Source organism: Malus domestica, chromosome 10, assembly GCF_042453785.1.
Source record: "Malus domestica chromosome 10, GDT2T_hap1".
Taxonomy (NCBI): domain Eukaryota; kingdom Viridiplantae; phylum Streptophyta; class Magnoliopsida; order Rosales; family Rosaceae; genus Malus; species Malus domestica.
The window spans coordinates 9048972-9192360 of record NC_091670.1 but is presented as its reverse complement, the minus strand read 5'-3'; the positions used below and the strand labels follow the sequence as shown (position 1 = coordinate 9192360).

General features: G+C 38.6%; 11 protein-coding genes and 1 long non-coding RNA gene across 14 annotated transcripts; 8 read left to right on the top strand and 4 right to left on the bottom strand.

The window, feature by feature from the left end:
- The first annotated feature begins 1469 nt into the window (after positions 1 to 1469).
- Positions 1470 to 6090, top strand: LOC103428624 (uncharacterized). 2 transcript variants are annotated; one of them, XM_017330456.3, is made up of 6 exons: positions 1477 to 1777; positions 2538 to 2972; positions 3392 to 3454; positions 4406 to 4452; positions 4561 to 5534; positions 5793 to 6090. In XM_017330456.3, exons 2-5 carry the CDS (start codon positions 2657 to 2659, stop codon positions 5509 to 5511), a joined length of 1377 nt encoding a protein of 458 aa, XP_017185945.1. In that variant the 5' UTR covers positions 1477 to 1777; positions 2538 to 2656; the 3' UTR covers positions 5512 to 5534; positions 5793 to 6090. The 2 variants fall into 2 exon arrangements, with proteins under 2 accessions (XP_008364963.1, XP_017185945.1); XM_008366741.4 differs by lacking the exon at positions 3392 to 3454 and having other exon boundaries at positions 1470 to 1777.
- Positions 6091 to 47975: 41885 nt separating this feature from the next.
- LOC103445100 (late embryogenesis abundant protein) lies at positions 47976 to 48969 on the top strand. Its single transcript, NM_001328993.1, has 2 exons — positions 47976 to 48399; positions 48596 to 48969. The coding sequence occupies exons 1-2, from the start codon at positions 48025 to 48027 to the stop codon at positions 48821 to 48823; spliced, it is 603 nt and encodes a 200-aa protein (NP_001315922.1). The 5' UTR covers positions 47976 to 48024; the 3' UTR covers positions 48824 to 48969.
- A 6009-nt stretch (positions 48970 to 54978) lies between these two features.
- On the top strand, positions 54979 to 64337 carry LOC103412081 (bifunctional phosphatase IMPL2, chloroplastic). The gene is made up of 9 exons (XM_029109562.2): positions 54979 to 55432; positions 55895 to 55973; positions 61741 to 61835; positions 61921 to 61970; positions 62427 to 62551; positions 62747 to 62813; positions 63281 to 63370; positions 63752 to 63863; positions 64003 to 64337. Exons 1-9 carry the CDS (start codon positions 55114 to 55116, stop codon positions 64071 to 64073), a joined length of 1008 nt encoding a protein of 335 aa, XP_028965395.1. The 5' UTR covers positions 54979 to 55113; the 3' UTR covers positions 64074 to 64337.
- Positions 64338 to 73829: 9492 nt separating this feature from the next.
- LOC108174215 (large ribosomal subunit protein uL14mz-like) lies at positions 73830 to 76797 on the top strand. 2 transcript variants are annotated; one of them, XM_017334775.3, is made up of 4 exons: positions 73830 to 74076; positions 75355 to 75448; positions 75815 to 75906; positions 76261 to 76797. In XM_017334775.3, exons 2-4 carry the CDS (start codon positions 75415 to 75417, stop codon positions 76633 to 76635), a joined length of 501 nt encoding a protein of 166 aa, XP_017190264.1. In that variant the 5' UTR covers positions 73830 to 74076; positions 75355 to 75414; the 3' UTR covers positions 76636 to 76797. The 2 variants fall into 2 exon arrangements, with proteins under 2 accessions (XP_017190264.1, XP_017190263.1); XM_017334774.3 differs by having other exon boundaries at positions 73849 to 74076; positions 76258 to 76797.
- An 871-nt stretch (positions 76798 to 77668) lies between these two features.
- On the bottom strand, positions 77669 to 81033 carry LOC103445102 (26S proteasome regulatory subunit 10B homolog A). Its single transcript, XM_008384077.4, has 10 exons — positions 80808 to 81033; positions 80418 to 80537; positions 80145 to 80281; positions 79911 to 80072; positions 79691 to 79777; positions 79457 to 79543; positions 79237 to 79374; positions 78883 to 79074; positions 78699 to 78797; positions 77669 to 78108 (listed from the first exon to the last, which is right to left on the bottom strand). Exons 1-10 carry the CDS (start codon positions 80908 to 80910, stop codon positions 78034 to 78036), a joined length of 1200 nt encoding a protein of 399 aa, XP_008382299.1. The 5' UTR covers positions 80911 to 81033; the 3' UTR covers positions 77669 to 78033.
- Positions 81034 to 82814: 1781 nt separating this feature from the next.
- LOC103445103 (probable receptor-like protein kinase At4g39110) lies at positions 82815 to 85895 on the top strand. Its single transcript, XM_008384078.4, has one exon. The coding sequence runs from the start codon at positions 83101 to 83103 to the stop codon at positions 85675 to 85677; it is 2577 nt and encodes an 858-aa protein (XP_008382300.2). The 5' UTR covers positions 82815 to 83100; the 3' UTR covers positions 85678 to 85895.
- Positions 85896 to 103601: 17706 nt separating this feature from the next.
- Positions 103602 to 105016, bottom strand: LOC103445104 (probable carboxylesterase 18). Its single transcript, XM_008384079.4, has one exon. It carries the CDS (start codon positions 104750 to 104752, stop codon positions 103730 to 103732), a length of 1023 nt encoding a protein of 340 aa, XP_008382301.1. The 5' UTR covers positions 104753 to 105016; the 3' UTR covers positions 103602 to 103729.
- A 5731-nt stretch (positions 105017 to 110747) lies between these two features.
- Positions 110748 to 111815, top strand: LOC103445105 (uncharacterized). Its single transcript, XR_530745.4, has 2 exons — positions 110748 to 110930; positions 111235 to 111815. It is a non-coding gene; the product is annotated as an uncharacterized lncRNA (long non-coding RNA).
- A 2904-nt stretch (positions 111816 to 114719) lies between these two features.
- On the top strand, positions 114720 to 115976 carry LOC103445106 (protein translation factor SUI1 homolog 2-like). The gene is made up of 2 exons (XM_008384080.4): positions 114720 to 114812; positions 115353 to 115976. Exon 2 carries the CDS (start codon positions 115396 to 115398, stop codon positions 115795 to 115797), a length of 402 nt encoding a protein of 133 aa, XP_008382302.1. The 5' UTR covers positions 114720 to 114812; positions 115353 to 115395; the 3' UTR covers positions 115798 to 115976.
- A 984-nt stretch (positions 115977 to 116960) lies between these two features.
- On the bottom strand, positions 116961 to 123754 carry LOC103445107 (SUMO-activating enzyme subunit 2). Its single transcript, XM_008384081.4, has 11 exons — positions 123255 to 123754; positions 123028 to 123117; positions 121913 to 121996; positions 121614 to 121832; positions 120642 to 120743; positions 119634 to 120092; positions 119241 to 119470; positions 118489 to 118582; positions 118204 to 118386; positions 118011 to 118108; positions 116961 to 117576 (listed from the first exon to the last, which is right to left on the bottom strand). The coding sequence occupies exons 1-11, from the start codon at positions 123285 to 123287 to the stop codon at positions 117234 to 117236; spliced, it is 1935 nt and encodes a 644-aa protein (XP_008382303.1). The 5' UTR covers positions 123288 to 123754; the 3' UTR covers positions 116961 to 117233.
- Positions 123755 to 125318: 1564 nt separating this feature from the next.
- Positions 125319 to 134708, top strand: LOC103445108 (protein CHROMATIN REMODELING 35). The gene is made up of 7 exons (XM_029109561.2): positions 125319 to 125722; positions 125894 to 125949; positions 127412 to 127968; positions 128052 to 128240; positions 128753 to 128902; positions 132427 to 134180; positions 134275 to 134708. The coding sequence occupies exons 2-7, from the start codon at positions 125904 to 125906 to the stop codon at positions 134276 to 134278; spliced, it is 2700 nt and encodes an 899-aa protein (XP_028965394.1). The 5' UTR covers positions 125319 to 125722; positions 125894 to 125903; the 3' UTR covers positions 134279 to 134708.
- A 930-nt stretch (positions 134709 to 135638) lies between these two features.
- LOC103445109 (BEL1-like homeodomain protein 6) lies at positions 135639 to 141766 on the bottom strand. The gene is made up of 5 exons (XM_008384084.4): positions 140904 to 141766; positions 139114 to 140087; positions 137197 to 137576; positions 137037 to 137097; positions 135639 to 136696 (listed from the first exon to the last, which is right to left on the bottom strand). The coding sequence occupies exons 2-5, from the start codon at positions 140029 to 140031 to the stop codon at positions 135983 to 135985; spliced, it is 2073 nt and encodes a 690-aa protein (XP_008382306.1). The 5' UTR covers positions 140032 to 140087; positions 140904 to 141766; the 3' UTR covers positions 135639 to 135982.
- Between the last annotated feature and the right edge of the window lie 1623 nt (positions 141767 to 143389).

Here is a 143389-nt window from a genome sequence, read left to right as displayed (position 1 = left end):
TTCTGCACTTTAAAGTGCCCACCTCACCACAACTGAAAAAGACATCTCCACCCTCCTCCATAAACTCTCAAGATTCGACGTGTTTGGTAAATACAACGTTAATATTACATTAAGTGGTAAAAACAGAAGTTGAATTAAACCACACAGTTGATCATTCATAATAATTTGGCTCAAACTCGTTATAAACGAAAATCGAACTTAAAATTTTTCATTTACAAATAAAAAAAATATTATTAAACTGCAACGCTAAGTAGCTAGTTTAAGCACAACTGACGAGGATGTTTTCGATAAAAAGGAATAGGAAATGGATCATGTCTGAATCTCTTCTACCAAATTCATCCAATCAACAAATCTGGGTCCTTGAAATTTGATTCAATGACTAAAAACAGGACCCGTTTAAAAGTTATAATAATTTTAGCCATTAGATCAAATTTCAAAGATCCGAATTAGAAGATTTAATGAATTTAATGAAAGGAATCCGGAGAGAATTTCTTTCCAAACGAATACAGCATACACCTTGACTCCACGGAAAGCAAAAGGAAAAGAAGAAATAAAAGGCCAACTGCAAGTAGCAAACTTCATTTATTTATTACTCGAATTTACGTACAAAACTCAAGTGTCCAAATTAGTCATCGTGTCTACACTTGCACCGTCCAGCTCTCATCACCTAATAAATTGTTGGACTTGTTAAACCCTACCTTATATTTTATATATAGACGTCGACCAAAAAAACAAAAGGTGGCTGCAGTGGTTACAATTGTGGTGCAACAAACAAACTTAAAGATAACATAAGTAATGAGAAACCATCTACCATAAATTTTGAATGTTGCCATTTAAATTTTAGGATTAAGTACCTGAAATTTTCTAATATTTTAGTGTTATTTCAAACCAGTTTCAATCTTTTTAAATATTCTAAATAAGCACTCAAGTTATTGAAAATGTCAGTTAAATTCTATTTTTATCTCAAAATCATTCAAATGTTATGGAAGCATAACCTCCATCAACTCACGGCCACCCACAACCTCCATCAAGCCATCATCTCCAAACCCAATGCACAACCACTAACTTTACTCTACAACTCAAGGCGGCAACATCGAGAGGGAGGTTTAACCTTCAATTGCAGCAGTAAGCCAATATCGCTTGTTTAAAGTATGATTCAAGCCCCTAAGTTGGACAACTGAAATTAAAATTACACGGTGTAACTTTGTACCTCAGTCATTCAATTTAATTTTGTCATCAATGCTAATAAAATTAATTCACAGGATACTTTGCTGGAACGTGAAAAGCACGGAATGCGTACTACGCACTCTGCGTACCCCATAAGTCGACCGCCGCCCAAAATCTTTCCAAAAACTCTAAAGTACAACACTCTCCAGCGTAATCCATCGGGAACTGTTTACTACTGTGTCATTGTAGTACAACCCCGTAAAGCACGCTTTAATTTCCCTAAATTCCCACCAAAAGCAAACACAATTTATTATTTTTTAATTTTTAATTTCTACAAAATCGATCGGTGAATAAACAAAGCGCTCGTTTCCACGCACTTTGCGTCACCAAACGCCGTTAGTCCTGCTACGACGTCGTAGAGCTCAACAGCTACCAACGACGTTACCAAAACCGTCTAAAACGACCTCGATTCCTCTCTCTCTCTTCTTCTGCAACGAACAACAAGCAGCGGCTGCAGCCTCTCACTCTCTCCCTTTCTCTCTCTAGAATTTTCTCTCTCTGCAAGTCTCTTTTTCCTCTCTCTCCAGCTTCACCTCTCCGGGAGCAACTCGTAATGCACAGCTTGCTTTCTGCGTGCTTTTATTTATTTTTTATTAAAATTAATTTTTGATTATTCTGATTATTTGTTATCCAGTTTCATAATTTAGGGATTAATTTTTTTCGAAATATTTGGAATTTTGACTACGAATTCGATCTTTTGGGCATGAAATTCGGATCCTCTGACTATTGTAGTTCCTCAATGTTTACTAATTTTAGGGCATTTTTGTAATCTGATTTTCCTGAATTTTTGGATTTTAGACTCAATCTTGAGTTCCCTAAGGAGTAGCAGATTGAATCGATATCTAGAGCTCTATATATTTGCCACTCACTGTCACTGTGCTTGTTTGTGTGCGGGTGGGCTCAGTTTTGGTGGTGTTTGTGAGTGGAAAAATATGAAAAATGAATCTGCGTTTGTCTAATTTTTGAAGCTGTGCCGAAATCCAGAGATTTATTTGACTGCCTATAAATTCGATTCGAGTTGGGTTTGGCCATATTTTTGCATTCACTGTGAATCCCACCTTGAAAAAGGAATAGATGAGAGATTCGTGAACCGTTTTCGTTTGGGTAAACTTAGTTTTGAATTTTTGTGGTGCCTATGAGGAGATTGGTTTTCTTCTTAATTTTTCGCGGTTTGTAGTTTCGGATTCGTTTATGTTTCGTGCTTTTGTGTAACTGAACTAGGGTTTATTAAACTCAATCACTTCCTTTTATGCTCGTGCCTTGTTACGATAGAAATGATGATGGTTTGTTTCTTCGATTGCAAATGTCAGAAGGAGCAACTTTTTATGGGGTCAGGGTTGCTGCGACTGTCAGTTGAGCTTGAAGTTTGAGGATGCGAGCTGTGGTTGAGGGGTTACAATTGTAAGTTAGAGTTTTGTGTGTTTTGAGGATGGGTTCTGCTTGTTGTGTTGCTGCTAGAGACAAGACTATAACAAACAGAGCTAATAGCGAAATTCTGCATCGTAATATGCGGTACTCACCAACTTGGAGCTTTCGGTGGGATAACCGGGTGGGGGTGGCAGCTGAAGAGACTTCTGTAAGTTGGTTTTCTGATGGTGTTAGCAGAAATGATGGATCAGAAGTTAAATTTGAGTCGGCATGTGTATCTGAGGAGGGAAGTCCACTGGAACATTTTCGAAGACATACGGCGCAAAAATCTTCAGTATCTGAGGGAACTGCTGGGCATGTCCGGACTCCTGCTTCAGGTAGTTTTTAGTATGAAAACTCTTCTATTCTATTCATATTTCAATAGTTTTGCAGCGTAAGTTTGAAGAATTTTCTTCTCTTCTGAAAGGTTTTCATATACAATTCACGCATTTGGATTGGAGAGGTTACTCTCTTGTTTCTTGTTTACGGGATTATGTCTTGCTAAATTGTATTCTTAATTCTTATGGTTGTTCTTGCAAGGTGGCCATGTTTTTTGCATGTACCATATTTGCTTTAGTGTCACATGCATTATGAGACTTTGTCAAATACGAAGACAAGACTTTTGCATCCAATTAAAGTATTTAGGTGGGTGAATGACAAAAACAATATACAACTTCATAATGTTTTTAGTTGCCTGTAATCCAAAAGACAATGCTGATGTAGTTACCTTGTCTCTACGAGCTCATATTCCATGAAGGGCCACGCTCTGAACTGAGGGTGACTTGGATGGCTATGCATTACACATATGCACTGATGGAAGGTGAATAGTAATTTGAAACAAAGGCATTGATGATTTGGATTATAAGTTTTATGTACCTCATGTATGTAAATATGGATTGAGAAAGGCACTGATGGTTTGGTTTTCTTTAGATGTTATTACTTTTCCAGTAAATGGCTGTTGGGTATAGTGGCACCTCCTTCCCCTGAAGATAAGGGTGAAGGATGAGTTTCTTCTGTTGTGCTGTTATGTTTTCCAAAAGACTTTTTCCGTTGCCAGAGTTGTAGTTTTAATGATAATATCATCATTCCTTATAAATTTCAATGCCAATAGTGTTTCCCATGCTTAAATACAATACTGGAATCTCTGTGACATTTCTTGTCAAAACTGTGCACTCCGTCTTTTTTCTTAGCTTCCATGTCATGACAATCTCCTTTTCCTTAGTGGGCTTTTTTCATTCCTGTAACTGGCCTATGATTGGGGTAGGCAAAGTGAGAATCTTTATGCCTGTTGCCTTGGCCACATTGCAACTAGGGGTGGTGTCAAATCCTGTGGTTCATTACATACTTTTAATTCAATATATTACTTAAATGTTATAGGTTTTTATTATTTATTATTTTTTATATTTAAATCTTCTTGTAATTTCCGGGAAACTGACTATAGAATCATAAAGCCTATGTTGTGAAGCCCTTTGGACTGGGCAGTTTCAGTTTATTTCATGTTAGCTTGAGAGGTTAAAAGGGCACATTCATCTTAATTTGTCAATTGTGATAGAAAATGAATAGATCGCGTTACTTCCTGCTTAACATTGAGTTAAATGTTTTTCATTTTTCCTGATGGTTTATAGGGAAATAGAATAGTAAAGTAGTTTATCTTTTTTAAATTGATGATCTCCTTAAGATTTCTCTTTAGTTTAATTTTTCTTTTCTATGTAAGCTGTTTAACATGACATTGACATGTTTTATCTGATATATATGTATGTTTCTATTGCAGATCAATCCATTTCAAGAAATATTTCCATGGATGCAAGTCTTGAGCAGGTAGATGTTAATGCCAGGGTGGCACTTTCTGCTATGATTTAAGCACCATTACTTTGTATAATCCCATGATTGTGGCATTTACTCCCTTATCTTTCATTATGTCTGTAGGTAAAAGAGTCAGAAGAGTCCCCTACTGTTTCATATCCATCCCCGACAAAATTATCAGTTTCGTTGCCTTCTACTTCATCCTTGTCGGCATCCCCTTTGTCATCCCAGAGTCACCTGCCTCCTCCTAGCTCAACTCCATTGAGGTGGCCCCGCTGTTCTCCAGGACATCAGTTATTAAGGCAAGTATCTGATGGCCGAGTCCCAGGAAACAAGTCACCCAACAGCTTCTCAATTTCTGAAGATAAGGCAAGGCCTCCCTCATGGAGCAATGAATCTGCTAGGGGCTCCCGTGGTGGTTCTTCTGATAGTTGGTCTATGAATGCATTTTCCGAGCTCATGGCCACATCTAATAGAGAAAGGTGGTCTTTTGACAGCGAGTCCTTTGGCTTTAATCGTGAAAAGATAACTAGATCCAGTAGCAGAGTTTCAGCTACACCCTCTGTTGATTCGCAGACGTGTGGGGTTTGCTCAAAGCTTTTGGCTGAGAAATCTTCATGGAGCAGCCAAAAAATTATTGCAACCAATGAGCTTTCTGTGGTTTCAGTGTTAATTTGTGGACATGTTTATCATGCCGAGTGTTTGGAGAATATGACACCTGAAATTAACAAGTATGACCCAGCTTGCCCGGTTTGTACTTTTGGGGAGAAACAGATCCACAAGTTGTCCGAAAAAGCATTGAAAGCTGAAATGGATTTGAAGGCTAGAAACAAGAGATCGAGGAACCGGGTGTTAGACCTTGATGGTGAGTCTGCTGTGTTTGATCGCTTGAAAAGCACTGGACATCAAGGAAAGGATCCTAAGTTGGGATCCAGTTCCAGCATGAAAAGCTCCTTGGGAAAGCCTTTTTTGAGACGGCACTTCTCATTTGGCTCCAAGAGCGCTCGAGCCCTATCAGAGAATCATTCTACTAGAAAGAAAGGGTTCTTCTGGGCCAAATCCAGCAAGATGTGAGCTCACACTAAGATGTTTGGGAGGTGAGGACAATCGTTTCTCATCTAATGTTGCATGCATCTTTAAATCAGCAAAAATAAACTAACATACTCTTTGGCATACCTTGACAAGTCCTACGCCTTTCTTACACTAGGACCATGATTTATCCCCCTTGTATGTTCAGGATTAGCTTCTATCTCCACTGAAAGCCATAAACTTCAAAGCCTTCAAATAGGGTGCGATGTTTATTGTTTTTATTTTCTTAAGGGTTCTTACAGACTCGGTATTGTTATTTTATGCAGATTTCGGTCTTGGTTCTTCTTTTGCAATCTCAGTTGGGCAAAAGGATTGGGAAGAGTGCATTTATTAAGGCATTGTAAACATCTGCACAACAGCATCTTGACGTTTGACAAGGTTAGCTTGTGAAGTTGCACTGTAAAGAAGAGAAGAACGAATTTATATAACAGTTCTTTATAGAAAGAAAAAGATAGTAGAATTGAAACGCTGAAAGGACCTGTGTCTGATTCTTACTGTTGTACAGATTTTCTTCTTTGCGTGAATTCATACTTGAATTTATCGAAATGAACTTATGTTTGTCAATTGGATCCTGGATTTGCTTAAAAGGCAACATGGTTCCTTCCTACAAAACTTTATGTTATGTTGGTGCAGTAATTTTTCTGCAGGTGCTGCCCATTTTAGTTACCAGATCTTTCTGTCAGTTTCGCCGTTTCGGATAGTGACTGGCGAAATGGTGTGGAGCGAAGTAACATGAACACGGTAAAGTGGTGGAAGAGGCGGGCATCATGGGTGAGCTTTATAATCGAGTGTTGTTGGTCTGAACTTGTCCGTGCTGTTTCGGGTTATAGCACGTAGTCGTGGGTGTAGTTTTAGGATTTTGTACCGGGCAAGGGAGGGCGTTGTGGGGATTTGTCTTGTTATCAATGAAGAATCATAAAAACTTTAAAGAGTTTGGTTGATGAATGCTTAGAAAAGTATTCCGAATAAAGGTTGAATCAATATGGGTTCATGGTCCTAGTCAAAGACAGCGAGACTTTGTGGTGGTAGAGTTTCAGTTGAGAATAATTCTGAGTATATTTAGAGAACATGTTGAGGAATTGGAATATTACTTGATTTTACAACTTGGCACACGGTCATCACGAAATTCACTCCTATAAATAGAAGTGGTTTTGCAGTGGAGATTCCCTTCAACTCGACCGAGTTTTGTTGATGCATTCATGTTGAGAGAGGTTTTTTTTTTTTCTCCATCTCCGGATGAGTTTGGGTCCCCCGGCGACTCATTTTATTCTCTGTGAGGTCAGGTAGGTGAAGCCTCTAGCTTAGGGGGTGCGTCAAATCGTTGATGCAGGGGCCACGGGAGGTACTAACAACTGAAAACTGAAAACGCTCTACACGAAAACCCTGGTTCTACACGAATCCTTCTCACACCTTGAGAAAAGTACTATCCTAACCCTCTCGTTGATACATCTTTAGTTTTGGTCAACACATCTTCAGTTTGGATAAGTAAACAATATTGGAGTCGTAGAATCAGGCGATTTAGGAGCACTTTCAATTGCTTTTGGCTAGTTGGGCAGGGAAAAAGTTTCTAATTATTTCACCTAAAGAGGTCATTCATTAGCTTTCTAGCGAAGTATAGTGTTTTATGGTCTGTTACTCTTAGGTGCACTTCATAGTTCGACATTCATACAGCCAAACCATGTTCACTATAAAAACACTCATTTTCTTTTAGTATCTTTGTCCGTACAACCTGATACCAATTCAACACACTTATATTCTCACAAATATAGTTGAAGCAATTAGACCAGTTGCAGAAGATCCTAAATTTATAGTGAATTAAGCAACCTTGTATTTATGTTCTAGAACCCTAGGCCAACATACATTTCTTCCACGCTAGTAGTTACTCAAGTGCAGAAACGAACAATGTATTTGCTCGACTAAACTTGGTTGTGAGTTGGCACGCCTGCATTCACAAGAACGTAATTAGCTAAATAGTTTCTTGGCCTATGTGTCATGTAGACTTTGTAATTTTTAGGGTCAATAATAGTATTGAAAATTGTGTGATATTTTATGTATATTCAATGTAGAAAATACTTACGCCATTTAGTACCACGGTCTAGTGGTATTCCTCTTCACTTGTAAGTGAAAGGTCTTAAGTTTGATTCTCGCTAAAGATAAATTTGAAATTATTACTAATCCATTATGAGGCTAGACCCATAATTTAAAAATATACAGACGAATATGGAATATTTGGAAAAACAGCCAAAATTTTGACTATGAATAGAATTTTAACCAACCATTATTAATTTTATAGTTTTAACCAAACATTGACATGAAAATACTATAATGCCCTCTGCTGTGTAGTTCACACCCATTTGCTTTGCTAGAGTTGGCACCATTTGTAAGGCTATCAACCATTAAAGCTTCTGACCCAAATGTAGCTTTTCGTAAAGAGCCGGAATTTCCAACGGAGCTCTGAATATTTTCAATTTCTGGAGCTTTAGAGTGCTGTGATACTTCTGTGACTGGGTCTTGCAAAGAAACATGGTGTATTTGCATAGAGGTTTGTGACTGAAATTGCAACGAAGGAAGCTAAGTCTTGGGGGTGTTAATTGGAGTTATTGTACGAATAGGTATTGTCTGTTGGGCACCCTCGCAGCTTCGATGGTTTTAACTTACCCAGGGCCAAAGAACTGCCTTCCTCCTCTCCAGCCCCTGCCCCCGCCAATATATTTTTAGTCTTTAAATTTTCCAATTGTATGCTTTTCTTATACAATGTGATGCAACTACAGTCATGTTTTCTAATGATCCTTTGCTCTTCTGTGATTACTTATTCAGCAGCAGTAGCAGCAGCCAACCGTGCCCGATCTTTTCGAAGTAAAATATGGGTTTTGAAAATAAACATGGTGTATTTGCTTAGAGGTTCTCGACTGAAGTTGCAGTGAAGGAAAACTGAGTCTGGGGGTGTTAATTGTAGAGCTTTTGAGTCGGAAATTAGTTGGGGAAGAAGAAGTGAGAGAGCGGGAGGAAGTTTGGGGGTTGTGGAAGAAAGATGAGGGTGAAGAGCACAAGTGATAAGCCATTTTCTTTCTCTGTAACCGTGTTTAACTCGCTTTTGTTCATAATTTTCCAAAGCAATTGCATAAAAAGCAAGGCAAATAAGGACATGAGAAAAATGGGGAAGAGTTTTTACTTGAAAAAGGTTAAGGCAAAGAACAAGGAACCGTGAACTGTAAAAGGCATTATGCTATTTTCATGTCAAGTTTTGGTTAGAATTATAAACATTTATAAAAGTTGGTTAAAATTCAATTTATGATTCAAAATTTGGCTATTTTTCTAAATTTCCCGACGAATATGTACATTACATTATACACGATGTTACCAACTAGTGAATGTACACGTAAAGCTGATGTGTTTATTTTTGCAGTATTCACAAAGAACCTATTTATTTCGTAACATAATCATAACGTGTCTAATCCATGAAATTGACATTTTCTTTGGGGCATACCATACATATCTTGTTTAACAAACATCAATGATAAGAGCATGAGTTTTACAGGGACTGGACCTTTTTACTTTAAGAATAAGTTGTACTTTCTAGAATTGATTTAACCATGCAATAAGTACAAAAAAATAAGTTTTAACGAAAAACCCATGAAACTGTTCACTTTAACGAAAAATCATATTTTTACATTAAAAGTTAAACTTGGTACTATTTACTTTACCCTTTATTTTGTCCTTATCTTTAAAACTCAAAGTTTTCAAATGATTTTCATTAGTTTTTTTTTACAAAAAATTGCATTCAATACTCTATACTTTAACTATTGAATTGAAATATAGTGAGATATTGAAGGAAACTAAACATTTTACCTTTTTCATTATAGCAATGACCCATGACATCGGGAGAAACAACCACTAGAGATGTCAAATCCACCGAAAAAATCTTTTTTTTTCTTCTATATGGTAAGTTTCACTGAACCATTGTTTTAATTTATCACAACCTAGTAAATGAAATTGTATTAAAGTTGGATTAATATGTTTTAATCCTAGAATAAACACGTTGGAGGGAACTTTTGGCTTTTGCCACAGTGATGACCCGGATTAAAACATTTGCTAGGTTTCAATTGGTCTTCAGCATTTGCTTTTGCCACTTTTCCACGATGGGCCGGATTTGCCCTTGCTATCCAAGTGTCCATGATTGGTGGAGCCTTTCTTTTGGTTTGTTCTTCATTTTTTGAACCCGGCTACAGAGAAGGCTATGTATGTGTCAATCATCGTGGAAAGAGAAGAGGATGCAAAAACTCTTATTGCTTCCAAAAAGCACGATTTGCATCTCTCATTCAACTCTCTCTCTAAGAAATCCATCTCTCATTCATGTTAGGATGCTTGGACAGGTGGCATCTTGTGATTGATACTTGTGTAAGTAGTTGGTTAGTTAGGAGGTTAGTAGAGAACCGACTACAAATAGCCAGCTTGTATCAGAAGGAGGATGTTATGAAATATATGAAGATTATCAGTATTCTCTCTGTGTTAACAAGGAAGACGTAGAGTAGATCTTAACATTTGGTATCAGAGCCAGCCGTGTTGATCTCTCAATCCTTCATTGTTGCATGACGCGACAAGTTTCGTGTAAATCCATTGAGTCACGAGTTTCTGGTCTCGAAGATAAGTTTGAAGAATTCCAAAAGTCTTAGGAGGAATTTCAATCGAAGCAATCGGAATTTCGAGCATTGCAAACGGATTTCAAATCGACCCAGGATTTGATGTTGCATCAGTTGCAATCAAGGTATTAAATATCGGTAATATCGGAAATATCGGTAGTCCGAAAACACGGAAATATCGATGGAAATATCGGTAAAATATCGATATCGATAAAAATTACATGGAAACCACGGAAATTGTAAGAAAAACTTGGAAATTTTTATTGAAACTTTGCAGGATGTTTATTTAGTCAATTATCTATTAGTTTATCACAAAAAATTGGAAGAAAATGCATTGCATGATGGATTTAACATTATCAAGTTGATTATATAGCGAGCTGACAAACATTGTGAGTATAGAAAATATGTAGTAATTAATGAAAGAAGTCTAAACACACCATAATCATTTATATATAATGAATTAGTACAATATTTTACACTTTAGTACCACATAGAGTTCCTATGAGGTTCAATTTTTTCACTATCTTCATCATCTCTACACATGTGTAGAGTGAGTGTCTTGTCAAAATTATTTGGAGATGCTTTTGAATTATTTATATGTTTTTTTATTTGATTTTGAATTATTTGGATTGGATCATTGCATTGGATTCTTTTTTTTTCTCACACCGCCACACATCACACGCAGAAGAGAGAGTCAGTGAGTCAGTGTGTCACAGACAGACCCCCCCCAAAAGCCAAAACCACGCACGCCCACAGAGAGTCTCACTCTGGATCCTTCTCTCTCTAGAACTTCTGTCTTTCTTTTCTCTCCCTTCCTTCTCTCTAGAACTTCTGAGCTTCTCCCTTCTCCAGTTCTTCGTCTTCTCCTCCTGCTCCCTGCTCATCTCGCCGCTGATATGCAGGACCCTCCCGTCCTCCACCTCCACTTTCACCTCTTCCTTTTTGATCCCCGGGAGGTCCGCCTTGAAGATGTGGGCCTCCGGGGTCTCCTTCCAGTCGATGCGCGTGTTGGCGATGGCGGTTGTTTCCCGGGCGGATGAGGGGAAGTTGGCCAGAGTGCCGAAGCCCTCGAACGGGTCCCAGATGTCGAGAGAGAAGGGGTCGAAGACACTGCTTCGTCGGCCGTTGCCAAAGAGATTGAGAGCCATTGGATGCTTGGGTTTCTCCTTCATCCAGCGCTCAACCCCTGGCTCTCCAACTCGCCGTCGCCATCGCCTTTTCATTTTCAAGAGGAAATATCGATATTTCCTCGATATTTTGACGAAAACCTTATGGATCTGTGTATAAATATCGAACTCTGCAAAAAACGATAATATCGGCGATATTTCACCGATATTATCGATATTTAAATCACTGGTTGCAATCCCTTATGGCGCGATTGAATGGTGGGTCAGTGGGGGAATCATCAGAGGCCACTCGCACCGATCCCCAATTTCAAGAAAGGCTGAATCTTAATCCTAATCATCAAGAAATGGGGCACACTTTCATTCAACCTAATCGTCCTCCATTCTTGAAGCTGGATTTTCCGAGATTCAACGGTATCGACGATCCAATGGAGTGGGTTTATAAGGCAGAACACTACTTCGATTTCTTTAATGTTGAGGAGTCCAAGAAGGTAAAAATGGCGTCTTTCCCTCTGGAAGGGGATGCACTTCAATGGTTTCAATGGGCGCGGTGCTTAGAAAACTTTCCGCACTGGAGTGATTTCACAAGGGTCCTATGCCAAGAATTTAGTCCTTCTGAGTTGGATGATTCTGCAGAAAGTTTGGTCAATTTGAAGCAGACGGGAACCTTGCGTAAGTATGTCAGGGATTTCAGACGATTATCCAATCGAACCCGGGACATCAGTTCGGCATTTCTCAAATCGTGCTTTATGGGGGGTCTCAAACCGGAGTTGCGACATGATGTCAAAATCTTGAGACCCGGAGATGTGCTTGAAGCTTCGGCCTTTGCTCAACAACTGGATGCTAAGATTACCAATCTTAAGGTGAAATCTTTTCCTAAAGCTCATTCGGTTCAATCCACTTTTAGATCTCCTTTGCAAACTGTTAATCCTAATACAACTTATGAGACTCGGGCAAAACCTAGTAATGTTCGGAGATTGACACCTGAAGAAGTAGATCACTGTCGAAGAAATCATCTTTGCTTTCATTGTAGAGAGAAATATTTTCAGGGTCATACATGCGTGAAGAAACAACTGTTGCTAATTGATGTTTAGGATTCGGTATGTGACGATGTTGACGGTTTAGACACTGAGGAACCTGAGATAACTGCCTGTGCATTGTTTGGTACCCCAGCACCACCTTTCATTAACACTATAAAGGTTGGGGGTTCGATTAAAAATTGCCCAGCCACTATATTGATTGACTCTGGCAGTTCTCATAACTTTGTAGACGTTGGATTGGTGAAACGGTTACGGGCACATTTGGTTACTGAGCATTTGTTTAATGTCAAGATTGCTGATGGGGGAAAAGTGGTGACCAAGGGTACCTTAGCTCAAGTTTCCGTCAAGATTCAGGATTTCCAATTTGTCACGGACTTGTATGCTATTCCATTAGGGGGGTGTGATATTGTACTAGGAATTCAGTGGTTGAGAATACTCGGTTCTATTCTATGGGACTTTGATAAATTGTATATGCAGTTTTCCAAGGACTCTAAGACCTTTTGCATCACAAGTCCTACAAATGTTAGTAGTTCTTTTGAGGATATTTCAGCTTTACAAATGCATAAATTATTGCAGCAAGAGACTACAGTGGGTGCAGTACTCTACCAAGTAGAAACAGAACCCTTGGTCTTGTAGGATATGAGACCAAATACGGCAAGTTCCAATTCTGTGAAGCTCACAGATCAACAACAGTTGGAGTTGAATGACCTATTAGTCGTATTTGAAGAGGTGTTTCTTCCACCTAAGACACTGCCTCCTCATAGAACTCAAGACCACAGAATTCCCTTGATTGAATGCAGCTCTCCACCAAACAGTAGACCCTACAGATATGGACCTATGCAGAAAACAGAAATCGAAAAGTGTGTGAAGGATCTTCTGGAATCAGGGTTCATAAGGGTAAGCAACAGTCTCTATTCGTCTCCTGTTATTTTGGTTAGGAAAAAGGATGGTACATGGAGAATGTGCATGGATTACAGAAGGCTCAATAGTATCACAGTTAAAAACAAATTTCCTATTCCCCTTATTGATGAATTGTTGGATGAGTTATTTGGTGTACAATTCTTTTCCAAGTTAGATTTATGGGCAGGTTATCACCAGATAAGGATGCACCCTCAAGATGTGGAGAAAACAGCCTTTCAAACACATGATGGGCATTATGAGTTTCTGGTGATGCCCTTTGGACTTACGAATGCCCCGACCACATTCCAATGCCTCATGAACGAAATCTTTCGACCCTACTTAAGGAAATTCATTCTCGTATTCTTTGATGATATTTTGGTCTATAGTACGTCTTGGTCTTCACACTTGCAACACTTGAAAGTGGTATTTGAAACTCTACAGCAACATGCCTTATTTGTTAAGATGTCCAAATGTGCATTTGGCAAGGATCAGGTGGAATATTTGGGTCATATAATATCTAAACATGGGGTATCTGCTGATCCTGCCAAGTTAGAAGCAATCACCCAGTGGCCTATGCCTACATCCGTCAAGGCATTGCGGGGCTTCCTGGGGTTAACAGGTTATTACCGCAAATTCATACCTTAATTTGGAAAAATAGTAAGTCATCTCACAGTTCTCACGAGGAAATATGGGTTCAAATGGTCTCCTTAAGCTACGGTAGCCTTTAATACTCTCAAACAAACAATGCTTTCACCTCAAGTTTTAGCCTTGCCAGATTTTAGTAAACCTTTTGTCATTGAAAGTGATGCTTCCGGGCATGGGATTAGAGCTGTGTTACAACAGGACGGGCGACCAATTGCATTTACCAGTAAAGCTCTTTGCCCGAGAAACCAGGCTTTATCAACTTATGAGAGGGAAATGTTGGCAATTGTCCATGCTGTACAAAAGTGGCAGTCTTACTTAGTAGGGAATCATTTTGTTATTCAAATGGACCACCACAGTTTGAAGTATTTTTTGGAAGGAAGAGCTCATACTCATTTTCAACAAAAGTGGGTCACCAAGCTTTTTGGTTTCGACTATGAGATACAATATAAGAAAGGGTGTGACAATCAAGCTGCCGACGCTTTATCTCGGGTGTCCCCTGGCATTGTTAGTTCTCAGACTGTCGATTCTATCAATGCACTTTCTTATCCCTACTCATCTTGGTTGGATGATATACGACGTCATACCGAGAAGGACTCTTGGATTATTGCTAAGTCTCAACAATTACTCCAATCTCACTGCGATGATGTTCCCATTGGTCTCTTACGCTTTCATCTGGATAATGGATTCCTGAAATACAAGCACATAATTGTATTAAGCCCATCAAGCCATTGGAGAGATAAGATTTTCACTGAATTTCATGCTAGTCCTGCAGCTGGCCATGAAGGTTTTTTTGAAGACATATAAGTGGATTTCCAGGGCATTCTATTGGGAGGGAATGAAGAAGGACATTAAAAGGAAAGTGGCGTGTTGTACTATTTGTCAGCAAAATAAGTATGAGACCATGTCGCCTGCTGGACTCTTGTAGCCATTGCCTATTCCATCCAAGGTTTGGTCTGACATATCAATGGATTTTATCACCAATCTTCCTTCCTGCAAAGGCAAAACTGTGATTTGGGTAGTTGTCGATAGGCTATCTAAATATGCACATTTCACGGCTTTGAATCACTCTTACTCGGCTTCCTCGGTAGCTCAACTCTTTGTGGATAACATATTCAAAATACATGGTATGCCACAGTCCATAGTCAGTGATAGAGATCTAGTGTTTATGAGCAAGTTCTGGAAGGAATTTTTTCACCTCAAAGGTTCTCAGCTTTGTTTTAGCTCGGGTTATCACCCACAAACTGATGGGCAAACTGAGGTTCTTAATCGGTGTTTAGAAACTTACTTGCGATGCTTTTGCACCCTGCAGCCCAAGAGATGGATCCCTTGGTTATCATGGGCAGAGTGGAGTTACAATACTAGTTTCCATTCAGCCATTAAGATGACACCTTTTGAAGCAGTATATGGTTATGTTCCTCCTCTTGTCCCTGTGTATGAAACTGGTACTACCAAAGTTGACTCAGTGGAGCAATGCTTGAAGGAGCGGAATAACATTTTATCTCTACTCAAAAGTAATTTGGAGGCGGCTCGTTGTCGAATGAAGGTTCATGCAGATAAAAAAATGACTGAGAGGGTTTTCACAGTGGGGGATTGGGTTTATCTCCGCCTAGTGCCTTACCAACATAAACCTTGGCAGCACATCCTTTTCACAAGCTTCAACCTCGTTTCTATGGACCATTCCAAATGTTAGCTCAAATCAGTAATGTAGCTTATAAGATCAAATTCCCAGATCACTCTAAGTTGCATCCGGTATTCCATGTGTCCTGTTTAAAAAAACATTTGGGAGATAATGTGCAAACCACAGTGCCCTTGCCAGTGATTACGGATGCTGGTATATTGCAAGATGTTCCCATTCGGATTTGTGCTCGATGAATGGTAAAGAAAGGCAACTCTGCAGTGACCGAAGTTCTTGTGCAATGGCATAATCACTCCACAGAGGATGCTACTTAGGAGAATTACAATGATTTGAAGATCAAGTTTCCCGAAATTGTTGATCTTTGAATTTGTGTTGTCTTTCTTTATGTGTGAAAATTGTTTGAGTCTTGTGTTGTACATTTCTGCAGAATTTTGTATGTGATCTGTAAGATCAGTTTTAAGGGGGGGGATGTATTGTTAGGATGCTCGGACAGGTGGCATCTTGTGATTGATAATTGTGTAAGTAGTTGGTTAGTTAGGAGGTTAGTAGAGAACCGACTACAAATAGCCAGCTTGTATCAGAAGGAGGATGTTATGAAATATATGAAGATTGTTAGTATTCTCTCTGTGTTTTAGTATTCTCTCTGTGTTACAAGAAAGACGTAGAGTAGATCTTAACAATTCAACTCTCTCTAAAAAAAAACCAAAAAATGACTTTGGAGCACTGAAGACGAATTGAAGTACGAGTGCTCTGATTTCAATAAGCCCTTGATTATGGCTATCAAGACTCTGATTTATGAATCCCGGGTTTTAAGTTTGGGTTTTGGCTTTTAATATTCATTCTTAAAGGTTAAATCTTTGCATGAATTTTTTTTTTTGTGGTCAACGGGTATTTTAGCTTCAAAGTATATGAATTTGTTATACTTGGATTGTTTAATCATATATATATATATTGTTTATCTCATCAACTACTAATTATCTGCTAAATTAGCTTCTGGGCTGTGAAATTTTGTATTCTTTAATTTTGGTGCTTGTGTCCTCTGTCATCATCAAGTTTGGTGGTTATTTTGAGCTTTCATTTTTAATTTTTTTTTTTCACAGGACTTTAAGGACATCCTCAAATCATCTGGTATCGTCTTCATCACGTGTCTCTCTGTAATGACCCGTCCTTAAATGTTTTAGTTTTTATAATTTTATAGTGTGAATTTATGAAAATGTCATTTGAGGAAAAATGTTAACTTTTGTTGACCATCTTGTCGTGTCATGTAAGATTTGTTTCCTTAGCGTATCCTTGTAGTACTCGACCTTACGAACACGTGGATGCAAGCGGAATCGAAATTGGAGTTACAATGAACGCTTTATGGAACTACGAAGTCGAGGGGCAAAGTAGTCAATTCACTATTCTAGATATTAGGGTTAGATATTTTTATTACTTTATAATTTTGTGGTTGTGGGGCCCACACCTCTTTCCCTTCTTTCCTGTGTCCTCCCCTCCCCCAATCTCTCGGACTCTATCAAACCTTTAACTCCCTCTCATCTCTCATTCATCTTTCTCCTTGTTTCCTTCTCCCCATCTTTGTATTCCTCTCCTCACCGAGCACAGACATACACGCACGCACAAACACCACAACAACGATTGGACCACCACCATCATGGGTTACATTCCGGCAACCCCACCACCCTCGCGACCTCCCCATTGCGACCCATACCGGCTGAATCTCATCCTCATCTCTCTTTCTCACTGTACAAGTTTCTCTGGCAAATCATCGCCGTTTCCAATGACGGTAAGCTTCGAAAACTATCCCAAACTTCCTCAATTATCTCTTAGGGCGATTAGGATAGTTTTGGACGCAGGAAACAACTCGGGGGAACCTTCCCCAGTTTTTCGGCGAGGGCCACGACTTTTGCATGCGTTTTCCAGCCAACTCCGGCCATCATTCAGCCTCTTTTAGTACGAATATATTCCTCTCATTCCTAGCTTTATTTCCATATGTAGAACATCATTTTTGGTGGAGAAATGAGCTTGAACGGAGCTATCCAAGCTCTAGCTTTCTTTTTCGGGAAAGTCAGCCGACCCATGATCTGAAATCAGGTGGACCTAACCCTCACCTAAAACCAGGTCCAAACCTAATTTGAAATCTGTCCTACATCCATGATCAATTAACCTCAACCCAGCAACCTGGACTCAAAACCAAAACCAGGCCTAACCCAATAACTAGGCCCAATTCAATAACTCGACCCAACCCAGCAACCCAAATCCCAGATCGGACTCAGCCTGGTCCCAATACCCAGCTTCCATGGTCGGCACGTGGGTGGGCGTGGAGGGCTATCATGGCTGGTGCATGAAGCACACCTCTACGCGCCTTAACCGGAGGTACTGTGCTCCGCCGCCGTCCACGACGACGTTGGTGACTTTTCTGGCAACCCATCTTGGCACGTACGGTGGCGCGTGGCCTCCTGGATCGCCGCCCCGTGGTGGCTCATGGCGGCACGTGGGGGAACCAGAGGTTTTTCATTCTGTTTTTTGACGTGCCGAATCTGAATCCGTTATTCGTTTTCTCAAATTCTATCGTTTTAGTAGAGTTTTATAAAATGGTCTTTATTTGTGTTTAGGTTCGTCAGTGGGAAGTGACCCGTCCTCTCTCATTCGAGCGGTTCTTGGCAACAAAATATATGTGAATGGACCCCTTCTTAACTTGCGTGTTTTTATAAAATATTAGGCTTGCATTTACGAAAAGCATGATTTCATGATTTTATGTTTTATGCATTATTTATGACTTATCGAATTTACGTTTTACGAAAGGTTATGAATTATCATATTTTTGTATATAAAATACTACGAATTTACAAATATGATTTATTATGGATTTATGAGATGATGCTTTGAGCTTTTGAGCTCCGGATTTGATATGCGATTTTTTAGATACGTTTTCAGTGCTTATCTGGTGGGTTATCAGACAACACATACACACAACCGAGTATGTAGACGTCTATGGCCATAGGACACAATTGATGATATTTATGACATACTCCTAGCTTCACTAGCCCGGGGCTAGTGTCGGTGTGTTATTTATATATATGTATATTTCTCTAGCGTAACCTAGAGTCGTACAACTTCACCTTTGGGTGATGGACCCTATATTTCTTCTCTGGCGTAACCCAGAGTCATACAGCTTCACCTTCGGGTGATGGACGCACTATATATACATATATATGTTATATTCTCTTCTTTGGTGTAACCCAAAGTCGTATAGCTTCACCTTCGGGTGATGGACCATGATTTCTTCATTGGCGTAACCCAGTGTCGTACAGCTTCACCTTCGGGTGATGGTGATGCCTTCGGGCCACTATGATACCCCTAGTTGAGTACATCATTGATGTAATTTATGGATGGTTTACGGATTTGCCTTCGGGTCACTAGATTACCATTATTGAGCATTGTTTTACATGTACATGTTCTACGAATGTTTTTCATGGCATGTTAGAGTTTTCAGAAAATCTATTATGTAGTACTATATATACATTTTCAAAACAGGGGGTTAATATGTTCAATAGTTAGAATTGAGGTATACAATCCCGGCGTCAGGGCGCTTCCGCATAGGTATCTTTGAGTATTCTCTGTGTAGGATCCATTCCTTTGTTTGTAAATTTTTATAATAATTCTTTCACATTATTCTTGATTAGTTGTATACTCTGAACACGGTTCTACGTTGGTATATTTCTTTCTAATTACATATTTTATATGTATGCATGTTTAAAATGGCTTCATCACCTTTGGGTGTCGGCTTGCACGTGCCTATCCTGATATTTGGAGATATCGGAATCGGGGCGTGTCACTCTCCTTTTCTTCGACAGCAATACCTCTGATTTTTCTTGGTAATTATAGAATTGCTTTTGTGTTTTGTTGGTATTTAGGTTCTAAGATTTTTGGTTTTTGAAGAGCAGTTGTAGGCGAAGTATGAGGTACCCTTCTTTTTTTTGTATTTTTTTGTTTATTTTCTATTTCATGCGTGGTGGATTTCTCTTTGGTAATTATTGAATTGCTTCTATATTTTCTTGGTATTTAGGATATTTTTTTTATATTTGGATTTTCAAGAGATGGGGCAAGAGGTACTTTTCTTTTTTCTGTTTTTATTTTTTTTATTTTCTAATTTGCAATATATGAAAAGATTGTATGAATCTCATGTATGATTATTATCAAATGTCTATATCTTTCTTTGAATAATATTGGTGATTACAGTTTCATGTCTTTTACCATCACAGCTGCTGAAGAACTTGGACTCCCTATCGCAGTGCTGCTTACTAGACCTTGGAATGTTTGGATTTTTATCTAGTTTCTTGTTCAACCAACTTTTTGGTGAATTTGTATTCCTACTAAAGATATGAGTGTTGGGTATGAAATAAATATGCAAGTTTTCGCATAAGTAAAATACCTTTTGCTTCCCTCTCACATAAATGAAGGACCATAACTTTGCCTTCCCTCCCGCAGCTTTGTCCGGTAGCTTCCTCCATTGACCTCTATACCTACATCTATCTTCATTCGAAATTTAGGTGAGTACATCACTGACGGCATGTTGCAACTAAGGTATATCATTGAATTTTTTTTTTGCAACAATTTAGAAATTTAGCAAAGAAAAATGATTGCACTCCTCCTTTGTTTTGTTGTACTGATCCAATTTTTTCTAGGCTTTTAATTGAATAAATAAACCGAGAATCAAGGGATGGAAATATGAGAAGTGGATAATTACTTCAAAGAAATGCAATCAAGATTGAAAATAAATCCCATGAAAGCATCGATTTAGTTGTTCAAAACACCAAACAAAGCCTTTTATTTTCATTTTCTGTAGTTTTTCCCTTAGAAAACATAAAAAATCTCTCTTCAAAATTTCAAATGTACATAAAAACTTAAAACTTCATATCTCACGCACCTCTAATCTCTCAAATTAATTATGTGAAAACATTAGTACTGAAGCTATGTATCAGTCTAAGAAATATGGTTCGCATGATATGATGATACTATGAATCACATATATGACGAGATCAAAAGGTAATGATTTTTACACTCTCGTCATCTATATTATTCAATCGCTTGATTCTCCTATAATTTATTCAATCTAAAAGGATAATTCAATTAAGATATTGTATTAATGTATGGTTTATTATATTCTCTTAATTGAAGGAATTTTTATTGGGTGAGCTCAAATCAAAGAAAGTTTTTTTGGTCTATCTTATTTTCTTTTTTTTGTGAATAATATTAGTAAGACCACTTTGGTAAGCGAAGTTCGATTATATAGGCATGGTTGCTCAAAAGACAAAAGATTTGTTCTTTGCTTTATGATTCACATTTAGATTAGAAATGTTAGCCTCAATACCTTGGTATATGATCGAGTACAAGATTGGGATATGGCATTTATAAAAGCTGGGGTTGTAATAATTAACTTTTTCTTCATTCTTTATCACAACACTACGGATTCAAATTGGATTGGGTGCTTGGTGCTATACTTTCCGTGGTTATTTTGGAGGCGTCGCGTGATTTATAGCATCTAGGTCGGCCTGGCTCACCAAGATCTCCTTCGATAGTAAACTATTAATCCCTGAGATATCTATTTCTTTTCATTCATTTCACATGTGTGGCTGTTTATTGAAATTTAATTTGCCAAGAACCGGAGATGGTCTCAGGTTTTCGGTTAAATTGAATCATTAATGATTTTGAAAATATGGTATTTCTACTGAAACCTATAACGATGGACGCATAGTTTATACATCGACGTAATCATGGTGTGCTTTAGGCAGTGTTTTTCATGATTAGATGGTCCGTAGGAGCGAGCCAAAGAGCCATGGAATCCACGATCGGGAGGTATTTCCATTTGTAATGCTTTGAGCTTAAGTCTTCGAATGAAGATCATGGCGGAGGCTTATTCAGCTCTTCCATGCCATTGTTGGCTTCAATGGTTTCTCAGATTCTTGATAGTCAAGTGGAGATTCACGTCTTGTACCCCACAGAAAGTGGTTTCTAATAGAAACATCCAAATCCAGAAAATCAAACTTGTGATGGTTCGATAATCCATTGAATTGGAAGGAACAAGATTGTGATTGTTGCTATGGGAAGGAATCATCCATAAGCATCAAAGTTAGAACATTCAAGTTCTAAGACATGGTTTTCATGAAAAACGTTGGGTTATCATGGGTGTATTGTTTTATGAAATCTTCGGGTTTCAAAGACATTAAATTTGAAACTACAGGTTCAATTTAGTTTATGAACGTTTAGTTCATAAAAGAGAGGTTCCTGCAAAAATACAGAATGCAATACACAACTAAGTGTAGTGGATTTGGGTTGCTTCAGGAACTCAAGTGTGAGTGCTTCGAGAATACAAAAGTATGTCAACGGTTCAAAGTATAAAATAAATTATTGAATCGTTAATGTCCAAAAGTGATCTTCAGGTCAATAATTTTGAATTCATTATTAGATTAATGGACAGCAGGTCACTTTTAATTAATTCAATAAATCGAGACCAAATGGGGTCGATTGTAGAAGCAAAAATAATATTAACATTTAGGTTAAAATTATTGGGAATGCTTAAAATAGCATTAGGGTTCGAAAATATGTAGCCCAAAATTGTTTGCCGTTAATAGAGCAAGGCCCTAAGGGTATTTGGGCCTCGGGTGTGGGCTGCAGGCCACAAGCCAGGGTGTGAAACAAAAACCCAGTAGTCCAAGTTGCTGGTTTGGGTCTTAAAAGGCGCGGGGGAACTCGGGCCCTGCACGAGGGTAGCCTGGGTGTGGTGCGGGAAACCTAGCCAAAGGCTAGGGTCATTTTGGGCCATGGGGAACTAGGAACAACCATCTGGGCTGGCGTTTGGGCACTCAGGCTGCGGGCCGGGGTGTGCGCGGGGCAAAGGCCCAACAAGCAAAGCTTGCTGCAGGGCGGGTCGAGTGAATAAAGTAGAGCCCAGCAACATGGCTGTTGGCATTGTAGGCTGAGTGCTAGGTCAATGTCTTAATAGGCCTTCCTGTTTGGACTAATGGCTTCAGGCCATGTTCAAAACCGAACCTAGGTCGATGCTTGGTTAAGTGTTTAAAGACATCAAGCCTGTGGGGCTACTGTGAGAAGGTCCAAGAGTTGGAATGACGTCGTTCTAGCCTGCTCAGCAACGCGGCGCAGTGCAGCTGCTCAGCCAGTCGCGATGAAATCTCGATTTATTTTTCTTTCAAAATTTAGGGTTGAAACCCTAAGTGCTTCTAATTTATTTCAATTCTTTGACTCATAATTCCACATAGCATATATGCGTAATGCATGAAACAAATATATATATTGACAAATATATAAACATATACAATATATATATATATATATATATATCTGAAGGAAAATATAAACATAGGGGGTTCATGCATCATGGGGAATGTTTTCATACTTCAAGGTCTTTTCAAATATCTTCCCTTATTTTAAGCGTACATGATTGGCAGAAAACAACAAGAGCCTTTAAATTTGTAGAAGATCCTTCTCATAAATCCATAATTGCATCTCCAATGAGTTGTATTGACACACCTTAACCCGAAGACTAGGGCGTGCTGGCCGTCACGTGAGCGTGATGTAACCATAAACGCAAGCGGAAACGATTAATTAATAAAATACGAGTCAACGAAAACCACTAAATGCAGTTATTTACAACCTAGCATTCTATGTGCATAAGAGTGTACTAAACACACATAAACAGAGCATAAGCGTCTAGGTGCAGTCAAGTAGAACCATAACTAATTTACAACACCCTTGGGTGAAATCCTACATTTATTTAGTCTGTCAGAACGCCGAAATAGTCCTCGTAGGCCACTAACGCCTCAACTATCAACTAGAACCTGGAGGGGCGAAAAACAGAAAACGTGAGTGGGCGAAAATAAAGCTTTTCCAAATCATTTCATAAATCCACAATTATAACCCCTTTTTGGAAAACCTGTATACTTTCCCAGAAAAATAGTATATAGCATATATATATCTCAACCATCTCGATCATCAATCTTATAACAGATTCAATAAAGAATGTACCATGCCAAATTCAACAGTTTAGTATGAATGCATTGACAGAATATAAATCAGGTAAAAGAAAGTAATCAATCGGAGGGCCTCTAATGGCCCTGAACGATTGAACCTAGAGCTCAAAATCTATCACTCTCACTCTGCCGGAGTCACCTCTGTGACCTGTCCGGCCTTCTGCACATAAGTCGGAACCACCTAATGTAGTCTGTACGACTTAATGGTTAATATTACGCTCTAGTGCTTTTCTCATCAATCATCTGTACACATAATCTAAGGTCACCCACCAGTCGAAATCTCACTAACACTCTACGACTGGCCCGTCGCACCCACTCCGCGTGGACTGTGCGACCAGCATCTACTTGGATCCAAGGCGAGCGTGCGATGCGGTGAATACTATAAGCACTAAACCATGGTGCAGGATATGAGCTCAATATATATATCATCATCAAAACAGTACTCACCTGATACTCACCTGTGCGTCCACAGCACCATCTTACATATATGCATCATACGACAGTTCATAATATTCATAACATTCTATGCATGGCAATCAAATCATTTTTCATTTCATTTCAATATACTTTTCATTTAATTTTGATTTCTGGGGAAATCGAGTATATGGGTATATATATAAAACAAATGCCCACTCACTGGTATGTCGCCGGGTCGTAACCCCCTTGACGCCCCTGGATGTGCTCGTCCTCGTTATAAGTCCCACCTAGAAGTGAAATAACTAAAAACGTCATTTAACGCACAATTAACGCACCTAAACCAAACTAGGTAATTAATTCTTCATACGATGCTCAAATTGGGTATATGAATATACCATGGTGACCTACACACACTGACGGTACAGTAACGGCAGTTAGGAATATTCCCGAAATATTCCGTTAAAAACTAACGGTTTCCGTTAAAATTAACTAATGGCGTTAGCATATTCCGTTAAAAATAACGGAATATGCCGTCGTCTTCTCCGATGGACTCTCGCCGGACTCCGGTCACCGGAAAACTGGGAAAATTTTCTATTTAACTATTCTCACTCGTTTTTCGTCCATTTTTCTCGAATTTTATACCAAATTGAAGCATTTAACATGTACAATCACGTTGGAAGGGTTTTAAGCATTAAAAACCACGGGATCATACCTTCCAAAATTTCCCAAAACTCGGCCAAACGTCGAACTAGGTATTCCGACGTCCAAAACTTCCAACCAACCTACTCCGAGCTTCCTTGGGACTTCCTAAAGCTCACTATGAGCTTAGTTTGGCCTAAAACACAACCACTTCAAAGATCATGAACAATACATAATCACGGTGTCTTTAGAAACTAGGGTTTTCGAAATGAAACTCACCTTAAACTGGTACCTACGTGATCGTGAAGTCCTCAGGAGTGCAATGGTGGTTTTAAATCCGGCGTTGGTGTTGATTTTAGGTGGTTTTGGTGGTTGCCCGTGAGTTAGAGAGGGTGAGAGAGAGAGTGAAGGTCTGAGGAAGAAAGAGAGAGTGTGAAGGACAGTATACGGGAAATGGGGAGGGGATTAGGGTATGAGGCCCTACCTAAATCCCAAACACAACATATTAAATCAAACAAATGTAAATCTAAACCCTAGTTTAAGTCCCTAACATAAATTAATATTCTAATTAACAATAGTTTAGGATCTTTAGATAAAACAAATGTCGTACATTTACGCACCTTAATCCCGTTTAAGGGCATTTTTGTAAGTTCACGTCCTCGGAATTAGTAATTCCGGGACGGGCTGTGACATGTATCACGTTCAACATAGAAAAATTAAATTGAATCAATAGCATATAGATCAATTCAAAACAATAAATTAATAAGAATGATTAAAACGTAATACTCCCATGATTAAAGAATAAACTCTCTTTTTAGTGCAGCGTCAATATCGTGCTGATAACGTGTTGTAGGCATAATTTACTGAACAATTATGGAGGCTAGAGAGAGAGAGGTGCGGCATAGATAGAGAGAATGAGAAAGATGTGTAATTGTGGGTGCTTGTTATTCCACCCAATTGTGCCTTTATTTATAGTAGTAGGATAGGTACAAACCTTTCCCTTTAGGATTACAACATTTAATGGGTAATCTACTCCTAATAGGAATATAAGAGACATTCCAAAATAAACTAGGATTTACACAATCACATTCCTAATCTAATAGGACTGCAACATAGGTCTCTTTGTCAAGTTATATTTTCATTTTTTTTTGGTCATTTGTAATCCTTTGTTCTTGACTCAAACATTACTTATGAAGTGAAAGAATTTGCATAATCTTAAATATAATTTTCAATCCTGCAGCAACGTGTGGGTATACTTACTAGTGACATTTAAAAGGAATCCCTCTTCTTATATAACGGATGTTCGACATATGCTTGTCCTATTGCAAGCAAGAACAATAAAGAATCTCAATCAAGATCACAGTCTAAAATATCGATATTATCGGCGATATTTCGCCAATAATATCGTTTTTGTGAGAAGACGATATTTTCACACTTATCCATTTAATTATCATCAAAATATCACGATATTATCGATAATATCGCGATATTCGTGCTCTTCATCTGTGCTATCACTGTGGGTTTTTGGATTTCTACACAGAAAGCACACATGTATGAGGGTTTCCTCCCTTTTCTTATCAAAAAGGAAACTAGAAATGGTGATGACTAAAAAAAAAAGAGGTTCTTTATCTTTGTGCACTTATATCGGCTTAGATCCGTTTATGGGCTGTTTGCCCAATCGAAGCGAGAGGACGAGATTTGCATAATGGTGGTGTGGGTTGCTTTGGTTTAGGGTTGCAGGTAGAGATGACCAATAGAGAAAGAGTTGCACGATGGAGCTACAAAGACAAGAGAGAAATGGGTGAAATGGTTTGGGTTAGTCTTGGGAGCAATGGGAAGAGTCTGGAGAAATAAAGAGATGTTAGTGGTTTGGCTCTGGGCTCGAGGTGAGAGTGCATGATTGCTGTTTGTTTAATACTCCCTTTTGCTAGGGTTCATGGTGCACTTATGTGGGCTTTCCTTCCAAGACTTGGCTTCTCCCGTCATCATGGTGCCCTTCCGTGGGCCTTTCTTCCAAACTCCACTTGGGTTTTCATGACCCAGTGCATGGTTCATTAAGACCTTAGGTCCATATTCCACCAGGTGCATTCTTTCCTTTTCTTTTCTCTCATTATTTATTTATTTTGTTTAATTTATTTTTTTTGGGTGTCTTTTACTTATTGTTATCTTTCTTTAGGTTTTGTTTAGCTTTTTAATTTCCTTTTCGATTGTCTTTTATTTTTATTTTTTTTCCACATCTTGGGGACAATGTATGATTTAAGTTTTTTTTTTGGGGGGGGGGGGAACGTATCAATTTGGAAAGAGGCACTACTTTGGAGCTTTTGACAATTCAAGGTGTTTTCTATCCATATTTTTAATAATATTTTATTTTATGATGTTATGCATGCAGGTTGGGATTCGAACTTCTCCCTTTGTCAACCACGCACTTAGGCCTTATCCAACTCGCTACAGATATGTTTGTAATTACATATTCAGCCTGTAATATTTTGTATGGTCGTTAAGATGTCTGCAAAGCTTGCAAGCTAATATTTATTATCTAGGATAAATTTCTATATTAAAAAAAACACCAAGGGGATTCGAACCCCTCCCATTTTACTCCTTCAACACCTTGACCACCATATCACTTATGTTTTTGTGAAAATATGCTAAAATACACTTACTCTATACCTTTCACCATTTTCATCGGTCCTATCATTGTATAAGGCTTTACAACATTCCTTCTTAGCCTTCACCTTTGTTTGTACCTCCTCATTCCACCACCAAGATTCCTTTTGGTGTGGAGCAAAGCCCTTAGACTCTCTTAATACCTCTTTTGCTACTTTTTGGATACAGCTAGCCATGGAATCCCACCTTTGGATAGAGAGGGGGAAGCTAGCCAAAGGTGGGATTCCATGGCTAGCTGTATCCGAAAAGTAGCAAAAGAGGTATTAGAAGAGTCCAAGGGCTTTGCTCCACGCCAAAAGGAATCTTGGTGGTGGAATGAGGAGGTACAAACAAAGGTGAAGGCTAAGAAGGAATGTTGTAAAGCATTATACAAGGATAGGACCTATGAAAATGGTGAAAGGTATAGAAGAGCGAAGCAAGAGGCGAAGAAAGCTGTGAGAGAAGCTAAGTTAGCGGCTTATGACGATATGTATAAGCGACTAGATACCAAAGAAGGAGAGTTAGATATCTATAAACTAGCTAGAGCAAGGGAAAAGAAGACAAGGGACCTAAACCAAGTGAGGTGCATCAAGGATGAGGATGGAAAGGTTCTTGCTACAGAGAACGCGGTCAAAGATAGATAGAGAGGTTATTTTCATAATCTTTTCAATGAAGGACATGAAAGGAGTACTTCTTTAGGGGAGTTGAGTAACTCAGAAGAGTGTAGAAACTACTCATTTTATCGTCGAATCAGGAAGGAAGAAGTGGTTGTAGCTTTGAAGAAGATGAAGCATAGAAAAGTAGTGGGCCCAGATGATATACCGATTGAAGTGTGGAAAGCCTTGGGAGAGACAGGTATAGCATGGCTCACTGACCTTTTCAATAGGATTTTGAAAACGAAAAAGATGCCAAACGAGTGGCGAAAGAGCACCTTGGTGCCTATTTACAAGAATAAGGGCGACGTACAAAATTGCATGAACTATAGGGGTATTAAGCTAATGAGTCATACAATGAAGCTATGGGAGAGAGTCATTGAGCATAGATTGAGGCAAGAGACACAGGTTTCGGACAACCAATTCGGGTTCATGCCAGGGTGCTCAACCATGAAGGCAATCTATCTCTTACGAAGATTGATGGAAAGATATAGAGATAGGAAAAGGATTTACATGTGGTCTTTATAGATTTGGAAAAAGCGTATGATAGGGTCCCAAGAGACATTCTTTGGAGGATTTTAGAGAAGAAAGGAGTACGAGTAGCATATATCCAAGCTATAAAGGATATGTATGAAGGAGCAAAGACTGCCGTAAGAACTCATGAAGGACAAACCGAAAGCTTCCCCATAACTGTAGGATTACATCAAGGCTCATCCTTAAGTCCTTACCTTTTTGCGTTGGTAATGGATGAGTTAATAGGACATATTCAAGATGATATTCCTTGGTGTATGCTTGTCGCAGACGATATAGTGTTGATAGATGAAACTCAGGAAGGGGTAAATGTGAAGCTTAACCTTTGGAGAGAAGTGTTGGAATCTAAAGGTCTTCGCCTACGCCGATCAAAGATAGAATATATGGAGTGCAAGTTCAGTGCAAATGGAGGCCAAAATGAGTTACGAGTGAAGATCGGAGATTAGGAAATACCAAAGAGCGACCGTTTTCGCTACCTAGGATCTATCTTGCAAAAGAACGGAGAATTAGATGGAGATCTCAACCATAGAATACAAGCTGGATGGATGAAGTGGAAGAGTGCATCCGACGTGTTGTGTGATCGTCGTATGCCACTGAAGCTTAAGGGAAAATTTTATAGGACGGTAATAAGGCCGGCGATGTTGTATGGCACAGAATGTTGGGCGGTAAAGCATCAACATGTACACAAAATGGGTGTAGGGGAGATGAGGATGCTTCGTTGGATGTGGGCACACGAGGAAGGATAAGATTAGGAATGAGGATATCCGAGGTAAAGTAGGAGTAGCCGAAATTGAAGGAAAGCTGAGAGAAAATCGGTTATGGTGGTTTGGACATGTGCAAAGAAGGCCTACTGACGCTCCGGTTAGAAGATGCGACTACAGGACAGAGGTTCAGGGCCGAATGGGTAGAGGAAGACCTAGGAAAACTTTGGAAGAGACTCTAAGAAAAGACTTAGAGTACTTAGATTTAACGGAGGACATGACACAGGATCAAGCACAATGGCGTTCTAAGATTCATATAGCCGACCCCACTCAGTGACTTGAATTTTTCAAGTCTCCAATCGAGAAGTTTTCCCCACTCGGGAAATTAAGGGAACACTACCTCAACCTACATGCTCCACTCACAAAGCTTCAACATACAAGCTTCAACAAAAGAAAAATTTAAAGAACTTAGTGAAGAAGGCTTTGGTGTATTTAACACAATACGTTGAAATGAAACAAAGCTTATTTATTGATATCTGCAATAAGTTACAAATATGTACATAAACATGAGTCAAATTAAACAAACAAGAGGGAGCCTTCACAAAGGTTGCTTAGGAGAAGTCTTAGCAGTCGGTAGAGCCCCAGAAAGAGAAGGCACCGGAGGGGGATCATTCGGAGCCTCAGTACTGAACAGCACCCTAGAAGGAGGAGGCATCAGAAGTTGATCATTTGGAGCTTCATTACGCGGTACAGCCCCAGAAGACGAAGGCAATAAATGCCTTTGGAACAAACCCACAAACTTCTGATGATCATGTAAAATCTGACCATCAGATTCCTTCATCTGGTCAAACTTCCTCTTCATATTTGTAGCATAGTCATGTACGAGCCGGTGCAATTGTTTATTCTCATGCTTGAGCCCTCTAATCTCCTGTTTGAGACTCATCACTTCAGCTGCCAATGATTCAACTTGGCGGGTTCAAGCAAATAGACGTTGGGCCATATTAGACACAGAACCTGCACACTGAACACCGAGAGCCAGAAAATCCTTAACAGCCAACTCATCAGACCGTTTGGAAAGTAATCTGTTATCTTTGGGAGTGAGAAGGTTCCTGGCCACCACCGCAGCGGTCTTATCATTCTTCATCATGGAATCCCCAACGGTAAGAGGACCAGTAGGAGATAAGAAGGATGGGCGCCATATGTTGTTTGGAGAAGGCGTGGCTGCCTCTTCAACAAGGTTCAAGTCAAAACGACGGTCGGTGGGGCCAGACATTTTCAAAGGTGTTGAAGAGAGAAGAGGTCGGACAAATCAATATCTTATAAATTCAAGAAGGGAGCTTCTACTGGTGGAGATTCAAGTGTGCTTTGGAACTTAATACCAGCCTCTATAAAAACTTGCACTTGATGGAGCTTCAGAAGTCGAAGAGGCGCCTGCTCAGAAATCGAAAAGGCGTTTGCATTCTCAAAAGCTAGGCTGCTCAGAGACCACGATGGTCGATCTCAGGAATCGAAGAGGCGTTTGTTTTCTCAAAAGCTAGGTTGCTCAAAGGCCACGAAGGTCGATCGTAGAAATCGAAGAGGCGCTTGCTTTCTCAAAAGCTGGGCTACTCAGAGACCACGAGGGCCGATCTCAGAAATCGAAAAGGTACCTGTCACATGCATACTCAACTTTGCGGAAATTACGGGCATTCTGTCGAAGATTTCTGGTGAAGTAGAAAGCACGTGAATGTTACTGTTCAATCATCCACTTTCCACACGCAACATCAGCTCACGGGTACCACATATAACTTTGCCAAAATCTCTGATAAAGTTTAGACACGTGAAGCTTGCAGCTCCCATTACATTGCTATGACTAAGAAAGGTAAAAGAATAGCAAAGAAACAACACTAACAAAGTTTAGACACATAAATTTTGAAGGTCTAGCTACCATATTATTACCCATAAGGGTAAAGGAACAGGGCCACTACTGGATAATTGGAAAGTTCCTGTGTGTCAACCTCTGTGCTCCGTGGCAAGGTAGACTAGCAAACAGGCCTAACCTTTACTCACATTCGAGAAAACACTCCCAACAAGATTGCTTGCTTCAAGATCGAAGAGGCACTGTCCTCCGAATCTCGAGAGCCAGACTCCCAACATGATTACTTTCTCAAAAAGCGACGAGACACCGCTCTTCGAATCTCGAGAGACAGACTCCTAGCAGGATTGCTTTCTCAAAAATCGAAGAGGCACCATTCTCCGAATCTCGAGAGACAAATCCCCGACAGGATTGCTTGTTCGAAAACCGAAGAGGCACCGCTTTCTCAACTTCGAGAGCCCCTTAGATAAAGCTGGTCTGTAATCCTCACACCGCTTTCTCAACTTCGAGAGCCAGATCTCCTTGGATAAAGCTTGTCTGTAATCTTCACACGTAACATCAGCTTTCCAGATACCACATACCACTTTTTCAAAGTGCTCTGACAGAGTTAAAACACGTGAAGCTGGCAGCTCCCACTACCGTGCTATGACCAAGCAGGGTAAAGGAATAACATTACTCCTTGTTGTTAGGGAGACTCCTATATATGTTGACCTCCATCCTCAACGGACAGGCAGACTTGCAAAAATGCTCAACCCTTCCTCATATCTGAGAGGGCACTTCCAACGAAGCCTCTCGAAATACTCAGCTTTCTTTCCCCCCGAGAATACCTTTGCAAACAAGCTACACCAGAGTAAGAATATCTCATATCATCAGGGTTAAAAGCAAGAGTATCCCATATCATGCTTTTTCCCTGTCTTTTCCTTTGGCCTTGTTCTTACCTGCAAGACAAGGAGAAAGAGAGCAATCAGTCAGCACTTGGAATCAAGCTTCCAGTCCAGAACTGACTGCCTGGAACCCCTTACCTGATTACTTACCTGACATTGCTCTCGAGTACTCATCTTCAACATCTTATGCTTCCCGAGAAGATACCACATCTGCTTGAGGAACAAATAGGGCAAGTGAGAAGGATACAAGGAAGCATGTGGAGACAAGCGCAACAGAACACGTGCCGATACATCCACTACTTTGTCAACAGCAAAAGTATCCCATATCAGCAGGGTCGAACGTACTCTATATTTGATGGACTTATTTTGACCCTCAAATTCTTCAGTCGGCCTTATACTCTGGCGAAAACTAGAAAACCCTCCAGCCCAGTTCAAGAATAAGCCTGTGGAAAGTTACTTCTTCAAAAGAAAAAGTATCGCATATCACATTTTCTCCTTTTCTTCTCTTTATCCTTCATGCTGCCTGCAAGATAAGGAGAAGGATAACAATTAGCCGGAACTCGAAATCAAACTTCTGATCTGGGACTGATTGCTTGGAGCCCTGATTGCTTACCTTGTCTGTCACCTCTTTCAGCAGATCCCCTAGCTCGGCGACTTGGGAGACTCCTACTACATGGTTTGTATCGCGCTTGACCAAGCCTGAAACTACAAGTAAGCGTCAAGTGAAATTGATACATTACCTTGTGCCACCAGTTAAAGATATCACCCCTGGAAGGAGGAAGAGTATTTCCAAAGAAGATGCCACATCTACCTATGAGACAGATAAGGCAAGTGAAGACGATACCACACTTCGGTACTTAAAAGTTTCGTGATTACGAGATCATTCTCCCACAATATTTTCTAATGTCATTTGTACTAAATCATTCACTTGTACTCACTAAAGGAGAGCTTGAACCTATGTACTGTGTAAACCCTTCACAATTAATGAGAACTCCTTTACTCCGTGGATGTAGCCAATCTGGGTGAACCACGTACATCTTGTATTTGCTTCCTGTCTCTATCCATTTACATACGTATCCACACTAATGACCGGAGCAATCTAGCGAAGATCACAAACTTAATATTTAAGATGATATTCTTTGGTGTATGCTTTTCGCAAACGATATAGTGTTGATAGATGAAACGCAGGAAGGGGTAAACGCGAAGCTTAACCTTTGGAGAGAAGTGTTGGAATCTAAAGGTCTTCGCCTAAGCCGATCAAAGACAGAATATATGGAGTGCAAGTTCAGTGCAAACGGAGGCCAAAATGAGTAGGGGTGAGGATCGGAGATCAGGAAATACCAAAGATCGACCATTTTCGCTACCTAGGATCTATCTTGCAAAAGAACGGAGAATTTGATGGAGATCTCACCCATAGAATACAAGCTGGATGGATGAAGTGGAAGAGTGCATCCGGCGTGTTGTGTGACCGTCGTAGGCCACTGAAGCTCAAGGGAAAATTTTATAGGACGACAATAAGGCCGGCGAGGCTGTATGGCACAGAATGTTGGTCGGTGAAGTATCAACACGTAGGTGTAGTGGAGATGAGGATGCTTCGTTAGATGAGTGGGCACACGAGAAAGGATAAGATTAGGAATGAGGATATCCGAGGTAAAGTAGGAGTAGCCGAAATTGAAGGAAAGATGAGAGAAACTCGGTTACGATGGTTTGGACATGTGCAAAGAAGGCCTACTGACGCTCCGGTTTGAAGATGTGACTACGAGACAGAGGTTCAGAGCCGAAGGGGTAGAGGAAGACCTAGGAAAACTTTGGAAGAGACCCTAAGAAAAGACTTAGAGTACTTGGATCTAACGGAGGACATGACACAAAACCGAGCGCAATGGCGTTCTAGGATTCATATAGCCGACCCCACTTAGTGGGAAAAGGCTTTGTTGTTGTTGTTGTACACTTACTCTACACATAGAGATGATGAAGATAGTGAAAATTTTGAACCTCATAGGAACTCTATGTGGTACTAACTCATGTATCTTACCATGCAATGTATAAAATGTAAAATATTGTACTAATTCATTATATATAAATGATTATGGTGTGTTTAAACTTGTTTCATTAATTACTACATATTTTCTACACTCACAATGTTTGTCAACTCACTATATAATCAACTTAAATCAGTTAAATCCATTATGCAATGCATTTCCTTCCAATTTTTTGTGATAAAGTAATAGATAATTGACTAAATAAACATCTTGCAAAGTTTCAATAAAAATTTCCAAGTTTTTCTTACAATTTCCGTGGTTTTTATTCAATTTTTATCGATATCGATAATATCTCGATATTTCCATCGATATTTCCGTGCTTTTGGATTACCGATATTTCCGATATCATCGATGTTTTATACCTTGATCAAGATAAATAACAAGGTATCGATGAGATTTCTTCAACTGCAATCAAGTTTTACTGTTATCAGGATTGCTAGGGTTTGATAAACCAGGGTTTACTACGAATGTAGTTTAACGGTTTGATTAATTCAATCATTACTTAAATGATGTTTCTTGCCATGGATTTTGTTAGCTCATCAGTAAACCCTTCAAACAAATTCAACAAAACCTAGGCCGTGTAGAGGATAAGGATAAGTGTTAGAGTTTTGAGACTTTTGTCCCACATTGGAGAAAACAAGATTCCCAATGACCTTTATATATGTTTTGTTCTCTACAATATTAGTTATGTGTTGGACCACTTGGAATGGGAATTGAGGCTTGGGCCACCATTTTGTGTGGATTGGGCTTTATGATTATACCATAATATTTTGATTATAGCATCCAGCACATAATATTAACCAAAATTTAGTATGTGCAAGGCATTGCTAATCAGCCTAATCTTCCATGATTATTGCCAATGACCATCAGAAGGATGCATGTATGCTGAGTGTTGTCTCTTTTAGTGAGATCACAGGCATTGACAAACATTTCTTTCAAGGGCAGAGTCATAAACTTTACTGCGCAGGCTGATTTTATTTTCGTTCACAAGTAACTTACTTTGTTTAAGAAGTTCTTAAGGTGGAGTACACCAATTTTTAACTTAGTAAGTTGTACTTGTGGAGCAAAAAATAATCAAGAAAATTATGAAGGTGACACGTAGACTTTTGGTTGAAAATGACAAAATTACCCTTGAGGCACACCGAGATTCCCACACGCATATAACGGACAATAACGGCTCAATCAAGGAAGAGTCAAATGTGACCAAAATGGTATTTATTCAAAACCCTTTCATCACTCCTCATCAAATCCTCACTCAAAAGGTAACTCCCAATTTTCCTATTCAATTTGGGATTAATTGCCAAGTTAATTGCAAGATATTATTTCACATAATATCTTGCAATTCCACTTACAATTTGATCATATGTGGCCGGCTCCTATTCTCCAAATAAGGCCGGCCACTCCCTTATAGCCATGTTTTCCCACTAAAATGCTAAATCATTTTCCCTCCACAAATTCCTAAACACTTTCTCTCTCAAATTCTAATTTTGGCATCAGAGATTCTTAGGCCAAAGCGACCCCTCTCAAAATCATTATGGGCATGTGAGTTTTTTGGCCTTAATCTTAGGTTGCAGGTGCATTGTCAAAAAAGAAGACGACTGAAATTTGCATCCACAAATTGGTGCTTTCATTGAGAGTCTTGATTCACACGCTCGAAGAAGACTTTCGCATTCAAAGTTTCTCATTTCTCGTTCATTTGTAGATTTTTCGTACGTCCTTATTCCTAGAATTTTTTTATAAGTTCTTTGAATCAATGTAAAAGAAAAGTACAATGACTAGAAATTCAGAAATCACAACGAATGAAACTTTCTACGTTCAAGGATTCAGACCAAGTGATGGAGATCGTGATGTAGCCTTACCCGACGATCCATGAGGCTCAATGCGATGGCTAGTAGAGCGGCACCACCCCCACAGGGCACCATTGTGGCAGCCACCACGACCCATAATGAGCAGGGAGCAGGGAGTAGTAAGACAACTACAAGCCCAAGCCCACGCCAATGTGCAGCACCAAACCCAGGTGCCAAAGGTAGCCTAAGCTGCTACCTCAGCAGCGCAGGCCCAAACCCTGCTTGCTTCTACTCAACGCACGGCCCAAGCTGTCCAAGCCTAACACTAGAGGGCCCAAGGCAAGCGCGAGCCTATCTTGCTTCGGAGCCAAGCCTAGGCCCAGCGTCTACACTCGCGATACACGGGGCAACCTACACACGTGGCCCAGCCTACTTCTGTGGCCTTCCTAAAAGCCCAAATTGGTCCATGACCGGTTCAACCGTCTCGGTTTCATATTTCTGAACCGATAATTAAACCAGGTCTATTTTCACCCTATTTCTTCGTAGATTTGACATATCCCAACTCAAATCTCGCGCCCGGAGTCCATTACACTTCTATTACTCAAGGAAACACATACCATCTAAGCTCTTCTAACCCAAATGGCGAACAACACTTGTCTCGACAAGTCATAGAGTTAACAATCCCCCTCGCGCAGCAAACGGTCTTGGTGAATCAACTATTGCAACGTACCGAGATATAGTGTTCCCTAGATGACGTGTCCCAAAGTAGGACAAGGGTAGACAACGAACTTCTCTAGCAGCGTCCCGACAAGTAAACACTAGACCATTCACGAATCGAGCGTTAAGGCAGTGTACACTCCCAACTGGGCCCCCGAGATAGCGTATACTCTCATCTTAGTGCGCGGAGGAGCGTGCACTATCGGTTAGGCCTGCAGACATTCATGGTTGGTGCCACATTCTGACAATCAACATGAGCAATCTTCTAGGTGAAATGTTCATTCCCGGCTAGGCTCATAAAGAGCATCATCCACCATACATCAGAGTAGGCAGCACGACGGACGAAGAGAAGCAATCACTAAATCTAGCTCAAGTTCAACCAGTAGCCTACGAGTAATTCGCTCCCTTGCTAGAAACGTACCACACACACCGCATCCACGACATAGACGAACCGAGCATATAGAAGAGCAACCTAAACCAGTAGGTAACTACCGAAGGCAGCCTAGAGCTCCGCTACCCTTAACAAAAGAAAATTCAGGAAGAAGTAGAGAGCCTTTTGACTAAGCGATTGCGTGATTTCCAACACAATGAGGTCACTGATAAGGTGCTACGATGAGACATGACCAACATAAGCAGGTCACCCTTCATGGATGAGATCGAGCAGGCAGAGCCTCCACTGAAGTTCTACATGCTGCATTTCACATCCTTCAAAGAGGATAGAGACCCGGAGAGACACCCAAAGCACTACCGAAGCGTAATGATCCTTTATCAAAAAAATAACGCTATTATGTGTAAGATATTCACCATTACTCTACAAGACGAGGTGTAAAATTAGTTCCACACCTTACCGCCACAATCCATCCAGAGTTTTGATGAGTTTTCTTTGGTCTTCACCAAGGAGTATTCATCCTATCGCTCGATCAAGAAGAGGTTCGACCACTTGTTCAACGTGAAGAAAAACCCAAAGGAGTTGCACCACGATTATATAAAAAGGTTCAAAGCAGATAAGGCAAAGATAGTTGGATGCAACGACTTGATAGCTAGTGTAGCCTTCCAAAAATCACTCCCTGCAAATCACCCGTTGTTCAGAGAATTGATCATGAAAGAAGATCTAACTCTAGCAAACTTTTTTACTCTGGCAGAGAAGCATGTACTTTGAGATGAAGCTCGATGAATAGACAAGGAACCCAAGCAACCTTAAAAAGAATCGGCAGTAGCTCAAAAGAAGGAGGACGAGAAGCAGTACAACAACAAAAACAAGTATGAGGCTAAACGCAGGGACCGATCCCCTTTTAAAGAAGGCCTGATACCTAAAAACTACTCTAAGTTCTCGATCTCGATCCACCAAATCCCCCACGACATCAAGAACAAACCATGGTTCAAGCTGCCAAAACTATCAAACAGAGATACTTCCGAGTTGGATAACACCAAGTACTGCGTATTCCATCGAGGTCTCGGTCACATAATTGACTACTGTTACATTTGGAGGAACTACCTAGAGAAGCTGGTGAAAGATGGCAAGGTCCACAGATACTTAGACAAGCTAGTTGCACATCCTAAGAGAAATGCAAACACCGATGAAGAGCCACCAACCAAGACAATCCGGATCAATGACATCTTCGCCGAAACCGAGCACTTGGGGGCCACCACTAACTCCAAGAATAGAAAGATCCAGGAGGCTATACTAGTCTCACAAGTCTAGGGAGTCAACACCCAACCTGGACCTATCGTTGGTTTCACCAAGCAGGATGCCGAAGACGTCAATTTTCGACACGATGACGCACTAGTGATATTTGTCCAACTAGCCCACGTTATAGTCGACAGAATGATGGTTGACAATGGAAATGCGATTAACCTACTTCAGCTCTCAGTAATTTAAAAGATGGGCCTGGAAAACACAATCATACGTCAAGCAAAGGTACTCATCGGATTCAATGAACATACCTGGACTGCCATCGGTAACATTACACTTGACATGAGAACACCACTAGTTGTCTCAAAGTAGATGTTCACGATAATAAGCGATATGTCTCTCTACATTGGGATTCTAGGGCGAACTTGGCTGATAAAGCTGGACGCCATAACCTTATTCAAGTATCAAAAAATCTGATTCTGCATCCCAGGAGGAGTTGGAGAAATCAAGTCTGACTAGGCCATATCTCAATGATACACTGTGCAAGTACTGAAGGAGTAAAAAAAGAAGACATTTACCCCTTATAGAGGCTACTGAGGTCCAAATAGACGACGAAGCTACCAAATAGCAATTACAACAGACGGATCAAGAATATGGTGTCCAAATCAATGCGCTAGCAGACGAGACGGGATGGAAATCTAAAGAGGACGCTGAACACATCATTCTTGATCCCTAGCAGCAGGAAAAGACTGTTAGAATCGGTTCACGTCTAAGCCCAAAAGAAAATAAAGAACGTACGGCTTTCCTTAAGGAAAATCATGACGTCTTCATGTGGTCACCTTCCGACATGCCCGACATCGACCTTAAGATAGCTTGCCACAAGCTGAACATCTACCCTATTGCTTAACCGATAATCCAAAAGAGAAGACATTTCGCACCCGAACGAGTGGCGATCATAGAAGTGGAAATCGATAAGCTATTAAAGGCCGAATTCATAGAATATATAGCACATGAATGTCCAATGAAGAAAGAAAAGCGAAAATAAAAGGTTTACGTAGACTACACCGACCTCAACAAAGCATGTCCAAAAGATCCTTATCCAGTTCCCCGAATCAACCTACTAGTAAATTCAATTTTCGGGAACCAGCTGCTTAGTTTCTTGGATGCATACTCCGGCTACAACCAAATAGCCATGCACAAGCCTGACAAGGAGAAAATCATGTTCGTGATCGAGCGAGGCACCTACTACTACAAGGTCATGCCTTTTGGCTTCAAGAACTCGGGAGCCATTTACCAATGACTATTAAACATGATGTTCAAGAAGTAAATTGAAGTAACCATCAAGGTTTACATCAATGACATCATGGTAAAGGGCAAACAGAGATCAGTCCACATCGGTAACTTGGCAGAAACTTTCGACATCCTTAAAAAGTACAAGATAAAGCTCAATTCTGCCAAATGCACATTTAGAGTATCTTCAGGCAGATTCTTAGGGTACCTAGTAACCCAAAGAGGAATCGAAGCACATCCCAAGAAAATCCGAGCAATCCTAAAAATGAAGTCTCCAACTTCCTTAAAGGAGATCCAAAGCTTGACCGGACGAGTAGCTGCACTCAACTGCTTCTTCTCACGGTCCACCAATCGATACAAGCCTTTTTTTAAAGCAATCAAGAGGGCACAATAGGACAAATAAGATGATAACTGCGAAAGAACTTTCCAATACCTGAAAAAGTATCTCACCTCACCTCTTTTATTATCCAAGCCGGAAGTAACAGAGGACTTATACATCTACTTGGTAGTCTAGGAAGTAGCAGTGAGCTCTGCCCTTATATGAGAAAAGTTAGGGGCCTAACTGCCAATATTCTACACTTCTAAAGCTATTCTCGATGCGGAAACCAGATATCCAAAGATCAAGAAACTAATATTGGCGATAGTTGTTGCGGCTCAGAAGCTCATACCATATTTTCAAGCTCATAACGTCATCGTCGTGAATCAGTATTCTCTACGATCAATCCTACATGGTCTAGATATTTCTCAACGAGTAATGAAATGGGCGTTGGAACTTGGCCAATACGGCTTACTTTTTCGACCCCGCACGACAATAAAGGCGCAAGCTTTGGCGGATTTCATAGCAAAATTCACACCTAGCTTAGGTGATACAACAAAACGGCCCAACGAGGCCTTGGAGGTAACCGATGGAGACTTCTGGCATTTACACATCAACGGCACATCCAACTACAAAGGCTCGGGAGCAGGTTTGGTCCTTGTCATCCTAGACGATTTGATGCTCGAGCAAGCAATCACTCCAGGCTTTAAAGCATCCAACAACGAAGCAGAGTACGAAGCCTTACTGGCAGGCCTCTAAATGGCAAAAGCCAGACTACTAGGGAGTACATGGCAAAACATCCGAAGATGGCGTAATACTTAGAAAAGGTACAAAAGTTATTTGAGGTGTTTCAGACTTACACCCTCACTCAAGTTCTGTGAGCATACAACGTCTACACGGACGCGCTAGTTGGCCTAGGCTTCTCCTTCGACCATCAACTCAAACGCTCTATTTCAGTGAAATATTTAAACAAGCTGAGCATAGAGGATGAGCCAGTCGCCGAGGCGTCACAAGTTAGTACAACTCCAAATTGGCAAGATTCTATTATAGACTGACTACCTGGTCAATGACACACTCCCTATGTAAAGATTAGAGTTTAGAAAGCTCCAAATAAAGGCAACACGCTACTACATGTGGAACGGAATTCTCGTCCAAAGATTCTACACTAGACCACATCTCTATTGCCTAGCCCATTCCGAGGACCTAAAGGTTTTAAGCTCAATCCACAAAGACATTTATGGAAATCACTTCGGAGGCTAATCCTTCGCACAAAAGGCTATTAACGCAGGTTACTACTAACCTACTATGCATCAAGACACCAATGAGTTGTATAAAAGTATTACCACTGCCAACGCTACAAACCATTACCAACACTGCCTGTCAGGAAACTACACCCGCAGACGGGTCATTGGCCTTTCATATAGTAGGCAACTTGGTAGGGCCAATGTCACCCGCTACTAGGGGCAGATGCATGATGATCGTGGCAACTGACTACACTAAATAGGTGGAGGCAAAGCCTATGACAACCATAACTCAGATGGACATAAAGCGCTTCATATGAAGGAACATCACTTGGCGATTTGGCATCCTTCAATCCATCGTCACAAACAACGTCCAGCGATTCGTAGGCAAATATTTGGCAAAGTTCTACAACAAATATGGCATCAAGTAGCACATGTCCACGCTAATGTATCCCCAAGGTAACAGATAGGCCGAATCACCCAACAAGACGATTCTCAATTGCCTCAAAAAATCTTTCTATGACAAGAAGAGAAAATGGCTAGATGAACTTCTCGGATATCTATGAACGTATCGTACAACCAAACGACGAGCAACCAGTGAGATTCATTTCTCTTTGGCATTTGGTTCAGAAGCGATCATTCCTCCCATGTCATCGTGCCAAGTATCAGCACTCTACTACCAACCATAGAGAAGAATGGAAATGAGATGGCCATAAACATAGATCTGGCAGAGGAGAAATGCGAGAAGGTCATCACCCGCATTGCAGCCTACCAGTAGCAGCTCTTCTCCACCTACAACAAATTAAAAGGCCAAGATCCGGCAGTTCTAGCCGGAGATTAGTCCTAAGAAAAGCCTTCATCACTACTTGCAAAGAAGGCTCCAAAAAGATGGATCCTATTTGGGAAAGCCCATACAAGATCAACAGAGTATGCAATAAGGGTAGTTACAAAAGAAAAACAACACATATGTCCCTGGTCTAAAGGTCAAAGGTAAGGCGTAAACAAAAGAAACGAAGATCAATAAAAGCAAATGAAGCAAGTTTATCAAATTTTCTAGCAAAATTGATAAAGAAATAGCAAAGGCCAAATGAGTTCAAGCAAAGCAAAAAGTAACAAGGAAAACAAAGAAAATCCTAAAAGCTACCTAGAAGACAACTCTTCAGCAGCTTAGACATCCCACAACTACTCGGTCGCACACCTTTAACAGCGGCATCATCCAATGCTTCACCCCCAACTGCCTCAGCCTAGGCACCAACTTCTTTGACTACTTCACCAATGGAAGCTTCAAAAGTAAAGGCAAGCAAGTCTTTCAAAGAAATAAAGAAGGTCTCGAAGTCTTTCCCAGCAAACTCAAAGTCAGACGACCTACCAAAGAAATGATCTACATAATTCAGCTTGAAGAAATCGGTCTGACTATAAATAAGCGAAGCTTCGAGCCCAACTTTCTCACCCTTCAGCTGCTCGTTCTCCTCAAGCAGACCAATACAGACACGTTGCAACTCATCCACTTCCCTCTTTAGATTTTTGTTGATCTTCATTACACCTTGGAGTTCCAACACTTGGGATTCAAGCCTATCGACGATCTTCTTGAAGTGGACTACTTGATTATAAGCAGCAATCAACTTTTCATCCTTTGTGTATGCAGTAGAATGAAGCTAAAAAATGGCACGCTTAAGATCTTGAACCTGAGGTAGGTAATATCCAATCTCATTCTCTGCACGTTCATGCTTTATTTAGATTATGTCAAGCCTAGTCTTCAAGTCAACAATCTCTTAGCAAGCGGTCTCAAGCTACAGAAAAGTGAGGGCAGAGATATTAGACCTCTTCAAAGCGACGAACTCAAACTCTAACCTCTTGATCTTATCGAAAGAGGAATAAGCTTCAACTACCATAGTCTTTACCACCTCTTTGGGAGCCTTGGTAACCTCTTGGTCAAGGAACATAGACTCGGCTACCAGAATCGTCATTTTTTGCATCATAGCAAACAGAGCAACCCTTCTATATTTGGTCATATGCTTCGCAAAGGAACTTGGGTAAACAACCCTTCTAAAGTCATTGACAAGCTTGGCACACACGTCTATGTCTTCAACCAGATCTGGTTTCAAGAACCCACAAATCTTAGCAGCCACCCCAGAAGCAGGCTTAGTGGATTTCTCACAACTGCCCACGTAAGCACTATTCTCTTTCTCAGCAGGCGAATCAGTCTCAACAGCAAGAAGAATAGGCCTTAGTGCCACTTTAGTAGCAGAGTCCACCTTATCGCTCTTTATAGTAGCAAGCCTTTCCAAAGGTGAACCGGACTTAGCTCCTAACGGACTTCTTGGCGCAGATTTTGGCACTGGGGGTATGACTAAACCTCTACGCTGAGCAATCCTATCAACAATTGTACTAGTCACCTTTGGCATGGCAGACGTCATCGACTCGAATCTAGCAGCCACATCTTTCTTCCCCTTGGAAAAAGTCAAGTCAATCACAAGCCTATCGGCAACAGGCAAACCCTTACGAGCAACAGAGGAAGTCTTTAGTTTTTTCTCAACTAGCATCTCTTGAGCAGGCGGGGAAGATCTCTTCTTTCCACCTTCATTCACAACAAGTTCCATGACAGTGATCGGACAAGCCAATGCCTCCGCCTTGATCTACTTTATCTTCTATCTCGGGTATACCTGACAATTTCTTACATGGCCCGTTAACATGAAACGTAAACGACACGAAAATAACAGGTTTCAGGCCAACACGATAACTAATCAAGTTATTATTGGGTCACACGATAATAACCCGTTAATAACGGGTCCTTAACAGGTTTACACCAGAGTGACACGTAGGTAACCTGTTTCGACATGATAAGAAAAATGTTATTTTGATGATTTTAATTTTTTAAACTACTAAAAAAACTTACTATAAAATACAATAGATATAATGAATTTGTATATATTGTTTATTAATTATTATTCTATATAAATTTTAAAATTTTAGTTTTATTTGTTTATTTATTTTTATAGTATATTATAGGCAAAGATTGAGATCAAAAATCATAAAACAAATTAAAAAAATATATCAATTAATTTTAAAATACCAAACACATTAAAAAATTATAATAATTAATTTACATGTGCGAAAAATATGAAAAAATATGCAAACGCTCGTAGTTGCATCCTCTACGCTTTGAAGATTGGTATATGATCGTTTGAATTTTTAAAACCATACAAACTCTCATGAATAGTATTTTTAAGGGAGTTCAAAATAAACAAAATTCATAATCATTAATGTATAAGTCTGAAAGATGTGAAAGCATAATAAACCTTCATAATTGCATCCTCAATGCTTAGACAATAGTTACATGGTCGTTTAGATTTTTAAAACCCTCCAAATCTCATTAACAATATTTTTTATTTGAGTGCAATAATTAATAAAATTAATAACAATTATTGTAGAAGTGTGAAAAATGTAATCACTCGTAATGAAAAGCTTTACAACTTTCATGAAGTGGTCAACTCCAAAATTTAGTATGTGTATACTAATTTAATATTATGTTTTACATTTTTTGGGGTCAAATTATGTTTTTTATTTTCATTTTTATTGATTTAAAATATATTTTTCTTAATCGGTAACGGGTCAGGTCGGGTCATATTACTTGATAATATTAACGGGTTGATTTTGGGTCGGGTTATATTACCCGTTTACTTTAACGGATATTACACGACATGACCCGTTAAGCTATTGGGTATAACACGAACACAAGAAACACAACACGAATGCCAGGTCTAATCTCAGGGGCAGCCCACATTTCTCCTGGCGAAGAGGACTAAGCAGCCAACGCCATACTCTGCGGGGACACCTAAAGCAACATGCACTTTCTTCATATCTATAGAAGTCTTGGGAGTTGAGCTGAATTCCGAATCTACATAAGTAGAGAAGGACAATTAACAAATCAGAGAGCAGCTCAACAAAAGCACAAAGCAGTCTACTTACCGATGTTGAAAATGTCAGAACACGTAACTTAGGGGAAGAATCAGACTCCCACTCTCCACTTATCTCCAAAGTCTTCTTGGCAATCATGATCTCCCTTGCTCGAATGATCAAAAAGCCTATGGAGGGATCGCAGCTGCCCAACTCCCTTAATATGGCCTATGTCCAAGAAGTGGCATAATTCGTTGATAATTAGATCCAAGTCAAAGATTTGGCTAAGATTGAGGAATCCCACCATCACACGGACCGCATTTGGAGAACATTAAGTGGAAGCACACTTCATGGAGCAAAGTACTTCTTGGAAGAAACGTGGCATGCGAAAAGTAAATCCCAACAAGAAGTAGTAGGGGTGAAACTTGATGGCTCTCAGGGCCCTAGTACATGGCTCACGGCTGCTACCCTTCTTAACATGCTTCACATGCACTCCAGACGGAATGACGTGCCTATATGCTTCAAGAAAATCTCTAAACAAGTCATCGGAGCTAATTTTGGAGTAAGCAGTCTTGAAGTAGCCCACTTTACTCAAAGACCTGTCTTCATGATACAACGACAACACATCATCATCACTTTTGTCGCTTGAAAAAGACATGCTCGAAGAAATTCTACAAAGACGCAAGGAAGAATCATTAGCGGAAGAATGCATCAAGCTTCATGGCCCAAAGACAGCAGCTAAGGGAGCCCAGTCCGCGTTGGCTCTCATCTCTCATTCTTGGCCTAACACACTAGGCGGCCCAGCATGCCACGCATTCTCTCGACGCAATACAAAAGGAAGAAGGCTGGCACCCCCGCACCTCCCTCTTTCTGCACCTCCCTCCTTGGACTGGTTTAGTACCCCAGCACCCCCATCAGCTCGGCCCAAACCGAGGAGTATCTGGCCTAGCTAGCCGTCACCGTACCTAGTCACCCACGGTAGCAGCCATGTTGTGGTTCCCCAACCATTTTTGACACATCCTCGACCCTTAGAGAGCCAAATTTGAAGCCCCGAGGCTCCCAAAAAAAATTAGAAGACAATGAAAATTAATTTTTTTCTTACCTTGGTGTGGTTAGAAGACGAAGAAAGTAACGAAACACAGTCATTTGCACGAGCAAGTGTGGAAGATTGCTAGAGGAGGGGGAACAAATATCCTTTAGTTCTCTCTCTCTCTTGTAGGGTAGAATAAATTGCTTTCTGAAGTTGATTTAATCATCTACTTAAGGTACACTTAAATAGACTTTGGAGTAATTTATTTCCCTTTCCTAGAATGATCTAATTTCCAAGTAATGTCGGAATCTACATCAAAATAGGAAACAATCCTATGTTTCTTAAAGTAAGGGAAGATATCTACACTTGCTACCCTTTCCTGCGATGGGGCATTTGTGGAGTAAAAAATAATCAAGAAAATTATGGAGGTGACACGTGAACTTTTGGGTGAAAAGAACAAAATTACCTTCGGGGCACACCGAGATTCCCATGCATATACAACGCACAATAATGGCTCAATCAAGAAAGAGTCAAAGGTGATCAAAATGGTATTTATACAAAACCCTCTCATCACTCATCATCAAATCCTCACTCAGAAGGTAACTCCCAATTTTCCTATTCAATTTGGGATTAATTGCCAAGTTAAATGCAAGACATTATTTCACATAATATCTTGCAATTACACTCACAATTTGACCATATGTGGCTGACCCCTATTCTCCAAATAGGGCTGGTCACTTCCTTATAAATAGCCATGTTTACCAACTAAAATGCTAAGTCATTCTCTCCCCACAAATTCCTAAACACTTTATCTCTCAAATTCTAATTTTGGCATTAGAGATTAATCGGCCCATTCAACGTGGGCGTGTGAGGCTTTTGGCCTTAATCTTAGCTATTATTATTTTGCAGGTGCATTTTCGTCAAAGGCGGAGATGGTTGAAATTTGCATCCACAACACCAATTTTGACTTAGATTTAGGATAAAAAAATTGCTTTTAAGATGTAATTGAAAAAAATACAACAATAGAAAACTAAACCCTAAAAGTGATTTCGTCTTTAAAGACATTAGTAATACCTGATTGGCTGTTTAGGATTGATTTTAATAGAATAACTCATATGAATATTGAATAAAGAAGACTTAAATCATGAATACAAACTATAATTATGTTGAAATATCCCACATCGGCCGTATCTCTAAGAAAAGAACAGTTTAAATATCATTAACCCCACTCCAACTAATACTGTGGTCTTTTGTGATAAAACCTCACACTTGACAAACTGTACACTTGGTAATTACCAAGTTGGGGACAATATCGATATTGTTGGAAGTGGGTCTTTGCTTCGTCTATCTGATAATTCGATTTGGTATCAGAGCCATAGAACGAGCCCGTACTGCCACGTGATGGGTGGGTCCCCTTAGCCCCACACAATGATGGTAGGTCATGTGGCCCCGCGTGTAAGGCGAGTCACATTGGCTTCATGTGGTTGTTGATGTGAGGATCTCTATGTGTGATCCAATTGTTTGCCGATGTGTGGATCTCCTACATATGACTCACTAATTGAGTCTTACATGAGAAGGCGTGTTGAAATATCACAAATTGGCACTATCTAAAAAGAAAAGTTTAAATATCCTAACTCACTTCGACTAATACCGAAACCTTTTGTTTTGTGATAAAATCTCATACTCGATGGTTTTTTTATTTTGTGATAAAACATCACACCTGATGGACTGTACAAATAGTAGTTTTTAAGTTGAAAATAATATCGGTGTGTTTAAAAATGACACTTTGTTTGTCTATCTGATAATTCGACTGCACTTTGTGAACTAGACATGAATCATTCATGATTACACACTACACACTAGCGGCCAAGGAAGAAAAGATCCTGGCGATAATCTTTTGTTCCCTAGAAGAGATTGATTCATATCCCATCCCAACCCAAAACCCAGAGCCATCGTAAGCATGTGTCACCCCCACAAGTTAACACGTGGAAACTTCATCAAACGTGGCCGTGCTGCTAGTGACATTGTCTGCACATTGTCATAACACGTGTCAACATGCAGTGACATGCAAACCGACATAACACTTTATCCACCGTCATTCATTTCCCCTTTAAAAAAAGACCAACCCTCCTCGATCTTGTTCATGTTCGAACATCAATAGATTGAAAGGATCATTTTTGGAAATTATCCAAATGGCTCAAATTAGAGACGAGTACGGAAACCCGGTGCAGCTCACAGACGAGCATGGAAACCCTGTCAAACTGACAGACGAGCTTGGAAACCCTATTCACCTCACAGGCGTGGCCACCACGGGCGGAACTGGCACTGAAGCACACACTGGTGCAGCTCCGCATGTTCCCGGCTCTGGAACCACCGGAGGGTATGGAGAGCATGGTGGCGCTGCTGGAGTTACGGGAGGGCATGGCATGTTTGGTGGCAAACAAACAAGTGATCAATCTCCTGGGTACGGTGTTGGTGTTGGTGTCGTTGAGCATCGGCAACAGCAGCCCCATGGCAGTCTTGGTAGTGAACTCCGCCGTTCCGGCAGCTCTAGCTCAAGCTCCAGCGTAAGACACGTCTCTTCTATATATACATATTAAAAATTGTCTTAATTTTATTCTGCTATGCTAGTTCCCTACGCTTTCAGTTTGTCGTTTTGCACACCCTTGTTTCTTTCGAGCGTAACTGAAAGAAAAATTGAACGGTATAGTTAAGGGTTTTTGTTGACTTTTTGGTTGATGTCTTATAATTTGTTGGTTGTAGTCTGAGGATGATGGGCAAGGTGGGAGGAGGAAGAAGGGACTGAAGGAGAAAATAAAGGACAAACTCGGTGGTGGGAAGCATAAGGACGATCAGCAGCAAGCAAAGACACAGGGCCATGGACATGAAACCGAAGTTGTTCAAACCACCAGAGTCACAACCGAGCCTGAGAAGAAAAGCATGATGGAGAAGATCAAGGACAAGTTGCCTGGTCATCATAGCCACCAGTGAATTAATTAAGCTTTAATTAGTGTATTCTGGAATTGATGTGCTGTGTGAGGGTTGCTGGTTACGTTTGAATTAATTGTGTGCAGTTTGTGGGCTTGCAGTTTGTGAGCTTGATCAGTGTAATAATAAAGAAGTTGTTGTAACTGTTCTAGCTGTTGATGTGCTTATTTTCGTTAGTTTATCAGAAAATAATAATTTATCTGACAAATTGTGGTTTCAGAACAATGATTTATTATTTTGTTCTGCATGCGACGTGATACCCTAACAAAAGGTTGACGAGAGAAAATTTGATTTTTCTTGTCTAATTATTTTCAGGGTTTTTTTAACTTTAATCCTTCAAGAACATTTGAACATTGATTATAATCTTTTGATGTGTTCTTAATTTAAAATCATTAATGTGCATTTTATTTAATCTCTCACTATATTAATTTATTTTTTTATAAAAAAAAATCTTTTGTTTTTTAATTTATTAAGGGTTGTTTTATTAGCATCTTATATATTGATGAATACATCCCATATAAAATTTAAATATCAAATGCTTTGTATGCTTCATGAATTACATGCCTAATTCTTATTTCACTCACCACTGTGATTTTTGGGTTATTCTAATCATCCAGTTCTGAAAATTGCCAACAATTTCAAGCGGGTTTTGTTCAAGTTGATTAAAAAACCTGTTTAATTTTTGGGAAATTTTGGTGTTTGAATATGATGAGGGGTGCTGACACATTCTGATCCGAATCAGGGCATGTAGGCCGTCACGTGAGAGTAACGTAACTATGTGCACAGTGAGGAAGCAATAATGATAATAGAGAATATGAATAAATAAAAACCAATTCATAAGAGTACTAGTTAAGATGAGTGTTAGAATATGTGTGAATTCACAAATCAGAGCATAAGTAGCCTAAGTTCAGTCTAGAATACAAGTACTAATTAAACGACACCCAAAGATGCCCTACATTTGTGAGAACCTCCAATCAATCTTCGTGAGCCACCAACGAACAAGCTTATCTAAAACCTGGAGAGGCGCAAAACAGAAAGTGTGAGTGGGCAAAAACAAAGCTTTTCAAAACCATTTCATTTATCAAATGCTCTAACCCCTCGCCGTAAAAAATGTATAATTTTCCCAGAAATGGAATATATATATATATATATATATATATATATATATATATATATATATATATATTTCAATTCATGCTTCACATATCCATATTCATAAGCATGCCATGCCAAAAATATAAAAGAATAAGTAACTCAGGTGAAAATAAATTCATGGAAAATAACATATTAGCCAGAACCCCTGCAGAGGTCAGTATGGCTAAATTCATAGCTCATTAGTCAATCTAGCCAGAGTCATCGCAAGTGACCTATACGGCACTACACTGCACATGAGTCAGAACCATTGTAAAGGTTTGTACGACAAGACTGGGTGTAATATAGTTATGCTCAATGATACGTTCTCATGATAGCTATGCGATAAATCGCTAGTCACCTACGAGTTGGAACCACCTATGATGGTCTGTACAACAAGACTGTGCACCTAAATTGGATCCAATGCGAGCATATGGTGCGGGATGTGACATTATATACAGGCATATGCCATATCTCTAGCTAAATCACAATCACCCGAGATGCAGATTTATGAGCTCTCAATCACGTCTCACATTATCAATATCTCATATAACAAAACAATACTCACCTGGTACTTACCTGAGCGTCCACAGCACCAATTCATATTATGCATCATATACTAATTCATATGTTGAATATAAAATTATATGCATGGCATTTCAAAGCATGCTTTCATTTAAACACATTTTTCTGGGAAAATCTCAAGTATATAAATATATACTGAAAACCAAAAGCCCACTCACTAGTATGACGAAGGGTCATAGCCCCCTAGTTGCCAGAAACTGGAAAATCTTAAAATCCTTATAATTTCTTCATTTTTGCACCAAAACTCATGAAACTTATACCATATTGAAGCTTACAATGAGTAGAACACATTCTTAGCAATTTCAAGCTCCAAGAATTACAGAATCACGTCGGAAAATTCCTCGATAATTCTGCAAAATTGCAACTCGTCAAAACTAGGTCTCCTGACGTCCAATTTGCTTGGTTTTTCTTCTCCGAGCTTCGTAAGAACGTCCTAAAGCTTCCTACGAGCTTAAAATCCCCTGAAACATCCATAATTACAACCATGTGAACAGTACTTAAATCGGGGGTGATGGTTTCTCAGGTTTTTTAGGGTCTCACGATCTAAAAATGGCATATATGAACTCAGAGACTTGCAAGGAGTTCGAATCTTACATTCTTGACATCGATCCGTGCGTGTATGGTTGGTTCCAAAGTTCGTCCGTACAATTGTACGAATTTTCAGAAAAATCCGTGAGGGAGGAGAGAGAGAGTGCATGGGTATAATTGAAATTTCATGCCATTGAAAAATAATACTCCAGGACGGGCTGTGACAGGTGCTGTAAAAAATGGTGACAGAAAATTTAGGGTTGTTGCAAGCACTATGTATTAGACCATGTTAATGGAGTATTCATGCATACAAGAAAGACAAGCCTCAATTTTTCTTCCTAGAATCTGCTTCTCTCAGAGAAAGGGATTTCATAAGGCCTTGAGATGAGCAGCTTCACATTGCCTCCTGAGAGTCATAATTTAAGAGTTGCATTTCTCGTTTCGAAATTGGTTTCTCCTCGGATATACCCCTAGTACAATAGCAAATGGGGTGTGAGGGTAATTTGAGTAAGTAAATGGGGTGTATTAAGATAATGCTTAGTTTAAAAAATAAGTGTGGGGTTCTTTCAGTTTGTGGGATGTAAACAGCAATTTGTGGGGTGCTAATAAAAAAAGTCTTGATTAATTTTATTTCACTATTCAAACTTGAAAGACTCAATTAATGTACCTAAATGTATAATATATTATATTGAACTAATGTATTTAAATGTTAGTATCGAAATGTATGTACTGAGATCCATGCACTCAAATGCACTTCCATCATCTCACTATCATCACCATCTTTCGACACACTATATTGTCACCACATCTTCCATTGCCATGGACGACCACCACTTTCACCGTATCACCATCGCTACCATCATCACCACCGCTACCTTTTGCACTTTACCATGTGATAAATCCCCAATCCCCCTCCCCTGCCCACCCGCCTCTAACCATGGGCACCACCACACCACTATTACCACCATTCCGACCAACACCACTCTCATTGCCATTAACACTTTTACCACACCACTACCATAATCATCACCCTCCCTCCACAATGGCCACCACTACTATTACCACCACTCTCATTGTAACCAACATTTGTAACCAATATTTTTACCATGACCATCATCTTAAGTATACACTACAAAACTTAGAACAAGTAGAGGCTAAAACATTTGCATCTATTAGTTAAAAATAGGGGCAAAAAATAAAGATTTCCGCACCTAGTAGTAAGGAGGGGCCGATTTCAAATTTGCATCTAAAATGGCGTTGCTATTGATAAATAGATACGAAAGGGTACATATTTCCATCCCCTAATAGTTATTATGCTATATAGGCAAGTGTGACGTAGAAAAAAACATTAGGTGCGGATGTTAAAAGCTTTAGGGGCGATTATTAAGGCCCCTACTTTAATATTTGTATATAATTGAGCTTTTATTTGTCGTATTGCATTTTGGAAATTGTTTTAATTGAGAAATGATTTCCATTTCACCATTAATTATTTGATACGTATTCTCACATTTTCAAAATCAAGTATATTTATAAATTCTTTTCAGTTCTTCGAAAATTATTATTCAAAACTAATATCATCACCTACCCAACTATTGCCAACAAATTAATATTAAAGTTACATTCTTCAATTGATTAGGTACAAATGTTACATGATAGGAGTACAATGGATACAAACAAATCCACCCCATTACATAAGGTTCTAAAAGTTTTCTCCAAATCTAAATCTAATCAAAGATTTAGCCCTGGTTTGGTACTGAGGTGATTCTGAAAAAAAAATGTGGCTATAAAAAAAAACTGAGAGCTTTTTTATGTTTGGTAAACATTCAGCTTCAGCTTTTTTTTTCACAGTTTTGGGTGAAAAAAAGCTAAAAACACAAAGCTGCAAAACCCAGCTTTGAAAACCAGTTTTTTTTTTCACATCTGTTTTACATAAAAGTTTATCAAACATTATAATACTACTTTTTTTTTCAAAAGCACTTTTACAAAAAAGTTTTCCAAACACTCTGCTGCTTTATTTCACAGCTTCTCACAGCACAGCAGAAGCAGTTTTTTTTTTTTTAAAGCACATCAATACCAAACCAGACCTTAATCCCTTGATTCAAACACATAACAGGATTAAAAGTCTATCTTCAATCTCCCCTTGATGCATATGAAAAGTATGTGTTCCATCTTCCTTGTAAACACAAAACACAAGATCTTAATAATTGTTACAAATTTTTCCAAAAATAAAATATACACACTCGAATACTTCCTCCCATTCCAAATCGAATACCAAACAAAACCTACAAAACATATAAAAACAAAAGAGAAAGCTCAAATTCAAACAGGGACAAGTTGGGTTCTTAACCTAATCGCACAAAATATATACAAAACTCAAAATCAAAATAACTGGGTAAAGAAAAACAATGAAAATTATTACCTGTATGAACGTTGCAAAACAAGACAAAAGAAAGAATAATAAACTTTAGAGATCAATCAAAGATTTAAACTTTCTCAACCCCTAATGATCTCTTTATCTTGATTTCAATCCACCAATGACAAGCATTAAGAAATAAGGAAAAAGGGAGAACGAAAAATGAAGGGAAAGAACAAAGAGAAGGAGAAGAGAGAATGTTATTGATACTTGATATAGGTTAGGTGTTGATACATTTAAACAATAGAAATTAAAATAAAACAAAAAATAAACAGCTAGAGAGAGTGGAGATTGATAAAGTAATAATGGGATTAGGATTAGGGTATCAAATAATTAAATCTTATTGACTATAGGGGCGGTTGTTTCCCCTACTAGTTATTAAAATTAACAGTTGGAAATTGTTCCCATATTAACGGCTGCTTTAAACGCCCCTAATAGAACTAATAGGGGCAAATAATATTTCTAAATCTAATCTCTACTTATTAATAAAACACTCATTGTCAACTAAAATTCTATGAAATTACCAGTTTAACCCTCTAATTAAAAAAAGAACATGAATAAGAAATATGGGGCAAAAATGTAATTTCACACAACCAAATTTTGCTATTTTTTTCTTTTTCAAAACTTCACCTACATATCTCTAATTTAAAAATTAAATATATATATATATATATATATATATATATATATATATGTATAAACTTCCTACTCCCACATTCTCTATCACTCTCTTCCTCTCTCTTTCTATTTCAAAAACAAAAATAAAAAAAATTTCTCACACACTTCATGTGTGCCCATATACTAGTATCTTATTAATAGAGACGAATTCTACCATTTGCCCCTAGTTGGCCGCACTTAATAATCACTTTTCTTGTAGTGATGGTACAAAAATATTACTACCGAACACGACTTTATTAATTTTTAATGACATTTCAGATATTAGTATTAGAGACGTTTTCATTCTCAAAAAGAATTCCGGTTTAAACTACTAGATACATTTGCAAATCATAAGAATACAAAATTCTATTTGTTATCTGTTTACAATAATTGTTTTGTAAAACATTACTCAACGGACCCTAAAAAGTTCCTTACTCAATTATAATTTTTCTTCTCATACAACATACCAATAAGTGGTCAAGAAGATCAATGACTAACCGAATCGAGAAGAAAAAATTTAGACATAGTCTCAAGCTCCTTGTGGAAGGAGTAATGCTAAGGAGACTAAATTTGTAGATAAAATTTATAAACTAAATAATGTGTCACCAATAAGGATGAACACGTTTATCAACGCTTAAATAATAAACCAATCAACTATTCAACTTTCATGTCTTTTAGTTTTGCAATTTTTTTTCAATAAATTAGCCTCCTAGCATTATTATTGTACAAATGTCACATAAATTCTGTGGTGGTGGGTCCACATTGACCGGTGCAATCCAGCCGCCCTTTCACAATCCAACGGTGCACAAAACACGTCAACCTCCGCTCCCTAAACCTCCAAAACCACCCGCGGGCCACCTCTCTCCTCCCCAACCGAAGTGGAGTTGTCCGAGTTCGCTCACAAGTCCCTCGTTTCTTCAGTCTCCACCGCTCCATCGGTGTCTCTTCTCTCCCTTTCCCGCCTCATCAGTCTTCCCAAATGCTCTCCCAGATTCCCAAACCCCTCTCCTTCTCCCAAACCCCTCCGATCCCCATTCCCATCCTCAACACTCTCACCATCCGTTTCTCCACTCCCAAGTACTCGCTCTCGCTCCTTAGCCTCCCTGTCTCCCGTCATCGACTCCCACTCGCAATGGCCTCCGGCCCCGACCTCCCAGACCCCGTCGTTTCGCTCCCGCCCAACGATTTCGAGCTCGACCGCTTCGCTGAGGTCGCCAACAAGGTTGCCGACGCCTCCGGGGAAGTTATTCGGAAATATTTCCGGCACAAGTTTGACATTCTCGATAAAGAGGATTCCAGTAAGTTTCTATAAGTGAGTATTGTCATACCTGCTCTGTTTGGTTTCCCGGAAAGCTAACTGTGAGACTCGGAAAATGGCCAGAATCATTTTGGTAAATATTTTTCTAGTGAAGAGAAAACGATATATATTTACACTCAGGGTTCAAGCGAAACTGTAGTACTAAGTGGTAAGACGACTAAACTTGAGACTACGAGGATTTGTGAGGAATTTAGTGAACATTAGGAATGCTGGATTCAATTGTTGTTGTCTGTTTGGTTGCCGAGAAAATGTAGGAAAAGAAAATTTCGATTGGAGCGCTGAGTTTTTAGCTCTGAGCTGTTTGGTTTGTAAAATAATTGAATTGATGAAGCTGAGTGAGTTCATCCGCGAAAGTCCTTTCGAGAGTAAGTGATTGGTGTGCAGTGTGGAGTATGGGAAACTTTATTAGTCATTGATGTCCGGCTTGATTGTTTTGCTGCAGGCCCTGTGACAATTGCAGATCAAACAGCAGAGGGAGCAATGGCCTCAATTATATCAGAGAATCTTCCTTCTCATGCCATGTAAGTTTTCTATGTGAATTGATCATTTTCCTAGAATTTCAATTGGTCACAAGGAAACTGGACTGCTTAAGTTGAACTGGACCTTAAATTCTGTGTCTCTAGGTTTACATTCTAAATTTATGTTATTTTACCTAGAAAAAGCTGAAAGGAAATATTGTTAGAGTGTTATATCTCTAACTGTTTTGGTTTCTGAATTTTTTGGCTTGGTGTTTCCATTTATATGGAGTGCAAAGCTTGGTGTTTCTGAATTTTATAGTGTTGATAGATGAAACTCAGGAAGGGGTAAATGCAAAGCTTAACCTTTGGAGAGAAGTGTTGGAATCTAAAGGTCTTCGCCTAAGCCGATCAAAGACAGAATATATGGAGTGCAAGTTCAGTGCAAATGGAGGCCAAAACGAGTTAGGGGTGAGGATCGGAGATCAAGAAATACCAAAGAGCGACCGTTTTCGTTACCTAGGATCTATCTTGCAAAAGAACGGAGAATTAGATGGAGATCTCAACCATAGAATACAAGCTGGATGGATGAAGTGGAAGAGTGCATCCGGCGTGTTGTGTGACCGCCGTATGCCACTGAAGCTCAAGGAAAAATTTTATAGGACGGCAATAAGGCCGGCGATGCTGTATGGCACAGAATGTTGGGCGGTGAAGCATCAACACGTACACAAAATGGGTGTAGCGGAGATGAGGATGCTTCGTTGGATGTGTGGGCACACGAGAAAGGATAAGATTAGGAATGAGGATATCCGGGGTAAAGTAGGAGTAGCCGAAATTGAAGGAAAGATGAGAGAAAATCGGTTACGGTGGTTTGGACATGTGCAAAGAAGGCCTACTGACGCTCCGATTAGAAGATGCGACTATGGGACAGAGGTTCAGGGCCGAAGGGGCAGAGGAAGACCTAGGAAAACTTTGGAAGAGACCCTAAGAAAAGACTTAGAGTACTTAGATTTAACGGAGGACATGACACAGGACAGAACACAATGGCGTTCTAAGATTCATATAGCCGATCCCACTCAGTGACTTGGATTTTCTAAGTCTCCAACCGAGAAGTTTTCCTCACTCGGGAAATTAAGGGAACACTACCTCAACCTATATGCTCCACTCACAAAGCTTCAACATACAAGCTTCAACAAAAGAAAATTCAAAGAACTTAGCGAAGAAGGCTTTGGTGTATTTAACACAATACGTTGAAATGAAGGAAAGCTTATTTATTGATATCCCCGATAAGTTACAAATATGTACATATACTTGAGTCAAAATAAACAAACAAGAGGGAGCCTTCACAAAGGTTGCTTAGGAGAAGTCTCAGCAGTCGGTAGAGCCCCAGAAAGAGAAGGCACCGGAGGGGGATCATTCGGAGCCTCAGTATTGGACAAAACCCTAGAAGGAGGAGGCATCAGAGATTGATCATTTGGAGCTTCATTACGCGGTACAGCCCCAGAAGACGAAGGCAATAAATGCCTTTGGAACAAACCCACAAATCTCTGATGATCAAGTAAAACCTGACCATCAGATTCCTTCATCTGGTCAAGCTTCCTCTTCATGTTTGTAGCATAGTCATGTGCGAGCCGGTGCAACTGTTTATTCTCATGCTTGAGCCCTCTAATCTCTTGTTTGAGACTCATCACTTCAGCCGCTAATGATTCAACTTGGCGGGTTCAAGCAAATAGGCGTTGGGCCATATTAGACACAGAACCTGCACACTGAACACTGAGAGCCAGAGAATCCTTAACAGACAACTCATCAGACCGTTTGGAAAGTAGTCTGTTATCTTTGGGAGTGAGAAGGTTCCTGGCCACTACCGCAGCGGTCATATCATTCTTCATCACGGAATCCCCAACGGTAAGAGGACCAGTAGGGGAGACGAAGGATGGGCGCCATATGTTGTCTGGAGATGGCGGGGCTGCCTCTTCAACAAGGTTCAAGTCAAAACGACGGTCGGAGGGGCCAGACATTTTCAAAGGTGTTGAAGAGAGAAGAGGTCGGACAAATCAAGATCTTAGAAGTGCAAGAATGGAGCTTCTACTGGTGGATATTCAAGTGTGCTTTGGAACTTAATGTCAGCCCCTATAAAAATCTGCACTCGACGAAGCTTCAGAAATCGAAGAGGCGCCTGCTCAGAAATCGAAGAGGCGTTTGCTTTCTCAAAAGCTGGGCTGCTCAGAGATTCTCAAAAGCTGGGCTGCTCAAAGACCACAAAGGCCGATCTCAGAAATCGAAGAGGCTTGCTTTCTCAAAAGCTGGGCTGCTCAGAGACCACGAGGGCCGATTTCAGAAATCGAAGAGGCACCTACTTTTCCAGCCTTGTCAGCACCTGTCACACGCACACTCAGCTTTGCGGAAATTATGGGCATTCTGTCGAAGATTTCTGGCGAAGTAGAAAGCACATGAATCGTATTGTTCAATCACCCACTTCCCACACGCAACAGTAGCTCATGGGTACCACAGATAACTTTGCCAAAGTTCTCTGACAAAGTTGAGACACGTGAAGCTTGCAGCTCCCACTACATCGCTCTGACCAAGAAGGGTAAAAGAATTGCAAAGAAACAACACTAACAAAGTTTAGACACATAAATTTTGAAGGTCTAGCTACCATATTATTACCCACAAGGGTAAAGGAACAGTACCACTGCTGGATAATTGGAAAGTCCCGGTGTGTCAACCTCTGTGCTTCGTGGCAAGGTAGACTAGCAAACATGCCCAACCTTTACTCACATTCGAGAAAACACTCCTAACAAGATTGCTTGCTCCAAAATCGAAGAGGCACCGCCCTCCGAATCTCGAGAGCCAAACTCCCAACATGATTACTTTCTCAAAAATCGAAGAGAGGGTAAAGGAACAGTACCACTGCTGGATAATTGGAAAGTCCCTGTGTGTCAACCTTTGTGCTTCGTGGCAAGGTAGACTAGCAAACATGCCCAACCTTTACTCACATTCGAGAAAACACTCCCAACAAGATTGCTTGCTCCAAAATCGAAGAGGCACCGCCTTCCGAATCTCGAGAGCCAGACTCCCAACATGATTACTTTCTCAAAATCGAAGAGAGGGTAAAGGAACAGTACCACTGCTGGATAATTGGAAAGTCCTTGTGTGTCAACCTCTGTGCTTCGTGGCAAGGTAGACTAGCAAACATGCCTAACCTTTACTCTCATTCGAGAAAACACTCCCAACAAGATTGCTTGCTCCAAAATCGAAGAGGCACCGCCCTCCGAATCTCGAGAGCCAGACTCCCAACATGATTACTTTCTCAAAAATCGAAGAGACACCGCTCTCCGAATCTCGAGAGCCAGACCCCCAGCAGGATTGCTTTCTCAAAAATCGAAGAGGCATCGTTCTCCAAATCTCGAGAGCCAGACCCCCGACAGGTCTGTAATCTTCACACGCAACATCAGCTTTCCAGATACCACAAACCACTTTTTCAAAGTGCTCTGACAGAGTTAAAACATGTTAAGCTGGCAGCTCCCACTACCGTGCTATAACCAAGCAGGGTAAAGGAATAGCATTATTACTTGATGTTAGGGAGACTCCTATATATGTCGACTTCCATCCCTAACGGACAGGCAGACCTGCAAAAATGCTCAACCCTTTCTCTTATCTGAGAGGGCACTCCCAACAAAGCCTTTCGAAATATTCAGCTTTTTTTTCCCCCGATAATACTTCTGTAAACAAGCTATACTAGAGCAAGAATATCTCATATCATCAGGGTTAAAAGCAAGAGTATCCCATATCATGCTTTTTCCCTGTCTTTTCCTTTGGCCTTGTTCTTACCTGCAAGACAAGGAGAAAGAGAGCAATCAGTCAGCACTTGGAATCAAGCTTCCAGCCAGGAACTGACTGCCTGGAACCCCTTACCTGATTACTTACCTGGCATTGCTCTCGAGTACTCATCTTCAACATCTTATGCTTCCAGGGAAGATACTGCATCTGCCTGAGGAACAGATAGGGCAAGTGAGAAGGATACAAGGAAGCATGTGGAGACAAGCGTAACAGCACACGTGCCGATACATCCACTACTCTATCAAAAGCAAAAGTATCCCATATCAGCAGGGTCGAACGTACTCTAGATTTGATGGACTTGTTTTGACCCTCAAATTCTTCAGTCGGCCTTATACTCTGGAGGAAACCAGAAAACCCTCCAGCCCAGTTCAAGAATAAGCCTGTGGAAAGTTACTTCTTCAAAAGCAAAAGTATCCCATATCATCTCTCCTCATTTTTCTTCTCTTTATCCTTCATGCTGCCTGCAAGATAGGGAGAATGTGAACAATCAGCCGGAGCTCTGATTGCTTACCTTGTCTGTCACCTCTTTCAGCAGATCCCCCAGCTCGGCGACTTGGGGGACTCCTACTACATGGTTTGTATCTCGCTTGACCAAGCATGAAACTACAAGTAAGCTTCAAGTGAAATTGATACATTACCTTGTGCATCTCCACCAGTTACAGATACCACCCCTGGATGGAGGAAGAGTACTTCCAGAGAAGATGCCACATCTACCTATGAGACAGATAAGGCAAGTCAAGACGATACCACACTCCGGTACTCAGAAGTTTCGTGGCTACGAGATCATTCTCCCACAATTTTTCCTAATGTCATTTGGACTAAATCATTCACTTGTACTCACTAAAGGAGAGCTTGAACCTATGTACTTGTGTAAACCCTTCACAATTAATGAGAACTCCTCTATTCCGTGGACGTAGCCAATCTGGGTGAACCACGTACATCTTGTGTTTGCTTTCCTATCTCTATCCATTTATATACTTATCCACACTAATGACCGGAGCAATCTAGCGAAGATCACAAAAAGTGACCGTTTTCGCTACCTAGGATCTATCTTGCAAGAGAACGGAGAATTAGATGGAGATCTCAACCATAGAATACAAGCTGGATGGATGAAGTGTAAGAGTGCATCCGGCGTGTTGTGTGACCGTCGTAGGCCACTGAAGCTCAAGGGAAAATTTTATAGGACGGCAATAAGGCCAGCGATGTTGTATGGCACAAAATGTTGGGCGGTGAAGCATCAACGTACACAAAATGGGTGTAGCGGAGATGAGGATGTTTCGTGGGATGTATGGGCACACGAGAAAGGATAAGATTGAGAATTAGGATATCCGAGGTAAAGTAGGAGTAGCCAAAATTGAAGGAAATATGAGAGAAAATCGGTCCCGGTGGTTTGGACATGTGCAAAGAAGGCCTACTGACGCTCCGGTTCGAAAATGTGACTACGGGACAGAGGTTCGGGGCCGAAGGAGTAGAGGAAGACCTAGGAAAACTTTGGAAGAGACCCTAAGAAAAGACTTGAGTACTTGGATCTAACGGAGGACATGACACAAATGAGCGCAATGGCGTTCTAGGATTCATATAGCCGACCCCACTTAGTGGGAAAAGGCTTTGTTGTTGTTGTTGTTGTTGGTGTTTCCATTTATAGAATTGAACATGACAAGTTTCACTTAAGCTATGATAAGTAGTTTAATTCAATTGACGAGTTTAGGCATCATTTAGCTTTTTTATTCTCTACCACTCTCGCATGACTCTTAGAAAATCTATGGAGTACTTGGAGCAAAACTAAGCACAGTGGCGTTCTAGGATTCATAAAGCCGACCCACTGAGTGGGATAAGGCTTGGTGGTTGTTTTGTATGACTCTTGACTATTTTCTTCAAACCCAATGGAACATAAAAGAAGATTTGGTTCATCTCAATGTTAAATTTGTATGTAAAATCATGAATATTTATATTTTGTGCTGTCGGTGAAGATATGATAGAGTTTTCATTGCAGTTATGGAGAAGAGAATGGGTGGAGATGCAATGAGAAGTTTGCAGATTATGTTTGGGTTTTAGATCCAATAGACGGGACAAAGAGCTTTATCACTGGTATGTTTCTTTTAAAGGAAGATCATATTTATGGGTCTTATGACCTTAAATGTTTTCTCTAGTAAAATCTGTATTTTTTTTCCAGGAAAACCTGTGTTTGGTACTCTCATTGCTCTGCTACATCGGGGCAAACCAGTAAGAATCGTCTGCTACAGCATGCATAAAATAGGAGCTGGCTTCTTTGTTGTTATTTTTCTTAAAAATTTAGTATGTAATTGCAGGATTGCGTTTCTAGAAAGACATTTTTTTTTCCTTTGGTATTCATCTCTTGCGATGGCAAGTGCTTTCGCCCATGAGCGGTAGGTCTCGGGTTCGAGACTTGGGAGCAGCCTCTCCATAAATGGGGGTAAGGCTAGCCGACATTCACCTCTCCCAGACCCTGCGTAAAGCGGGAGCCTTGTGCACTGGGTACGACCTTTTTTTTTATTCATCTCTTGCGAATGGAAGATAGCTTTTCTGAAAATTAGTGCTCATTCCCAGTTTCCTGGACTGAATAGTTTCACACTGAGTTTGAATAATTGCACAATAAATTATTTCAGACTTAAAGATTACGTGTACGTACTTCATGAACTGATACTTGTTTTCCTCCAGATTCTTGGGATAATTGATCAGCCTGTTTTAAGAGAAAGATGGGTTGGGATTAGTGGAAGGAAAACTACATTGAATGGCCAAGTAGTGTCCACACGCGCTTGTGCAAATCTGGCACAGGCTTATTTGTAGGTTCTTTTTTTTCCTTTGAGTATCTATTGTATAGCCGAAATGATTGTTGCTTAAAAAGTAACCATGTCCAAAATGTATCTAGACCTTTATGGCATCCAATTCGTGTGACCCAGGGATTTATAATTTTCCTTTTCTCTATCATTTTTGTTTTAGGATTTCTCTTATATAACTTTACATGTTCCCGTGATTAGGTACACTACAAGCCCACACCTATTCAGTGCAAAGGCAGAAGAAGCATTTATTCGTGTTAGAAATAAGGTCCGTTCATAAAATATAGAATTTTGAAATTAGGTGACAGAAAAGTACCGCCATATTAGTGGATTCACTTTTAGTTTTATGAGCTATATTAAAAATCAGACTCAGTTAATAAGAATTACCTCAAAGGGAAAAAAAGGGAGAGCAAATTTGGGCAGTGCTAGGCTTTCTTTGTCCTTATCTTTTACTTTTTATGAAGTTCCTATGTGTTTGGGATAATCTGTGTGAATTTCTCATTCTCACTCAATCCTGAGCAACTTTGGGAACACATAATTACGCTGAAGTTGATATTAAGCTGAATATCCTAGTATGTGAAACATCAGGAAACCTAATGTGAAAATATAACTCCCAAGTGTCTCATACATCTTTACATTTTTGCCGGTTGACGTTTTCATCTTAAATATTCTAAATCTAAATTCTTATAAAAACGAATAATAAAATGACTCATGTATTTCATACCTGGTCTACAGGTAAAAGTGCCATTGTACGACTGTGACTGCTATGCTTATGCCCTGCTGGCTTCTGGTTTTGTGGATCTTGTTGTTGAGTCAGGTCTCAAGGTAAGCTGAACTCTTCGTTGTTAAATTGTTTATATGACTAATTTATCAAGTGATATGCTTTTCTCTTCAGAATGTCTGGGCCGCTAAAAAGGGCAATGCCTGGTGTATGATATGAGTGGTAGCTATTCTAAATCTCTGGTTGAACTAGAGAGAGAATTTAAAGCAGAAGGGACTTGGTAGTTTCTGATGATGTGTTAGATAACCTTTGTGATATCTACGTCTATCTTTTCTGCACTTTTAACGCCTTTTTTCTTGCATTGAGCTGTTTTAAATCTGCAACCATGCATGAATCTCGTTACATTTCTCGTCATCCATGAAAGATGTTAGTGTTAGATAGACTTCATTGCTTTTACCTAACAAGAATCTCAACTGTTTTATCAGCCATACGATTTTCTTTCACTGATACCTGTGATAGAAGGTGCTGGCGGTGTCATAACAGATTGGAAGGGACATCGGCTTTATTGGGATGCTTCTCCAAATTCGAAGGCAACAAGTATGCTAACATCTAACAATGCTTTCGCTGACTATTTATATGTCATCACGCCTAATTGGGGTTATTCCTGCTTCTTCGTTTTATTTTATTTGTTTATTCTTGGAGTTAACGGATAACGGTAATTTGGTACGTTCCCCAGGTTTTGATGTAGTGGCAGCTGGAGATAAGCAGATTCACCAGCAAGCTCTAGATTCATTACAATGGCAGTGAATCTTTACATTCTGCTGATACGACATCAAGGAGCTGGGTGGATTGATCGACGGGGAAGAAGTGAAATACAAAGCGTAATCTGGAGAAGCTGCATTATGCGTTTGCGTTCACCTTGCGATATAAAACATTTAGCAAGGGGATTTTCCCCCATAGATTTAAGATTTGCTGGAATTTTGGTCACAATTAAACTGTTGTAAAATAAAGGAGCCAAAGACGGACCTCATTTTTTGGATTTTTCAATATTTCCATTTGTTAAGCCTCCCACTATTTCTGGTCACTGAATTGAATAAATCAAACGAAAATAACGAATAATAGTAAACAAGGGTGTGTAGGAGACTAAAAAAAGATGTGTGTTATCATTTCCCCAAACAAAAAAACAAAAGCTTAAACCATTTTTGTTGGGGTACTATTATAAAATTTGGAATGCACAATGAGATTGTTGGAGTGTCGATAGCATTATCCTTTTGTTAATGATATATTGACACTAAACCTTTCACTTGGATAAAATTACCACTTGATCCTAGCGCTAAGTGGGATGTAAATGGGAGATCTTAGTATAAACTCAAATAAATAACATCATGTTGAGTTCAATACGAAATTTTTATAATTGGTTTATTGTGCAGTTTAATCTAAATTTCCTATCTTTAGTGTACCATATCAAAGTATTCGAATTTCGAAAATCAAAAATTACTTTTAATACCCAGTGTTCAAAATATCTACGAAATTATCAAAATTTTCATTGAAATATTTGAAAAATTAAGGTTTTGTTGTGGTCTATTTTATCTGACAAGATTAAAGGGTGGCCGGCCGCAAGGAGAAGAGAGAGAGAGAGATGTGTTTGTAGAATTGTAGGGGAATGTGTGTGTTGTTATCCCTCCTACATTGTGCCTTTATTTATAGTAGTAAGGGAGAGAAGATATTCCTTCATCCCTAAGGAATACAAGATACAATAGAAAAGGATAACTAGAATCAAATCTAATTTAGGATTTACACAATCACACTTAAACTAGGAATGTTTACAACACTCCCCCTTGAGTGTGTAAATTCTCAAGGTAGATTTAGCACCATGCAGAAGTTGAGGAAGTCGACTCATCGGCACTGATTCTAAGGAACAACGCTTATTATCAATAAGGTAGGAACTTGAATAAGTAGTAAGTCTCACTAAAAAAACCCTAAGACTATGGCGAAAACCCGAGTAGGGACAAAATCCATAGTCTAAGGAAAAATGCGTGAGAAATATAAAGTCAAAAGAAACATCTACGAGGCGTCATCAGGCATATGACCAGCCCAAGGTGGATGCCTCGTTAAAACCTAGTTAGGTAGCAAAAATCTAGTGGGAAAAATGCTTGTAATCGTAGGGAAAAAAAGTACATTAAGATCAAGCAAGTATTTTCAGGATACTCCCCCTGAGTTTGACACAATTCCAGAGAGAAATAGCAAAGTTACAACTCAAAGTTTACGCATACCAATTCCTTGAACAAGCTTCTGAAACGTCGTCTTCGGGCAATGATTTGGTGAAGAGGTCGGCCAGATTGTCTTGTGAATGGATTTGCGTGACTTCAAGCTTCTGATGCTTTTGTTGTTGATGCGAAAAGAAAAACTTTGGCTCAATGTGCTTGGTGTTGTCTCCTTTGATGTAACCCTTCTTGAGATGCTCGATGCAAGCTGCGTTGTCTTCAAAGATTGTCGTCGGGACATTAACGATGGGATAAAGATTGCAGGAGCTTCGAATATGGCCCACTACTGCTCTCAACCAAAAGCATTCCCAAGTTGCTTCATGTAAGGCAATAATTTCAGCATGGTTAGACGAAGTTGCAACTAAGGTTTGTTTAGTTGACCTTCAAGAGATTGTGATGCCTCCAACGGTAAAGACATAACCCATTTGAGAATGCGCCTTGTGTGGATCAGATAAGTATCCTGGATCGGCATAACCAACAAGGCGAGAATCAACTTGAGGACCATAGGGTGCGGCATCACTCGAGGATTCGTAAGGATAGAACAAGCCCAAATCCCTAGTACCCTTAAGGTAGCGGAATATGTTTTTCATGCCAGTTTAGTGTCTGCATGTAGGTGCATTACTGTATCTTGCCAAAAGATTAACAACGAAAGAGATGTTGGGTCTAGTGCATTAAGCTAAATACAATTAAGCGCCTATTGCACTTAGAAAAGGAACTTCAAGCTCCAAAATCTCTTCATCATCCTCCTTCGGACGAAAAGGATCTTGTTTTGCATCTAACGATCGAACGACCATAGGAGTACTCGAAGGCTTCACTTTATCCTCATTAAAGCGGCACAACACCTTCTGGGTGTACTTTGATTGATGTACTAGGATTCCATCTGAACAATGCTCTATCTCGAGACCGAGATAGTATCGAGTCTTACCTAGATCTTTCATCTCAAATTCTGACTTCAGGTGTGCGGCAGTTCTCGCAAGCTCTTCAGAAGTTTCGATAAGATTCATGTCATCTACATACACTGCAACAATCGCAAATCCGGAATGTGACTTCTTAATGAACACACAAGGGCACAGTTCGTTGTTCACATATCCCCAACTAGTCAAATACTCACTCAGACGGTTATATGATGTGGTAGAAAATAACACACAAATTAAACCCTATAAATTATGTAATCGTAGTATGAGTAAGTAGGGATCGTTCTATTCCGAGGATTAGAATAGATACTAATCAACAAAAATTAAACTTAAAACTAAAAACTATGCTAGACTAACACAAAATAAAAACTGAGGGGGTTTTTGGACGAATTTTAACAAAAATAAAGTAAATAGTAGCAAACAAATTGAGTTGTAAAGGGAATGTGGGTGAAAAGCTAGCTAGCTAGAGGATTCTTCTCCACACATGAAACATGTGCACATAAATCGATTTCCAGTTATTCTTTCTATAAACCATGAATGACAATGCCCCAAATTAATTGTGAACAACATTAATTAACTCTCAAATTTTCCTAAGTTCATTGAATTTGACTCAGCGACGCAACCAAATTATCCTTCTCAAGTTCCCTAACTATGAAAAGCATGATAGAGACACATATCAAAGGTCATTAAGTTCTGTGAAAATCATAAGTATTGACAAGGCATTCGTAACTATCAAAAACATGATACTCCTGCCATGGATTTACTTAACTCAGTCATGACTAGTGACTTTTACTACTTGCAAATATAAGTTCATAACGATTAGGTGAAATTCCCTTATATTCTAGCATCAAATCCCTGCATGCAAACTAAGTATGCATCCTTAATAAACATACAAGAATAAGTTCTCTATAAACCAGACAAGTAAATCGCATTCATGTTTTATGAAACAATAACTGGATGCAATCAATTTATATAAAATGATCATGGCTTCGAATTCACCTCTAGCTAAAAAGAAACTTAGCTACACATGTTCATCATAATTGAAAAGCAATCTAAAATAAACATTGAAACTAAACAAGGATAGAAAGAACTTTGAAAATCTCCAATGGTTAAATGCAATATGCGGCACACTCGTTCTTCTCTAATCCTTGCAGGTTGAGGCACAGACTTTGAATAAGGCATGCGGCACAAGCCTTCTCCCCCCAATTGTTGCCGCAGAAATACATATATATAGGGTAGGGTTCGGCAGACACCAAGGAGAAAAAGGATTAGGGTGTTTGAATGCATTAGGACTCCTATAATCAGATGGGAAGTATTTAGAATAGGATAAGGACTCATTTTGCAGCTTAAGATAATATGAGATAATGTTGGATAAAGTAGGATAATGTTTGGATAAGGTAAACTGGATAAGATAAGATAAGTCTAGATAAGATAATATAAGTCTGGGCAAGGTTGGATAAGATTATATCTTTCCTTGTCTTCCAAGCTTCCAAATTTGATTCCTCCATATTTTAGCACATATTTAGCACATGTTAAACACCAAAAACGTCCAACCCTATTGCTCCACACGCATGTTATCCAATCCAAGTCCAAAACTACTCCAAATTGCTCCATTTAGCCATTTATTGTCATCTTTACCAATTAGACATACAATAATACGAAAATAACATAAATTACCAAAATAAATGGAAATTAACTAAGAAAATGCAAGGAAATAAGATAACAAAGTCGTATAAATATGCTCCTATCATTATACCACATTCTTCGGATTGTTTCAAACCGTAAAGTGAATGCCTCAGCTGAATTGAGAGCGTGTTCCAGGATTTGGAAATATTTGAACCAGTCAATGTAAGTCCTTCGGGAACTTTCATATAAATTTCCATATCAAGATCCCCATAAAGATACGCGGTTACTACGTCCATCAGCTGCATATCCAGTTTTTCAAAAATTACCAAACTGATAAGGTAGTGAAAAGTAATCACATCCATAACGGGTGAGTAAGTTTCGTCATAGTCAATCCTGGGGTGTTGTGAGAAGCCTTGTGCAACAAGATGAGCTTTGTAACATAAAATTTCGTTCTTCTTATTACGCTTCCAAACGAAAACCCACTTGTAGCCAACGAGCTTCACATGTGGAGGAGTAGAAGTTACAGGTCCAAACATCTTATGTTTCGCAAGCGAATCAAGTTCAACTTGGATTGCTTGTTTCCAGTTTGACCAATCAGTTCTACGTCGACATTCAGCAATGGGACGCGGTTCAATGTCATCGCTAAACATGATATCGGTAACTACTGTATATGTTAATGCATCATCGACAATCATCTCATTTCTACACCACACATCATCTAAGCTAGCATAATAGACTGAAATCTCACGATTCTCGAGAGGAGGATTCTTCTCTTCAAGAACGCTTCCATAATCTAGATTTTCCTCATGAGTTGGATAAAATGAGTAAGCGATAGTCGGATTCACGATAAACTTTTTAGGACCTTGTGCTGTGGTTTTCCTTTTCCGGAGGTGTGAATCCTTTGAACTAAGGGGTCTGCCACACTTTTGTGTAGGGGCAGATGATTGGCGAGCCGTTAATGTACATGGATTACCAGAATTGGCGTCCCGGGCCTCCAGGAGGGCAGTCCGTCATACATTTGGTACATCCATCTTTGCAGGCGTATTCGCAACTGGAATATGTGATCTTGTCACACGCGTTGGATCGGTGAAAGCATCTGACATGCTCTAAGCTATGCTTTGGAGATCTAATATGCGATGCACTTCAGTTTCAGATTGAGCGGTGCATGGATCTAAATGAGACAAAGTAGGAGTCGTCCACGATAATTCGCGTTGTTTTTCAGGAACGCTGACGTTCTTATCTCTCCCTAACGAGGAGAAGAATATCTCATAAAAGTGACAATCCACGAAACAAGTGGTAAACAGATCGCCTGTCAAAGGTTCTAAGTAACAAATAATCGAATGAGAATCATATTCGACATAGATTCTCATTGATCGTTGAGGCCCTATTTTTGTACGTAAGGGCGGGCGAGATTGGCACATATACCGCACAACCAAAAACGCGCAGATGCGATATGTTGGGTTTGTATATGGTAACCAACTGAAGAGCACTAAATGGTTGTGTCACAACAGGCCTCAGGCAGACCAACTTTGTTGAGTGCAATATTGCATAGCCCCAAGCAGCAATCAAGAGCTTGGTACGTATGACTAATGATCAAGTAATCATTTGTAAGCACTTAATGAAAGCCTCTGCCAGGCCGTTCTGGGTGTGAACATAGGGTACAAAATGTTCAAATTCAACCCCAATCGACATGCAATAGTCATCAAAAATTTTAGATGTGAATTCTCCAACATTATCCAATCGAATAGATTTGATCGGATAATCAGGGTGGTGAGCCCTAAGCTTGATAACCTGAGCCAACAGTTTGGAGAATGCAGCGTTCCTTGTGGACAACAAGCACACGTGTGACCAACGTGTGGAAGCGCCAACCAAAATCATAAATTATCTAAATGGTCTGCAGGGAGGGTGAATCGGTCCACAAATGTCCCCTTGAATCTGTTGTAGAAAAATGGGAAGATTCGAATGAATCTTGTCATAAGAAGGCTTAGTAATAAGTTTTCCCATGGAACATGTTTGGCATGCGATTCCTTGGATCGAACCTAAACTTCGGGTTAGTGGATGCCCGTACGAAGATTTGAGGATACGGCGCATCGCTATTTGTCCAGGTTGTCCCAAACGATCATGCCAAAGTGTAATTTCGTGCGCGGTCCCAGTAGTAAGGTCGGCCACATAGTGGCATTCAATGGAGCATATGGTCGTAGTATACAAACCACTCGAGGTACGCTCTATCTTCTCTAGAATATGCTTCTGGCCATATTCATAGGAAGTTATGCACATAAATTCAACTCCGTTTTCTACGTGGGTTTTAGCGTGGTAATTGTTATCTATAATGTCCTTGAAACCCAACAACGTTCTTCCGAAATGTGGAGAATAGAGTGCCTCAGAAATGGTCAAGATTGTACCATTGGACAGCATTATGCGGGCCTTACCGTATCCTTCTATCAGGTTGGATGGGCCTGAGAGGGTTGTCAGATGTGCATTCTTAGGTATGAAGTTAGTGAAATATATGCATTCACGCAAAACTGGGTGCGTGGTTGCATTATCTGCCAGACAACTAACTTTCCCACTAGTCATACCTAGAATGAAAAGTTAATTTTGAATCGGTCACATGCATAAAAGTTCACAAAAACAAATATCAATTCAAAATAATTTCATTTATTCAAGAATAGTAATTCATTAAAACTTAATATCCAAAAAACATATCACCAACAAATAATCCAAACATAAAGGAAAATTGTTCAAAAATCAACCAAAAAACAAAGGGGGTTCGGCCACTAAGTGGAATTCAACCCCAATTGTCTTATTTCAACTAAAAAGTAAGTCTATGTCCAAGCTTCTAATCTTCCATAAGGGTGGTATCATCTTGAAAGTCAGAACCCTCCATCTTTGTAGTCTCCTTTGTCCACTTGCTTGAAGTTTGATTCAAACTTCTTACGATGAGAATGATATTCATCTACAACTTTCTTGGGAGCTCAGCAAACACAGGACCAATGGTCCTTTGAACCACAACGATATCACATATCCGCGTCCATGGTTTCAGGTGCTTTGCCCTTATTCTTGAAGTTTGGAGCCTTGGGAGCGAGGTTTGGGCACTTTGGGGCCTTGTTTCCTCCCTTAGATGGGCCTTGACTCTGTTAACCTTGGTGGGATGGCTTCTGGCCGCCCCTACCACACCTCTTTTGGCGTTTTGGGCGTTGGTTGGTGCTATAATGTGCTTCAGGCACAACAGTCGCCCCAATAGGTCGAGCTTGATGATTCTTCATTAACAGCTGGTTCTGCTTTTTAGCGAGAAGTAAAACAGAGATCAAATCCGAGAACTTAGTGAACTTCTGAGCTCTATATTGTTGTTGCAGGACAATATTAGAAGCAGAGAAGGTCGAATAGGTCTTCTTCAGAAGATACTCTTTAGTTAAAGTTTCGTTGCAAAACTTGAGAAGTGATCAGATTCGACAAACTTCAGAATTATATTCATTCACAGACTTAAAGTCTTTGAAGCGCAAGTGTTGCCAGTTGTGTCTTGCTTCAGGCAAGAATATGTCATTTTGGTGATCAAAACAATCAGCCAAAGCGACCTATAGTGCACATGGATCCTCCTCAGCAAAATACTCAGTTTGCAGAGTGTCATAGATATGTCGTCGGATGAAGATCATAGCATTGGCTTTTTCAGCTTCGCTAATAAGCTCGTCCGTCGCTTCTTCAACGGCAGGACGCAAGTTCTTTGCAGTGAGGTGGAGCTTCACATCTTGAACCCACTTGAGGTAGTTCCTTCCAAAGACCTCTAAAGCGGTGAAGTCGAGTTTGTCCAAATTTGACATGTTCCTATCACAAAATAGATGGACAAAATGTGGTTAGTGTAATGGAGAAAAATCAAGTAGAACCTACAAGTTCTAATAGACATGTATTGGTTTAATTTTGCATGAAAAAACTTCGGGTTTTAATTGGTGATGTTTTTAAATGAAAACTTCAAGTTTTCAAACAAGACATGTTTATAAGAAACTTCAAGTTTCAAAATAATTATGAACTTCAGGTTCATATATTCCTGCAGACAAACACAAATATATACAAAAAAATATGCAACAAGAATATGCAAAGTAGAATCTTTTAGGTCTACAATTATAATTGAATTTTAATTATTTGGACTTCGGACCAAATTAAAGTGTGGGTGAAAAAATATATAACTCATTGGGCCTAAAATAATTAGACAAATAAAGCTCGGGGCCCAAAATAAGCTCATGAGTGGCTATATAAAAATCGGTCTGTGTGTCCCAGGTCCAAAAGTATGGGCTGGGGTGTCTCGGGTGAGCTGCAGGCTCATGGGGAGAGGGGAACAAAACAGGCCGCATCAGGCTAGCCCAAAAAAAAAAAAAAAAAGGTTTCACACGGGCTGGAGGAAAAAAATAATTGGGTTGGAAATTGTTATGGGCTGTAGCATGCAAGCCCAAAAGGGGTTTTTGGTTTGAGAGTGGTCCGAGACCAATAAAAGCCCAAAGGGCTATGCTTTTTTTACCCAAAAAAGAAAGCAGCAGCCCAGCGTGTGCTGGGTGTACGTTGCTGGGGTAGAACGCCAGGTTTGGTCAACAGCGACGCGTCACGCGGTGTTCCAAGGTCGGGCAAGCCACGGTTCGTTGAAGAACCAGGTGTTTGTCAACGGAGAAGAGATCTCAACGTCGAGGGGAAGAAGAACCAAATGAATTCAATTGAATTTGAGCGAAAAAACCCATGAACTTCTTCTGGATTTTCGAGAAATCGTTGGCGAGAACGATGGGGGTTGTCCAAATTGCACAACTGCATGTCGTGTTTCGTAGGAAAAATCAACATGGGAGACTTGGGCTTCAGGGCGTGGGTCGGGACGGTGGTACATCAGACGCACCGTTTCGATTCAAGGCTCGCGGCCTGGGGTCGATGTTGGGATGGGCTAGGTTTGCACGATGTGGCCCATCACCATGGATGGGATAGTGTAGGGCTTGGGTTCGAAAGAACCCAGGTTTCTGAATGCAATTTTTTTTTTCAATTATATGCATACTCAAAACAATAATATGTTAATTTAATTCAATGTGATGCATATACAAATATATTTGATTCAATTCATGGCAAATATCAAATTCACATAATTTAATAATTGTGAATATAATGCATACATAATTTATGTAGAATCTAAAATTCGAAAAATGTAAAGTTGGGTCATGTATTATGGTGAATGTTCATGCTATCATGGCTGCAAAAATATCAAGATAAAAACCGTTGTTGTGAAAGAACCTGATTACATGATGATATAAATGAACTGGTTTGATGCAGAAAATTTCTTTAACGTCAAATGCCTAAGCATAGCGGTAGGAGCGTGCTGATAACGTGTTGTGGTCTTTTATCTGACAGGTTTAAAGGGTGGCCGGCGACAAAGAGAAGAGATAGATATATGTTTGTAGAATTGTAGGGGAATGTGTGTGTTGTTATCCCTCATACATTGTGTCTTTATTTATAGTAGTAAAGAAGATAAGATATTCCTTCATCCCCAAAGAATACAAGATACAATAAGAATGGATAATTAGAATCAAATATAATATAGAATTTACACAATCACACTTAAACTAAGAATGTTTACAACAAGCTTGATATGGAAAAGAGAGGTTAAAATGCAAACTTCACCCTTTGTATCGGTGAGATATTAAAAAATTAATATCAAAATATTTATCAATTCATTAAAGAAATTTTTCTGGAACCAGTTTGAATTTAAAAAAAAAAAAACTTCTCTAACGTCGACTAAATCTAAATAGTTTATATACTCAACCCCCATTAAAGCAACAGATATCAATTTATATATTCATCTTCATTTCCATAAAATTTCGTATCGATATTTCCAGCACCACCTAAATAACCCGACACCAAGCACTGAGCTGGAGCCGTACCCGATTAATGTATCGGGGGTTAGCAGTTTAGGGTTTTAGCGCCATTTGAAGCTCCGACCACACCACCACTCTCTGCAACTCCTCTGCTCCCAGTTAACCACAGGTCAACCTCTCTCTCTCTCTCTCTCTCTCTCTCTCGCTCCCTCCCTCCCCTCTTAGTTTCTTCTCGCGTATCATCCTTCCGTTTCGTTTCTAACTTTACACCAATTGTTTGTCAGTTACAGTAAATCCGTTATTCATAATTCAATCTTGATAATTTAATTCTGCTCTACTTGTTATTATAATTTTCTCGTTCCTTCACCGTCGTGGTTAGAAATGTCAATTTGCTCATCGTTGCCTTTGAATGATTTGCGGGTTTTCGAGAAATTATATTGTTTTGTTGCATCAGCTTTTGGATAATAATTAATCATAATTTTGCTAATTTCTAATAGTAATTGTTATAATTTATCTCATCTGTATGGCTTTCTATCAATGACAACAGGTTGGATGTCTAAGTGAGCAAAATGAAATCATTCAAAACGAAATAAAGGAATTTCGAAATGTGTATGTATTAGAATTAGAATTTAGAACCTTATAATCAAATGAAAAGAAAACTGATTGTAAAACAACTCATCTGGGATTTAGTTGAAATGGATTTCCCGTTCAATTCTGGTTGGATTGGGTGTCATAAGGTACGACCAATACCGATTGTAATTGAATGGATGGGTGGAAGATCCTTCAAAACAGGTCGGTTTCAAACAGACTAAAAACAAGTGAAAATACTGAAACCCGATTTCTTACCGCGAGTGTAATCTGAACTCTTACACAACAGGTATTTGGTATTACGTTGCACTGTTTTTCCCCTAAAGGAGATATCTTTCTGTTTGTGTTCTTCTAACTTATATTTGTGTGCCTGTTTGTGATGGATATTCATGTATATACGTGTTTGGATTTTATGGACAAGTGTATGCGCGATCAATGTACACTATACACATATACAAGTTACAACTTACAACACATTATTGTGTTTTTTTTGTTTCCTCACATTTTAATTAAAGATTTGAGAGTCCATCAGCGATTACCCTACAATAGTTTGTGAATTGTGAATTCTGTTGTTATTACCATGCTGTTTTAAGTGTTGATACTTCACATTGATTTTTCATAGTTTACTTATCATTGCCCCCGTTGTTGAATGTAATGTTATACTTTAAGATGATTTAGTGCAGGAGAAAGTTGTCTATGTGTGTGTGTGTGTGTGTGTGTATTTTCTTCATCGACGTCGTTTCTTTGTTACTTTTTATTTTAAAAATCTGGACCATAAAAATGAAATAAATTAAATTTCTAAATCTTTGATGAGATTTCTTTTTCTTTTATGAATTTTCTGACAACATTTTATACACAGCTGAACGGAGGATAGAAGAAGATTTTCAGTTTGGCTGAAAGTAAAAGTTACTATTAAGGAATGGCTACAGGTTTGGCTTCGAAATGTTCACAGGGTACGTCATTTGTCATGTGATCTGTTTTGTATTATTTGTGTGATTTCTTATCAAATGTTAGATTCTAAATCCATTGAATTGTGTTAGGAAAATCTGTAAGAACTTTTATTTTTCAAGAATCAAGATTTTTTCTGCCATTAACTTCTTGCACCTTGCATGATAACTAAAGTAAAGTAGTTGAGTGTGGATCTGATTCAAGATGTGGTTCTTTCATTATTCGTGGGGGATATCATAGATATTGCTATATTGAAGTGGCTCAATTTTCTGATTTTCGTGGATTAAGTTTAAGCGTTTTTTGGTCTATGTTCTGCAACTGTTTGCTTATCACTCACTGCAATCTGTTCAATCTGCTGGAAACAAACCTAGTTGGTCGTTCGTTGTGCGGGGGCCTCAGCAACAACTTGTCTGGCATATTGAGTACATCACATGAGACGACAAGCAGCACTTTCTTATCTCAGGTCAGTTTGTTGGTCTGATAATTTTTTGAAGATTATACCTATGTTAAAAAGTATATCCTATGAATATTTATGATGTTTTCGGGTAGAATATTTACTAGGATGGTTTCATGTAAATTGTTTTTTACTGGTTTTAAATCTTGAATATTTTAGGTTGCATAGAATTAAGAATTTCTTAGTCTTGAATTGGTAACATTTACAGAGCCATTTAGAAGAGTCAACAAAAAAGTTTCTAGTTAATTAATTCCAAGTTGGCTTACTGTTTCTTGTGTTTATCCTCCTTTATTACTTGGTGTTGAGATGAGACTGATTCGTAGTTGTCGTTGTCGGTTTTTGTTTGTTGCACGTTTACAGCAGCAAAGGACCTTCATACAGATGAGGACTGTTCTCAAAGTCGTGGACAACTCAGGGGCGAAAAAGGTGATGTGTATACAAGCTTTGAAGGCAAATAAGAAGGGAGCAAGATTGGGAGACACCATTGTTGCATCAGTAAAGGAGGCCCATCCGAATGGAAAAGTGAAGAAAGGAAAGGTTGTTTATGGTGTGGTTGTTCGTGCTGCCATGCAGCGAGGCCGTTGTGATGGGAGTGAGGTCAAGTTTGATGACAATGCTGTGGTACTCGTCGACAAGCAAGGGCAGCCGATTGGGACAAGAGTATTTGGACCCGTCCCGCATGAGTTGAGGAAGAAAAAGCATGTCAAGATTCTCAGTTTGGCAGAGCATATTGCCTGAAAAGTGGACCACAATGGAATTCCAGATGCACAATAAGAACAGAATGCTATCTTGTAACGAGGTGTTGGAATTTTGGAACATCCAGGTGACCAGTTAATTCAGCCAGATCTTGTAACGCTCTCGACTCACTTTATTTGAATTTTACAATTTTCTTCTAGTTTACGAATTGTTCCGATTGTTGTCTCCGCCATGGCCCATGGAGGGTGAGGGAATTGATGGTGGATGAGCTACTAAGCTCAGATGTGCTCCAACTCTGTCCATAGAGAAGAAAAGTGACTACAGGAGTCTTAGAATGTCAAATAGAAAGACAATTGACATTATTAATTCTAGTTTAATTTCTAATTGAGAAAGTTGGAGCACTAATCCCTAAATTTTAGCCAAGTTGGAGCTTTGGCATCTGAACTAAAAATTCACGAGTATTGGTCCATGAACTTATCACAATGTGAAACAATGGTCCTTTTGGGTAATTCCATTAGAACTTCTATACCTTATTTGCTCCTTTAGAGCCTTTATTTTTATGAATGTTTTAATGGTGTTATTCAAACGGACCATTGCCCCACATTGTAATAAATTCAAGGACGAACGCCCAAGGAGTTCTAGTTTTGGAACCAATGCTCTAATTTTCTCTTTCTGACTAGCTAGAGAGTTGTTAGTTAGTGGGACATATTAGATTGTTAAGCATAATAATGTAAAGAAGTTGTCGATTCGTTCTCCCTGTATAAACCCATCCCTCAAAGTGCTATTGGATTCTTCCGTCTATCTGAGGAAGGGGAAGGAAAGTCGCCTGCGAAGGTTGGCGTATGTGGGGAGGGAGGGCTGGACGGAGGTGTGTTTGTGTTTTTTATAAAGAAAACAGTTTAGATGGAACGGATTCACCGCCATTGTGGCGTCCTAATCCAATAATAAACATGACAGTGGACACGTTCTATATAAATATTTCTCCTTTATAGGGGATAAAACTTTGAAGGGGATGTGAATACAACGACTCACAGCATTTAAGTTATTAGTTGATCCCACACGAAGAAGCCACAAGTTACAAATGATGCAGTTATTATTTGTTAATTAGAGAGAATCGGAGAGTTTATGTAGCATAAGGGTATAAATCACAGATTTAACACTAATACCATGTGTAAACACATTATAGAACCACAGCAAGCAACAAACAATTGAATGTTGGAGAATCATAATACTAATTGAAGACTCGAATGAGTAGTAAATGGCATCGCGTCTTCGGAATACAATTCGTAATGCGAGTCAGGTGGTCAACATATTCCTGGAAGCTACATTGCAGTACCACCATTCCCATATCTCATAAAGAAAATACAGCACAACAGCCAGCACATGATTGCAGTTCCTCTTGATAACTCTTCGGGTAGGTTCAAAATTCATACTCAGTTTTCATTCCTTCCCAAAATCTGCATTGTAGTGGGCGCTAGATTCGAGTTTCTTGGCTTCATTCAGCTTTCGTACAGCCTGAAATATAAAACAACAAAAACACTTAGAATAGAGACACCAAAAACGATTATTTGTATGCACAGTGCTAAACGAGCAAGACAAACATCGCCAAGCAACAAACTGTATGCTACAGAACCAAATGCATGACACCACTTTGACTTCAGTAGCGCACTATCGTTCTCTCACTTGAGAGGTCTTTGGGTTCAACAATGTTCATGAGAGTAGGTAGTCAAACTCCATAGGCGACAAACCCAGCCAAGCCATTGCAATAATGAAATTTCTTAACTTGTAAATCCTTTGTAAAATCTAAACTAACTACTTTTCACCAGAAAACAAGTTAAAGCATATAACTTGTATCTAGATGCTTTCTTCAGGTGCATGGTTAAGCGCCTCCTACACAGTACACATTTTGACCTAGAACAAAATGAATCAGACAACTCTAAACACCACCAAAGACATTCTTAGATTCCATAATTTTCAGGATGACCATCATTGGTTTCACGCCACATTACCATGACCATAACCCAAGTAGTTTTAAGCCTCATTTCCATCTATTAATCATCATCATTTTAGTCGAGTATAACATCAGTACTTTATTTAACACGTACCTTCATGAAATCTTCATGGATGACATAATCCCTCTCAGCACGGATCGCAGACATCCCAGCTTCGGTGCAGACATTACGAAGATCAGCTCCATTAAAACCCTAAAATGAAGACAATGAATCAAATCATTGAGGTAAAGCATGAAATAAAATCTTTTGATATAGATATAAATATCATCATGCTTACCTCAGCAAGTTTCACAACTGCCTCATAATCAATGTCCCCATGTTTTGCTATCCCAGCAGCATGGATTTTGAGAATTTCCATTCTTGATTGCTCATTAGGCAATGGGATCTCTATCTTGCGGTCTAGTCGCCCAGGGCGGAGAAGTGCTGGATCCAGGACATCAGGCCTATTGGTTGCCATGATCATTTTCACCTGTGAAATGAAACAAATCAACATCCATCATCCATGCCAAAATCTGATCTGCTTTTATGGCATTATCAGTTTATACACGCATGACCAGATAAATGTGTTTACACCTATTTGTTATGACCAAACCAAAAAAATAAAGCTTGATTTCAACCAAAACATACATACCTTTCCGAGCTGATCAAATCCATCTAACTGGTTAAGCAACTCCATGAGTGTTCGCTGAATTTCTCGGTCTGCACTAGTCCCTTCACTAAAACGCCGTCCACCAATAGCATCGATCTCATCCATAAAAATGATACAAGGCTAAACACAAAGTCAACACAATAAATATGCTTTTAAATAAGAACATCTACTGTCAAACTGAAAGTAATATTCCAGCACCTACCTGGTGATCACGGGCATAACCAAACATTTCCCTTATCAATCTTGCACTTTCACCGATATATTTGTCAATAATGGCACTTGATACAACCTGCACCAGGTATGTAGTATCGAATATCAAAGATAACTTGAAACAACTAAAAAGGATTCTATTCTTATTCAAAGAACGAGTACCGAAATTTGCAGCAACAAAAGTTATGACATGATTTCCAAACTTCTACAGAAAAGAATAACTAACCTTAAGAAAGTTAGCATCTATGTTGCTAGCAATTGCTCTGGCAAGTAATGTCTTTCCAGTTCCCGGAGGTCCATACAGAAGAACACCCTGGAACAATTTAAATAAAATAAGAAAAGAAAAGCTGTATTTGGAAATTCTAAGTTTCTAGGTTTCTAAAATAGGCATCAGGCTTCCGAAAATGTGGTTAAAAATACGAAGAACACCAAAAACATAAAATTACCTTAGGAGGTTTGATCCCCACTCTAAGGAAGAGCTCAGGGTTCATTAGAGGCAGTTCAATGGATTCCCTAAGCTCTCGAATCTGATCCGATAGTCCTCCGACAGCTGAGTAGCTAACATTACCAGGATCTTCATGAAGCATATTATACACAACCGGATCAACCTACAAAAAGAATGTTCATGAGTGGCAGAATAAAGTGTTAAACTTGATAACAAATAATCGGAAGATAATTACTTCTCTGGGAAGAGCCCGCATGATAGTCAGAGTAGTCATATCCAAAACAACCCGCGTGCCGGCTGTTAGTTTTTCTTTGTCAACTTTACTGCGGCACCCAACCACATACCTTGGGCCACTACTTGCCTTCACAATAACTGAGTCAATAAAATAAAAGATCATTACTTTTGCAGTTCTCAAACACAAAGAAAGACCTAAAAGCACTACTCTCACAGGTTTCCAACAATCAAATTTTTGACAATGAAACAAGCATTAAGCAAACAAACTACTTACGGCGCTCGTTATCGAGAGGCCTGAGAACTTCACCGATAATCTGTCCAACACTTTGAAGGGACTTCAAATCATCTTCAGTTTTCCCAAATTCTTTCTTTGCAGCCCGCAAGTTCTCTCTCACTGCATACCATCCCATTGCCAAAAAATCAATTGCGTGACCCAAACAAATTCTTCAAAGCATCTCAATTACTATAACCATAACATAACAGAAAGCCCCAAAAAAGCGAAATCGAAGGCATTTGAAAATCTAGATAACAAAATCGGAACTGAACCGCTCAATTGAAAATCCGAATCGAAACCCTAAAAGGGCGAGCACAATAAAGCTTACTAATTGGGACAATTTGGTTTGTTAACTGCAAAGGGGGATTAGGGTTTGGGAGTGAATCTGACCTGCGCGAACTCGGGAATCGAGCTCCTTGTGCTGGAGTAACCTTTTGCGGTAGTCGGCAACCGCTGTGCGACGTCGTATGGCGTCCTCTGTCTCAGTCGACATCGCAGGCGCTTTGTGGTGGGCAAGGTACTTAGAAACGAGATTTGGCGTTTCGTTGAGGATGGAGAAGAAATTAAGCTGCCAAAGCTTTTGGCTTCTTTTATGTTGCAGCTGTTTTGTCACTCAAGCAAACTCTTCTTTTCTTTTTCTTTTCTTTTTATTTTTTAGTTTTTAACCATCGATATTTTTTAACAAACGTTATTATTTACATTAAAGAGAAAAGGACGGACTCAATCTTACCATCGGCTAGTAATATAATATGGTTTACATTCGTCTTTGACGAAAATCAAACCTAAGATTTCTTATTTACGAGTGAAGAGGAATAGCACTAAATCATACTACTAAATGACAGCAAATTCTTCTTTTTGTATAGGATTAATAAAATTATAATAAAAAACCCTAGAAAGTAAATTAAATTAATTTTTTTTTTTTTATCCAAGGTGAATACATTACTAGTTAGTAGAATTTGTATAAAATAAAACTTCTAAGTAGATGATGTATTACCCTTGAATCTGGTCAATAGTTAGTTCGATGTTAAATTGTTAATTTATGTCCTCATTTCTTAGTTAAAATATAGGATGATATTATTCACACACTTCTTTTTACTTATCATATACACTATGTTAAATTATGTACTTTAATTTTCTTCAATTTATTCGATCTAACATTAGTAAATTGAGAAGAATGTTTGAAAAGTACCCAAAAAAATGGGTGTATAGCACTACCCTAAATATATTGTTATACAGATTCTAGTATAATGTGCATATTACATCCAGACATACATATTGTTTAAAAAAATATGATTATTTTGTATACTTCACAAGAATTCGCTATAATATACGATTTTTATTTAAATCATACATAACATATACGCATAAATGCACTTTTTACGTTTAATCCCAAATTTTGTCCTAGTTCATTTTTATAAGGCTTAATCAACACCAAAAATTTGCTAAGTGCTAACATTTTACTTTTGGCGTTAGAACTGTGATTTGTACTCAGTGATCAAAGCCGCATGACAGTGAATTGTAATTCCAAAAGTATCTTTTAACTAATTAATCTATTATTATTTTTATAACTAACAATCAATCAATGATCTAGCTCACAGAACTCATGTCTACGAGGTCAAACAAGAAAACATTTCTAGTAGCGGGAGGCAAAAGATCTATCCCACAACTCAACTTCATGTGCATTATAGCCGCGACCGGTTATAACATCCGTTAAGAAGTTAGCCTCTCTCGAAGCACATGTTTCTAAGAAATATGTGAAAACATCAAGCAGTTTGTATTTTAAATATTACATCTAAAATCTTCATGAAATAACGTAATTTTAAAGGATCATCGATAATTTATTTGGGGTCCCCTTCAATGCAAACTTGTCTGAAACTTTTCCTTGTGTGTGAGGATAAATCATGATGCGGCCTGTTGACCTGTGGCTGAGCATCAAAGTTTAGTTTGAAGTGGCAGATTCAGATTTTAGGTTGGAAAAACTCATCACCGCATAAAGCAGAGCGGCGTGCATGCATGCAAAAAATGAAAAAGGTTGTGCAGACATCACTTCGTAAAATTTTATGGTTGCCTACTTTGCCATGCTAGAGACCTTTTACCCTACGTGATCACTCATAGATGGAAAGAAATGTTGGTGTATAGGCCAAACTAGTTCCCCAAAACCTAAGGCCTTTTTTTAGATGCAAATTAACAGAAGAGGGAGAGGGAGAGGGAGAGAGAGGGACAGAGGTTGAAATAATGTTAGAACTTAGACCAATTCAAAGTGAGTCCAACCGTTAATTCAATGTTAGTGTTAGTCCAACCATTAATTATTTTTCTACTTCTAAATAAAGGCACCAAAACAAACAAAAGCTTCCAAAAGCCAAAATCTTCGTCCACAAACGTTGCCTCTTTCTTGGGAACTCCCAGCCTATCTGGGTTGTCACCTCCTTCCCTCCACTTATAATCTAAACAAAACACCAACCACGTCTTTGAAGAAAAAATAAAAACCCAAAAAATAAAGTAAAAAGTAAAAAAAAAAAAATTACCAACTACAATTAGTTTTAGATCCCTTTTTCAAGTACATTTGCCAACCCTTTTGTGCTCAAACATCATCCCGCCCAGGAGGGATGGAGATAGAAAAATAACCAAGTAAACAAAACCCAATCTTTTTCTATCCTCCTTGCCATCACCACTTTCGACACCGATGGCTCTCCTCCTGGTCCTTCTTTTCTCCCTCCTTGCCTCCCCCACCTTCGTCCTCTCAGCGTCCTCCCCACCGTTTACTCCCCAAGACAACTTCCTCATCGATTGTGGCGCCGCCACCAACAAGGCCACCCTCCCTGATGGGAGAGCCTTCAAAACTGAATCAGAATCCACGCAGCAGTTGAAGGCAGATGATGACAACAAGGTCTCTGTCGACAAGGCAGACGTGCCTTCCCCTCTTTATTTGACTGCTAGGATTTTCAAGAGCGATGCCACTTACACGTTCCACATGGCAAGGCCGGGATGGCATTGGATTCGCCTTCATTTCTACCCGCTAAGCAACTCGGTGTTCGATCTTCAAAAGGCTACATTCAATGTCATGACGCAGAAGTACACTTTGCTACACAGCTTCAATGTGAACGAAAACAAGAACAACACAAAGAACCAAATTTTTATGAAGGAGTACCTTTTGAACATAACCGAGCAGCAATTCTCCATCAAGTTCTCTCCCATGAAAAACTCTGCGGCGTTCATCAATGCCATTGAGGTGGTTTCAGCTCCTGATAATTTGATCACCGACACGGCTAACAACCTTCAGCCGGCAAGCCAATTTCAAGGGTTGTCTAAATTCGGGTATGAAACAATGTACAGGCTTAACATGGGAGGACCCCTTGTCACATCCACAAATGACACATTAGGACGCTCTTGGTTGCCCGATGACGCATACATCAAGTCCAAAAACATGGCCAAGGCTACGTCGGTTGGGACTAGTACGATCAAGTATCCCGATGGACTAACCCCCCAAATCGCACCACCAACTATTTATGCAACCGCTGTCCAAATGGCTGATGCTGTTGTGAGCAATCAAAATTTCAACATAACATGGAATTTCCAGGCGGAAAATGCATTTGCCTACTTAATTCGATTACATTTTTGTGACATTGTAAGCAAGTCACTTGGTAACCTCTACTTCAATGTGTACATTAACGGGAACATGGCGATAAGCGATTTGGATTTGTCACACACTGTTAATGGTTTGGCAATTCCATACTACAAGGACATTGTCGTAAATGCTTCATTGGTATCTGACGGGTTATCAGTCCAGATTGGTCCTTCAAGAATGGACAATGGCGCACCAAATGCCATTTTGAATGGTTTGGAGGTGATGAAACTAAGCAATTCCGTGGACAGTTTGGATGGCGAATTCGGGGTTGATGGAAAGAAAGTGGAAACAGGCAGCGGCGGGCCTCACAGAGGTGCGGTGGCTGCAGTCGGGTTTGGTTTAATGTTCGGGGCCTTCGTAGGGCTCGGAGCAATGGTTTACAAATGGCGGAAGAGACCTCAAGATTGGCAAAAGAGGAACAGTTTCTCTTCTTGGCTACTTCCTGTCCATGCCGCCGACACTAGCTTCATGTCGAGCAAGACCTCAAACAACATGTACAACTCCACATTAGGCCTTGGCCGCTACTTCACTTTTCAAGAGTTACAAGAAGCCACCAACAACTTTGACTCGAGTAAGATCATTGGTGTTGGTGGATTTGGCAATGTGTATCTTTGCGTGATTGATGATGGGACTAGCGTGGCTGTCAAGCGAGGCAACCCCCAATCCGAACAAGGCATTACAGAGTTTCAAACAGAGATCCAGATGTTGTCCAAGTTAAGGCACAGACATTTGGTGTCACTGATTGGCTACTGTGACGAAAACTCAGAGATGATCTTGGTTTATGAGTACATGTCTAATGGACCTTTCCGCGATCATCTATATGGCAAGGACTTGCCTCCGTTGTCATGGAAGCAAAGACTAGAAATCTGTATCGGGGCAGCTCGCGGGCTTCATTACCTTCACACTGGAACAACACAAGGCATCATTCATCGCGACGTTAAAACAACTAACATTTTGCTTGATGATCAATTCACTGCCAAGGTTGCTGATTTCGGTCTTTCCAAAGACGCGACGATGGGACAGAACTATGTAAGCACTGCCGTGAAAGGAAGCTTCGGGTACTTAGACCCTGAATATTTCAGAAGGCAGCAATTGACAGACAAGTCGGATGTGTACTCGTTTGGGGTTGTTCTACTTGAAGCACTGTGTGCAAGGCCTGCTATCGACCCGGCACTTCCGAGGGAGCAAGTGAACTTGGCTGACTGGGGAATGCAGTGGAAGAGGAAGGGACTTCTTGAAAAGATCATTGATCCTCTCCTCGTTGGATCCATTAACCCTGAATCAATGAAGAAGTTTGGCGAGGCTGCAGAGAAGTGTTTGGAAGAACATGGTGTGGATAGGCCCACAATGGGAGATGTGTTGTGGAACTTGGAGTATGCTCTGCAACTTCAAGAGGCATTCACTCAAGGAAAGCCTGAGGATGAAAGTAGCAGCGCTGTGCTGCCTTCCACTGAGGTCAATGCCGCTGCGACATCCCCTGCTGCTGTTGCGGTTCTTCCCCCTAATACCCCAACTTCGGCTAGCCACCCAACTACTATCCCTGAAGGCGACGAGGGTTCAACTAATGCTCACCCCATTGATGACCAATCGAGAACTGATATATTGGCTCAATTTTCCAATCTAAATGGTAGGTAAATTCAGAAAATTTGGTTCACCAAATGAAAGATGATGATCTAGTAGTATTTGTAGCCATGGTGGCCTAATCTACTCTTGCTAATAAGTTGGTCCCTCCTTTTTTCTCTCTCTAATTTTGTTTGGGGTATTGGGTTTTCAAGATCATAACAAAACTTTTTTAAATTAATACAATATGATGATTGACTGGATGAGGAAATTATATAATTATTTTAGTGTAATATTTTGTAATTTATTTGTAGCATATATTAGACTGAATATTTGTGTGATTAGGGATTTAATCATATTGCGATAGACAACAAAGTGAAAATGTATGATGCTTAGCATTGGTTTTATGTACCCAAAAAAAACCTCATTGCAACGATGCAAGTATGACCCAAAGTTTTTAAGATTGCCCCTTATTGGCAAACAAACAAATGATATCATAAATTGATCAAGAAATTCGAAACACTCATAAAATTTAGGTAGGAAGTTTGACCAGTTAGATAGTCAAACACTTCCACAAATAACGAGTCACGTTGTATTTAAGTACCACTCGACTTCGCACAGATATAACTTCCAATTCAATTGAGTTCACCTGCTAATTAGGTTACCCTATTGAATACTCTATTCACCGACACTCTCTCAAATAATAGGTTACACTGCATTTAAGAACCATTCGGCCTCATACAAATTAAGTTCCAATCCACACGAATTCGTCATGCTGATTAGGTTGCTCTATTACATAGTATGCCCACCACATGACTTGCATCCAATCCAATAGCATAACTCACCATAAAAGAATAAGGAAATAAAATATGAGCTCATTTGGATGTGCTTTTCAAATGACTAAAAGCGTTTTTAGTAAAAATTCTTTTGGAATAAATTCTTAGTAAAAATGCAAGTAAATTCTAAAAAAACACTTTAAGTGCTTCCTAAAAGTAGCACATAATTGGTGCTTCTTGCAGAAAGCACTTCAAGTGCTTTAGGAACCCATAAATATTTTCTCTAAAAGTGCTTTCAGTTATTTTAAAAGCACATTCAAACGAGCCCTATAACAGTAGAAACCTAAGCATTACAGAAGCAAAGACTGCAAAGAAAAGAAAATAATTATATTTATTTATTGGATTCCCATCCCAACCCCACCTTACGGGCTATTAACCAGAAACCCCATCTACAAGAAGTCCTTGTTTTGGCTAACGTTCCCCTTACTTCCTAATTTCTTTAAATTTTCATCCTCCAATTTTCAACAAATACAAGTACAAATGAGTTCAAACAGAAGCATTGAAATCTTTGACCTAAGAAGTGAGCTGGTTGGATCTGGAAATTCTGGAAACATATAAGACGCATAGATCATGTTTGGATACTCAATTAGCTTAGCCTCCTTCCTGGATTCTTCATCCACTGCAAATTCATGGCAATTAAAGACTTTGCACATGAAGTTTCGTTCTGTTTGTGAAGTGTCATAACACTTCGGTAGTGCTTCTGGTACCGGTCTAGGTCTAAATCTCCCTTGAACGGCATGAAGGATGGTGTGGAAAACCTCTAAGTCACGCCTGCTTGAACTCGTCTATGAATGGTGAAGCATTCACAATGGTTGCCTGCCTGTGTAGTGTGTCCTCCAAGTTTCTTTCTAGCCTCAAGTTTCTGATTCGGTCATCGAGCAACCGTTGTATTCTTCAAGTTAGATGGGATGTTCTCCTGCCTACTACTCCACCGCTTTCCAATTTAGCGGTGATCACTACTAAAAATGATATCATTGGCGACAGTTACAAACCGTTCTGTAAAGTAGAAAAAAGGTCGCAAGCTTTTGTGACAGTTGCAGAACCTGTAAACATATCGGTTTTGTTAGGTTTGGATCAATTTGAACCCGACCCGTTAAGCTAACGTGTCACTCAAACTCAACCCGTTAAACTAACGGGTCACTCAAACCCAACCCATTATGCTAATGGGTCACCCGTTTTTTATTTTTTATTTTGTAGAAGTAACTCAAACATAATTGCATATTTGTTCTAACAGATTAATAGTTAGAAGTTAGAAACTAGAATGTAACACTAGTTTGATAATATTTTGCATATGAATTAATCACATCATGTAGAAATTATTTAGCAAGAGGGTTCAATGATGCTTCTCTTCGAACCCTTGGGCTCACACTTGCTAAACCATCGAGCTCATATGATCATATCCCTTGGACCAAGGAGGTGTATATCATGATGAATTATAATGATCAGTTCAAACGTTTACTGTTGCCAACCATACTGTTGATTGCGGTTTCAACCCATCATGTTTTAGCCTCGACTTGCTATAGAGCAAAACATCAAATAACTCATAAATTTCAAATTTTATCTAATTGAACAAGAAATATAATGAAAATGGGAGTCCTACAGACTTAAGAATGGCCTGGATGCTTTCTCACTATGTTCCGCAGGTGCTTCCTGCCACCGGTTGAGCGGCGGCACTTCAGCTGCTAGGAGAACACCACGATGGAACCGTGTGGTACAAATCCGCGAAGGATGAAAATGGTGTTTTGGGTCCTAAGCTAGGTTTTTGCACAACCGCTGGGAGGTAGCAGTTTGCTCGAAGAAGGAAGGAGTGACGGCAGGAGGAATATGGTTTTGAGAAGGAAATAGAGATTAGTTTTTCTTTTAATGAAATTATATAAACATCCTCACTAACGGGTGTTAATGGGTTCGCAGGTGAACCCGAAATAAACCGTAAAATAACAGATGATTAATGGGTCCAACCGTTAACAACCCAGCCTGTTAAGCTTTCACCTAAATGTTGATTTTAACGAGTTGGGTCGGATTGGGTTAACGAGTTGGGTCCAAAATTCCACCTATAGTTGCAGACACTTCACAATTAGTATATGTTGCAAATATTTCTCATTTATTACGACGGATTTAACCATCGCAATAACATATTGCGACAAGGTTGGATTATGTCAATAGGATTTGTGTCGCAACAACTTGAGTGTTGGATTTAGCCCTGGTTTGGCTTTAGCTTAAGTTTAAAAAAAAAAGTTGGCATGAAAATAAGTTGAAGCATTTTAAGTGTTTGGTAAACACTTTAAATCAATTTTTTTTTCAAAGTTATGGGTGAAAAAAAGATAAAAACCAGAAGCTGGAAATAACAGCTTCAACAAAACAACTTATTTTGGTAAAACACAGATGAACAGTAAAAAATAAATGAACTTTTCAAATTTCCAATCCTACCCTTCTTTCTCTCTATCATCAGTCGTGCCCTTCTATTCTACCTCTCTCTCGCATTAAACGAGACATTACGGAACTTCTTCACTGAAAAAGCTGCAAAATTATGCAGGGGTTCCTTATAGTTTTTAATTTTCAAATAGAAATCAAACCGAGTTCGTAAAACCTCGAATTCATCAAATTTAATCATGCAACTCGCTGGTCTCTCACATCAAGAAACTAGGAAACGCAACAGAAGGTCACAGAGGTTTATTACTCGAATTCTAACTCAAATCCAATAGACAGAGCAAGGAAATCCTACCTGAGATTAGAAGGGGTTAAGCCCAAGTTTGATAGCAGTCAAATTTTGTATTGATTCTTGCCGAAGTGCTCAGGGATTTAAGTTCTCACATTTTCTTATCCGCAGACCCAAACACACGATTCCCATAACCTAAACTTGGGGTTAAATTCGTAGGGGTGGAGTTGGTGATAATCTGGTGGTGAGATTGTCTAAGATCGAAGGTTTGTGTGTAGGGTTGTCTTAGTGGAGGAAAGAGTGCAGAGAGAGAGAGGGCTGAGAGTTTTCAAGAGAGTTTGGGAATGTAGACTGTAGAGGGAAAAGAAGACACAAGGAGAAGGGAAATGGGGTGTGGGCCCCACGGCCACACAAAATCCTCACATAAAAATAGTAATATTAAATAAAAATATCATAATAGTGATATAGTAACATATATTACATAATAATAATAAATCATATATTTAAAAAAAAATTATAAAACAGAAATTTTAGGGACGGGACGTTTGTTATGAGACCTAAAGTTGAGGTGGTAAAATGTAATTTACCCTAAATAATATTTGAGATCAAATTTATAAATATTTTTTCTTTTAAACATAAAGTATATTTAGTAATTCACCTTTATTTGTTAAGAAAATTAAATTAATGGCACATCTAGTATTATACCCTTTTTGGTCATTTCACACAGTCACAGCTCTTTTACATAAAAGTTTACCAAACACTATAATACTGCTTTTTTTTTTCCAAAAGCATTTTTACAAAAAAATTTACCGAACACTCTGCTGCTTTATTTCACAATTGCTTATTCTTACAGTACAACAGAAGCAGTTTTTTTTTTCAAAGCACAGCAATACTAAACCAGCCATTAGTGTCGTAAATACTTGTGGAATGGGTTTATAATTTCAACGCGTTTATAATTAAATGTTAATATCGTGCCTCATTGATTCATGGAATGGGTTACTTGAGGTGATTGTGGAATGATGTTAAATATGATTGTTATTAATATAATTAGATCAGTGATCAATGCGCTAGAGGATACTATTGTGCTTTATTGATTCTTTGATTTATTACATGATATGAATTGCGATTTTATGTTGAAACATAATGATTTATATGATGGATGAAATAGAAACCTTGATTGTCATGTGGGTTGTTATGTAGCTTGAATCAAATAATTCATACTTGTCAAGTCCAAATGTTTGATTGAGGAATGTTATGCCTTTTGGCTTGACTGAACTGTGTTATATGTCGAGTTATAGCGAAGGTGAACTACGAATGGCTTGATCCCTATTGAGGGTACGTAGGCAGTCTAACGAGGAGGTTAGATGAAGCCATAAAGTATACGAAAAATTATTATGCATTTGGATCTTGAATTATACTTTGTACATATCTCGGAGGCGGGGTCTGTTGGATGTACGGATGCTTGGTGACACCATGTGTTGATTCTAGACGTATGTCGAGATCGGGGCGTGACAAATATACAGATTCTTGGTGACACCATGTGTCGATTCTAGACATATGTCGGGATCGGGGCGTGACAACTTTTAGTGGTATCAGAGCTTAGGTATTAGGTCCAAGCACCTTTACCTTTGGTTGTTAGAAATTGTGTCATGGAGATGGAATGTATTGTTATTGAATTTATATTCGAATCTTGAATATTGATTATTGTGAATTGAATCATGAGTATATTGGTGAATTCTTGTTATTATTGACATTTCTTGTGCTTGTACAAAGATTGGTATTGAGGTCGTGTTGAGACGATGATAATTGTATTTGCGAGCTATGGTTTGATATTGTCGAGCTTAATGTTAGCTAAATTTGAGTATAATTAAAGTGTCAATGCCAATTGTGAATCGTTATCTATTTGATATGTGGCATTGGTGGATATGAATTGGTACTAAAATTTCGAGGACGAAATTTTTTTGAAGGGGGGAAGAATGTGAAATCCCGTCCCTGGATTTCACTATTTAAAGGTACATATTTTTGTATTATTAATTTCAACGCGTTTATATGTACGACGTATGTTTTTTTTAGAAGCCCCTCAATTGCGTATTGTTGTAAAATAAAAAAATCAAAAATCAAAACTAGAGTTGCCAACTGGCAGCTAAAGAAGAGAGAACAAAAAAAAAAAGTGGAGAGGTTGCCTGATGGCAGGGAGGGAAAGGAAAAGAAGGGGGAATTGGAGAGATGAGGGAGGTGGGACAAATCAGGGGAGGAAAGAGGAAGCAGGGGAACGAATCAGAGAAGGGAATGAGGGGATGGGAGAGAGAGAGCAGCATGGGATCAAGGATCCCTACTCAACTTGTGTGACCTAACCGGATTGGAAGTAATGGAACCGTGGGTTCCTCCGGCTAAATTCCGATGAATTAAGCTGAGCCACTACCTGGGAATCACTCCATGACCTTCCCTCTACCCATTCCACTCCAAAATTGATAGAATTTGCACTTGAAATTGTGAAACCCGCACAGTGGGTGCGACAGGGTTCGTGGTGACGATCCATCAATTTTGAAGGTAACTCAACCAATTACCACCACCATTAGACTCTCATTGAACCCAGGAACAAAGCCCAAATGACCTTGGAGATGTCGGAGCAAGTATGGAGTTCGAATCGAAGCACACCCAATTCTAGGGTTCAAGCGTTTCCAGGCCGAGTTGGCCTTAGCCACAGGTATGAAAATTCCTCCCCTCATTGAGATCTACATGCTTGTAAAATTTGGTAATTTTTGGAATTAGTTAAATTTTCAGGCGAGTTGGGGCGGCCAACCGCCGTGTGCGGCGGCGTGTGGGCCGAAGTAACCCCTAACCTTCCTAGGCTAAATTTGATACCCCATATGTGAAGTCTGATTGACGAAATCTCGTTGTATGGCTATAGATTTGATGGAGACCGCCACTTAGACATTATATGAATCGATGATCAGACTGTTGGATCATCACCAAACTTTAATACATTATAGTACGAAATATTTGAGGGCCATAGGAACTTACGGATTGGGAATCCGACATACGGATCTTCCCGAATTGGATTTGTAAGTTTGTAAAATAAAACGTTAGCCACCACCAAAAATTGTGATTGGCGAAGATCCGACCATTGGATCGTGGTGAGACTTTAGTATGATATTCTATGAGTATAATGAGGACCTTAGGAAGTTACAAATCCGAAATCCGATGGGCGGATCTTTTGGATCGAATTATGTAGAGTTGTGGACCCTACCGTTGACCGAGAGTTGACTTTTGGTCAACATATCTCGAAACGTTCTAGATACTATAATTGGTACCACCAAAGACTAAGTGAAGTCTAGTGGACCCACATTGGTTAGAGAGTGACTTGAATATAGGGGATAGGGTTACTACCTTAATTTCTTATATTAGTATCCGTTGTGAATATGAATTGGTTTTATAAATATGATTTCTATTGAAATATGATTTTTATATATTTAGCCATAGACCTATGTTTATTAAACATGATTTGGCTTGTGTACTGATGATGGTTGTGATATATGTGGGTTTAATTATCTTTTTAGTAATGTGAATGATGTGTATAACTATTTTTATGACAATGTGAGCCAAGAATCTTATTAGAAGTATGATGTAGAACTTATAGGCTGGTGTGACATATTTGTTGGTGGCCATGAGAAGTTGATGGTGTAGGTAACTACGTTGTAACTCATAGGGGTTGAGGTATAGGTAGATAGTGTGCTGAACTGATTGCACCAGGTAGCAGTGGTACTTAGATGGTCTTGCTTGGTATATTCACGATGAGGGACCATACGTACTTTAAGGGTGATCGTGCTTGGTATATCCGTGATGGGTGATCACCGCTTGCATGATTAGACTATGCTTATGGTCCTGCTTGGTATATCTGCGATGGGGGACCATACGCATTCTAGGAGTGATCATGCTTGGTATATCTGTGATGGGTGATCACTACCTAGAGTTATAGAATACAGTCCTGCTTGGTACATCTATGATGGGGGACTGTTGGGGTGATCATGCTTGGTATATCCGCGATGGGTGATCACTGCCTGCACAAAAAGATTATGCCTATGGTTCTGCTTAGTATATCCGCGATGGGGGACCATACGCATTTTAGAGGTAATGATAATTAGTTGTACTTGGTACATTTCGATAGGCGATCATAATTTAGTTTAGATTTCGTTGAGTGGTTCGGAATCATATCCTGGTTTAGAATCCGTTGAGTGGTCTGGAATCCCTACTCTTGCTCATTTCCATAAGTTAGACTAGAACCCTGGATTCGAGTGAATAGGAATTACCCACAATAGACCTTGTGAATATAAATTAGAATTATCAAGTTATTACTTGGAATCCAGGCAGGGAATTATGTAGAATTCCTTTATTAAATTTTGTGCACTGATGTGTGATTTGGTTGACTGATTAACATAATTAAATGTTAATATCATGCCTCCTTGATTCATGGAATGGGTTACTTGAGGTGATTGTGGAATGATGTTGAATATGATTGTTATTAATATAATTAGATCAGTGATCAAGGCAACTAGAGGATACTATTGTGCTTTGTTGATTCTTTGATATATTACATGATATGAATTGCGATTTTATGTTGAAACATAATGATTTATATGATGGATGAAATACAAACCTTGATTGTCATGTGGGTTGTTATGCACTCACCCAGTAAAGATCACATGGCTACGGTAATGCGAATTTTGGCATATCTCAAGTCTGCACCTAGTAAATGAATACTTTATGGAAAACGTGGACATCTAAAGGTTGAGGGGTTTACAGATGCAGATTGGGCTGGCAATGTTACTAACAGGCGATCTACATCTGGGTATTTTACATTTGTTAGAGGTAATTTGGTTACATGGCGTAGTAAGAAGCAGAAAGTGGTGTCAAGGTCATCTGCAGAAGCTGAGTATAGAGGTATGGCCCACGGAATATGTGAACTTCTTTGGTTACGTAAACTTTTGAGATGTCTTGGTTTTGAACCAAATGATGTTATGAAGTTATATTGTGACAATAAATCTGCAAGGGAAATAGCTGATAATCCGGTACAACATGATCGAACAAAGCATGTGGAGGTTGATCGACACTTTATCAAGGAAAATCTTGAAAGGAAGATTGTGTCTATATAGATTGTGAGTTCAGGAGAGCAGTTGGTCGATGTTCTTACTCATGCAGTATCTAGTAAGGTTTTCCAAAACTCAATTATCAAGTTGGGTATGTATGATATGTATGCACCAACCTGAGGGGGAGTGTTGATTTGAGTCTTAATTGTAAATGTTATTGGAGTCCTATTTTAGGTAGGATTAGGATATGTAATCTTTAGGATTTAGTTTCCTTATTTATTTGTAATTACTTTCCTTGTAGGATAAGGTAAGGTATGTGTGCCTATATATTTGTAAACCCTAGATGATGAATAAAATAACAAAGTATTTTGATGCATTTCTTCTACTCAAATCCAACATGTTATGCTAATGGGTCACCTGTTTAAGTTGTTAACAATTTTTTCTTTTTTTTTTTTTTTTTAAATTTTGTAGAAGTAACTTAAACACAATTGCATATTTTTTTCTAAGTAATAGATTAACGGGTAGAAGTTAGAAACTAGAACATAACACTAGTTTGATAATATTTTGTGTATGAATCAATTACATCCTTTAGAAATTATTTAGCATGAGGGTTCAATGATGCTTCTCTTCGAACCCTTGGGCTCACACTTGCTAAACCATCGATCTCATATGATCATATCCCTTGGACCAAGGAGGTGCATATCATGATGAATTATAATGATCAGATCAAACGTTTACTGTTGCCAACCATACTGTTGATTGCAGTTTCCACCCATCATGTTTGAGCCTCGACCTGCTGCAGAGCCAAACATCAAATAACTCATAAATTTCAATTTTTATCTAATTGAACAAGAAATATAATGAAAATGGGAGTCCTACAGACTTGAGAATGGCCTGGATGCTTTCTTACGGTGTTCCGCATGTGCTTCCTGCTACCGGTTGAGCGGTGGCACTTCAGCTGTTAGGAGAACACGACGGTGGAACCGTGTGGTACAGAGCCACAAAGGATGATAATGGTGTTTCGGGTCCTAAGCTAGGTTTTTGTACAACCGCACGGAGGTAGCAGTTAGCTTGGAGGAGGAGGGGAGGAGTGACGGCAGGAGGAGTATGGTTTTGAGAAGGAAATAGGGATTAGTTTTTCTTTTAATGAAATTATATAAACAACCACACTAACGGGTCTTAACAGGTGTTAATGGGTTCGCGGGTGAACCTGAAATAACGAGTGATTAATAGGTTCATCCGTTAACAACCCGACCTGTTAAGCTTCCACCCAAATGTTGATTTTAACAGGTTGGGTCAGATCGTGTTAACGGGTCGGGTCCAAAATGCCACCTCTAATTGCGACAAGGTTGGATTGTGTCAATAGGATTTGTGTCGCAACTGTTAGAGTATGAGTGTGATTCTCACAGTTTAGTAATAATCATTGTTATTTCAGATTGGTATAAAGAGGTCTTAATGTGTTTATAAAAGTTAATTCAATTTTGGTTTAGATTGAAACTCTACTGTTGACTTGAGAATAGAACTCATACTTGTACAAGGATTTGGTCTTATATTCCTTGTAGGATTATTATAGGGTAATCCAGATTTTGTAGTATAAAAACCACAAGCCCCTGCTCTCACAAAAATACGCTCTTATTGTTCCAATTACCTATAACTTGGAGAGCATTTAGTTTTGCAGAGAGGAGAAGGTTGTGTGTAGAGGGTGTCTTGGTATGCGTCCATGTGACAGTTAAAAAAGATGGAAAAGTCGGATTGTACATGCAATGCCACGGCTTGGTGCTTTACGTGTCCTGCTGTATTCTTGAACCCAGTTCCTTTTGGCAACAAAATAGTTTTCAACTGCAGCAAAGGTTGTGATGTTCATGGTTATGACACCATCCGCGTGGCTCTTGCTTCAGTTGATCCTAGTCATGGTTGGACTGTCACCAATCATCACAACATTGGTCATTTGCTTTTCAACGATGACAGTCATTTCAGAATCCACTCGTGATTTGGCTTAATGGAATAGAACCATCTGTTGTCTTTTAACATCACACATGGGAAAGACTTCGTGAAGTAGTCTGGAGGTATGTGTTGCACATATCACTTCAATATTTGCATATGTAGAAAATATTTGATGTGTTGGTTGTGATTTAGTTGGTAAATTCTTGTGTTCTTGGCTAAGTATATTAACATAAAGCCTATGGTTAATCTTACATGTGGTATCAGAGCCATTGAATTTAACATCTAAATTCGATCAAAAATAAAAATTAAATAAATAAATAATAAAAAGGAGCAGCAAGATGTAATGGTAAATTAGCAGCGGTCGAGCTTAGTTTGTGAGAAAATATGTAGGGTTTGAATTGAGTTTGTTATGCATATCATGTTTGCCACAATACAGGTTTTGTCATATTTGCGGTAGATGCCAAACGAATGATGGCTACATGTTGAACTCAATTTGATAGAATTGATCTATTAAAGCTTGTACAGTTATTAATTTTTCTTCTGTGCGTTTGATTCCATGATGATGAATTTTTATAAGAATTAATCAAGGATTCATTGGGTGGTTATGGAATGTGAGTACATATGCTATTAATTTTGTTATCAATAATCCGTGGCTTTTTGTGGGTCTTATCGTTTTGAATTAATGAATCTGATTATAAAGATGTGCATAAAATATGCCTTGTACAGACCAAATATTAGTAAGATAAAAGAAAGATGAAATTTTGGTTTGACGACATTAAAAGTTTTTGTTTGTCTAAGAGATATTATTGTTCATGGTTTGTCTTTTTTCTATGAATTTGTGTTGATGGGATTCTGGCCATCGCTTTGGCGATGATTTTGGTTCGGCGCATCTGTAACAATGGCGATTTACTTCGATAATCTGCAATGGTATGAGGTCCATGGGAATTGGGAGTGATGGCAATCTGGATGGATGGATCTCGAGCATTGATAGATAATTTGTTTTGTTGATTTGGAACCGAGGAATTGCAATCAGGTTGACGAACACGGGTCCAATGATGCATTCAGGTAACTCAATTCACTGTTTCATGCATGATTAATCGTTCTCCTATATGCGTGATTATAGTACGATGAGTTGGAGTATAATGAATTAGGGCTTTTGCTATTTTGAGTATGCTTGTTTATATATATATATATATATATTGTGAAGGCATGATTAAACTCGAAATCCCTATAGATGCCAACTTGTGATTTATGTGAGATGTCTGGAATCATCCTTTGCTACATAAATAAATTAGTGTATGTCTAGATATACTCTTCTATTTTTCATTAAAGAGTCCATGCGTATGCATTGTTTCATGTATGAATCTCGATACATTTAAATTGCGGGGAGCTACACATGCATATCTTAGTGTCAATTCCTGATTTTCAATTGGTTTGATTTATATCAAGTTTGGGTTGGAATGGATTTGATTGCATATTATATGCAAGTAAGGAGGTATTATAAAGCGACAAAAATAAATGCATATATAAAGTGGATGCCAATTGCTTTGTGATTTATACATAATAGCATTTTTGAATGAAATCTGTATATATATGGAGATAGCATTTGTGCATAGACGTTGTAATTATGGGCATGCGGTTTTATCTATATCAAATAGAACTTGCATAAGTTTCTCTGCATATTGATGCATGCATGCATACAAGAAAATATATGAACAGATGAATATATAAGGTAGATGTTTTATTGACCACCTATAATGAGTCTTGTGACAATAAACTTTTAGCCATTTACAAAATATATATTCTATTATGAATCGGAAAGCAAATAATTATTTTGTCATCTTATTGGAAATTCATAAGATTAATGATATGCGGCTATCATTATTTTCTCCAAGGACTTGCTTACGAATCTATATATAATTGATGATGGTGTTGACAATGAATTAAAGGCATGAATATTTTTAATTTGGATTATTGTTGACTAATCCTATCATGTATATATCGATGAATGCTTATTGTATATGTATATTTGTGATTTCATGATGTATGCTTCCACTATTATATTTTGGTTGAAATCACAAATAGGGAGGAAGATGAACTTCGAGTTCTCCAGAAGAAATAGTGGTCTTAATTATCTCGTTTTAATCAAGACATATTGTTGTGATATATATCCAGACATTATCAAATTTTGGTTGATCTTGCTCGATGGATATTGAACTAGATATTGAACTAGTTAAGATCAAATTGAATGCAAAAATATTGTGCTTGCTATTCTGATTTTGATCATTGTTGAAACTGGTGATTTTGGGTTTATGTGAGATAAGTTTTTCTGAATGGATTGTGACTATCTTTTGATACATAGACTGTGTTGCATAATGGTTTAGGTGTACATGACTAAACTAAGATTATGCAATAAGTAAGGAATCGGGAACCAATTGGTTCATATCTCCGGTTTCTTTATCGGTTGTGCAGTATATTCTGCTTAAAAACCAGTTTATGGTTTTATTGAAGCAATTGTTTGAATTATTTGTGTTACTTAATTTTTTTAAGTAATGAGAAGGATCCTATTATGTTAGCATTCAAAAGGAGACGAATTTGGTTTCCATATGGATTCTGATTAGTCATTCATTGTATTGGAATGATTTTTAGTTAATATAGTTGCTATTAACTTGTACTTAACTTGGTTGTGTTGAGTATGGCCTAAATAAGTGGGAGCAAATTGGTTTGGTTTTGCTATAATGGTTTACATAATTACAAAGTGCAAATTAAGTATGTTGTAACTTTTGAGTTAATTCTGCGATGTAACAGAAAAGATTCTTAAGTTCAATACTTTAAAATGCTTAGGTAAGTTGTATGTGAGGTTAAGCTTTTGTTATCCAAAAGATTTGGTAATATGATAAAGTTGTTGATTGATATAATTGTGCTATTCATACAATTATGAATAATTTTAAGAGCTTACTGTCAAGAATGTTTGATATTTTTTATTTTGGGCAATGTGAGTGGGAGTAGACGTCTTGGTTTACTCTTGAGCTTAGATACATTGCTATGAACATGAACTGGACATTGTGATTTGTAAGTTAAATCTGTATTTTGTGTTGCAGAGGCAATTATAAATTCATTGTTTTGGTTTATGTAAGCTGGTTGTGTCTATGTACTAGTGTGTTGATGAATGACTTATGTGATCACCTTTATATTGAATTTAAGATGATTATTTACTGTTGTGAATCATACTCAAGTGGGAGAATGTTAGAGTATGAGTGTGATTCTCACAGTTTAGTAATAATCATTGTTATTTCAGATTGGTATAAAGAGGTCTTAATGTGTTTATAAGAGTTAATTCAATTTTGGTTTGGATTGAAACTCTACAGTTGGCTTGAGAATAGAACTCATACTTGTACAAGGATTTGGTTTTATATTCCTTGTAGGATTATTATAGGGTAATCCAGATTTTGTATTATAAAACCCACAAGCCCCTGCTCTCATAAAAATACGCTCTTATTGTTCCAATTACCTATAACTTGGAGAGCATTGAGTTTTGCAGAGAGGAGAAGGTTGTGTGTAGAGGGTGTCTTGGTATGCGTCCATGTGACAGTTAAAGAAGATGAAGAAGTCGGATTGTACACACAATGTCACGGCTTGGTGCTTTACGTGTCCTGCTGTATTCTTGAACCCAGTTCCTTTTGGCAACAAAGTAGTTTTCAACTGCAGCAAAGGTTGCGGTGTTCATGGTTATGACACCATCCGTGTGGCTCTTGCTTCAGCTGATCCTGGTCATGGTTGGACTGTCACCAATCATCACAACATTGGTCATTTGCTTTTCAACGATGACAGTCATCTCGGAATCCACTCGTCCTTTGGCTTAATGGAATAGCACCATCTGCTGTCTTTTAACAACACACATGGGAAAGACTTCGTGAAGCAGTCTGGAGGTATGTGTTGCACATATCACTTCAATATTTGCATATGTAGAACATATTTGATGTGTTGGTTGTGATTTAGTTGGTAAATTCTTGTGTTCTTGGCTAAGTATATTAACATAAAGCCTATGGTTAATCTTACAGCAACAACTTGAGTGTTGGATTTAAACTGGTTCTTAGTGTCGAAAATACAAATACAATACAACTAAAAAATCGTATGCGAAGGAATTTGCCTTGGCAAAAGGACTACCAGTGTGCTGTGTGAAATATTTTTTTGGGACATGACATCATTGGTGTAATGACTTCAATCTAGGCTTAATTATAAAATCTTAATTATTCCAAATGACACTTATACACCCAACCAACTCGATAACATAATATCATACATAATTTACCATTTGAAAAACTGTTATTGTAATTGTAACGGACCTCTCAGACATAAAAGACATTGGGGATGAGTTTCTCAGTAACGAACTTTCATGGCTTTCATATAGAGAAGTTGAAAGTACCCACCTACAGACAATCTTACGTTTGCCTTTTGGTAATGTGATCAGTTCCTAAGTGATACAAAACCCATAATATGTTTACAATGGACGATTTCATAGATTTGTACTTAAATAAGAAATAATTGTCTTTAGTGTCTCAATAGTCTAGCCAAGTATGAACAATTTTGTTCAAAAGAAAATTTAAAAGATTATACTTTAAAAAAAAAAAAAAAAAAAAAAGTTATCATCTTTATTTGATCTCTAGCCCTTCAATCAAACCTGAAAAATACAAATTACAAAACCATTAATAGAATGCTAAAATTAGTTTAACGTTCTGCCTCTAGTAAGTATTTGTTACAAACTTTTGACAATAACACTTGCTTCTATGCATGTGGATGTAGTTGAGGTTGTGACTCATTACTCACGCTAAGTCTTTAGTTGTGAGTAATCTGGAATCTATTGAACACCCAAGTATGAATATTACACAGTTAGATGGAAATCAAAATCAACTAACTTTTTAGACTAAATTATTATTCGATAAATAGAAAAAAGAAAATTACATAAATACATGCTATACTTGTACCTGTCTGCTTTCGCTTTCAAGTAGGCAAACTTGGAAACCAATGTTAATACCAGCAATATTCATTAAAGAAAAAGCATGAATTTGTGCTAAACTAATGTCAACAATTCATCTAAAAAAGAAAGCATGGATATGTCCTATATTCATATCAACAACTCATCAGAAAAAAAAAAAAAAAAAAATCATATGAATGGTAATTAGGTCTCTTGAACTATTGCATGTTCTTAAGTATGTGCCTATGAGAAGAACCAAAAACTAAATATACCTGATGCATTTACCTTGTGTCTCAATTGAGCATATGAAATACGACATGTTCTATGAAGGGACGTGTCTATGAGGGGCACCTCATTGGGAACGATTAGCCTTATTTGCCTCAAAACATTCTGTTTGATTCAGTTAAGATAAATTCCTATTAAAACTTTGTACTCATATGTTTTTTACCTTTACTTTCGGAAGACCCTGATACTTTATTAGTATTCCATTGCTCTGCAGTGACCCAAGGAGGAGTGATGGCTAAACGTTGTTCATCAGTCTCATACTTGTCATAGCATCTTTGCTTTACTCGACACTTTCAATCTCTCCATCTATTACCGACTGTACTGAAGCAATAAAGACTATATACGTCAGGAGCATATGTGTTATCCTACAACGATAGATAATAACAATTAATCAAATTAAGGAATCATGTCATGATTCATTCGATTTGGAGTTGAGAAATAATGTCAAAGATTTCATTCAAAACAGGTTAGGCTGCTGAATTTCTGTGTTTCTGCATCATACCTTTAGCTTTGAAAATTCACCAAAATATCAATTTAATTTCGATTTATATGAACAAGCTCTGAAATGCTCATTGGTATGTCTTGCTTCATCTCTCAAAAAATTAATTTACAAAAAGAAGTAAAGACTGGGTCATTTAGTCCCAAAAAATGCCACATACTCATAAATTTCTGCATAATACCAGATTTCTATATAGATCGGAAATATCAATCAAATGATAAAAGTTTGACAACCTGATAACGAATACTCGTGCAATATAATTACCTAATCATATTTGCTTACTCCTGCAGAAAAATTCTCCTCAGCTAGTTCATTCTTCTTAATCTGCATCAGAAATTAAATTCTTATTTACATTGTCGTCATCTTTCAAATTCTATCGTAAAATTAATATAACAGGATTCTAAGAATTTGCAGGCTTATTACTAGAGAAACAGCATGGAAATATCATCTTTCTAGGGTTGGTTAGATAATTCTAGTTGGAGATATCAAACTGCACTTCTCCTTTTCTTTTTTATTCCTTTATTAGCTTTTAGTTTGCGAGTCTGTTTTAGGGGAGGTGGGTAGAGGATTATGATTGCTGATATTCAGATGAGATTACAAATGTTTCCACTTTTCCTTAGGTCGAGCAGAGCCAATAAATTGAACGAGACAATTCTACCAAATTCATATGGATTATAACTCAAATTCATATATATAAGATAGAAATTAGAAATTCATATGAATATGAATATGAGGTATAACTCAAACTGAATATGGGATTACAAATAAAATTGAGTTTGCTGATGGGATTACAGATGGGATTGTGATTGCTGATATTCAGATGGGATTAAAAATGTGTCCTCATATAAATTAGAAAATTCATATCAAAATTCATCTCCTTGCAGAGCCAAAAATAAACTAACAGTCTATTGTTTATTTGACCAAAATTGAGTTGAATTGTCTCATTGAATTTGGTGGAACCCTAGACCATAATTAGAACAATTAGAAGAAAAAGAGAGCGAGAGAGCGTAGAAAGCCTTACGTACGAGAGAGGAAGAGAGAGTAGAAAACCTTATGAACACGTGGACTTATTGTGGATTACATCAGATTTAGGGCTAATTGAACATTGACAGTAGAAAGCCTTAGGTAGTTTTGTGGTCTACTCATGATGCAAGGGTAGAACTGTTATTCTTAGCATTGTCCACGTGTCATTTTCCTATTGGATATGGTTCATTTATGTTTCCACATGTGCATTGTGGATGTTGTTTTTATTTGGAGGGTGTACTATTCACACACCTCATTTTACTTCTCACATACCCCTTGATAATTTATGTTCGTTGATCTTCTTCAATTCTTCTGATCCGACGACTGAAAATTTAAAAGGTATGTGAGAAGTAAAATGGGATGTGTGGATATCACACCCCTTTATTTGGTAATGATTTTTTTCTTTTTAACAAATCATATCATATAAAACAAATAGAATTGCATAAACAAAACTGATCCTATTCTTTATTTAAACAAACTGTTGGGTGAAAACCCATTTTAGTGTCACATTGTTTAGCTCTTATTATTACACACAACTATAACAAAACATTAACTTCTTTTGCTCAATCAATGAGATAATTCAGCATCATTGCAACCTGTCGAGAGTCCATGTCGCAGCTTTGAGTAATGGAAAGGGATCCGGAGAGTCCATGTCGCAGTTTAAAAATCAAAATACTTAGTTGAAAACCAAATGTCTAATTAAACTAAAATTTTAGTATTAATTCTCATAGTTTCAACATGACCATCATACAGCAAAAGACATAGTGGTACAGGATAACAACGAAACCATTTCCCAAAGTAGAATACCAAGTCAAGTCAAATTCACACGGAAGCAATGAAATCTTTGACTTGGTTAATCAGCTGGTTAGACTCTGGTAATTCTGGAAACACATAAAATGCATGCACCATGTTTGGATACTCGATTAGCTTCGCCTCCTTCCCCGATTTCTTCAACCACTGGTAGTACCTCCTCTGCCTGTCTAGTAGCGGATCCAATCCCCCAGTGAATACAATCGTATTCGGATACTCCAGACCCGATATGTCCACCGCGTTCGGCCCACTCACGTTCGCCGCCTCGTGGTCCCGGTTCGACCCGTCAGGCAAAAACACCTTCCACAGCCAGTCCGTTCGGCCCACCGATACCAGAGGAGCTCCGCGTAGCCGGATTTCAGACTCAACCCGCTCCTCTCCCCCGAAAAACGGCTGTATCGATATCAACCCCACAGGTTTCACGACCCGCATTCGATCCTTCTCGCGGGCGGCCCGAACCGCCACGTGGTGGGCCACGTTGGCTCCCGCGCTGTCCCCGGCCAAGAAGATTCTGGATCTGTCTGCGTTTTTGGGGAGGACGTCATCATTTTGGTCGAGGAAGGTAAGGACGTCGAACCCGTCGTCGTATGGGGAAGGGTACCGGTGTTCGGGGCAGAGGCGGTAATTGACAGAGACGACAACAGCGGGGAATTTCCGAGCAAACTTGCGGCAAACGGCGTTGTATGCGAATGAGGCAGGGCTGAGGAAGGTGAATCCTCCGCCGTGGAAGAATACGATGACGGGTAGATCAGATGGAGTCGACAACGTGGACTGGGGGACGAAGAGGCGGAACCAGAGTTTGCGAGCGGGATCCACAGTGACGTCGGATGAGGTGACGCCTCTGACGGGAGCGGCAGGGGTGGCGGAGGACTTGAAGTCGAGGATGTTCATGAGACGACGATTGACGGTGCCGTCGGCGCGGCGGGCAGCGTCCGTTATTTTGGACAGAACGGACAACGACACCCGCGTCCTCCACGGCAGAGAAGTCCATGACGGTGCGGTCTTTTGAGTACTGGAGTCCAACGACGTCGTCATGGTGGGGAATCGAATCGCCGATAGAAAGTGGAACGAAACTCTGTCGGTGCGGCGGTTTTTCAACAGAAAATATAGACGAAGACTCGAGAGTGCAGCGAACAGGCCAACTAACTACTACCTAATAAAGCGGGGTTAGACTTATGGTCGAGGGAAGTTGATCTGTCTCTATAAGTCTTCAATTTTTGAAAATGATGGATAAACTAGTTGTCTTTTTTTAAAGTAAATAAATAAATAAAGCGGGGCCCACAGTTATTGTGCCGTTTTCACTATAGTTAGATCGTATGTCCACACCGAAATGGGACGGGATGGGTTTAGTTTCATAATAGATTAACAATAATTTAGTTTAAATTCATTTTTTAAGAGAATCAAATTTAAAATATCTCATTTACAAATAAAATAGAATACTACTAAATTGTAGTATTAAATGACTCTTCACTGTGAAGCTGACATTGGAAGATTGAGTATTGAATTGGAACATAAAAGATTGGTAGTATGGTTGAATTATCAAATGGCGATAGTCTTTGGAAGATGGAGATTGAGTATTGAATTGGACCCATAGAAGATATGGAAATGATTCGATCACGCAAAGCAAAATTGAAAAGACGGTGAGTCCTCAGCTACATTAATACGATGTTGATTGATGGGTTGGGGAGGTTCCTCAGGTTAGCATAGATATTTTACAATTACATTACGTGACAAATTGAACCATACACGTAACAATCATCTATTAGGAAAATTAATAAAAATGATTCGAAAATTTTAAGTTAACGATAAGAATAAAATAATTGATAAGGTGAATAGTATTATGATTGACTTTTTAATATAAAAATATGGTTTTTTGTTAAAGTGAACAGTACCGGGAGCTTTTCGTTAAAGTTCCCACATTTATTAGCCAAATATTGCCATCGAGACTACATTTTTGTTGTAAGGCCATCTCCAACCGATCCGATCAGAGAGCTAGAGGGCCGAAAATTGTTCGAAATGACACGAAAATCATCTCCAATAGAGGGCCAAGTCAAAGGGCTTGTGGGCCCCACTGAGCCAAAAAAGGAGAAAAGGGCCAACCGACTAGCCCAACCTAGCCAGTCGGCCAGAGGCTGTCCAAAATTTTGAATCCAACGATAGCTGACATCAGTTTTCGTTGGATTTGAAATTTTTTTTTTTTACCAAATTTTTTTGAAAAAAATTAAAAAAAAATCCCTTTTTTTTCCTATAAATACCTAAGTCATTCCTACACAATTTCTCAAATAATTTTCACCATTCCATACTATCTCACATCATTCTATTTCAATTCTTCACATTCTATTTTCTTACCTCTTTCAATAATCTTTCCTTCAATTTTTTCAATAATTTTCAAATGGCCACATCTGCAAGGAAAGGTAAAGCTTGGACCCAAAAAGAAGATGAAGCTCTTTGCAGAGCTTATAGATGGATCTCAGAATATAGTGTGAGGGGGACTTCACAAACAAGTGAAGGTGTTTGGACTCATGTGTCCAAAATACTATTAGTTCTACAAATGCACCACTCCACCGAATACCCGAAACCACGAGAGTTGTTCTTCAAGATGGAAGAAACATCTTCATCCAAGTTTGAATAAATGGCATCAAGCACTGTTAACAGCTACAAGTAGACATGAAATCGACGCCAATTACTATGATGAAGTAAGTATTTTCACAATTTATTTTAAATATTTAATTATATTACATTTAATTTCATAAATTAATTTCCTTTACTTTTTGCAATTATATTTTCTAGGTACGCCAAGCGGAGGAATTGTATATGGAGGACAACTCGAAACCCTTTCAGCATCACGGTTGTTGGGAAATTTGTAAATTGTGGGTGTTATTTGAAGATCCACCTCAACATAGAGTAGGTCCTACGCCGGTATTATGGAAATGCATCCTCAGTTGTATATGGGGATGAAAATGGATCTGCTACCATTCAAGAAATAAGGGTAGAAAATCCGTCTTCGGGTGAAGGTTCCATACCTAGGGCTATGGGACGAAACAAAGCCTGAAAATTGAAGGAAAAGGGCAAGGCAAATAATGATATCGCCTTTCAACAAGAAATGGTGGCCTCTTTGTGATTCATGGCGGAGCAAAATGTCATTGCCGTGAAAGAAAGGAACCGTAGGCATGAAGAACAAGCCAAACAAATACAAGAAGAGATGGACGATAGGAATATGCTAAGGAACATTTTGGATTACGCTCGAATGAGTAAGGCCTATTTTGATAGGAAAAAGAAGGAAATTATTGCCCGACGGCAGTTGTTTACCTCTGATTATACTCCTACAATGGCGGATGATGAAGATGATGATGATTATAGACTTTAAATTTAAGTTGTTGTAGTTTCTAAATTTTTAAGTTGTTGTAGTTTTTAAATTTAAGTTGTTGTAGTTTTAAAATTTAAGTTGTTGTAGTGTTTAAATTTAAATAATAAATTATGCTTGGCCCTATGGCTCTTTGGCCCCCTCGGTTAGATATAGTTTTTTTGTTACAGGGCTATATTTGGCCTATGGCCCTTTGGCCCCTCGGTTGGAGATTGTAAGAAATATGGTTCTGCCACGTGAGAGTGTGTTTATAACTGTAGACATCGAAATTTCGGTGAAATAAATGTTGACGAACATATTAAAGTTTCAACGTGCCGAGGCATACATGGCATGTGCCACGTGTCACACAAATTGTACACATAGCGTGTAACTCAACAAAAACGAACGAGTCATCAAGAATGACACATGTCAACACTTGACAGAAATGAATTATTTAGTTCTAATTTTCCATTCAAGACTAAGACTTGAAAAACTCTATAAATAGGAGGCCATTTCACTTCATTTCACTCACCAATTTACAAACCAACACATTCGCACACCACACATCCAAAATCCTTGAAGCTTTGAAACTCTAAAGCTCTCAAGCATCCAACCTCCCAAATTCCCAAGAATTCCGAAGAATCGAGAAAGCAAGATTCGATCTTCGCCAAAACCTTTGAAGAATCAATAAGCACCCCTACACGTGCCAGTTCTTCCTTCACCACAAATCAAATCCTTGAGGCCCTCGTTCATCCAAGATCAAGTCATAGTGACCCTTGGATTAACAATCATCATAAGAATCAACAAGCACCACTACACGTGCCAGTTCTTCCTTCTTCTTCTCCGGTGGTCCTCGCCGGAGCCGCCGTTGGCCGTCGTCTGTTACGTCGGAAACTAGAAAAACTTCAAACTTCAATATCTTCTTCAAAACTCAACCAAATTCCATGAATTTTATATGGATTCAAAGCTCTCAAAGAGTAGAATGCAACCATACCTATTTGGGGTCCTAAAACCGACGATAAGTTGTCAGAAAATCCTTCATAATTCTCGCTAAACTTGTAAACCCATAGCCGAGCTTATTTCGATGTCCAAAATACTCCAAAATTGTTCCAAAGTGCTAGGGAAGCTAGAAAAGTACCTTCTTAAGTCTCAAAACTAGGTAAATCCTTTGCGATCACGCCGGAAAAAATTAAACCCCTCGCTAGAGCTCGGGTATCTCGAGTTCTACATGTCTTCCCCTCAAACAAATGGTACGGCTAAACTCATGAGGTCAAGGGAAGTATGATGGTGTTGTCCTTAAGCTCGATCTGTGTGTGTGTGTGTGTGTGTGTGTGTGTGTGTGTGTGTGTGTGTGTGTGTGTTTGTGTGTGTGTGATGGTGTTTGAAGGTTAGGGGGTTTGATTGTACGGATGAGAGTGAGAGTTTGAGAAATAGGGAGAGGGATGGTGAGGTTGTACACGTGTGTGTGTGTGTGGATTGGCCAGTTTAAATGGCCTCAAGCCCTAATTGGGCTGCATGATTAAGGTTCATGCAATTGGGTCCAATCAAAAGAAACCAACCCAATTTCCTTATTCCTTCATAACATTTCCACCACGAACCCAATTCGGCCCTAACTCAAGTCGACACTCTCATGACGTCGAGTACAATTTGATCACATTAGCGGAAAAAATAATGTAAAACTATATACATACATCCATGTCACTAAGCCTCGATTGCATAATTGTCATTTCCACACATTCGAGAATAAAAATATATAATTATTCGGGACGGGTCGTCACAAAGGTACTCCCGCTTCGAGTTACATAAATCTTTCAAGGTCCCTCATACACAATTCATTCGGAACCATGGCAATGTGACTTACAACTCTCGTGAGTCCCTAAGAATCGACGCCATGAGTGGTTAGGAACAAACCACTCTAAAGATTGTGCATTAATGCTCAACATATGCCACATCGAAGAGTAGTAAAAGGAAATAACCTATGAACATGTAAAAGGTTCTGATGTATTTCATGCTTTCCAATATACTTACTTCTACTTAGAAGCAGTGGCGAAGGCAGTTAAGGACTACAGTAGTCCTAGGCCTACTCTCACTTAAAAAATAAGATTAGTCTAATACACCTATTTCTATTGCTTTGCAGCCTTTCTCAACAACTAAAACAAATTCAATCATTATCTATTTTTCATCTCATAGATACCATTCCAAAAATAAGTATATATTTTAAATGGTCATTTATTACAAAGAGTAGTGCTATCTGCATACATTTTTTTACCTTTAACACACTCTTATTAATTTATGTCATTCGATATTCAATTCATTCAATCAGACGATCGCAAATTGAGAGGGTGTATGGAAAGCAAAAAGAGGTGTGTGGATAGCACAACCCTCTCACAAATCAATAACATTAAATTAAAACCCATCATTCACTTTTAATTAAAATAAAATAGTCTTTCACTTATGCATGGGGAGAGTTTTTACCTTTTCTTATTGAATTTCATATATTTAGCCATTCTAAATCCCAAATTTATTGAATAAAGAACAAAAAGGTTTGTAATACTCTATTATTCAATATAAAACATTTGTTTCTATTCTATCCCACCTCTTACTTGAGTTTTAGGGTTTGCAAAGATTTTCGTACTTCTCTCTATTCAGTTTAATAATTATTTAAATACTATAGATGACATTATGCAACTGTTTCATTGCAATTCGTCAAGAATAATTTTAATTACTATGGATAGATAAAATTATCTATGCATATGTTAATTTTGACTACTTAATTATTTGGATAAATATTATGATGTTTTGCATTAGTAATTTTATAATCACTATTCGTTTTTTCTTCTTCTATACTTGTTTGAGGCCCCTCCTCACAAGAAATTTTGGCTCCGCCACTGCTTAGAAGCCTCTTTCCACTTTCAAGTCACCCATTTAGAGTTGAACCAACTTTGAACTTAAATGTTGGCTGGTCGAATGTTGAGCATTAACAATCTTGCATTTCCATGCGTTTTCATTGAAAGAACGAGTATACTAGCTTACGCTAAAAAAATATGGTTAAATAGGTTTTCCACATTCCATACCTTCAGTTTAAAGGCCCGTTTGTGATTCTAGTTTTTTATTTTTATTGCCCTAGAGATAGAGAGAAAGTGTGTGTGTGTGTGTGTGTGTGTGTGTGTGTGTGTGTGTGTACGATCCTTTATATTAAATTTGATTTTAACAGTGGCTAAATTTATAGTAGCATCTGTATGAGGTGAATATTCAAAAAACGGAGATGACAAAAAACAAAGACGGCGTTGGGGGGGGGGGTTGCAAAAGGTGCACCAACATGGCCCCAATTTCTGAGGGGTCCCCAAGGTTCATCCTCCTACATGTATTACATACGTAAGAGAGTCAAAGAGTGTATATGAATAGGATTCCTTCTTCCAACAAAATAGTAGGAAGAGAGAAAATAAGGGTGCGTATGGTGGGCAAGGCCAGCGAACAAGAGTGAAAGTAGATAAGGATGTGGTGAGGTTGGCATGAATAACCTACACCAAACACGGTGTGAGCAGTTTTGAGAGGCTCCAAAACAACCCACTTTTATCGAACCCTCAACACAAGTTTGCAACCCCAATCCCCATGACGTGTGAGCTCCTATATATCCCCACTGCCATTTATCCATATGTGACCTTTATATACATATCCCACAATTAACTGTTTCCCTACACACACACACATATATATACTTCAAACACAAATTGCAGTACATACGTAAAAACTCATTATAATCTGAACTTCTTCTTCAACCTCATTTCGCTTTCTAGTACTGGAAATCATGGAAGATGACAATATGAGAGCATTCGACATGGGGGCGCTAAGAACAAGTCTCCCACAAAAGTAAGAACACATTGTTTTCTCTAAATTTTCCATTTTGAGTTCGCATTTTTAATGTTTTGGTTTCTCAAAGAACGCATTGTTTTCTCTAGATTTTCCATTTTGATTTTCGCATTTTTAATGTTTCGGTTTCTCGAGGGAACATTTTTAACGGTTACATTTTATGTGGTACATTGCGTGCACAGATTATGTATGTGTCGAATGCAACGCACCAGATGTACACAAATTTGTTCTAATACGTGCATGGGTTAATAGAAAATATTTTTTATATTTCAAACTTGGTTTATTGCACATGTTTGTTTCTCAGCAGGAGAGGGTTGTCAAGGTACTACTCAGGGAAATCAAGATCATTTACGTGCATGGCCGATGTACGAAGCCTCGATGATCTGAAGAAACCAGAAAATCCCGATGCGAAAAAGAGGAAGAAACATTCTGAGAGGAAGAACTTCCCCATTCCAGCATACCCTCCTTATCCATGTCGAAGAGTTTCTAGCACCACGCAATGTACTGCACCCTGCGTTGGTGTATGAATAATATAAATCAACTGACGAACAGGAAAAGCACAATAACATTCTTTTCTGCAATACTTTGCTGCTTTCCAAAATCTCAAGAGGTGCCGATTTCGAATATCGTTCTAAGGAGTGGTTTTTGGAGGATCTAGCTGCGGAAGAACCAGGAAGGAAGAGCTAGTTTTTCCTTTCTCCCATATTGTGTAAATATCAAAGTACTAATTTAAACATATGCATGTATTAGATCTTATTTCTTATTTAATTTTGGTTTTTGTTTTTGTTTTCGATACAGAAAACAGACTTGTGTAATTGTATCTGTGCTAGAACTTGGTTTGGTGTAATATCTTTGTGATGAAATTAAACAATTTCAAAAATCTAATGTCACATTTTGTTTTCAATTGTTGATGCCAAAAAAACTTAGAGATAAAGTGGTCATGTGGAGATGATATAGACAGTGATAGATGCGGAGCACAACACGTACGTGGTTGGGCTACATTCATAGAGTTATGGTAGTGATCATTAAGAAGGCTGTAGTGTTTACATAATATAATGTCGGTTTAACTCATAATAGTCATTAGTGGAATCTAAATGGGGATTAAGGACCTTAAATGTGGAAAAGGAGACTCCTACAAATGAAGGGAGTCCCTATTGGAAGTAGTTATTCGTACCCACGGGTCAACAAAATATAGGATAGTTTGGTAGTCGAGAAAATTCTAATTAAGTAGAGAGAAAAAATCTTGAGAAATCTGTTATAGTTTATTTTAATCAATCAATGATAATTAGATTGATATTCTTTTATATATAAGATAATGGCACTATCCAAGCATTCTTGTGTGGCAATTGATTTCCTATTAGAATGTGGCTGAGTATTTAAACATCAAACACTATCAACACCTACCACAAGCTGAAAGGTGTGGCACGCAACTTCATGTTGGATTTGAGAAATTTAAATCGATCAATGGGAGGAAGGTTTGGTGAAGACATCAGCCAGTCGAATCATAAAACATGATAGCCTGAATAGTCTTACCACAAAGTAACTTGCGTACAAGGGGAAAGCCGACCTCAATATGCTTTGTACTAGAGTGATAAACAAGATTTGCAGAAAGAGCCAGAGCTCAAATATTATATCACAAAACATAGAAGTGAAACAAAGAGGAAGAATTGTAATCCTTACACACACTACAAATCCAAATATTCTCAATGAAGTAATAGCAAGAGCTTTCTAGTTTGATGATCTGATTCTGTACACTAAGATTAGGAGTAACATGATTCGTGGCATCAGTCAGTATTAGCAAGCCAGCCAGTATGTTTTTGCAAGGAGTAGGATTGGAAATGGTGGCCAGAACAATTTTTTTTTTTTTAACAATAGTGTTAGTGAGTAAAATTATTGTTGTACGTGGTTGGGGAGGGGGGGGGACGAGAGATCAGTGGGGATCGAACCCGCATTAGTGATAGACATGATTGTTTTCTACCATTGCGGTAAAGCACCATTTGCATCTACACAACAACTAAGAAAGTTTTTTAATAAAAAGTTTAACCCTCTATATTAGATAGAGTGAAATAATATGCCCTACATTTTGTATTTTTTAGCAAGCTCCTTCATCCTGTCCACGTCTTCTAATTGCTAAATAGCCAGAGGTCGCTTGGTCTCGTGACTTATTGTAGTTTTCTTTCTTTTCTCGGGCTTTTTGCCACTTTGTTTAAAAAACATAATATGACCTACATGACACCAATATGGTGCAAAAAGCTTTCGAGTCTTGCGTAAATTAATCAATTAACTTTATGAAATGGTAAATAGTGTAACAATTCGCAACTTCGGAATAATAAAGGGTCAATATTTAAAATAAAAGGGTGCAAATGTGATTTACCTTGAGGAGAACGATAATATTAATAGGTTAAATAAATTAAAGAGAAACCGAAAAAATTCATAGAACTAATTAATTAGAATAACGTGGAGACCAAGCCAAAGACAGCTCATGCCACAATCTTGTGGAAAATTTGGCCTTTTTTGTCATATTGTTCTAAAAATTTCCACCTAGAGCCGTCCCGTCCCGATTAATTCCTAGACCTTTGAAAATTAAGAAAGGGCGCCTAGACCTGCTTATGTGTCCGCCTAGACTGCCTATGCACTAACTTAGGTCGCGACTCTCACTTAGACATAAAATTGATACCTTTCATTTTGCATTTTATTTTTTTAATAAAATGTAAAAGACTTGTTGAATACTTGGATGAATACTCATTATATGATTGTTCCCTATATTATCAATATGTTCTAATACTTTGTAATATATATGTCATTTTATTTTGCAAATTAGGTATTCCAACACAATTATGTATTTTTTTAAGTATAAATAGATGCTTATTTATATGATATATAATAAAATTACTTAAATCCCCTAGGCTCCCGCCTAGACCCCGCCTAATCGCCTAGGCACTAGGCTCCAACCAAGCACCCTACTAACGCCTAATATCTTTTAGAACCTTGATTAAATATAAATCTAATTAATTGGATTTGTAGACCAATGATAAAAAGATCCAAAGGCAAAGACTTACCCGCAGCTTCAAAGAAAGTTCCTTTCGACGCATAAAAAGCCAATGAGTTTCCTCCAACTCCAAGTTTAGTTCATTTGATGAGATGGTCCACTATATCCTGGGTGACCATGCTGCATTCAAAGTCCTTTATATTGTCTCACATAATACTTTAATCATAGATGGAATTTACCATTCAAATTGGATATTGCTATTCACATATATATTTTTACCTCTCACATATTTTTATTAATTTTTGGTGATTTTCTTCAATTTTTTTTATCTGATGGTTGAAATTTGAGAAAAGTGCGTAAGATGTAAAAACGGATGTGTGGGTAGCACTACCCTTAATATTTTACATTAAAGATTTAGGGTTCTTTCACTAGTAGTACTTAAAATTAAATTTTATACTCAACTCAAAGCCTCATTTTGATTTATTCTGTTATAGTATCGGATTTGTTATTGCACTATAAATAATAAAGTTTTTTTTGTTAGGCAAGAGGATCAGTGAAAATCCAAGGCACACAAAAATGCATAAACATGATTATTTTTCACAACTATGATAAATTATTTTTTTATTTTTGAAAAAATGCTATTGAGTTTGTCCTCCAACGAAAAGGAAACAAAACACCAACATAATCCCACCGTTCAAGTCTCTTCCCCTAACATTCCATCTCGTCCATCCACGTGCAATATGCTGCCGGCTTCCATGCCTATATATAGACACCGCTGCCTCTATAATTATCTCATACGCAAATCACCGAAGCTTAATCATCGAACATTCCTTAGTTCCCAAGAAAGTCAGAAACCCTAAACCCCTTTTACCTTTTCGAGTTTTATTCTTCAGGTATGTTTGTTTTCGTCTCTTATTTTTTTATTTGTTTTTTGGGATGTGAATTGCATTGTGCATTCTCTGAGATTGATGCTAGGAATTAGAGTTTCTACTTTCTAGGGTTTTGCATACTTTTTCTGGATTTTGGTAGTGAAATTATCTATAATATGTTTGACTGAAATATTTAATTAGGATTACGCTTGTGAATTTTTATTTTCGTGACAAATCTAAAGCATGCATGAATAATTTGAATTATGTTTGTAGTGTTTTGATGTTCCTGGTCATTAGAGTTAGGGTTGTTCGTTGGAAGATTGGAAAAAAACCAAAAAAAACCCAGTTACGAGTTACGAGTCTGTCATGAGATGAATTATTTGAATTTATTTCGTGAGGCATGATGTATGCATTCTTCTATGCAAGACATTCTTGACTTCTGTGTATTCATGTTCTTAATCTGTTGGATCGGAGGCGTTGATTTCTTACGTGGTTTACGTGGATTGTCAGTTGAAGATTGCGATGTGAGGAAGGCTAACAAACAGTTATTGTTCTGTGTTGCAGTTTGCAGATTAATTTGTTTAGGTTCTCAATCAAAGCAAATTACATGATTGACCCAGACGTTCAGATCGCAACTACTGTTGACCCTCTAGCTGACACAGGAGATATATACGGCACGCCCCTAGCTCCTTTCGACCCTTTTAATGACCCTTTTAGAGACACCGAAGAGCCAGATGCGCTTGGAGCCAAGGAGTATGTGCATGTTCGAGTGCAGCAGAGGAATGGAAAGAAGTGCCTGACAATAGTTGAAGGGCTGAAGGAGGACCTGGACTTCAAGAAGAAGCCTAAGGATCTGAAAAGGGAGTTCTGCTGCAATGGCAATGTGGTTGAGGACAAAAAGCTCGGCAAGATAATTCAGCTCCAAGGCGATCAGCGCAACAAGGTGCTTCAGTTTCTTGTTGATGCTAATATTGCCGACAAGGAGCGGATCAAGATTCATGGTTTTTGAGGGCGCTTGGAGTTACTAGTAGTGTGCTGTTATTGTTTCTTCGATAGACTTCTCTCTCCTTGTAGGAGTTATATTTTGATGTTTGTTTCTGTTTGATGCTTTTTGGTAGTTGATGGGGATTTCAGATGATGAATGCTGTGAGACTTTATTATTAATAAATTTGCTTTTGTGTTTCAAAATCTGTTGTTTTTTGTGGTGAGAAATCTTCCCTTTTATAGTGTTGTACAACCGGTTATACCTAAGATTCGAGGCAAATGTAACACAAACTTACAAACCTATATGTAAATTGGAGCATATACAGTTGGTGCAAATTCAATGAGATGAGCAGCAGCAGTATTAGGCTTAATCTCCGCAAAACTGATAACTCAAAAGAAAGCTCATTCAACATTCAAAATACTAAATTCATACGAGCTCTCTATGTAATTGCTGTAAACAATTTGAGAGGTCCAAAATGTTGTAAACAAATCAGCTTCACATCACATGAGCTTTGAGTGGCATGCCAGAAATCCACAAATGAATCTCTCTTTTCCCCCACTTAAACGAATGGACAAAGGAGAACGCTAGCTACCTTCCCCTTTTGTTTTCCGCTTTATCGTACAACATGTGTGTATGTTTTAATAAAATAGTAGCTTGTGGTGTCTAACCGTGTTTTAATAAAATATAAACTTGTCGTGTCTAGCCATGTTATAACGAGAACATCAGTAGCATCACATGGCCAAGCTAGTTCCATGAAATCCTCATGTAGAAGATGCTGTTGCTTTAACATCTAAGTTGTATAATCCCCCCTCAAATTGCTAATATTAGTAGGTTTCACTCACTTTCATGTACAACCACACATATGAGCAATATTGCAAAAGGAACTCGAACATGTAACCTCAGATGCAACATGGGTGAACGCTCTACACCACTTTGAGTAACAAACCCTTGCCACTTTAAGTAACAAACCCCTGCCACTTCAGACGCCATTGTAAAAGGGGGCATAAGCACTTCTGGGGAGAAGCACATGAGAAGCAATTCCCCGTAAACTCACTTGGAAAATTACTTTCAAGCGATTTTACGAAAAATCACCTCACATGTTTTCGCTTTTCGCAACTCAAACCTAAATATTTTCCAAATCCATGGTGGAAACTTAATTCATGATGACATAAAAAGGAACTCCGAAATTCATGATTCACTAGTTTAGTCATTTCAGGGGCATTTTCTAAGTTATGGTTTTCAAGTTACAGGGCTAAAAATCTGTCAACTAAGTTAGGAAGAAGAAGACACATTACACTTACAACCACAGAAGAAGGGAAGCGAAAAGACTGCTTAATTTGTACCGGCTCGACCTAATAAACAGCAATTGAGCCAACCTCCCATAAAGAATCAGTGCTTCTCACTAATGGTACAAAATTAGAACTGAACTGACGCCTCCACATTAGAGATCCAAGGATGAACTATTGCAACTTTATCTTCTTGCTGGTGACTGAATCCCAATTATCAAATATGACAAGCTCATCGTCGTCATCAACAAGTTCCAATTTCTCGGGATTTCTTGTACTACTGCCAGCAACACTTGGTATATCTGGATTGACTGCCTCAGAAACCTCAGACAGTTTTCTCTTCCTTCCAGGAGTAGTTTCAACATCATCAGTCCTTTCAGCCTCCATAGATGATGATGCATTTGACGTGCTTCCAGCATTTGCAGTAGACTTCTTGTCATCCTGTGCCACCGCAGGAGATTGAGTCCAACCAGATAAAACCATTCCATCGGGTTCCTTCTCTTCATCAAACTCCTCTCTGCATGAAATCAAACTTGCATTAATAATCATGTAGATTACATGACAGTAAAGAATAAAATAGCATCATCACCCAACCCCTATTAAAAAATAAAAAATAAAAAAAAACGGCTACTAGATCAGAAAATGCTTCATGCAACCTCAATGGCATACTTGGTTAGGTTTCAGGGGGTGGGGGAGCCAATAATGGAAGAGAAGATAAATTGTAGGATGAAGGACATTAACTTCAACTAACACAGCTTCTGATTGCTTACTATCTCACAAAAATATTTCAGCTTATACAGCTGCGTGAAGCTTTATTTTTATAAACCATAACAGGAAAATTAGTTATTGCGAATGCTCATGTCTTAAAGTCATCCATCATTTTGTATGTGATGTTAAGAAGCAATTTTAATGATGCATAGGAGCTTGCAGATCAACTGGATAAAGAACCACCTGTGCTTAATATTGATCTTGCATGATAGTTCTTGCTGAAGATCCTCAATTGTCAGCATGGTCCCACTGGTAACTGGCGTAGGAAGCTCAGACAGCACCTGCAATTTTACGTAAAAACATTTTTTTTAAATCACACAAACAAGACACATGTACATGAGCAAGTCTTCCAGAAACAAAGGAAAAGAATTCATACCTTATCAAGGTTTGCTGCATAATTTGCAACCATGTCTTCGTCCAGGTCATCACCAACTTCATAAAGAAGGGCTGACCCATGCATAATGAGTGGCAAGCTCATCCCAAGCTTGGCTCTAACAATCTTTTCAACTACATCCCGCAACTTTGTGCAGTGAGTATTGATCTCAAGTGATAGTGGTGTCTGCTTACAATCATATTGCATTAGTGCATATCGCAATTCCACTTTAACTGTCAGCACAAAGATCCCACAAAGATGGAATTTAGAAAAGAACAATCAGTATACCTCTGAACAGACATAGCAGGACTTGTTAGGCTCAAATGGATCCACTGGCATGAGCAGCATTTTTCTTGCTGGATGTTCCAGACAATATGTCATCCTACATAGCCATTCGGATCAGGGTAGAATCAGACCACAAGGAAAAAAAAAATACAGCGTAGAACAAACCACTGGGAAGAAAAAAATAAAAGTAAAGCCGCTCCATTGCACTACAGGCTGGCTGAATGACCATCATCAATGACATACTGTTCAAATTTCAATTCCCTAATTGTTAAACTGGTATGACTTCAATCAAACAAATGGAAATTGAAAATGACTTAAAAGTAGGACCCACCCTTCCGATTACACCTATATGCAAGCCAACCAGTGCAAATAAAGCAATGCCAGAAATGTACTACCATCTCATGTTCCTGAATTATTCACATCAGAAGCAGTCAAAGAATTCTTTTCTTCCCTAAACCAATATATGATCATGGCTCTAGACTCATCGATGCACATCAACCAATTATAAGTGCATTTCTGTGTGGGTATGTGTGTCGATGCACAAGTGTATTTGTGTGCAGATACCAGAATTCAGTAAAAGATAATAGTGAAAACCAAGAAAAGAAATATTTTCTCTTCACCATTTTGAAATACAAAAATTCAGAATAGCAAATTATCTTGAAATAGAACACATTTTTTTAAAACGGTATCGAAAGAGAGAGAAGGAGAAAAAAAAAGCACTTTTTTTTATTTATTACAAGGGCAATCGCACGCACCTATAATTCTTTGTATCATTTTGCAGCACCTTTATTGCCTCAATGACAATCAACCCAGCAATAATAGCATTCGTTGTTGCAACAGCATGAACAATATTACCAGCAATGCCTTTGGCTTCAAAAAGGCTATGCAATGGGATTCCAAAAGAAGCAGCCCGTATATTTGCAGCAGAAGTAACAAATTCTACAGCTAGCTGATCATCTTTATCAAAAGTCATATTTCCAATCTCCTGCCACCAGTGCCCCCACACCCCGCAAAGATAACAAGAAACAAAAACGCAAAAAAAAGTTAAAAGAGTTCTGAGAACAAAATAAAAGTTATGAGTCCAGCTTGACATATGGAAAATAAATGGTTGTGCAATGACTTTCCTTACTACAAGAGTTTAAACTAACCTTCTGCCTTTTCAAGAAAAATAGTTTCAAAGCCTCAAGAAAGACTTTGGAATTTTCCATAAGGCTCCATATATCCTGTGGATTCTTCATTCCTAGAGATGCCATGGCAGATACTGAATATACATCATTGGATGCACCATTCTTTTCCATACTTCCATTCTGTTGACCGAGCCCATTAGGCATGACATCCCTACTATATATAGGCCTTGGTCTATTGCGGTTCTTCCATGTCTCCTCATTAGACAAAGCTTGCTCAATGTTATAACCAAATACATGATCATATATTCTTCTTCCATACTGCTCAATGTCTTCATCATTTCTATGTTCAAATACATCTTCAGCCTGTTCTGATGAGCTAGCACCATCACTAGAACGTACATTCAAATCATTTGCCTGATTCTTATCCCCAAACAACTTTGCAAAGAGAAGTTCCTTTGCCCATACGATACAGTGAACAAACTGCAAAATACAGATTATACAGTCAAAGTCTAGACCCATGGAGCAAGGGGTTATCTTGAACAATGATGAATATACCATTTTAATTTGTTGGAGGAAAATGATCATCGTCCAATCCGACTAAAACTTTGTTCCATGCAAACTGGCAAACCATATAATTTAGTTTTCTATTGTATATCTTTCAATATCATTTTTATGGCCCAAAACATCATTCACAAGCCATAGTGCTTATACCAATTTCACAACAATCGAATTGCAGCAGCAGCGGTAGTAGTAATTTCTGAGGAAAAAACTAAGCCCAGCTTAAATCTATTAACTATAAATGGTTTCCGTTTCTTGGTCCCCCCCCCCCCCCCAAAAAATGGATTCCTTTGTCTTTTATTACTCGTGTTGTTTTCTCTTCCAGATTATTCAAGTCTCCATGGTAGAATTAGAGATGTTTAATTCACAGGATATAAGTAACCAACTATCAAGAAAACTGATTTCCCAATACAAGCCACACACAGTTATTCAAAGACAACAACAACAAAAATAACTATCCATCAACAATACCTTTGATGGAGTACTGGTAATGGTACAGACAGGATAAGTTTTAGGAGCAGGTTTTGGCTGACATTCATAGCACTCTGTTTTTCCCTTCACATGTACAGTCACCTGATTTTAAAGAGTCAACAAATAAGTGAAAAGGGGAGGAAAGAACCTTCAAACAAAACCAACTGCACTGAAGCATTTTGCAAAACAAATAAAAGGACAAATGAAATAATAAAAATGATGCAGAAGTTTGAATATGCCGGTCAAATGCACTGATGGTTTTTTCCACCATGTGTTTCTAAAAAAACTATTAGTTTTACATAGTACATAATATATCTCTCCAAAACTACATCTAGCCACACTCAAAAAAGGACTTGAAACTATTTAACATCATGCAGAATAACATAATGTAAGACAGAAAATTCATATAGCTAACCCTGTACGATTGGAACAAGGGTAAAGATGATAATGATGACATAGATGATGATCAATGTAACATTTGATGACATAGATGATGATCAATGAAACATTTCTATGATAAACGATCACAGACAAACACATAATAAAGAATACTATAGGATCCTTAGCTGATGTAGTTATTCAATGAAGCACATGAATTCTTAGACAGGGAAAAGATAGTTCACTGCATGAACTCAGCTAAAGACATTCCATTATGAAACCCCTTCTGCAACTGCTATAAAGCACTGTCCAGATCAAAAACCAACATGCCAACTACGCATGAAGCAAAGAAATTACCTTTCCCGACCTAGACATCTTTGACATATGAAGATTGGCATCGCTAATAATGAAACCAGTTACAATTCTACAAAGCTCAAGTGATCTAAGATAAAAAAATATACACATACACACACCATACAAGGAACCAGAAACATAATGGACAGACAATAATTTATTAGATGCAATCAATTGACAGACCTAGTTCCAATGAAAAAAATTAGTTTCTTGCCAACCAACTCTAAAGCAATAACTCACCTGTCCAAGGAACCCAGTTGTCCCACTTTCAATCAAGGGAACATCAGCTGCCAAACACAGGCGATTCACATGTCGTCTAGCATCTAAGTTGTCAAGTCCATTCAAGACCACATTAAAGTTCTTAAAGAAGTCCACATTGAAGTCAGAATCCTTTACATTGGCATGGTATGAAGTTATGCTTATCTCAGGTCTAAATTTTAAGACAGCTTCCCGAGCAACCTGTTAAAAATATCCATGAAAATATCATACACTGCACACCTTTTCAAATAGAAAGCATAAGATAGATTAAACATACTTACTTTGGCTTTGGATTGCCCAACATGTGATTGTCGGAAGAGGAATTGTCTGTTGAGGTTACTCACTTCTATAGTGTCCATGTCAATCTGCAATTTGAGATAACCAACTGCACAAGTGAATAATAACCGAAAGAAACAAAGTAAACTTGCTCATTCTTGCATATACACAGAATCTGGAAAAAGAATTTGGATTATAATTTAATATCAATCCTCAGGTCATGAATTGAAAAATTCATATAGGGATCTATCCAAGTAGTGGTAAATATAACTCAAACGTCCACATCCAAACCCACTATACCATAAAAATGTGGCTTATAATTCATCTTTTTCAAGATTGGATATCATATACCCCATCAATTTGTTTAAATATATAGTTTTTCTTTCTTTTCGCTTATTAACCCTTTACACAAATTATAGGATTTCCACCACAAGCGTATGAAGCAATCAATGGACAGGACAGCAATGAAGGTACAAACTGAAAAATTAACAAACACTGAAGAAAAATGAATACTTATGAGTAGAACCACTTCAGGAATCGCCCTGACTGGCACTAGTCAGCTACTGTGTGTTATTATAAGTTCAAGTTAGAGGTTCGGTTAAAAATATTTCACTTGTTACTAAAATGAGCAAAAATCCCCAGACACACTCTAAGGTCTAAAGCCTTAGGTAAGAAGTTGCCACCACTTTGATTCCTGTAAAACATTTGGATCATTCTCTTCCAATTCTTTGATTAGCCAGATCCTAGATTCTTCTAAGAATGTCATAATTCTTAACAAAACATTAGAATAATCAACAATGACGATGATAATGAAAGAAGAACAAATACTAATTCAACATTTCATCACTTTTCATTCTAATTGACACATGATTAACTGTACAGAGAAGTCATTTTTAAAAAAGAAAAATTCAGAAGAAAATTGAACTAAATTTGGTACTAACAGAACTATTTTCCCTAATTAAAACCCTAAAAAAACAACACCTAAACTTCAATAAAAGAACATGATATGGGTATAACACATAATGAAAACCCTAGCAAACTAACAAAGAATTAAAAAAATAACAGAAACTCATCCCTTAAAATTCAACAGCAGAAGAGGGGGAGAGAGAGAGAAGCGCACAATATGAATGTCTTGGAAGCCAGAGAGAGCGAGAGTCTTGAGAAGCTCGCAGCCGATACCACCTGCCCCAACCATGAGCACTTTCGCGCCCTGCCAAAAAAAAAACCCAGAAACATTTTTCAAAAATTTAAACCCAAAACCCACTCAGAATTCGAGCAGGGAGAGACTTTCACAGTTGGGGTTAGGGTTTCAACAGAAATTTTGACAGTTGGGTGCTGCAGCAGTACCTTTACAGCGGCCAAGTGTTTCCGGGAAGCCATGAGAGTTGCAGAAGAAGCAGCTAGAGAGAGAAAGGGGAAGACTGCAACAGTGGATTGGACTTAATAGCACAGAGGGGGAGAGAGGTGGGTGGGCTTAGCTTTTAGATGGGTTTGTGGAAATCGAACAGGGGACGTGGGGGGAATCTTGGAATGGTGGGTTGTGGTCGTGGAGACCCAGGTGGGGAGGTTCGAGGAAGGAGGGCTGTCGAGGTTGAGAGCGCCTAAAACACAGCAAAAAGGTGAAAACTTCACAGCCTAAAAACCCCTCCCTCTCTTTCTCTCTCTAGGTTCTGTCTTTTGTGTGAGAGTAATGGAGGAGCGACGAGAGAGAGAGAGGGAGGGTGGTGCCCGTGGGCGGAGTTAATAAAGTTTGAGACTTTTGAGTCTCCCATCTCTTCTTCCTCTGCTCCCCATTTGGGTATGAGGGTTTTGTTTGACTCTTTTTTTTGGCCTACTTTGCTATGTCTAGGGGAAAATGGTAAAGGCATTTGGTCATCACAACATTGATTTTCCATTTGAATTTGGAAATCTAACAACTAGATGTATCCGTTTATGTCTTGTTTGGGTCAGGTCTTGTATTTGATTACTAATGCTACAAATATGATAGTTTTAGATACAAACAATGAGTTTCGATTTGTTAAGAAAGTTTTAAAGTGAGAAACGAGGTGCTAAAAGTTTCAAATCTACAAAAAGTTGGTAACTAAGATTAATCCAACCTTTACGATAAGTTATAAATAGTAATTCTGGTTCCCGAAACAATAATTTTTATAAAAAAATGTGATCAAAAATACTACAAAATAGAAAAGTATGCTTGTGTTTTAACACTTCAAAGCACAAAAGCGTATTGTTGATCAATTGTTGGCATCAAACCTCGTTGTAGGGATTTGGTTTTGCAAGTTATCAAGTAATTTTGGTTAAGAGGTCTACGAGTATAACTATACAAGAGAGGATCCTCACTGGATCTTTTTTGTGAAGATCTCGATAATCTTTCAATCACATTTGTTCATTGTACATCGTGCGATCATTTTCTTTATGAGGATTATAGGAATCCTCCAATCACATCCGTTCATTGTACATCGTGCAATCAGTTTTTGTCAGGTACTGTTTATATTCAATTTTAAATAAAAAAATTTACAATGTTTTTTTACCGCACAATGTACGATGAACGGATATAATTGGAGGATCTCGCGAGGATCCTCCTAGTAATTGTATCAGGGCAAAGCGCTTGAAGAGTAGGGTTTCAGTAACTCTTTACATCTTTGAAGTTTGAATTAGTTGTTATGAATTATGTTTTCACATGAATATTTAATGTATAATATGTATGAATGTGGGCTAGTTAATAATGGTAAGCCACTAGCACAACTAACTAGCCCACACATAATATTGGCTTAGTACTAGACACCTCTACTTCCACTAACTAGACTAGCCCACATTTTACCGCTATATCTTTCTTTTACCTGTTGACCCATAGTGTAACTTAGAATTAAGGCGTGACATCAGCTCATATGGGAATGCAAATATATATATAGTTTAACAATCGATATTATTTACATTAAGGAAAGGGGGCAAGCTTAGCCTTACAATGGACTAACAATAATGTGATTCAAATTCGCATTTATGTGAGAATCGAACCTAAAACCTTTTACATACTAATGAAGAGGAACACCTATAAATCGTAGTACTAAGTGGTAGTATTATTCTTAATTACATTATTTTAAAACGTAGTCCATTAAATATTAATTAAGAATAATTAAGTATTATTCTTAATTACACGTATTGAACTGAAAATCTATAACCAAGTTTAAATATTAATAATTGTACATGATGTCATAATTTGAGTAAATTCGAAAAGTCGCATGTTACTGTGTCATTAAAATATTCATTGCATTTTTGAGTAGACAAGCAAAAAAGGAGTATAAACAAATGAGGTCACCCTAGCTTTAACTTTTTACCAAAATTGGCAAAATATGGACACGGATGTCGCTTCATTTTCAACGCATGCCAAACACTGGCTTCAATCTGTACCGTCCCGGGAGCTGTATTTTCACGTATCCAAACATCCCCCATATCCCTTTGCGGGACCGCAAGTCGCTTTCCGATTCCTCGCGTGACAATGACGACTGCAAGCGAACCGCACCCCACCAACAAATCAAATACCGCCACGTCACTCCCTCACACTTTCACACGGTCCGCCTCCAACACACAAAGCTCCTCTCTCTCTCTCTCTCTCTCTGAAGCTTTCATTTCTGCATTCCCCGCTGACGCCTGAAGGAGAAGCAGCTGCTTCTGCAAAAGGGTTTGTGTACGGACACTCGTCACGCTCGTACCGACGCTCTCGCTCCGAGAGTCTTTTGCGAGGGCAAGAGGGGAGTGGCCGTTTCGTACTCGGAAGCCAAATGCGATTGCTTTTTCCTCTCTAAATTCCCAAATTTAAGGTTTTCTTTTTCTTTTTCTTTTTTTCTGATTTTTGCTTCTTTTAATTTGATTTTTTTTTTTATAGCTCGGAAGTGTTTCCATTGTACAAAAATGGCGATTTTGTCATCTCGGTTTGTCTTTTGGTTAATGGAAGTGATTGACTTTTTGTTTTGGGTTTCTTGTGTTCTCAGTGTTTGAGCCATGGAGTCACCAATTGATGTATCCCCCATTAAAACTACATATGACAGTAAGCTTCTCTCTCTCTCTCTCTCTTTCTATACATGTGTGTGTGTGTGTATTATCTGGAAGTTTGGATTGTTTCGGCATGTGAGAGAAATGCAGGTTGAGCTTGTGACAAACCCATTGAGTGGAATTACATTTTGTGAAATTAACGTTTTGGTTGAAAAAAAATTGAAATTTTTATGCATTAAAATGGGGACTTGAAGATTAGAAATTTGATTACAAAGAAAAATTCTAGGGATTGTTTGGGTATTGTGGGCTGTTAGGGTTCTGTGGTTTGTTGTTTGTATTAGGGCTAATTCAGTAGTCTGTGGCTATTGTGTAGCTATTGTTGAGAAACTGAGAAATAAGTTTTTATTTTATTTGGGTTGAGGGCACAAGAAGTGGGGTACGAAAGACACACAGCCTTCTGAAGCGCAACACCTTGTGCAGATTCTGTGCTATCCAAAAAAGAGAACTTGGTCTTCTTGCCAAAGTTGTTTGTTGCAAATTACCAAACGGTGTTGGGTCTGCTACTGTGAACAAGTAGTAGCATGCCCTGAAAAGCCCCACTAATGCAGTCTTGTAATTTAATAGTTAAGGTTTTGGGCAAACATTGTGAATTCCGTTCTTCATAGTTGACATCACCAACCTAAAAAAATGTCTTGTGATTTGTGAATATTTCATGTTCCATGAGAGTTAGGCTGTATGGATATAATCTGGATTTTCATCAGAAGTTTTCTAGCTTTGAGGCTCAATGTATGTTTTTTACTGTCTTATAAATCAGCTATCTGACTCGGCAAACAAAGAAACATAAATAGATTGATGCTGAACAAGTGTAATATTAGTCAACATATTTTTCAACTTGTAGTTAATTAATATTACACAACTCTTTTCTTCATCAAATTGTTCTTGTCATGACCAAAATATTGAACCTTAGGTCCAACAATGTGTCCTCTGCCTTTTCGCTGTCTCCATCAGTCCAGCTGAAACTGAATCTCAGCAGATTGATTTTCTTTTGTTACTTAAGCATTGTCAGTGCTGCTATTATGTCCTACCTTCAAAATATAACGAGTAATACTTTTAACTTGGACCTCTATTACCCTTGTGGTTGTGCTACTTATATGATTGCCTAGAATTTTCGTGCATGCATTGCATTGTGAAGTGTTAAACAGTACATATACAAGGTTTTTATTGTAAACTTTTGAAATTAATATATAATTCATATTTTATGTTCATGCATCTTGCATTGCTTTAGGATGCAATTTCTATTAAGAAAGCACACAATATCTTCCACTTATACTCATACAAAAGGGAATTCACATATAACTTCCTCCTCTTTCCTGTGCTGATGCTGATTTGATATACTTGGCTAGATGGTTTTCTGAACTTATGAGTTTCTGTAATTTGCCTACTTTCTTTTTCTTCTTATTTTTTGCAAGATCCTCATTTTTATATCTATTTGTATGTTACCTTCCATTTGAGCTCAGGTTTATATTCCAAGGGGCATAAGAGGATGAAACTCTGTTTGGACGGAAAGAATTATGATGGCTTGGACATCTCTGTAAGTAAGCATGATGAAGTTGTAGAGAAGAAACCTAAGTCTACTTCAGAAGTTGTTGACTACACTGATCCATTTGCCATACGGAACTTGCTGGAGAGGTTAGACTGTGGTGAATATGGAAGTGTTACAAAGGAGATAGAGGCAGTTCTTGCTAAAAAGACCCAAACTATGGTCCCTTATTTTGCAAAGTATCCTGCACTGGCAAATGCATTCTTGGAGGAAGACAAAAGGCAGAGTAAAAAGGCTCCCAAATCTGAAAATCCACTAGCTAGTGATAAAGTCATTGATCTGGAGGATGACTGCGTTGAAAATAATGCTCCAGCATCACTGAGGCCTGTGGTAATCATTGATTCAGATGAGGAACAAAGTGAAGATCCGAGATCTTATCCTTTCAAAGAGGTTGTCTTGCCACAGCCATCATATTCTTTCCAGGAGGTTTTCTTGGGACAATCGTCAGAACAGAATTCCATGAATAAAGCAGTGGTATGTGTGCCCTATATATAATATCTCTACTTTCCTGCTCAATTTAATCCTATCTGTCAAATGATTGGTCAACGTATGTTCAGGAAAGAGACTTTTTGGAGAACAGACTTCCAGGTGAAAAACCAAGTCTGTCCAGTGAAACAGGAATCAAGAATCACCCAGGAATTTATGTTGGTGTAGAAGATGATGGTGATTACCAGACAGATGTTGAAGAAGATGATGGTCTGGGAGATATTTGGAATGAAATGTCAATGGGTTTAGAAACTAACAAGGTATCATTTATGTACATTCTTTACTATAATAACATGTTTCTTTGCTATGTGTGCATGTATTTTATGTTGTTCCAAATTGGAAAAACATGTTGGCTTGTCACACGTTTGGTGCAGATTGTCTCAGCTCTCTCTGCTTTGCTCGAGCTCAAAGTAACAACTTCCATCTTTGATATAATAATTGTTTCTGAACAAATAGAGCCACTGATGCTTAATAAAACTCAACTTTTTTTTCCCATTTAAAGAGATTGCTCACCTGAACAGAGATTAATGTTTAGGGAGGAAAAAACCCTTAAATATTGAGTAAACAGGATAGAAAAAAATATATCTCCCAGTAAATAGTACGTTTTTGCAAGTTTGTCGTCCCTATTCAATTTCACAGGGAAAGTGTCTAAATGTCAAATTACTAGTATAAACATCAGAGTTAAGAATATTTTGTCCAAAAATCTTCAATAACTTTCCAGTTTCACAGTTGTCATTATTATCTTATGTTGACAATATGCTGTTTCTGATAGGATGCTGCTGTGGAAGGAATGAGTGGCGGGGAAGAGGAAGGTGACTGTGATCATTCTTTTGTCTTGAAGGATGATATTGGATATGTTTGCCGCATTTGTGGGGTTATTGACAGAGCAATTGAGACGATATTTGAGTTTCAGTATAACAAGGTATGTGCATGGTTAGAGTTCCTTTTTTAAACTTGATTAGATTAAATATGAAAGCACATTTGAATTTTTGTCTTAATGTAAGCACACGGTTAGAATTTGAATTTCTTTATATTGTTTTGGAAGACCGACTTCAACAGGGCTTATAGACTCATGTACCAATTCTCTCTAGGTATCAGTGATAACACTAGAACCAACAGGAAAACAAAAGTTTAACAGCCGTTGAATCAGCTTTCTCTTATGACGATTTCTGAAACTGTTATTCGCTTATGCAGCGTACAAGTAGGATAGGTTGGCCCTTTATATGAGTTTAAGTAGGATTGGCGAAATTACCTGTGGGTGGGCTGTGGGCACCCACAAATCCATACCCGTTTATCTTGCAATGGGTTTTACCCTTATGGATTTACCCAAACCTGACCCATAATCCCTCCACATTAATAAATCATTTTTGTTCACTGGTTTCTATAAATGAAGAACCTGACCCATAATTCCTCCACATTGATACATAAGCCTAAGTATTATCAAAATTCCTTTCTGCACAAAATGAAATAAAAAGGGAAGACGTACATGCAAGAACGGAAGCATCTATAAGCACTTCATGTCCTCCAATTTGTCAGTTGAATCCAAAGATGCAATCATATTAATTATCTACTGTATAAGCATATATAAAGTTTTTCGTTTTCCATCTTTGCCTTATCAATTCAAGCTTTCTTTTTCTGTGAACTCTCCTTTGACTCCTCGAAATGAATGGAGCAATGACGAAATCAAGTCATCTATTACTCTCATGTTCTCAATCCCCTTATTTTGTGAAGGCATGACCAGCCCCTCCCTTTTCTTTTGTCTTTTTCAACTTTTGGCATCCACTTTTGGTTGCTGGAAATAGAGAAGAAGACACATGAAGTTCATGGCATTCTAAGCACTGTTCTAAAAATCTCCGCCTAGTGCCGCCTAGGCACTTGGCGGCTGACCACCACCCCGATTAATGCCTAGGCATTTGAAAATTAAGAAATGGCTCCTAGACCTGCTAAGGTGCCCACCTAGACTGCCTAGGCACCCGCCTAGGTCGCGACTCACTTAAACTATTAAATAGCTAACTTTCATTTTGCATTTTTTTTCTTCAATAAATTGTAAGAGACTTTTTGCATACTTAAATGAACACACATTATATCCTTGTTCCACTTGTGTCCATTATGTTCCAACACTTCATAACATATATATGTCATTCTATTTTGTAGTTTATGATGAAATTATATATATATTTAAAGTATATGTAGACACGTATTTACACGAAATATAATAGATTTACTTAAAGGGAATTGTTATTGGCACTCCAAAAATCTCATCTAGCACTCCAAACTTTCTATAATTAGAAAGAAAGTTACACTTGTGAGGAGTGTAGATTGAGATTTTTGGAGTGTTAATAACAGTTCCCTACTTAAATCCGTGTGTCCGCCTAGCCGCCTAGGCGCTAGGCCCTAGCTCGCTGCCCGACTAGCACCTAGCGTCTTTTAGAACCTTGATTCTAAGGCATTTCCCTCTTTTCTTTTTATTTGTATAAGTTTTTTAATAACGTAGGGCACAGCAGCAGAATGCTTTCTTTAAAAAATAGTAATAATTAAATAAATTAATAATTTGGTTTCATGTTTCCCATTGTTATTACCCATTCATGCCCTGCCTCATCCTGGTTTAATAAAAATCTCCATGCCGGCCCCAAACCTGATTGTTCTTACCCAAACTCGCCCCTAATAGAGCAGGTCCCTATGGCTACCTGATTCAGCAGCTGATTTGACCATCCTTGTATTAGCTCAATTTGAAATTCAGTTTCTCGACCAAAAAGTTGCTAGATTGATGTACCAATTCATATAGGAAAAGGAAGCATTCGGCTCCTGTTATCTAGAGTGGAATAGGAGACTTTAGTAATAAAATTCTGAAATGATTGCTTTTTTTTTTTTGTGAGTTGAAGATCTATTGTTTCCACATTCCACAAGAGGTGTTCATGGTAACCTGAAGAACTAAGATGTTGATCTAACTCATACAACACATTGGTTATTTTCTAGTTATTCATTATGAATGGTAGGAGCATGATCATGTGAATCTGTGGTCTACAACCATGAGTTTGAAGAGTTTGTGATAGTTTTAATCCATCTTGGGAAACACGAAGGTTAATACTTCTCTTCTGGTCCTTTATGAACAATCTCTCTGGTTGACTATCTGCCTGTATAAAAAAATGTGAACAGGGCTAGGGAATGCGTAAAATGTCCCTGTTGTTAGCAGTGAACCTATCAATAGGGTTGGTTTCATCTGATCAGTTCTTGTTGGTTTCATTAGTTTATATAGGTCAGGTCCGCTTCATTGTTTTAAACCTGATATGCATCTTTTTGTTTTCGTATATTTTAACCTGAAAAAACCCAAACCAGACCATATATATAAAGTTTTCTAAACAAGATGGACTGAGCAGGAATGGCTGACCATCGTGCTTCGATTGGGGTTTCATAATTGTTTGTCCAATATTTTTCCTAGTTTCTGAACAAAATTGGTGTTTGTTTTTAGCCCCAATCAATCTAATCCGATCATTCAGTCAATTCAATTCTTTTGGTTCTAGGAGGTTAGGACCAATATTAGGTAGTTGTGCATGAAGAAAAAATCAACGTGACAGGGTTGAATTAGATGAGAAATACCCCAACCTAATCCGATGTAACATGTAGATACCCCTATCTATCAATTGGTGCACTGGATATCCCAGATTCTCAATGAGCCAGCCAATATAGTAAACTCACCATGTCAATTTTTAACTGGGTAGCCACTTAGTACTACAGTGTAAGTGGTATTCCTCTTCAATTGTAAGTGAGAGGTCTTAGGTTTGATTCTCACCGAAGGCGAATTTGAATCACATTAGAGCATCTCCAAAGGAGACGTCAAAAAATTAGTTAACTGGGTATCCCTATAGGTTTCTTATCTTTTTTCTTTGTTAATTCTCCCCATGATTTTTGGCACTAGACAACTCCCTAAACATTTTGCAACAAGAAAGCAAACCAAAGGTTGACTTCTCTCTGCTTATTATGAAGTCCAATAAAGTCTGTCTGGTAGAAAAACCCAGCATGTATCCCTGAAGGACGTACTCATAGTGTTTGACAATGTTCATAGTTGATTGTGAACCCACCACATCACTCTCTCTTAACCAGGCTCAGGAGCAGCTGAATTTAAATGAGATAACCAGGGTTTTTTCAGACAAGGAGATAATATTCTGAGAATAGCAACCCAAAAATGGTAGATAAATAAATTGTTAGAAGTTTGATGAATTTATAACATATTGGAAGTGATATATTTGTGTTACTGCCTGGTTGAACTTTTTATTTTTGCCTTGAATTCTAGTTTTTGTATTTGCCTCATTGCTGTGGAATCAAAGTCATCAATAAATGGATCACGGATCTGTGTAAACTCACTGGAAGTTATTTGATATCTCAACAGCTAAATGCCCTCTTCTGGAAGCAAGTTTCATAGTATCATTTTTTTTCTATTTACCTCAGGTCAAAAGGAGTACAAGAACTTACATGCCTGATTCTCGGAATGGCAAAGAAAGAGATTCAGCCGAGATAGATGGATTTAAATTGTCAGAGGATGGTTTGATACTAACTGAGATATCTGCTCACCCAAGACATATGAAACAAATGAAACCTCATCAAGTGGAGGGTTTCAATTTTCTTGTTAGCAACTTGGTTGGCGATAATCCTGGTGGTTGCATCTTGGCCCATGCTCCAGGTTCTGGTAAAACATTTATGATAATAAGTTTCATGCAAAGTTTTCTAGCTAAGTATCCAAATGCAAGACCCCTGATTGTTCTTCCTAAAGGAATCCTGGATACGTGGAAAAAGGAGTTTAAAATTTGGCAAGTGGAGGATATTCCATTAATTGATTTCTATGAAAATAAAGCAGACAATCGATCACAGCAGCTGGAGGTGTTGAAACAATGGGTGGAGCACAAGAGTATCCTTTTCTTAGGGTACAAGCAATTCTCCTCTATTGTTTGTGATCGAGAAACTAGCAAGGTATCAACTGCGTGCCAAGAAATATTGCTGAAGGCACCTTCAATTCTTATTCTGGATGAAGGGCATACTCCAAGAAATGATAACACTGACGTGTTCCAATCCCTTGCAAAGCTGCAGACACCTAGGAAAGTTGTACTTTCTGGAACCATTTTCCAAAATCATGTCAACGAAGTATTCAACCTTTTGAATCTTGTTCGTCCTAAGTTTTTAAGAGCAGAAACATCCCGACCCATCATCAAGCGGATCATGAGTAGAGTGCATATACCAGGTGTAAGGAAGCAGTTCAAAGCTGGCAGTGAATCAGCCTTCTATGAACTAGTGGAGCATACTCTACAGAAGGATAATGATTTTCGAAGGAAAGTCACTGTCATACACGAATTGCGTGAGATGACTAGCAAGGTGCTTCATTATTACAAAGGAGATACCCTCGATGAACTTCCTGGGCTAGTTGATTTCACTGTGGTACTAAATCTCACCCCCAAGCAGAAGCACGAGACTGAGAAGTTAAAGAAGTTTGCAAGAAAGTTCAAGCAAAATGCTGTTGGAAGCGCTGTTTATCTTCACCCAAAACTGTCCAACTTGGCTTGGAAGCCTACTGATCCAGATGACAGAGTGGATGAGCTCTTGGACAAAATAGATGTGAAAGATGGAGTCAAGGCAAGATTCTTTCTTAATATACTGAACTTATGTGAGTCAGCGGGTGAGAAACTTTTAGTTTTCAGTCAGTACCTCCTACCACTGAAATTTTTGGAGAGATTAGTAGTCAGAATGAAGGGGTGGAGCGCTGGGAGAGAAATGTTTGTGATCTCAGGTGAGTCAAGCTCTGAGCAACGGGAATGGTCTATGGATAGATTTAACAATTCCCCCACCGCCAAGGTTTTCTTCGGCTCAATTAAGGCTTGTGGGGAGGGTATATCGTTGGTAGGGGCTTCTCGACTAATACTTCTGGATGTACATCTTAACCCCTCAGTGAGCAGGCAGGCCATCGGTCGTGCATTTAGACCAGGTCAGAAGAAGAAAGTTTTCGTGTATAGATTGGTAGCTGCTAATTCTCCTGAAGAGGAAGATCATAGCACTTGCTTCCAAAAAGAAACAATTGCAAAAATGTGGTTTGAATGGAATGAATATTGTGGTTTCCGGGATTTTGAAGTGGAGACCATTGATGTGAATGAGAGTGATGATCCCTTCCTCGAAAGTCCAGTGTTGAGGGAGGATGTGAAGCTTCTGTACAGAAGGTTTGTACTCTTGTACATCTAATTGTCATTATTGAGTTCCAACACCTAAATGTTTCTGTTGGTATATCCTAACTACTTATTACTATAATTTCAGGTAGGTACCGCCATCGTCATTGGGCTGACAACTGACGTACAGAGTAGGGAAAATTTTCTCACTATACTTTGGTTGACATTCCGTCCTTTGTCTGTTCACATTAGATTTTTGATTTCTGGAAGAATTTCAGGCAGGTTGCTTAGCGTTTATTCGTTAGTACAGGCAGTTTCTGTTTTCTGCTCCTAGAATCAGACTAGTCCCTCTATGTCCACCGGGCAATGGATTCTGACATGTAAAAGTTGTGAAGAACGGAAATTTTGACAACGCTGTTTGAAGGAGGGTGCTTTTCGTCTTCTAGGATACATGACCTATGATGTTCGGTGTGATTTCTCTTGTTCGAGTCTGGTTTGTACCGCTGCTTCATTTTGGGGGCTAAGCATTCTGCTTTTAATTTAACTGACCTTCAAGGAAATAGAGCAATTACAGTTAGTATATATGGTTATGCTAGTTCTGGGCATCTTGCTTTGAGTTCAAGAAAACCAGACAAGCTTTATTTATTTTTAGTTGCTCGTACTTAATCATCGTTAGACGTTGCGCCAATCAACCGGAAAGATGTTACTTTCGCTCAACAACTTTGTCACTGTCGAACAATGACTTGGTTCGTGTCACTTAGAATTGCTTCCTCTCACCCACCAACCCGCAAACCCACATATCTAATGCGACCGTTGCCAGATGACCATAGAGGCTGAAGAACAATGGTATTGGATGCATGCATCACATGATGAATTCTTATGTGGGCTGTAAGTAAAGCAAATAAACGTGCGGGAGAGAATTTCCGCTTGGTTGGATGCTCTTGTAGCACGTGGGCTACTTTTATCTCTGTGTTCCTAATTGCTATAATGATTCATTTTTGATATTTGGTTGCTGAAATGAAATATCGACGACTTGTCAATCACATATCAAAAAACATAACAATAAAAGGCTAAGCTAGGAGGAACCCACATTTCCTCATCACCCTTTCTATCTCCAAAAACATTTTTCTTGTTTCCAACTTGCCCATCTCTTTCTCCATCTCCATCTCTCCCTTTCAACTCCCTTATCTCTCTGATCATCTTCTTTCCCATCTCTCTCACAACAGTTCCTCCTCCATCTATGTGATCTAATCCGAGGTTGGGGGCCTTAGATGATGGTCTAGTGATTTTTTTTCCAAGAATTCAGGGGTTTAGCCAACCTATGATTAGAAAAGGGAATATGAACAACAATATCAGGCACGAGATGCGGGGACAAAAGAAGGGCGGATTCTTGCATGTCACCGGAGATATATTCTCGTGTGATTCACGGCGACATATCCCAAGTAACACAAGTCCTTGTTCCGAAGGGAACGAACCCCTGTTCTTGCCTCTGATGAAATTGACTTGGCAACATCGAAATAACAGCAAGCTTTATTACAAACTAGTCTATTTTCTTCAATACCATCAACAGAGTTTGGCACTGATTGTACATTTTCCCCTTCCAACTTACGAAACAAAGAATATTTATCTCATCTTTACAAATATGCTGAGCTTCAATCAATTTCTTCATATATTACAACTGTACTAGCTAGTAGTATGTTTCCAATGTCTGGCGGAATGCAATATTCCTTTTCACCATTTGCAACGCAACGCAACGCAAAGTCGAGCAGTCGAAAGCCTATCGCTGTGTGTTTTTTTCTCCCCCGCCCCAAAAATAGTTTGGATACAAGTAACGTGGATGTGCAATGAAGCATCTTTCACACTACGAAATCATGTAACAGATGGGAGGAACTAAATCTGTGTTGCTGCTGGTTCCCGGAGTCAAGGCATTCAAAATCTGCTGTCTCAGATCCTACAGAAGAAGCTGCAGGGTTGTACAAATCGTCCCCTCTCACGGAAACAAACCCGTGATGAGTCCCACTAGAGATGGGTAGGCTACTGCCACCGTCACAATGCTGCAATCCCAATGTCAGAGAAACCCCGCTTCCACTTCCAAATCTCCCCAGCTCCGGCATGTGGTATGCAGCAGCAGCTGCCGTAAACCTCTCACTGTTCCTATCAGTCTGAACATTTGCATCAGAAAAGAGACTCGAGTCATCCATACCGGGCCTTTGCCCCTCTCTAAGCTTGACGAGCCCGTACTCAGCTTCAGCTTCAGCTTCATGACGAGTCACATTCTGGAAATTGGCATATCCAGTGGATCCAGCCATTTCCACGTCATGGAAATGGTCAGATTTGGAGTCCATAAATTGTCCCGTGCCGCATTTCTCAGTGGCTGTCGAACTTGGGCTAGGTTGCATATCTTCTACTCCGTCTTCCATGGTCCCCGTGTTGTCACCTTTTTTTGTTTGAGGTGTATTCTCAGATGAAGAGTTGGAGTCCATCTCAGCATCACCAGCCTCTTCTTTGTACATCTCCTCAACCATGGGCTTCCAAAGGCGCACTCGTGCATTGATAAACCAGTTTGAGACCTGTGCCGCAATAAAGGCGCGCTCGTTAATTCAAATTAAAAATGTAAACATTTGTACTCAATAATCAATTTTTGTTATGAATGTGATTTGTTTATTTATGCAGCATTCTTGTAGCTGCAAGAACCTGCAGAATGAAACAGTTATTCCTTTTCCCACATTGCTTTGTAGTTTGCAATTTCTTTCAAGCTGTACATTCCATATCCTAATTCAGCAGATTTAGCGAGGATCAAAATGTTATACGTGTTGAAGTCGATAAGGATAAAGGATCTTATTCTCTGTTATGTATGTATGTGGTGCCTAAGGAAAAATGCTACGTAAAACATGATTACTTGGTCATTACCTGACTTCTAGTCAAGCCTGTCTGCCTTGCTAGCAGGATCTTATCAGAATCCTTCGGATAGCTGAAAATTATCAATATTAACATTCAATTACATCAAGAACTGATAATCAATAAAGTTTTCAGAAAAGAAATTGAGAAAAGGGTTGAAGTCGGGACTTACGGATGAAGGAAATGCTCAAACAGCCATGCTCGCAGAATTGAGACAGAGCTTTCCGGCAAACCTCTTTGTGGTCTCCATGCATGTTGTTGCATCATGCCAAGCTGCTGAAGGGCTCTCTGCTGCCTGAGATGCTGGTCCACATAACGGAGGCGAGATATTCCAACTCCTTTCATGCTTCCAGAGGCACCTTGCTCCCCAAGGCTTTTACGGGTTGCTCGTATCTGTCCTGTGATTGCATCACGTAAGCACCGAAAGTGACGTGAAATAGTCTGCAGGGCAACAGCTGTGTACGGTTTAGCTGACCCAATTCCCGCTATCACATCAAATGACGATACAACAATCTGCATCTGATGATAATACTGCTTGTACCTTCTGTCAACCTGTGATTGTGATATAAACACCATTACACCTCATGGGAAAAAATAGGAGCTCCATTATATCAGACAAAGGCCTACGAGAAACAACCAACCACAACCACAAATTTCTACAACATCCTCAAGGAAACAATGATCGTAGAAATACTTTCCGTAATCATTAGCTGCTCCTGAAGTAAATTGCCTAAATTAACAGACACGAAAACCAGAAATATAATCATTAGCAACTCAGGAACCACGGAAATTCTGGCCTCAAATAATGGCGTTGTCCTTCTCCACCCACATCAACAATTAACAATGGGACCTTCGGTCAATTCTACATCTTATATTGTTTCTGGTTCTTAGCAGAACAGGGTACTTGCGCCAACTGTCAACATAGAAGGATCACCTTGATGTTCCGTCAGAGTCCGTAAACATACGGGGTAAGAAAATAAGGAGAACAATTACCCCAATATTTCATTGAGGTCAATTTTACTTCGCATCTCCCCATGTTCTTAGCAGAATGACTAGTATATGCAAATACCTTCAATCAATGGTAGAGTAATTGTTTCATAAAATGCTTATCAACGTGTCAACTAAACAGCCAAAACCTATATCCAAAACACCTTTTAATGATAAGCTTGAGATAAATCAATAGCCTAAACTTATTTAGAAATCGCACATAAGGATGCTATGCTTCATTCCATAGCATCTCGTTCAATTTATTAGACACCTAGGAAACCTAAAGAATAGTTGGAATATATTCCACTTGGAGATATTCCGTTGGGAGAAAAATTGAGAGCCCCAACTTTTTCACATGTCAAACACAATGCAAGGCTCCAGGTGCTTCAACTGGAAAGATGGAGGATCAATCAATTACCAGTGTAAACATCACTTAAACATGAAAGGATATACTCAAAACTTTAGGAAATTCTTGAAACTTTTTCTTCATTAAAATATGTCTGAATCGAAGAACAAAACTGTAATGGAATCGTTACCAGATGTTGGTTTATCTATCAATGCATCACTGTATGACTACATCATTAATTGATCAGTTTCAGTTGGAACAATCAACAATTGACATAAGCTCAAAAACGAAACCATTATGCATTTTGTTTGGTTTTGCTTAAGTAGACTGTTACTGCATGTCTTGATCCTTTTGTCTTTCCTATTTTTCAAAATTAAAGAAATATATCACTGATCCTTTCCGTCATTATCGTGAAACCAGTAAGTAAGAGCCTAAGAGAACAGAACAATATCATCGACATAAAAGCATAGTGATCAGGCGATCACTGACAATAAACATGCCACATAATATCACCTGCCTAAACATGCAACACATCACACACATAAGAAGTGATAAAGACAGGTGATGTAGTCATCTAAACAGCAATCAAAGCAATCATCACAGAGTAGAAAGAGCGAAGACAAAAGGATAATGCCAATCAAATTTGCAACTAAAATTGATTTAAGCTCTTAAAATTATGATAAACTGACCAGACAAGCAAGATTGATCCTATAATTAACTCATAAAGAGACATTAAACTATATGCATTGCTCATACCTCATCTAGCATAGACAGAAGCTTCGTCAACTTGCTTTGCAACTCTTGTTTCTCGGCATGTGAAAGCTCACACGTTGAGTTACTGGCCAACTCTTGAGGGTTTGTAGATACTCCACTCTCAAGATCATTCTTTGATCCATCATCTCCTTCCTTGAAACTCTTCTGATGATCATGTGTGCTTTGGTTCTTCTCTCTATCATGCTGCTTCAGTGCTTTCTGGACATTGACGACTTCATCAAGCAGCTGTTGTGCTGCTTTGAGGTATTTGTTATGGGAAATGGTTCTTGCCATACTCGACATCCCATATGGAGACAAATCCCCTTTACTTGAATCTGGATTGCCTCCCGGAAAACCAGATTGCAAATATTCAACATTTCTTGGCTGCTCATCTCTAAAAGAACCATTCCTACCGTCACCCTCACTTGAAACGGATGCATTAGGACTTAAGAATGAAGCAAAACCCATATTGGTATTCCGGTATGAGATAGAAGGCATTTGCATTCCTGATGGGATTTGTGTACTGAGGCTGAGGGACAACCCCTGACCTTGCAAGTTCTGTCCACCATGAAGAATACCTGAAGAACTACCCATGGGATGCGTAACTAGCATCTCATTTCTACCCTCCCTCCATGGACTGAATCCCTGCTCTCCAATATGCGTGCCACCAAGATGCGATAGGACATCATGCTGCTGCTGGTTGGAATCTGAACCCCCCACCGAGGAGCCTCCTTCAATGCAGTTGTTTTGCTGCTGAGAACTCCCAGCCAATGCGTCCGAGTATGACCCAGGGTTCATATACATCATCATGTTACCAGAGACAAAAGGTGCTTCTGGATAAGAACTAGGCAAAGGTTCCCTTAAATAGAGCATTGGCGTCGCATCTTTTTGATTATTCGAACCAGTATAGTAACTTGACATAGCTCTCTCAACCCCTTAACAGTTATATGAGCCCAATTACATACTCATCCCGAAGACTGAAAAAAGGAGTAGAACTTCCATCATTGGCAAAACCGTACCATACTCGAAAAACTAGCAAGTTTGCAGGAATTTAATTGTCACTGTATTATTACTCACTCACACCAGTATAAGCCAACGCATTAAAGCAAAGTGCTCAAGTCTCAAATGACATATACAGAAAAATGTACTAGTTGAGATTCCAGGCAATCCTCACAGAAGAATATCAATTCACCAAAGCAAAATTTACTACCAAGTACAAACACACAGAAGCTTATAATTAATGCCCAACAAACAGCTGAATTAATCATCCCAAAAGCAATCTTCGTATGCAAGAACTGAACATTTACATATATAATGCTGACATATGAACTTTTTGGGTTTCTGGCAATCAAAGGATTTATACAACTTTTTCAGTTTGAAAGCTGCCAATTATATCATGATTATTAATTACACAGAACCTATTCTCTCTCTCTCTCTCTCTCTCTCTCTCTCTCTCTACACACACACACATGTAGTACATACATGCAAACAGAATTCAGATATCAACCCAACAGAAGGAAAAATTAAACATATAAATATAAATTAAGAACAATATATATAGATAAATTGATGATAATAACAATAATAATAAATCTGATAACTCTGTATTTTCAAAAAAAGAAATTACTGGATCATCATCTTAACAAACAGAAAGAGAAAGAGAAAGAGAACAACAGAACCGAAGAAAAGGAGAAATTCATGAGTGAGACGAGCAGCTAAAAGATGATTAAAGCCAGAAAAAAAAAAAAAAAATATATATATATATATATATATAATGGAAGAATAAAAAATACCTGCAAACCCTCAAGAGTTGTGGGTTGTGTGGGGAACAGAAAAGTCTTAGAGAACATCACCCGATCGTCTCAGAGCCAAACTTTCCGATCCCAACAACAAGTATATTATTTATTTAACAACAAAAAATAACCCAGAAAAAAAAAAAGATATTTAGTGTGTTGGAAAATAATTGAGAGCTTCAAATTTCTGCTTTTTTGCAATCATAGATATTCTCCATCCATCACTGAGTCAAATTCAAACCCCACGTGAGACTCGCACGGCCACATACACACACCCACAGAGAGAGGTTAGTTTTTCAGTATCTACTGAGCCACTCAAGAAAAATGATGACTTTTCTCTCTTTTTCCATAAATGGGGTTATCTTTTTTTTTCTTGGGGGGTGGTGTTTAGGCTTTGGTGGGCAACACTGCTTTTCTAATAAGTGCTTTTGCTTGAGACCCAGTTGGGAAAAGTTGTTGCCTTTACTACTTGCTGCTTCTGCTTCAGCTTCAGCTTCAATTCAACAATTGAACTCAATGGCTAATTGCTTCTGCTTAACTGGTTTGGATGGTGAAGATCAAGTGTTTGGTTAAGGAGCTCAATCTCTAACCACCAGTTGGTGGACCTAAAACCCTCTCTTAAACCCTCTCCCCATCTCCTCGTCTCCCACCATCTAATCTCTCTCTCTCTCTCTCTCTCTCTCTCTCAAAAAAGTTTATGATAATTCTATCTAACTTCAACCTGTGTTGGCTGTCTCTCTCATCCCTTTGAGCATGGAAGGTCTGGGTTTGCTGCAATATCCACCATATAATCATATTCTTTTCTTTTCCTCTTAATTTTTTTATTTCTAATTTTGTCCGTACCTTTTATTCTAATCTCTTTTAACAAAATATTATATATTTTTTTCTTTTTAAATTTATGAGGTGCACCAGTAAGCATTAGGTGCCAATATCTCTGTATTTGACGTTTTATGCCAACTAATGTGTGATTTTTGCACTGGTGGTCCTGCCATCTTTATGTATTTATAGTTGTTTCCCACATTGTGTTGGTATTGCACATTTGTCACTACCCTCCATATTCTCTTTTGCATAATTTTAGCTATTATTTTGTTCAATTGGTGGGGATAATATTTCATTTTTGGGTGAACGGCCAATTTAGTCCTTGAGTTATCATCTTAGTGAAAATTAGGTCCTTAAACTATTTTTTCAGAAAAATCAGACCTTAAATTATAAAAATTTGCCAATTACATCCCTAGTATTATATTCAAAACTACTATATTCAATTTTCCGTCAATTTAAGTCACGTTACTTGCATGTGATGCACATTAGAAGGTAGATTGGTTGTTTTTTCATAAAGAAGTAGTATATGAAGTTAATTTTGGAGAGTAAATTGGTAGTTTTTCATAAAAAAATAGTGTAAGTTAACTTTGGAGGGTAAATTAGTTGTTAGATTCGCAACCTATATAAAATGTGAAGGGCTTATAGGTGAGAAAATGACGGTATTACATTCTAAAGTGTGTGAAGTGATTTAAGTTGAAGAAAAATTGGATAAAATAGCTTTGAATATAATAGTAGGGATGAAATTAGCAATTTTTAATGAATTTAGAGACTTATTTTACCGAAAAAATAATTTAACGACCTAATTTTCATTGAGGTGATAATTCATGGACTAAATCGGTACTTCATCCTTAATTTTTTTCAAAGATCTCTGAACATGCATATATGTATGTATGTGTGTGTGTATATATATATATATATGTATGTATGTATGTATATAAATATCCAAGGACAAATGTCTGATTTATTGATCAAATTTGCATTAAATATTTTCAGACAAAAATTAAATTGGTATGAAACTCGTCATTTATGAAATTAAACTTTTCACTTAAAAATAATAAGAAATATCACTAAATTATAGTACTAAATATAAAAATCTATTATTTTTTTGATATTGATGATTATTAATTTTTTAAATGTGTAAATATAAATCTAATCAATTATTGGGTGGGAAGGATTTTAACTTAAACACTCTTACATTTACAATACGAGTAAGATTGTCGTCTTTCCTTCTAATTAAAAAAGAAAATAAATCTAATCATTTAGACAAAAATGACCACATTTTATTGTAGCTGCTAGACATAAAAATAGGGTCGGGCCTTAGAGTCGGTGGCAATTCTTTTTAATCTCTTGCCTCTCTCCTCTTCAAATCCTATCTTCTAACTATCTTCCTCTCTTAGTTGTGGTCACCCTTTCGTTCTTATGACACTAGTCTTTATTGTTTGGACTCTCTCTGGCTTTGTTGAGGAGAGACTTTGTAGCAGGTATGGATTACTACTCAAACTCGAATCCTTGATTTGCAGACATGGCAAAGGATTATAATGAGGAAGTCAAGACATTTTTTTGAAGTTTACTCATAGTAGTGCTATCTTTGTCGATGATTACAAGATCATCTGAGAGTGATGCATTCTTTCCTCATGGTGCCTTTATTGTAATCCTACAATTTACAA

Bases quoted from the DNA above. Each gene is read 5' to 3' on its own strand.
- LOC103445108 (XM_029109561.2), top strand. From the start codon at position 125,904: ATGGAGTCACCAATTGATGTATCCCCCATTAAAACTACATATGACA. The intron at 127,969-128,051 runs GTATGTGTGCCC...ACGTATGTTCAG, and splicing joins ATTCCATGAATAAAGCAGTG to GAAAGAGACTTTTTGGAGAA. The intron at 128,903-132,426 runs GTATGTGCATGG...TATTTACCTCAG, and splicing joins TTGAGTTTCAGTATAACAAG to GTCAAAAGGAGTACAAGAAC.
- LOC103445106 (XM_008384080.4), top strand. From the start codon at position 115,396: ATGATTGACCCAGACGTTCAGATCGCAACTACTGTTGACCCTCTAGCT.
- LOC103445104 (XM_008384079.4), bottom strand. From the start codon at position 104,752: ATGACGACGTCGTTGGACTCCAGTACTCAAAAGACCGCACCGTCATGG.
- LOC108174215 (XM_017334774.3), top strand. From the start codon at position 75,415: ATGGCTACAGGTTTGGCTTCGAAATGTTCACAGG. The intron at 75,449-75,814 runs GTACGTCATTTG...AAACAAACCTAG, and splicing joins GGCTTCGAAATGTTCACAGG to TTGGTCGTTCGTTGTGCGGG. The intron at 75,907-76,257 runs GTCAGTTTGTTG...GCACGTTTACAG, and splicing joins GCAGCACTTTCTTATCTCAG to CAGCAAAGGACCTTCATACA.
- LOC103428624 (XM_017330456.3), top strand. From the start codon at position 2,657: ATGGGTTCTGCTTGTTGTGTTGCTGCTAGAGACAAGACTATAACAAAC. The intron at 2,973-3,391 runs GTAGTTTTTAGT...TATTCCATGAAG, and splicing joins TGTCCGGACTCCTGCTTCAG to GGCCACGCTCTGAACTGAGG. The intron at 3,455-4,405 runs GTGAATAGTAAT...TTTCTATTGCAG, and splicing joins CACATATGCACTGATGGAAG to ATCAATCCATTTCAAGAAAT.
- LOC103445107 (XM_008384081.4), bottom strand. From the start codon at position 123,287: ATGGCTTCCCGGAAACACTTGGCCGCTGTAAAG. The intron at 120,744-121,613 runs GTGAGTTATTGC...CTTTAAAATCAG, and splicing joins CAACTGGGTTCCTTGGACAG to GTGACTGTACATGTGAAGGG. The intron at 118,583-119,240 runs GTGCGTGCGATT...ATGGCTATGTAG, and splicing joins AATGATACAAAGAATTATAG to GATGACATATTGTCTGGAAC.
- LOC103445102 (XM_008384077.4), bottom strand. From the start codon at position 80,910: ATGTCGACTGAGACAGAGGACGCCATACGACGTCGCACAGCGGTTGCC. The intron at 80,282-80,417 runs GTAAGTAGTTTG...TTATTGACTCAG, and splicing joins GCCTCTCGATAACGAGCGCC to TTATTGTGAAGGCAAGTAGT. The intron at 78,798-78,882 runs GTAAGCATGATG...TCTTCATTTTAG, and splicing joins CAGTTGTGAAACTTGCTGAG to GGTTTTAATGGAGCTGATCT.
- LOC103445100 (NM_001328993.1), top strand. From the start codon at position 48,025: ATGGCTCAAATTAGAGACGAGTACGGAAACCCGGTGCAGCTCACAGAC. The intron at 48,400-48,595 runs GTAAGACACGTC...TGTTGGTTGTAG, and splicing joins GCTCTAGCTCAAGCTCCAGC to TCTGAGGATGATGGGCAAGG.
- LOC103445109 (XM_008384084.4), bottom strand. From the start codon at position 140,031: ATGTCAAGTTACTATACTGGTTCGAATAATCAAAAAGATGCGACGCCA. The intron at 137,098-137,196 runs GTAAGTCCCGAC...GATAATTTTCAG, and splicing joins TTTGAGCATTTCCTTCATCC to CTATCCGAAGGATTCTGATA. The intron at 136,697-137,036 runs GTAATGACCAAG...ATTGCGGCACAG, and splicing joins CAGGCTTGACTAGAAGTCAG to GTCTCAAACTGGTTTATCAA.
- LOC103445103 (XM_008384078.4), top strand. From the start codon at position 83,101: ATGGCTCTCCTCCTGGTCCTTCTTTTCTCCCTCCTTGCCTCCCCCACC.
- LOC103412081 (XM_029109562.2), top strand. From the start codon at position 55,114: ATGCTCTCCCAGATTCCCAAACCCCTCTCCTTCTCCCAAACCCCTCCG. The intron at 61,836-61,920 runs GTATGTTTCTTT...TTTTTTTTCCAG, and splicing joins GACAAAGAGCTTTATCACTG to GAAAACCTGTGTTTGGTACT. The intron at 63,864-64,002 runs GTATGCTAACAT...TACGTTCCCCAG, and splicing joins TCCAAATTCGAAGGCAACAA to GTTTTGATGTAGTGGCAGCT.